Genomic DNA, 122,668 nt, shown 5'->3' with positions numbered 1-122,668 from the left:
CATGAGAAACGTTGGGCTGGAAGAAGTACAAGCTGGAATCAAGACTGCCGGGAGAAATATCAATAACCTCAGATATGCAGATGACACCACCCTCATGGCAGAAAGTGAAGAAGAACTAAAGAGCCTCTTGATGAAAGTGAAAGAGGAGAGTGAAAAAGTTGGCTTAAAGCTCAACATTCAGAAAACTAAGGTCATGGCATCCATTCCAATCACTTCATGGTAAATGGATGGAGAAACAGTGGCAACAGTGGCAGACTTTTTTTTGGTGTGGGGGGGTGGTGGTGCTCCAAAATCACTGCAGATAGTGACTGCAGCCATGAAATTAAAAGACTCCTTGGAAGGAAAGTTTTGACTAACCTAGACAGCATATTAAAAAGCAGAGACATTACTCGGCCAACAAAATTTCATCTAGTCAAGGCTATGGTTTTTCCAGTAGTCATGTATGGATGTGAGAGTTGGACTATAAAGAAAGCTGAATGCCAAAGAATTGATGCTTTTGAACTGTGATGTTAGAGAAGACTTTTGAGAGTCCCTTGGACAGCAAGGAGATCCAACCAGTCCATCCTGAAGGATATCAGTCCTGAGTGTTCATTGATAGGACTGATGTTGAAGCTGAAACTCCAATACTTTGGCCACCTGATGCAAAGAGCTGACTCATTTGGAAAGACCTTGATGCTGGAAAAGATTGAAGGCGAGAAGAGGAGATGACAGAGGATGAGATGGTTGGATGGCATCACTGACTCAGTGGACATGAGTTTGGGTAGGCTCTAGGAGTTGGTGATGGACAGGGAGGCTGGTGTGCTGCAGTCCATGGGGTTGCAAAGATTCGGTCAGGACTGAGCCACTGAACTGAACTGAACTGCTTGCCCTGGGAATTAGATGGGCATGAAATAATCCTGCCACCTTGTGGTTGCTGCTTATCAGAACAATTTAAAAACTGCTGCTGACGGGCTCTTAACATTCATAAGCTCTGTGTGTCTTCTTCCCAGGTGGTACTATGGTACCACCTGCTAAGGCAGGAGATGCAGATTCGATCCCTGGGTTAGGAAGATCCCCTGGAGTAGGAAATGGCAACTCATTCCAATATTCTTGCCTGGGAAATCCTATGGACAGAGGAACCTGTCTATAGTCCATGCAGTTGCAGTCGGACATGACTGAGCACACACACTCTAGATGAAAAAAACAAAACAAAACCAGAAAATCTCAGCAAAGAAATAGAAGTACATATTTTTTTTAAAGAACCAAATGGAGGGAACTTCCCTGGTGGTCCAGTGACTAAGACTCTGTGCTCCCAATGCAGGGGGCCTGGATTCAATCCCTGGTCAGGGAACTAGATCCTGCAGGCCACAATGAAGATCAAAGATCCCACATGCTGCAACCAGGACCTGGCACAGCCAAATAAGTAAATTTTAACAAAAGAACCAAATGGAAATTACAGAATTGAAAAAAAAAAAAAACGTAATAGGTGAAATTCTAAAATTCACTGGCTGAACTCAGTAGCACAGGGGAGATGAGAGGATACAGTCACAGAAGCTGACTTTCAGAAGAATTTACAGGAACCTTTCAAGGTTGACATTTCAGGAGACTTTATCTGATCCAAGTGACAGACAGAAAACAGACCCCATGCAGGCAGGGCTCACTGTGATGACCATTTTGCAATATGGACAGGGAGGCCTGGCGTGCTGTGATTCATGGGGTCGCAAAGAGTCGGACACGACTGAGCGACTGAACTGAACTGAACTGACAAATAATGAGTCATTATGCTGCATACCTGAAACTGACCCGATGGCACATGTCCATTATGTATCAGTGAGAAAGATGTGAGGAATTCTGTAGGCCTTCACCAGTTAATTTGTAGAACTTCACCAGTTAATATTTTGTGTTACGAACTCTATAATAATAATGAGTTCCATGACTTTCTTATTGTCACTCAATTCAGAGGCTTCCACAGGCACTAGCAGGAGCTGTAGGGGCACCTGTATGCAGCAAGCGAAGTGCCTGCTAGGGACACACTAAATAACACTTCTCACTCTTTTTCTTTCTAAATTATTATTTCGGTTGAACTAGGTCTTTGCTGCAGCACATGGGCTTTCTCTAGTGGCAGTGTGCATGCGTCTCTTGTTGCAGACCATTGGCTCTTGAGCGTTCAGACTTCAGTAGTTGCAGCTCGTGGTGGCATGTGGAATCTTAGTTCCCAGACCAGGAATGGAATCTGAGTCCCCTGCATTGGAAGGCTGATTCTTAACCACTGAACCACCAGGGCAGTTCTCTGACTCTGCTTTATCTTTCAGTAGCATCTTCATGCAAGGATCATAACGCCATTTGTTGCTATAATAAATGAATCTTCATGCTGTTCGTTCAGAAGGAAGGAGAGGGGAGGCCATCTGTATCTGGGGGTGGGAGGGGGAACAGTGTTTAGACTGAAAGGAAGGATCTGGAGGGCGGGGGTCTCCTGGGCCATCCTGTCTCTGCCACTGACACACACAGAGTCTGAGGGTAAGACCTCTGGGTTTGGATTACAATTCTTCATTCGTGAAGTGACCATAATCACCTTCCCAGTCCTTCCTTCATCAGGAGGTTCAAGGAATCTAAGCAGTTTGAGTAAGCATGCTGTTTCCGTGTGTCCACACAGGACTTGGTCTCAGAAGCTCATGAAATGTTGGCTCTCCTCCCTCCACCTACAGTCATCCCATCCCCATTGTTCCTCAATCCAATCCTAATTCCTTACTGAAGTCTCAGGTTGGATGGGGGCTTTCTCTGTGTTCCTTTCTGCCTCTTGGAGACAGTCCTGATATCAACCTGAAAACCACTGTGAACTTTTGGAAGGAAAATAACAATTTGGGGTTTTGAATTATGATCTGAACACTCATTCAGAAAGTACATGTTTCTTGGTGGTGAGCACGCTAGACTGAGGGTCAAGGAGGAAGGGAAACACAGGAGCCAAGAGCAGGAGAAGGGGATGGGAGTGGGGTGGAAGGAAGGACCACACTGATGTGGGAGGGAAGGAGGGCGGCTCTCAGGCTGCCAGAGCTCCTCCCGGCAAGGACTGCACACGGGATGGGGCGATCCTCCCTGTTATCCACAAAGTGCTTTGCTGTCTTTTGGTTTCAGATACCAAGGAAAAGCTGAGCCTGCAGAAGGGCCACCAGGAAAGCGAGGCTACAGCCAGGCTGGGGGAAATCCTCTCTCTCTGCTCCTGGCCTCATGCTCACCAACAATGGGCCAGGCACCCCAAGGACAGAGGCTGTCCTTGGTTTCTTTATCTACTTCTGTGTTCCTGGAATTGACTGTGACTAATCAATTATCCCACTTTCTATCCAGAACAATCACACATCAGGAAGGAATGTCCTCAATGAAACTGTCAGATTTTCCCTCCATGGCCTCAACCCGCTACAGCCATTCATTTTCCTCTGGAAGAAGTGAGCCTGGGGGCAGAACCACTCCTCTGCCTGTTCCCGGAGCCAGCGGCTGAGTCACAGCCCCAACTCCCTGCAGCCGCAGTGGCTGTGACATCAAGTGGGTTTTTCTGGTTGGCTCTTCACTCCAGACCATCACCCCACCTCACTGGTCCCCCACTTCAACCTCTGAGGTTCAGACTCTGCAGATATCACCTGGTCGCAGAGAGGTTCGCTGTCTCCCCAGGTCACATGTCTCCCGGAAGCCACACCTGCTCTGGGTTTTCAGTGCATCTGAGGGTGAGTCCTCCCACACCTGATCCTCTCATTTCCTACCAGTCCTCTCTTCCAGCGACCTACCAGAAACAACAGCCTGCCTGTTTCCAAATTTCGTGGTCAGCTCACCTCTCAGAAACATGTGACACGGGTGGTCACACCTGGCTTCTTGATGCACTTCCCCCCAGTGGCCTCCCGGGTCTTCCCGCGCCCACCCTTGCCAGTCTCCTCAGATCTCGTGGCCTGAAATACCACCCACATGCTGGCCACTCCCACATGTGTCCAGGTCAGTTTTTCCTCCCGGTTCCAAATTCATGTATCTCGCAGCTTATTTGACCTCTCTGCTTGGAAAGCTGACAGACACCCCCAAGGTGGCACCCCAGAGCTGAACTCCTACCAAGCCCTCCTCCAGAAACCAGCTTCATCTCAGGCAAGGCCAGCGCCGCCCTTTGTTTGCTCAGGGCAAAACTTATCCCTTATGATTATACAGTGAAAGTGAGAAATAGATTTAAGGGACTAGATCTGATAGACTGAGTGCCTGATGAACTATGGATGGAGGTCCGTGACATTGTACAGAAGACAGGGAGCAAGACCATCCCCATGGAAAAGAAATGCAAAAAAGCAAAATGGCTGTCTGAGGAGGCCTTACAAATAGCTGTGGAAAGAAGAGAAGTGAAAAGCAAAGGAGAAAAGGAAAGATATAGGCATCTGAATGCAAAGTTCCAAAGAATAGCAAGAAGACATAAGAAAGCCTTCCTCAGAGATCAGTGCAAAGAAATAGAGGAAAAGAACAGAATGGGAAAGACTAGAGATCTCTTCAAGAAAATTAGATATACCAAGGGAATATTTCATGCAAAGATGGGCTCGATAAAGGACGGAAATGGTGTGGACCTCACAGAAGCAGAAGATATTAAGAAGAGGTGGCAAGATTACACAGAAGAACTGTACAATAAAGATCTTCAAGACCCAGATAATCATGATGGTGTGATCACTCACCTAGAGCCAGACATTCTGGAATGTGAAGTCAAGTGGGCCTTAGAAAACATCACTACGAACAAAGCTAGTGGAGGTGATGGAATTCCAGTTGAGCTGTTTCAAATCCTGAAAGATGATGCTGTGAAAGTGCTTCACTCAATATGCCAGCAAGTTTGAAAAACTCAGCAGTGGCCACAGGACTGGAAAAGGTCAGTTTTCATTCCAATCCCAAAGAAAGGCACTGCCAAAGAATGCTCAAACTACTGCACAATTGCACTCATCTCACACACTAGTAAAGTAATGCTCAAAATTCTCCAAGCCAGGCTTTAGCAGTACGTGAACTGTGAACCTCCTGATGTTCAAGCTGGTTTTAGAAAAGGCAGAGGAAGCAGAGATCCAATTGCCAACATCCGCTGGATCATTGAAAAAGCAAGAGAGTTCCAGAAAAACATCTATTTCTGTGTTATTGACTATGCCAAAGCCTTTGACTGTGAGGATCACAACAAACTGTGGAAAATTCTGAGAGAGATGGGAATACCAGACCGCCTGACCTGCCTCTTGAGAAATCTGTATGCAGGTCAGGAAGCAACAGTTAGAACTGGACATGGAACAACAGACTGGTTCCAAATAGGAAAAGGAGTACTTCAAGACTGTATATTGTCGCCCTGCTTATTTAACTTATATGCAGAGTACATCATGAGAAACGCTGGACTGGAGGAAACACAAGCTGGAATCAAGACTGCCGGGAGAAATATCAATAACCTCAGATATGCAGATGACACCACCCTTATGGCAGAAAGTGAAGAGGAACTAAAAAAGCCTCTTGATGAAAATGAAAGCGGAGAGTGAAAAAGTTGGCTTAAAGCTCAACATTCAGAAAACGAAGATCATGGCATCTGGCCCATCACTTCATGGGAAATAGATGGGGAAACAGTGGAAACAGTGTCAGACTTTATTTTGCGGGGCTCCAAAATCACTGCTGATGATGACTGCAGCCATGAAATTAAAAGACGCTTACTCCTTGGAAGAAAAGTTATGACCAACCTAGATGGCATATTCAAAAGCAGAGATATTACTTTGCCGACTAAGGTCCGTCTAGTCAAGGCTATGGTTTTTCCAGTAGTCATGTATGGATGTGAGAGTTGGACTGTGAAGAAGGCTGAGCACTGAAGAATTGATGCGTTTGAACTGTGGTGTTGGAGAAGACTCTTGAGAGTCCCTTGGACTGCAAGGAGATCCAACCAGTCCATTCTGAAGGAGATCACCCCTGGGATTTCTTTGGAAGGAATGATGCTAAAGCTGAAGCTCCAGTACTTTGGCCACCTCATGCGAAGAGTTGACTCATTGGAAAAGACCCTGATGCAGGGAGGGATTGCGGGCAGGAGGAGAAGTGGACGACCCAGGATGAGAAGGCTGGATGGCCTCACTGACTCGATGGACGTGAGTCTGAGTGAACTCCAGGAGTTGGTGATGGACAGGGAGGCCTGGCGTGCTGCGATTCATGGGGTCACAGAGTCGGACACGACTGAGCGACTGAACTGAACTGAACGGGACTTCTTTTCCTTCCACATCTTACATCTGATTGGACAGGCTCTGCAACCACCACGTATCTTGACTGTATTTCTCACCACCTCTACAGCCCCTCCCTGGTCCCAGTACCACTGAACTCCGCAGGACCACGCAGCCCTGGATCCCTTCTCAGCTGAGCAACCACAAAGGCTGTCACATCCTCCTCTGCTCTGGACCACCCGGGGGAGGGGGGGCGGGGAGCGGGCATCACTCTCTCGGGAGAGCGGCCAAAGACCCCATCAGGCATGGTAAGACTCGGAGACACGGGAATGGCTGTCACGACGGAAGAGTCTATATTGACACATCCCTAGAGACGGGAAGCACGAACGCTTGGCCACGTGGGGGCGCCCAAGGGCCAGTCCGGTGGTTCACTCTGTGGGGAAATGCTGCCAAGAGCCTTTACTGTGGTTTCCATATGTAGGCACCGGGGGTTGAATAACTAAATAAACTGCCCCTGGCTTTCTGATTCCTGGCCCCAGGTGAGCAGACCAGGGGAGCAGCAACCTGGACTGTGAGAGCCTCTGGAGAAAGGGCTGGGGTGATTTGCCTATTTGCTGCCCCTGGGGATTAGCTGACATGGTAAGAAAACACACTTCATACCCTGGCGCCTCCGCGAGCTGTGGCCGCACCCCGCGCCTGAGCAGGACCTCTCCTTCCCCAATCCCTGCAGGGCTCTCTCCTGCCTCCTTGTGGTCTTTGCTCAGATGATACCTTCTTAGTGGGGGTCTTCCCTGCTCACGCAGTAATTTAAAGTTGCACCCCGACTCTGTGCTCCCAACCGCCTACCCTGCTCTGCTTTTTTCTTTTCTTGCACTGACACTTTTTAATACCTCACATGATTTTTCATTGTTCACTGTGTTTCTGTCCTCTTTGACGACAGTGGGTGCATCCCCAGGCCTAGAGCAGGGTGTGGCGCACAGAGGCCCCAAGCCAACAAGTCTCCTGAACTACAGACGGAACCCGTGCTACAGCTTCGAGGGTGAGTTAATTCAGGCAGCCCCTCTGCAGCTCCCGAGGAAACCAAGTTCTGACTTAGGGAAGAAGAAGAAGCAAAGAGCCAGCATAGACGGGGGACCCCCTCCACAGTTGTAGGTTTTTCTCCCCCGTGGCCAGTAGCCTCCAGCTGAGCCAAAAACGAGCCCCAAACTCAGGGGTTTCCCATGAAAAGGGCAGCGTGAGGCTCTAGGCCTCTAGTGTATATCACTTAGTTCTCCTGTCATGTTTCTGTTGAGATGTATTTCACAGGTCATAACACTCACCCTTCTAAAGAGTGCAGTTCATAGCCCAGAGCTGTGCATCCACACCCCCCATCATCAATTTTAGGACATTTTTATTGCCCAGGAAGACATTAAACACGCCTTCACTGGAACCCCAGCCCTAGGCACCCAGACTCTCTCCCCATCCCTGTAAGTCTGCTGTTCTGAATGCTCATGGAGAGGCAGCCATACTCTGCCATTGTGCTGGCTTCTTGCTGTGACCACTCTCCCTGGGTGGTGAGAGGCAGAAACTGAACACTGATCAAGAACTCTCCAGGATGCTTGAGGCTATGATGGATTTCAAAGTAGGCAAGGGCTCCTGGGATGCCAGGAGTCTGCAGTGAGGATTTACTTGCTGGCATGGAGCACGGGAGTGGAGACGAGCCTCAGATCCCCTCCAGCTTGGTCTTTGAGTTGGAAGTGTTTTAAGAGAGGAACAAAGGGTCTGGGATTAATCATAATCCTGTGACATTTCTTCACCATGGCTTCAGGAGTCAGGATGCCTCTGGCAGTTCATGGCTCAGGGGTCTGTGAGCTCACCTTGCACTGGAGAAATCACCTGTGTGTGTGACCTTAACACTGGTAGCGGTTTTCATTAGTATGACTGTTATATACAGTCTTATCAATAACAGCAGTCTTAGTCACCTGACCCTGGTTAGTGTTCAGTGAGCACAGGATGGAGGTCAGAGGGGACAAGAAAGGGAATAAAGTTATAGACAGAGAGGTTAACCATAGATGTAGTGAGGAAGCTCGGTTTTAGGGGGACTCAGTTTCAAACGCAAGGCTGCATTCCCCAGGGCCCTCACAAAGGATCAGTTTCAATGTACAGGCTTTCCAGCTGGCTGCTGTGGTCCCCACCTCCATCCTCCTCCCACCCCTCAGTGGCAGGGAAAGGGACAGGAGGAGCCCGAGCCTGGACCTGAGATCAAGATTGTTGAAAAAGCTCCAGGTCCCACTTCTGGGGCTGGCAGCGCTTGCAGAGTGCTGCACAAGGCCCACTCCAGACCCGAACTGGCCGCTGCCTGAGGCCCTTGCCAAGTGTGAGGTCAACAGAGCCCTCCTGCTTTGGCCCAGCTCTGAGCAGACCTAGAAACCGGCCCTGGAAGGAGCACCTCAGCTGAGCTCTCTGTCCTCAGTAGATCACAGGACACACCCCGGAGTGGCTCTCCCCAGGCTCCCAGGTTTAGGCAGAAACCACCATCGTTAGGTATTGTACAAGGGAAGTTTCTCCCAGTCATCGACTATGGCTGGTAAGCAGGTCTGTTTTTCTTCCAGCACATTTGCTGAGCTGCTGGCAGAGCTGCTGTAAACACCGCAGTTCTGCTGGGACAGACCTCAGGCCTCAGCCGATTGTTGTTTATAAAGAACCTGCCTCAGAGCAGGGACAGGGCTGACTGCTCAGAACATGGTGAAACCTGCAGAACCAGACACGGCCTGTCCTGGGGAGGAACCCGCTCCACCCAGGCAGTGCAGTTAGGTACAAATGGAAGTCAAGGCTGGGCTGGGGAGGAACTGTCACGAAGGCACTGTTCAGAGCCTGAGGCCGCTGCGTGTGCAGGAAGAAGGAAGCTGTGTGAAAGGAGGAGAGCCAGCTGGGGCTTGCAAAGTCCTCCCAACCAGGGGGTGTCCCAGGGTGTGGTCACCGTGTGCTCTACTGATGGGGAGCAGCAGACCGACAGGAGGGGGCTGGGCCTCGGAGGGGCTCAATTTCCCACTCACTGTAGGACCCTGAGCTGCCACCAGCCTCAGCTGACTGAGGTTCTGTCATCTGTGCCAGAAAGTCCTCGGGTCCAGAAGACTTCCATCATCAGCACATTCCTCATTAGAGTAACTGCTGGAGGCTGGGGACCAGATGGCCTTTATCTCTGCGCCCCAGTATGTACCTGCCACAGACCATGAAACTTTATAAATTCTGGTTACAATGAATGAAATGATAGATAAGGGAGAGAGGGTGCTGATACTAATTTTGGGAGTTTGGCTATCGCTTTTTTCCTGGAAAAACATTTTTCTGTTGCTCAGAGATACTTGGCTGTAGAAGAACTCTTACAGAAGAGCAGTTTTATAAGAGAAGTGTAGACTGTCCAGCCCATATGGATCAAATTTCCCTGTAAGTCCAAGAACGTTCTTTTACAAACATAGCAGAGATGAGCAGAGCGGGTGGGGGGGCGGTGGGGGGGGGTTGGAGAGGGCTTTCAGAAGGGAGGAATATTAGAGCTTACCCAACCCAGTACAGGAGAGGGAAGAGGCAATGGTGTGCAGTCCAGAGTGGCTGGATTCTGTTCCTGTATGGAAAAGTGGGTACTGAAACACACTGCTGCTGCTGCTGCTGCTGCTGCTGCTGCTGCGTCACGTCAGTTGTGTCCGACTCTGTGCGACCCCATAGATAGCAGCCCACCAGGCTCTGCTGTCCCTGGGATTCTCCAGGCAAGAACACTGGAGTGGGTTGCCATTCCCTTCTCCAATGCATGAAAGTGAAAAGTAAAAGTGAAGTCGCTCATTCGTGTCTGACTTTTCGCGACCCCATGGACTGCAGCCTACCAGGCTGCTCCGTCCATGGGATTTTCCAGGCAAGAGTACTGGAGTGGGTTGCTATTGCCTTCTCCAACTGAAACACACTACAGCTAGTTAAAACTCTCTCCACGTGTGATTTTCTGCTGACTTTGCCCCTCCCCCGTGCCTGCTGACCCCAGCGCTACCACTGCAAGATGAACAGCCTCAGTTCAAGTTCTACTGCTGTTTTGTCCTATGTGAAATAAAAATATCTACTGCCATATTAATAAACAAGAAACAGCACAGCCATCAGTGATTTTTGGCTTCCAAAAGTGAGTGAGGGCTCCCGAAACTGTCACCATACTGATGCTGCCACCCCCATGGTGATGGCTGAGGAGCCGGGGGGACACAGGTAGCAGGTGGACAAGGACACGGGATCAGCTGCAGACAGCTGAGCTGCACATGCAAAGAACGGACTCAGCGAGCCCAGAGGCTTGCAGCTTGCCATATGTGGGATGTTAAGTTCCTTAATTTGATGCCTTCTGGAGTGCAAAGTCAAGTGGGCCTTAGGAAGCATCACTACAAACAAAGGTAATGGAGGTGATGGAATTCCAGCTGAGCTATTTCAAATCCAAAATGATGATGCTGTGAAAGTGCTGCACTCAATATGCCAGCAAATTTGGAAAACTCAGCAGTGGCCTCGGGACTGGAAAAGGTCAGTTTTCATTCCAGCCCCAAAGAAAGGCAATGCCAAAGAACTACTGCACAATTGTACTCATTTCACACACTAGCAAAGTCAGGCTCAAAATTCTCAAGCCAGGCCTCAACAGTTTGTGAACCGAGAACTTCCAGATGTTCAAGCTGGATTTAGAAAAGGCAGAGGAACCAGAGATCAAATTGCCAACATCCATTGGATCATAGAAAAAGCAAGAGAGTTCCAGAAAAATTTCTGCTTCATTGACTACACTAAAGCCTTTGACTGTGTGGATCACAACAAACTGGAAAATTCTGAAAGAGATGGGAATACTAGACCACCTTTCCTGCCTCTTGAGAAATCTGTATGCAGGTCAAGAAGCAACAGTTGGAACCAGACATGGAACAACAGACTGGTTCCAAATTGGGAAAGGAGAATGTCAAGGCTGTACATTGTCACCCTGCTTGTTTAACTTATATGCAGAGTACATCATGGGAAATGCTAGGCTGGATGAAGCACAAGCTGGAATCAAGATTTCAGGAAGAAATATCAATAACCTCAGATATCCAGATGACACCATCCTTATGGCAGAAAGCAAAGGAGAACTAAAGTGCCTCTTGATGAAAGTGAAAGAGGAGAGTGATAAAGTTGGCTAAAACTCAACATTCAGAAAACTAAGATCATGGCATCCAGTCCCAGCACTTCATGGCAAATAGATGGGGAAACAAAGGAAACGGTGACATATTTTATTTTCTTGGGCTCCAAAATCACTGCAGATGGTGAGTGCAGCCATGAAATGAAAAGACGCTTGCTCCTTGGGAGAAAGGCTATGACTAACCTAGACAGCATGTTAAAAAGCAGAGACATTACTTTGCCAGCAAAGGTCCGTTCAGTCAAAGCTATGGTTTTTCCAGTAGTCCTGTATGGAGGTGAGAGTTGGACCATTAAGGAGGCTGAGTGCCAAAGAATTGACGCTTTTGAACTGTGGTGCTGGAGAAGATTCTTAAAAGTCCCTTGGACTGCAAGGAAATCAAACCATTCAATCCTAAAGGAAATCAATCCTGAAGATTCATTGGAAGGAATGATGCTGAAGCTAAAGCTCCCATACTTTGGCCACCTGATGTGAAGTGCTGATTCATTGGAAAATCATTGGAAAATTGTTTGGAAAATCTTTCCCTGATACTGGGAAAGATTGAAAGCAGGAGGAGAAGGGGAGGACAGAGGATGAGATGGTTGGATGGCATCACCAACTCAATGGACTTGAGTTTGAGCAAGCTCTGAAAGTTGGTGAAGGACAAGGGAAACCTGGTGTGCTACAGTCCATGGGGTCGTAAAGAGACATGAGTGAGCAACAGATCAACGACTTTGATGTTCAGACTACCTGCTCCCTTTGTTGCAAACTTGTATATAACCTGACTCCCCCTCCCACCTCCTTGGAGAAGTTTTCTGAGTTCCTGAGATACTGTCTCCTGGCTCAGTCCTAAACATTCCCACCAAATAAAATAACTCTCTACTTCCAGGCTGTGACTGTTTTTTAGTCGACACCTAAAAGAATCTGAAAAGAAATATTAGTGACACAGGCACCCTTCTCCAAGAAATGGAACCAGAGCTCCTTGGAGAAGGGACAGATTCCAGGATTGAGGGGAAGGAGTGACCAGAAGACCCTAAACAGCTTCTGGGGCCAAAAGGTAAGAAGCACTCAGAAGTCAGCTGGACTCATCGACCTGAAGGAATCCCTGCTGGGGCAGTGTGCACAGCAAAATAAACAATGACAATTCTGGATTGAAACCCCAATAAAATCAGCATTCTAGAGTCCACACCACTGCAAACAGGTGACTTCATTGCATGCGCTGAGCCTCATCAGAGTCGGGGCCAAGCTGCACACAGGCTGCCTGTCCCTGGAGGAGCAGAGACCATGGTTAAAGGCTGTCTGCTGTCAAACACTGGGCACCTATGAGCAATGTGACTTACAGGGCGGATTTCACATACAAGCCCTTTCCTGTTCACACCAATAGGCTCCGGATTAGCAATGAAGCAGAGCCGTCAGCCTCCTCCCTGCGATCTTCCAGGGTCAGAGGGGCAGGGCCTGCACTTGCTCTAGCGAAAGCCCAGGCCCCCAAACTCTTGTCACAGGCTGCCCCCCTAACACCTCGCAGGCCCCGACGCAGACACCCAGTTACCACGGGACTGAGCATAACTGGTAAAACGTCTACACAAAGTCCTGAGACGTGAGGCCAGGGGCTGGGAGATAAGGAAGTGCCAAAACTCAAAATTAACCATGAACCCCTCTAAAAAAATTACTCTTCCATGATATTTTTTCAGAAATTATAAAATGCAAAGTCATCCCTCATAGTTTAGGCTTTTCCTCCAAAACTTGACCTGCTCTCCAGAGTCCCCATGCTCCTCCCCTCCTCTCCCTCCTCCCTCCAGCACAGGCCCTTCCTGGCCCCGGAAACCCTTCCCCTGTTTTGTGACCCTGATGTGACCCTTCCCACGAACAGATGGCTGTTCCAAACACCCCAGAACCCAGCACCCAGGCCCCAGCCTAACAAGTCTCCAGGACCCATCACATTGGTGGCTGATCTTCTTGGGGGCTGTTCTTCTGCCACTGGCCAGCCTGTCACAGCTGCCCATGGGCTTTCAGCTGCCCCCACTCACAGCCTGAGCAGAGCACCAGGCACACAATGAGGGCTTGGTGAGATTAAAAATCATGCCCGGTTCCTGAGGGTGTGGGAAACATACTGCATGTAAGCTGGTGTGACCTCGACAAAGGCAATTCAGCAGTAATTGCCGAAGTTTGAAATACACACATCCTAAGACCCAGGAGTTCTCATATGTGATTATCCTAGAGTTTTACTGCTGCAAGTACAACACTTTGCTTTAAAAACCTACTCATTGTAACATCATGTGCCCTTGCAGGCTTATCATTGATTTGGGCAATTGTTCATCCTCTGTTGCTCAGTTGTGTCCAACTCCATGTGACTGTAAGACCCATCCACCCTGTAAGACCCCATGGACTGTAGCCCACCAGGCTCCTCTGTCTATGGGGCTTCCCAGGCAAGAATACTGGAGTGGGTTGCAATTTCCTCCTCCAGGGGATCTTCCATACCCAGAGATCAAACCCACATCTACAGCGTCTCGTGCATTGCAGATTCTTTACCGCTGAGCATATCAGTGGTTACCTGGTGGAATAAATCACAAGCCCTCTGCATGTTAACTCAGATGTTAACAAGAAAGCGACAAGGCTGGTACACTGGTACAGGAAAGGTTGGTGGACGTCTGGCAGGTGACAGTAGCCGTGAGCGCAGCACAGTGCCACCTGTGTGAAAACGTATGTTCACAGAAGCCCGTAAACATAGACCGTTTCTCACAGGACTCCCAAGAAGCCTGGCAGTGGTTGCCTGAGGTAATTAGATAGAAAGGCCAAAGACAGAGGAAAACTCGCTTTTCTCTTTCTTCACAGAATCTTAACTTTACTGTTTTGTTCGTATGTATAGTTACTTATTCCCCCAAAATAAAATAATATTAAAAGGATGTATAGTTTTGTCTCTGTAAACTTGGGGGACGTGAAAGGGTTACTGAATTTAACCCCCATGGGCTTTGTACTTGTTCCCTAAGAGTCACAGAGAAGAACACGAGGCGGTCTCCTCTCAGAGGGAAACGGCCAATGTGGCCCCCAGCAGGTCCTCCAGGAGTCAAGAAGTGGACAGGAGCCAGAGGGCCCTGGGGGCGGCCTGGCCACCTCAGGGGGACCCCAGCCCCGAGTTCTGCCCCAGAAGCAGTGCGTTTATTGCTTAATCTGCCAGCACTTTTGGAGGATGGTCACTGACTGGAGGGCTCAAGGACACAGAGGTGAGCAGGCCCACATTCCGGGAGCGATGTTGACTCTGCCAGGTCAGGCTGGGCCGCTCCCAGTCATGACACAGCTGAGGGAGGGGCCGCCTGGGCTGCTGGCTCGTGAGTCACAGCCTGACCCTCCCTGTGGCCGGGGCTCTGGGCCACCCCCCGCCACAGTGCTGCCTGTGGCCCTGCAGGCTGTCTGGCCCCGTCTTCCCTCCACCCCTCCCCCAGCCCAGGCCCCACACCTGTCACCTACCCTGCTTCCTGCCTCCTCAGCAAGGTGCCCTCCCGCCCAGCTCCCCCAGCTCAGGGCTTTGTTCTGAGGGTCACACAGCTTGACCTCTAACCACTCCTGCACTCTCAAGTAAGTCCTCTTTCCCTGGAGGGTGGGGACTACATTACTCCATGGCAGCGTCCTGTCCAGCACCTTCCAGACTCCCACTTAGGACCTTTCCAACAATTGAATGACTTAATCTCCTCCTTCCTGGTCCCCCGTCAGGCTTGGTCCTCCCCAAGCCCATTCCCTGGGCCACACTGACAGGGATATTTAAAGAGAAAGAGCTGTTTCCTTCTTACTGAACTAAGAAAATAGAGGATAGGCTGGTCTGTCCTTGCCACCATCCTTAGAGGAGAGTCAGCCGAGGAAACGAGCTGGCCCAGGCTCTTCCGACAGGGACCAGCCCCTGCCCTGCAGGTCAGCATCCCGAGGATGGCAACGACCATCCTCCGCCTGACGGTGACAGTCCCCCTAACGTCACACAGGCACGGGTCCCCCGCCCAGAGCTGTGTTTCTGGGATGCTGGCTTTTCCTGTCCCTGGGGTTCCTTTGTGTGCCGCCCTCCCCCCTGTGTCTGCAGGCATTACATACCCATTTCAGCCTTCAGGGGGTCTCAGGTCTAGGAGCCAAGCCGACCCCTTTCCCAAGACGGGAGAGCCCAGTGCTCCCCCCACCCCCCATACACACAACCCACACCGGCCACACGGGGTCAGGCTTGGTGAAGCTCATACCACGGTCAGGCCTTCAGTCCCCTCTGGTTTTTCTTCCTGAAAGTCTGTGCTTCTCCAGTTCCCAGTAAAGTGCAAACACCATCTCCCCATTCCCCCACGCACACACGCACAACACACACACACAAGCACACGCGGAGCACACATACCAGCTCTTCTGATGAGGAAATGAGATCATCATATCCAGATCCTGGGTCCACAGCTGCCCCAGGCCGCTCTGTGGCAGCACTTTGTGGACGGCTCCCGCAGGGACGTAAACAGGCTTTGCTCAGCCCTGACAGTAGCCCAGGACCAGAGGCACAGTCCACCTTCTGTTTTCCCCATCTTTGCTCAGCTTTTGGCTTGAAAGGCTGTGAGGCGGCCCTGGATCCCCATTCATATCAGTTTCCTGACGTTAGCACAGTCTCTTAACCCCATCCCCGCTCTCAAATTTGCTCCAGACCAATGAAATCAGGATCTCTGGATGTGGGACTCAGAAATCGTGGGATTTTGTTTTCTCCTGTTTTCTTCACAGCTACAAAGTGGGTGTAACTTTCAGCTGCTGTAACTGAGAACCACTGTCTGCTAGTAATTAGCTGTGTCAGGTTAGGACGCTCAGGGCTGCGACAAACAAGAAATCCCAGTTTAAACAGAAAGAAATGTCCTCTGTCCTCTAACAACAAGTCAAAGGTGAGGCGATATAACACCCTGACGTGTTGGCATCACCCACTCTGTGCTTACCTCGTCAGCCTGTCCCTGGCTCCCGGCAGCACATCCTCACATGGATAAGTTTACAGGGTGTGGCCTCCTCACCTCCCTTCTGGGAGTCAACTCTCTGGACTTGTCACACGTTCTTGGATCCTTTTCATAACTGAGTCATATTGCATTGTGTGTGTGTGTGTGTGTGTGTGTGTGTGTGTGTACACAATATATATATACCACACCTTCTTTATTCATTCCTTTGTGATGGCTGTTTAGGTTGCTTCCATGTCCTGCCTGCAGTGAACCCTGGGGTGCACAGGTCCTTTCAAACCATATTTTTCTCCAGACACAGGCCCAGGAGTGGGATTGTTGGCTCGTACGGTAGCTCTGTTTTTAGCTTTTTAAGGAAGCTCCATCCTGTTCTCCACAGTCACTGACTCACTTCAGTCGCTCAGTCGTGTCTGACTCTGCAACCCCATGGACTGTGCACATCAGGCCTCCTTGTCCATCACCAACTCCCAGAGCTTACTCAAACTCATGTCCATTGAGTCGATGATGCTATCCAACCATCTCATCCTCTGTCGTCCCCTTCTCCTTCTGCCTTCAATCTTTCCCAGCATTGGAGTCTTTTCCAATAAGTCAGTTCTTCGCATCAGGTGGCCAAAGCTTTGGAGCTTCAGATTCAGCATCAGTCCTTCCAATGAATATTCAGGACTGATTTCCTCTAGGGTGGACTGGTTGGATCTCCTTGCTGTCCAAGGAACTCCACAGTTCTCCACAGTGGCTTCACCAATTTACATTCCCACCAAGAGCACAGGAGGGTTCCCTTCTCTCCACAGCCTGGATGTGTATAGTTTAATTTTCATAAATCTTACCAAAATGCCCTCCAAAAATGTGTCCCACATTACTCTCCCAAAGGCATATGAGAAACCCTGTCTCCCACACCTCCACCAACAGCAGGTCGTCATCCTCTGAGGTGCCTGTTGAGCTGTCACATGAAAAATCATCTCACTGCTATGATTTGTGTTTCCTCCATCACGATCCTGATAAGAGTAATGTTTCAAGTGTTGTGTAGATAATAAGCACAGCACCCTCCATTTGCTGCCTGGGTGGGGGCCAGGGGGAGGGTAAAGAAGACCAGTTCCTATAAAGGCAGAGAGGCCCACTGCAGGCTGCCCACTGTGGTCTTACACTCCGGTGTCCTATGGATAGAGCTGGGAAGACCACCACCAGGACGACATTTGGGTTGCCAGAAAAGGTGGGAAATCTACCCAGGGTGGGCAGTCTCCTCCTGGGCACCAGGTCCACCCAGAGACACCCAGTTCCCCCTCCAGTCTCTGTCCTGAACTGACGCCCACTGTGAGGTCTTCAGTGGGTTCCAGGGACCTTCCTCAGTCCTCAGACTGCCCAGGGAGGAGGACAGGTGGTGGTGGGGCTGGCCGATGATTCTTTCTTCCTGGACCAAGTACTGCTTTGAGCACAAATGGTGAGACAGAACTCGACATGATACAGTGGGAGCCCTGGGGAAGGCAGCCAGCCCTGGGGAAGCCGCTAAAGGTCTGAGAAAGATCCAGGCCGAGGGGAATTTAGGGCTTACTCCAACCTCTGATGAGGTTCTAGAAACACCCTCCTCTTCCCAGCACTATAAGCGCCACAAAGCAGTCCCTGGGCCACCCACCCCACAAGTCCTGGGCCAGCACACAGCAGGAACAGTCAGTGCTAGCACAATACAAGAAAGAGCTGAGAGCAGGGACCACCACAGTGAAGAGCCCCTTTCCCAGAATGCTGGCCTCTCTGTGGTGAGTGGCTGTGGCCAGGCAGGCAGCTGGTCCAAGGGCAGGGACCACACTGCCTGGGAGCAACCCTGCTTTTCTGGGTCCTCACTCTTGAGACTGGGGACAGTTACAGCCATCTGCCAGTTTCCCATCTATGGAGGGGGATAAACTGGACATCCGAGGTCAGGGGAAAGGGGCAATCCACTACATTACATGAAGTGCTTGCAACAGTGTGACCCTCGTAACAGTCCATCAATTTCCTGTCATCACATGAGCCACTGACCCCACCGACCCACCTGTTCCCTCTGCCATCGACTCCAGGAAACCCCCTTGGGGTCTTCAACCTCCCTTGGAGGGTGGTCAGATCTGCCAAGTAACAGTACAGAGCAGACAGTCTAAGAGCATCTCAGGCATACCATACTAAAACATTGTTCACTGCTTATCTGAAATCCAGCTTTAACTGGGCATCCTGTACTTTATGCAGCAAGCTGACTGCTGGACACATTGTCAGAACCCCCCTTCTCCCCTACAGGAAACTGTAAAGTTATTACAGTACTTTGGAGTATTTTCAAAACATCATCTCACTATTCACAGTAATGTGTTTATTCTTTTCCAAAGAATGTTCTTTGCACCAGAACTGTTTCCAAAACTGGTCTGATTTAAAGATAAGCCTAGAATCCTGGACCCCCCAGACCAACCAGTCAGCATCTCCAGGAGACAGCCCTGGGGGCGTGTTTTTGGCAAGCATCTCAGAGATCCTGAGACACAGGACAGGTAGGTCTGGGAAACACTGGGCTGAAGTGGATGGAAAGAGTGTGGAAGAGTAAGAGCTCGTGAACTTCTGATGGCAAAGCAAACGATGATGCCTCCCTATTGAAGCAGACCACAGCTGTGCAAGCCTCCCCAAGGCCACAACTGAGCACATTGGGATCCCTGCGGCCACTCAGCTGCCCTGGCTGTGACTCTCCAGGTTGGCCTCTATGAATCCCAGAGTTTCAGTGCTTCATCTTTCAAAATCATCACAGTCCTTGACTTCCTCCCCCTCTTTTAAAGATTTTTTCCTGGTGGGGACCACTTTTAAAGTCTTTATTGAATTTGTTACAACATCGCTTCTGTTTTATGCCTTTTGATTTTGTAGCCTGGAGGCAAGTTGGATTTTAGCTCCTCAACCAAGGATTGAACCCACCCACCCACCCCGCCCCACCTGCCACACTGGAAGGTGAAGTCTTAACCACTGCACCACCAGGGAAGTCCCCCACTCCACTGCACCCAGATTGTTCCTAATTCGTCATTACTGTGCCATCTGGTACCTGTCTTCTGGTGAGTGTACTGAAGGGTGAAGACCTGATGCCCCACTAACACCATTTTGACATAATGACTCTTTGGAACTGAAGGCACTTGAGAATAGCAAGTGTGGGAAAGTCTCTCTGACCCCTTTTGAGATAAAAACAAGTCACAAAATTTCCCATGAGAAGGACAACCTCTCTATACCAGGAAGAAATATCCTTATCACCAACAACCGGGAGTCCACACCAAAACAGGCTATGAGAAAGAGACTCCTAAATCAGCCTGGTGGGTTCCCAGGTATTTCCTGATCCCTGTCTCACAACCCACCACCCCTAGAAGCTTAAATCTTTTCCTGTCTTTTTGCTTCACAAACTTACTGTTTTGTTAAGAGAGTATCAGTTTGGTTCAGTTCAGTCACTCAGTTGTGTCTGACTCTTTGCGACCCCACAGATTGCAGCATGACATGCTTCCCTGTCCATCACCAACTTCCAGAGCTTGCTCAAATTCATGTCCATTGAATCGGTGATGCCATCCAACCATCTCATCCTCTGTCATCCCCTTCTTCTCCTGCCTTCAATCTTTCCCAGCATCAGGGTCTTTTCTAATGAGTCAGTTCTTCATATCAGGTGGCCAAAGTAATGGAGCTTCAGTCCCAGCATCAGTCTTTCCAATGAATATTCAGGACTGATCTCCTTTAGAATTTACTGGTTTGATCTCGTCCAAGGGATTCTCAAGAGTCTCCAGCACCACAGTTCAAAAGCAGTAATTCTTCAACACTCAGCTTTCTTTATGGTCCAACTTTCACATCCTTACATGACTACTGGAAAAACCATAGCTTTGACTAGACAGACCTTTGTTGGGAAAGTAATGTCTCTGCTTTTTGATATGCTGTCTAGGTTTGTCATAGCTGTTTTTCCAAGGAGTAAGTGTCTTTTAATTTCATTTAAGAGAGTATAGAGGGATAAAAGATGGCTCAGTCCTACCTGCTTTTATGGCTCTTGTTTTTCCTTTTTTCTAATTGTATTTATTTTGGGGCTTTGCTGGGTCTTCATTATTCTGGTTTTGGGTTCTCATTGTGGTGGTGGCTCCTCTTGCTGCAGAGCATGGGCTTTTGGCTCATAGGTTTTAGTAGCTGTGGCGCATGGACTTAGTTGCTCCAAGGCATGTGGGATCGTCCTGGACCAGGGATCAAATCTGGGTCAGCTGCACTGGCAGGCAAATTCTTAACCTTTGAACCATCAAGGAAATCCCTCTTACTTTTCTTATGAAGGCTTCCAAGAACACATAAAAAAATTAAATAAAACTGTAGGCTTTCCTCCTGTTGGTATGACCATGTCAGTTTAATTCTCAGGCCCAGTCACAGAACCTAAGAGGGTAGAGTACCTTCCTTGCAGAACCTGTGCCTTTACCAGTGGGATGCTGGGTCCCCAGGGTATGGTGCTCAGCTCTGACAGGCAGTGTCAAAGACAACATACAGGGTATGCTCCCGACAGCAAGGTTTTAAAGTCCCACTTTCTCCACATTTTTACCAAAGCTAAGTATTATCACTTTTTTTCATTTTATTTTAGGTGTAAAGTCTGGGACTTCCCTGGTGGTCCAGTGGCTAAGAGTCCATGCTCCCATTCCAGCAGACAGGGGTTCAATCCCTGGTCAGGGAACCAGATCCCACATGCCCTAACTAAAACCAGGCAGAGTCAAATAAATAAAAATAAGTATTTAAAAAAATAAAAAAGACGAAAAGTAACCATTTAAAATGGAAACATACAGATTAGAACAGGGAATTTTGGGCAAGAGGTGAGAGTCATGTGGCTAAAACGGGAGCAAGAGTAGAGGGTGGGGCCTGACTGAAAGGGGTGTAGCCGAGTTTAGGCGGCCAATTAGTAATGATGATGATGAGTGATCACTGGGTGTTTCTACATGCTCCCTGTGTATTAATACATTGAGTTCTACAGAGAGAGAGAATCACTATTACTAGAGCCCTGACTGTATAGATAACACATAGAGGTGCTGATAACTTTCCCCAGGTCACCCAGCTTCAAACAGAACTGCCACTGTCTACCTAGACTTGACCTACGACATTATTCTGTCCTGGAGCCAAATTCACACTGGGTCCATGGGCTCACAGCTGAGGGTGGGAGGAAGGGCTGTGGCTTGCCTCTTGCCCTGGGATCAGACAGTTATCTTCAACTGTCTGGGAACCTTCAGGGTCATTGTCAAACTGTGAGCTTTGAAAACTGTGTAAAATGCACCTTCACATTGCTGGGCTCTACTCAGATACCTGATACTGTTTCACAAAGTCTGGAGTAGGGTATGGTCCCGGTAATGTTATCAAGTCCAAGCTCACTCTGCTCACTGCAGGACAGGCCAACGAATCTGAGAGACAAGATGTTGAGGCAAAGAAAATGACTTTATTCGTGAAGCAGCTGACCGAGAAAATGGCAGCCTAGAGCCTCAGAATAACCATCTTATTGGGGTCTGGATGCCAGTTTCTTTTGTAGGTCAGAGATTGGGGGAGGTGAGAAAGCAAAATACAAAGGCCATTAGTCTTGCAAACATCTCCTAGTATGGCAAGCCTTAAACAGGGAACGTGTTAATTTCTTCCTTTCTCCATCTACAGGTGGACAGGGTTCTGAACAAAGGCAGTCTAGTTTAACAGTCAGGCAGAGATGCTGTGCTGTGGTGTGTCACTCAGTTATGTCCAACTCTTTGCAATCCCTTGGACTATAGCTCTTTGCAACCTTGCCAGGCTCCTCTGTCCCTGGGGGTTCTCCTGGCAAGGGATAATGTTTTCTGTGGGTTTGTCATATATAGCTTTTATTATGTTATTCCTGCTTTCTGGAGGGTTTTTTTTTTTTTTTATCATAAATGGATGTTGAATTTTGTCAAAGGCTTTCTCTACATCTATTGAGATAATCATATAGTTTTTATCTTTCAATTTGTTAATGTGGTGTATTACATTGATTGATTTGTGGATATTGAAGAATCCTTGCCTACCTGGGATAAAGCCCACTTGGTCATGATGTAAGATATTTTAAATATGTTGTTGGATTCTGTTTTCTAGAACTTTTTAAAGGATTTTTGTATCTATGGTCATCAGTGATATTGGACTGTAGTTTTCTTTTTTTGTGGCATCTTTGTCTACAGTCAGGAACAAGACAAGGGTGCACACTCTCACCACTACTGTTCAACATAGTTTTGGAAGTTTTGGCCACAGCAATCAGAGCAGAAAAAGAAATAAAAGGAATCCAGATTGGAAAAGAAGAAGTAAAATTCTCACTGTTTGCAGATGACATGATCCTCTACATAGAAAACCCTAAAGACTCCACCATAAAATTACTAGAGCTAATCAATGAATATAGTAAAGTTGCAGGATATAAAATTAACACAAAGAAATCCCTTGCATTCCTATACAGTAACAATGAGAAAACAGAAAGAGAAATTAAGGCAACAATTCCATTCACCATAGCAACAAAAAGAATAAAATAGTTAGGAATATATCTACCTAAAGAAACAAAAGGCCTATATATAGAAAACTATAAAACACTGATGAAAGAAGTCAAAGAGGACACAAATAAATGGAGAAATATACCATGTTCATGGATTGGAAGAATCAATATAGTGAAAATGAGTATACTACCCAAAGCAATCTATAGTTTCAATGCAATCCCTATCAATAATTTCACAATTTGTATGGAAATATAAAAAACCTCGAATAGCCAAAGCAATCTTTAGAAAGAAGAATGGAACTGGAGGAATCAGCTTGCCTGACTTCAGGCTCTACTACAAAGCCACAGTCATCAAGACAGTACAGTACTGGCACTAAGACAGAAATATAGATCAATGGAACAAAATAGAAAGCCCAGAGATAAACCCAAGCACCTATGGACATGTTATCTTTGACAAAGGAGGCAAGAATATACAATGGAGAAAAGACAATCTCTTAAACAAGTGGTGCTGGGACACTTCGTCAACCACTTGTAAAAGAATGAAACTAGAACACTTTCTAACACTATACACAAAAATAAATTCACAATGGATTAAAGATCTAAATGTAAGACTATAAAACTATAAAATTCCTAGAGGAAAAACACTCTCTGACATAAATCACAGCAGGATCCCCTATGACCCACTTCCAAGAGTAAAGGAAATAAAAGCAAAAATAAACAAATGGGATCTAATTAAACTTAAAAGCTTTTGCACAATGAAGGAAACTATAAGCAAGGTGAAAAGACAGCCTTAAGAATGGGAGAAAATAATAGCAAACAAAGCAACTGACAAAGAATTAACCTCAAAAATATACAAGAAACTCCTGCAGCTCAATTCCAGAAAAATAAATGACCCAATCAAAAAATGGACCAAAGAACTAAACAGATATTTCTCCAAAGAAGACACAGATAGCTAACAAACACATGAAAAGATGCTCAACATCACTTATTATCAGAGAAATGCAAATCAAAACCACAATAAGGTACCATCTCATGCTGGTCAGAATGGCTGCTGTCCAAAAGTCTACAAGCAGTAAATGCTGGAGAGGGTGTGGAGAGAAGGGAACCCCCTTACACTGTTGGTGGGAATGCAAACCATGGCCTATTTAGTTTTCATGTGTTCTCCTCATTTCACACTGTTGGAAATGGCCCCAGGAGTGACTTTGTCTGAGCTTCTACAGGCAGGAAGGCTGGAGTGTGCTGCAGGCAGGGTTGCACATATACATTGAGTCTCCTTCAGGCCTAAGTCACGAGAGTTCAGTGACAGTGAATCAATAACTTATATTCAATATGGTGTCTACACTGAAGCACACGGAACAAGGTACCATGGTGATCTGCTGATGGAAGTGCTGAGTCACGGGACCTACCCTTGTATTTCCCCGGTGGCAGAATCCAGGTACAGAACAGACTGGCTGTGGAGGCAGTGAGACCATGTGCAGGGGCACCTCTGCATTTGCCTCTACTGGGTCAGCCCAGGAGAGGCCCATCACAGCTTTGGCTGAGAGCGGAGCAGTGGAAGGCTCCAGGCTTGTTTCCTGATTATGCCCCTCCTGTGTGCCGGGTCCACATGGAGGTTCCGCTCCCGAGCTATGGGGCGGCCAGCTTGCCCTGTACCCACGAGCCAGCGGAGCCCCTTTGGCCTGGCTCCATGGTCTGGTTCAGACTCCTTGGGAGCCAGAAGGAAAGAGGAGAAGGCAGAGTTGAGTGTCCACTGTGCACTCGGACCCCAGGGAGTCTGGTTACTCCTCAGGACTACCTGCCTCCTGCACAAAGTTCTCGGTGCGAATTCTTTAGGAGCTCACGTTCGGAGGAAGGCTCTGGACGCTCTCTCCTGGACTGAGTGAGCATGTCTGGAGGTGCTTCTGTTGGGTCCAGGCCAGCAGCCGGGTCTGTCCCTCAGGGATCAGAAGGCTGGCTCTGGACAGCCTCCCCACTCACTCAAACATGGCTAACCCTCTGGTGACAGATTCTTAAGTGTGAACATCTGATATCCTCAACATTTTCCACCCTGGGGGTCCTTTAAAATTTTTGTATTTTGAGCTGAGACAAAAGGAAGGAACTTAGCTAGTTTCAAGAGCAATCAAAGATGTGGTCTTGCCATAAGAAACTTTTGGTCTGTACTTTCTGAGTGATAGGAAGTAGGGAACCATTGCTAAGTAACTCTGTACATCTCTCAAGTCTCTCATCCCCAGCGGCTCCTGCTCAGTAGGGTCCCAGGGCACATCCCTGAGGGGCCTGTGCCCCTCCTTCTGGTCAGCCATCCTGTCTCTCTCTGCAGCGGGATTTGTTGGGTGCTTGCAAGACCCCCTGCCAGGTACTGGGGGTGCCTGAGTTAAACCAGGAGAGTCCAGCCTGGTTTTAGAGGGAGACAGCCCCAACGAGTGATTATACGACAGTGTGGCAGTTGCTCTTGTAAGGAAATAAAAAACTGCTTTATCTAAATAGCTGACACCAGAGTTTTCCACTGGGAGGAAACTGACTTTATCAGGGAAAATGACTTGGTAAACTTCTGGGTCAGGACTTGGCACACAGGATATGGAGGCTGCAGGCACAGCCTGTAGGGTGGGAGGGAGTTCCTGGAAAAGAGAAGAGGAGGGAGGACAGAGAGCCCAGCTTCAAAAATCCTGGCTGAGGCCCAGCTCAAGAGGGACGTGGAATTAACTGCGTGGCTTTTAAAGCACTTCCTGTGACCCACAAACCTTCAGTAAGCATTCTGCTGGTCCTGGTAGAATTCAGTTCACTGTCACTGGGAAAGGCTGCTCAGAGCTGATGGGCCTCAACTCTTAGGGTGTCGGGACAGCAGTGGAGCGTGAGCTGCAGCACTAAAGGGAAAGCAGACCACAGGGCTGAGACTGGACATCGGTGCAGGATCGACCTTGAGACCACAGACTTCCTGCCACCAAATTCGGAGAAGTCCTGGGGCAGGCACGGGTACAGCCTGAAAGCCAGGTGGTGGGACCTGAGCACCCCATCCAGACGGTGGGGTGGGGGGCCCCTGTGACACCAGGCCATCCTGTAGCACAGGTGGGGCAGGTGAGGGACCGTGCTCCGGGGTCCCTCCCTCAAGAATTCCTGAAGGAGGGGCACAGTGCTGAAAAGAGAGTGAGCAAAAGTCGCCTGCAAATAGGGCTGTCTGCCTTGGAAGACGGGGAGTGTGACATAAAGTGACAAATTTGTGAGAAGCAGAGTGGAGGTGGGAAACCTCAGAGATGACACCCCAGCATCTGAGAGATGGCGATCTCTTCCTCTCAGACCAGGTCTTCACAGAGAAGATGACAGAGAGACAGACGCCAAGGAATCGCCCGCAGTGTCCAAGTCAAGTCAACAGAAGCCCAGATGGCGGCCTCGGCCACAGGGAGGTGTTGGGGGCCGTGGGGGGTGCCGTGGGGGGCCATGGGGGATGAGCCCAGGGCTCCCAGGAGAACCAACCACCGGCCCGCAGACAGGAGCATGCTGGGAACCGCCCAGCCTTCCTAAGGCAGAGTGAGCACACGCCCAAGTTGGTCATAGCTGGCTTGCTTCCTTATTTCAGGAAGAAAAATGCTTCCTTTCCTTTCCACAAAAACATTTACGACCCCTCGTTCAGCTGGAATTTCCTGGATCTGTCCTGTCATGTCAGCTCTCTGGCTTCTGCTCTGACAAAGGCAATTTCAGGGCTGATATTTCCTCCCGGCCATGCTGAAAAGGCAGAAACCGTGCCCAATGAATCTAAGTGCCTGCACACGCCTGCCTGTAGCTCCCCTGCTTCTGAATGGGAACCACACCCTACTTGTACTCGCAGTTACTCACTGAGTTGGGGCAGTGGGGAGAGTGCAGGTGCGGAGGTAATGCTGAAAGAGGTGTCCTTCAAAGGGCACTGCCAGTGCTGAGGGAAAGCCTGGCCCCACGTGCACCCGAGGACCCAGGCCGTGCAGGTGGGAGGAGAAAGGCAGAGGGTGGGCTGGCGGGGGTGACCAGGGTGGGAAGGGTGACGGAGTGGATCTGGCCATGGTCCCTCCAGCCTGCCGGACCTCCTCCAGGGCACACGCAGCAGGACTGTGATGGCTAGTACACTGGAGGAACCCCCACACTGGGAAATGTTTGTGGAAGGATAAGCAGATGCAGTCTTGCTCCTGTAATCTCCCTGCCCCACCCAGATGCCTGTGTTCCCACGGGAATCAAACACTCCCAGGGATAGGAAGGGCACTGTCTGCAGGTGAGGGGAGCTCAGGGCCTCCACCCACCCCGGGGACAGTTTACCACACAGTCTTCAAATGGAGCCACCCTCAGTAGAGACAAGCAGGCAGGGTGGGGCTGGCACGGAAAGAGCCATGGGGTCCCAGGCTCAGGGAATTCCATGTCACTAGGTGCCAGCAGGCAGCCCTCTGCATTCAAGAGCAGCTGTCGCAAGAGGCACATGGACAAAAGATCTGCTACTGTGTCTGCCAAGAGGCACATGGGCAACAGCTTAGCCACTGTGTCCTCCGAGTTGGCAGGTGGCAGACATTCTCTAGCATCAGAGGAAGTCAGCACCTGAGGGCGCTTAAAAACATCACTGGAAATGAAGTGCAGCCAACTAAGAGGTGGATCAAAACAGAAAATTAAGGGAGGGAGGAGCCACGGTCAAAGACTGGCAAAGAGGATGAATCTGTTCTACGGAGGAAACTGGTTTGAGAATAAAATGTAAAACTCAGCAGCATAGAGCTGGCAAACTCAGGAGGCTGGGAGAGAGAAGGAAGGAAATGTGAGAAGGTGATTTCCTTATTCAGATCAAGCATTAGTAGATACTATCCAAAGTTAAAACACATTTTAAAATAATTGCTGGGACGTCCCTGGGGGGTCCAGTGGTAAAGACTCTGCATTTCCACTGCAATGGGTGTGAGTTCGATCCCTGGTTGGGGAACTAAGATCCCACATGCCACAGTCAAAACAAACAAACAAAATTAACTGCTGCTCACTAATGCTTATCATAAATCCTTTTCTTAATTTCAGCAGCTTTAGCATAGAAACTAGTATTTTTTTAATGGTGAGGAAATATTTATCTGAAATTCTGCATTCTCTCCATCTTACTTCGGTTTTTTTTCTGTTAAATTCAAGTACAGTGACACTCAGTATTTATCATTTAAAATAGGTTGTTTTCGGGGACTTCCCCAGTGGTCCGGTGGCTAAGATTCCAAACTCCCAATGCAGGGGGCCCAAGTTTGATCCCTGGTCAGGGGACTAGATTCCATATGCCACAACTAAGATCCAGCACAGAAAAATTAATTAATTAATTAATTTAAAAGAAATAGGATGTTTGTGCTTACTGAGATGTAAAGCCTGACACAATAAAAAGCTGTCACAGGCAGCCCTGAAAGAGCGAAAGGTGTTTCCCACAGGGTGCGAGGAGGTCTCTGCAACATAACCTGACACATTAATGAGAAACAGGAAGACAACCCAGCAGGAAAACCAGGCAGAAGACCCAGTCAGGCACCTCACCCACAGACACCCTGGACAGGCAATGACCGCATGGACAGGTGTTCACCTCCTTAGTCTTCAGCAAAACACAAATTAAAACCACAAGAGCTACAACTTTTCTCCCAGAATAGCAAAAAATGCCTTATCATACTGTTGCTGGGGTTCTCTCGGCAAGAATACCGGTGCTGTGCTTAGTTAGCTGTCTGTCATGTCTGACTCTTTGTGACCCCATGGGCTGTAACCCATAAGTTTCCTCTGTCCATGGGATTTTCCAGGCAAGAATACTGGAGTAGGTTGCCTTATCCTTCTCCAGGGGATCTTCCCAACCCTGGGATTCCCAACCCATGTCTCCTGCATTGCAGGTGGATTCTTTACCCACTGAGCCATCAGGGAAGTTCATTTCAGTTCCAAAGAAGGGCAATGCCAAAGAATGGTCCAACTACCATGCACTGCACTCATTTCACAAGCTAGCAAGGTAATGCTCAAAATCCTTCAAGGTAGACTTCAGCAATACGTGAACTGAGAACTTCCAGATGTACAAGCTGGGTTTAGAAAAAGCAGAGGAATCAGAGATCAAATTACCAACATTCGTTGGGTCATAGAGAAAGCAAGGGAATTCCAAGAAAACATCTACTTATGCTTCACTGACTACACTAAAGCCTTTGACTGTGTGGCTCACAACAAACTGTGGAAAATTCCTCAAGAGATCGGATTACCAGACCACTTTACCTGCCTCCTGAGAAACCTGTATGCAGGTCAAGAAGCAACCGTTAAAACTGGACATGGAACAATGGTCTTGTTCCAAACTGGGAAAGGAGTATGACAAAGGCTGTATACTGTCACCCTGTATATTTCACTTATATGCAGAGTACATCATGAAAAATGCTGGGCTGGATGAAGCACAAGCTGGAATCAAGATTGCCAAAAGAAATATCAATAACCTCAGATATGCACATGACACCACCCTTATGGCAAAAAGCCATAGAGGAACTAAAGAACCTCTTGATGAAGGTGAAAGAGAAGAGTAAAAAAGCTGGCTTAAAATTCAACATTCAAAAAATGAAGATCGTGGCATCTGGTCCCATCACTTCATGGCACATAGAAGGGGGAAAAGTGAGAAGATTTTATTTTCTTAGGCTACAAAATCACTGTGGACAGTGACTATAGCCATGAAATTAAAACTTGCTCCTTAGTAGGAAAGCTATGACAAACCTAGACAGTACTAAAAAGCAAAGACATCACTTTGCCAACTCTTAAGAGTTCCCTGGACAGCAAAGAGATCAATCCAGTCAGTCCTATGGGAGACCAACCCTGAATATTTATTGGAAGGACTAATGCTGAAACTCCAATTGGCTACCTGATGCAAAGAGCTGGCTCACTGGAAAAGACCCTGATGCTAGGAAAGACTGAGGGCAGGAGGAGAAGGGACAACAGAGAGTGAGATGATTGGATGGCATCACTGACTCAGTGGACATGAGTTTGAGCAAACTCTGGGAGATGGTGAAGGACATAGGAACCTGGCATGCTGCAGTCCATGGGGCCACAAAGAGCTGGACATGACTGAGTGATTGAACAACAACAAGAAAGCTAAAATGCAGAAAGACATTGGATATTATTGAGCAGACCAGGCCAGGGGTCCTGGGAACCCTCGTGTACTGTCTGCAAAGGTAAACTAATGCCGCTGCCTCAGAAAACTGGCCTTTTCTGACCGAAGCAGAGTGCACATGCTACGTGACTCGACAATTCTATTCCTGGGAATATCTAACAGACGTGTATACACGGGCTAAAATGTGCACAGGAACACCAAGTGCAGCATTACTCAGAGCAGTCCTGAACTGAAATAGCCACGTGTCCACTGACTATTCACAGAAGTCAACGGCACACTAGACAACAAAATCAGCAACAGAGACACAGAGCAACGGTGATGAGACTCACAAACATCATTTTGAGCCAAAGAAGTCAGACGCAAAGTAATACCGAATTCCTTTTCTTTTGGCTTGCATCCTGAGGCATGTGGGATCTTAGATTCCAGACCAGGGATCAAACCCACAACCCCTCCCCTGTTAACGGAGAAATCTTAACCACTGACCCTCCAGAGGTGTCCCAATGATTCCTTTTATAAAAAGTTAAGGCAAAACTAGGTTATGGTGACAGAAATCAGGACAGCGGTCTTCTGTGGGGAAGGAGGAAGAAAGGGCGATGAGGGGGCCTTCTACAGAGGAGCAGGAGTGGGATTCTGGGCACTGATCTATTTCTTGACATAAGTGGAGTTTACATAGATGTATTCATATTGTTGCATTTACAGCTTTGAAAATTTCCCCTTTTCTGTATGTATGGCATACTTACAAAGTTTTAAAATAAAATTTAGGATTACAAGTAGGATTGTATCTCATTTGGGGATAATTCATTTTATCTACATTAAAGTATTCACTGAGAAATTTCTGTGAGACTATTCACTAAACACTCATAAAGGTGCTTTCTGGAGGGAATTTAGGTGATTCTAAATTTTGCACTATTGCTTGAATTTCTAAATGCATGCATCATTTCTGCAGAAATTGAATGATGGAATTGTGCGACAAGCAGAGACCTTGCCCAGCAGGAAGGATGATTCAGAAGAGGAACAGATTTAACGAGGCCTGCCCAGCACCAGGACGGGACAGCCTGCTCTCCAAGCAGAAAAGAACACAGGCTTGACTTGGAGACTTTTCCACCTCATGCTCCTCCCAGCTCTCAGCCAATACATCTGGGTCCACGACTGCAAGCAGGCTGGCCACTGCACGGTGACCCTGAGCAGGTGCCTCAATGTCACAAGAGCCTTTTCCCCACAGCCAACTGGAAACAGTTCCTGGACGAGCCCAGTCTCTCTGCCGCCACGTGGACTCATCAGCGTTATCACTGCTGCTGCAGCTCCTCTGGGTGTTCTGTCAGCCATCCTAACTCCTGTCTCAAGTGTTCTCAGCCTTTCCTTGTGGCTCATTTCACGTTTGTTGATGTAGTTACAAAATTTCTGCAGACATTCTAAGCTATAATTCCATTTTTCTTTCACCCAAGGGAGACGTGAGTTTCAGTGCTGCTGTTAGCAATGTATTTGGTTGGCAGGCTGAAAGGTTTAAATAACCTTTCCACATTTAACAGCAAGGCACTTTGTATGTGTGCTCAACATGGGGTCTAAACTGTATCAGAACTCCACCGGGAAAGGGACGTCTGGGACGTCTTTATCTATCTTGTTAATCTGTCCCCAACACCTAGGAAAAGAACTGGTGCATAGCAGATTCTGAGTGAATGAATGAAATACCACCTTTGCCTTCAATTTTCTGCACTAGTGGAGGAGATAATCGTGCACCTAAGACACAAGGTTAGGGATCTGTGCAAAGTGCTATGAGATCCCAGAAAAGGGAAAAAACTAGGTCTTTGGGGACATCAAAGGGACCCCCAGACTGATTCTTTGCTGTCTTCTCTCAGGCGTCCTGGCCCCTCTGTTCTCCCCACCTTATCTGGAGCTCTGCTGACCCCTTTTCTAACCCTGAGCCCTGGGCATGCACACTCTGTCTGCCAGACCAGGTCACCCTGGCACACAGTGCCTGCTGCTGGGCCTGCACACACACCCTATGCCAGGCCTCCTTCATCCCTCTCCTCGGCCCGCTCCAGCCAGCCAGCCACTGGTGAGCCTCTGAGCACACTCGAAGTTGACCGATGATAAATCAGAGCATCTCTGTCAGAAGACAGTGCTCCAATCCTCGTCAACATTCACTTCTGAAAGGTAGCCAAGGCAACTGGGTTACTGTTAGCTGAGCTTCTTTGATTTTATCTAGTTTCCTTCTTGGGATATCACGGGTGTCATCGGTCAGTCTTCGAACAGCTTTAATATGATACTTTCACTGTGACTCGACATTGTTCTAAAAGAATCTCAGCACCAGATATCATGGTACCTATTTAAATGAGGAGAAGACATTGTGATTCTGATTCACATTTGTTAGAAGTGAAATCATTTTATTCAGGAAACAAGTGAGAATCAGTTTATGTCACATGAATTCCGATTTGTGCTAATTTCAAAGTCAGGAACTTGGTAAGACTTCCACGTCAAGTGACGGATGACAAACAGCTAATCGAGCCTTTGGAGACCTCAGTCGCCTTGGATTCCCTCTGAGAGTGGATCCACCCTCACCCTTAATAAAATGTCATTCCTAGTTTCTAAGAGTAACACACACTAGACGTGAAGTTAAAACCAACTTAAACATTTACTTCAAGTTGGACGTCACCTTGCACATGTATATGATATTTTTTCTATGGAAATGCTGAGAAAGGATGTGGGTGTGAAAGAGAGTTCTGCTTAAACAAACAGCTGTCAGGCATCTGACATGCAGGGGTGCCTGCCTGGCCCCACAGAACTGGTTGCTAACCGTCACCAGGTGGGTAAAGTCTAGCTTTGGGCTGTCGACACCCACATGAAAGCAGAGGGTGTTTCTAATTTAGCTGAAATGACTTCATCTCTTAAATCGTATCGTGGATTTTCTTGGCTCCAATGTTGAAACAACTGGACGGAAGACCAACCTCAGGTTTGTGAATTTTTGCCGTCTGTCCTTTCCTTTCTCCATCGTGGATCTTGGTTCCTCCTATGACTCTACTTTTCTACATTCTTTCCATTTTCCTAACAAAATCATAGACCACATTTTCTCTCTTTCGAGCCCCTTCAGGCCTTATTCTTCTTTCACTAAAAACTGAGCTGAAGAAAACTCAGAAGGCTCACACAACATTAATTAATGCCAGAGGGCAAATTAACTGTACAACTGTTAACTAACTAATCACTTGAGATATACTTCAGAAAGGATTATGTACATCAGGTACCTGAAGGAAGCTGGGCTTCCTTTGGTATTTTAGTGATAAGAAAAGGAGTTGAAAATTAAAGGAAAGAAAGTAGTCCTAACGGACAGTGGACAAAAGGCAGGCAGAAGACATGTGTGGGGAGGACAACAGGGTTCTGCTCCATTTCAGGCACTCAAGCCGATGTCATGGACTGGGTCCTGTCTGGGCCACAAGCCACATGGCAGTGCACGCACAGCAGGACTCCATTGCCACGTGACAATGACTTCCTTCGATGCAAGAGAGTCCCTTGGTTAGAGTCAGGTTTTGCAGGATATTGTGATGATAAGTAGAACATTCTTTGCATCCAAGAATAGGGGCTAGGGACTTCCCTGGTGCTCCAGTGGCTAAGACACACATATCACTGCCTTGCTAGAACATCCAGAACCTAGATTGTTCCAGGAAGCTTTAGGATCACATGCCCTAAGAAAGTGATACAACTGTTCTGCAACAAATGGTTGCATCCTAGAACTGTCATGTCATCACACAAGTGTGACACTGTGAGGGCGGGGTCATGGCCCCTGGGGGCTCTCATGGCTCCCCAAGTTCATCTCCACCCAAGTAGTTACTTCTGTTAAATACACAAGGTGGGGAGGAATATTAGTGAAGAAAATCTGTGCTCTGGAATTCAGCTCCTAGAAGATGGAATATAAAAAATTTGGAATTTTAAAAGAGACAAGGAGTTAATCAGAGGTTTTACCCAAAAAAAAAAAAAAATCTTTATTTTAGCTAAGTATAAAATTCACAATACTCTTAAATACTGAGCCCCTGTGACACATTTCAAGCACCATTTCAGGATAATTAGAACTCTTCTGCTAACGAAAGGAGAAGGTTAAATTACTCAAGATTTCAAAGCCATCTCCAAGTTTTCTGTTCCTATCTAAAAAGAAGCATCAGGACTTCCCTGGCGGTTCAGTGGCTACACTCCTAATGCAAGGGGCCCGTGTTCGATCCCGGATCAGGGAACTAGATCCCACATGCTGCAACTAAGGCCCAGTGACCTAGCACAGGCAAATAAATAAATAAAAAGAAGCTTTTTGCCCCACCACCACCTTTATCTTGGACAGACAACATGGCTTGCAGATCTTAGTTCCCTGACCAGGGTTCAGTCTGGATCCAAGGCAGTGAAAGCACCAAACCCTAATCACTGGACCATCAGGGAATTCCCACCCACTCCCCTTTTTGGAATGTCTAGGTAGTCAGGTGTTTATTTTCTAGTTCCCAATAAAAATTGTCAGATTTTCATTTTTGGTAAGCACTGTGTCTTACCTTCCTGCTTTTCTGTTTAGTATTTATTTGTTTGGCTGCACCGGCCCTCTAAATCTTCAGCCTTCACTGCAGCATGTGAACTCTTAGTTGTGGCATGTGGGATCTAGTTCCCTCACAGGGATCGAACCTGGGACCCCTGCATTGGAAGCACAGAGTCTTAGCCACTGGGCCACACTTACCTTCCTGCTTATAGTAGGAAGCTTATGCTTGAAGGTAGCAGTTAACAAGCATGGTTCTAAGTGAAACAGCAGAAGCCAATTTACTCTAAATAGGGTAGAGGTACGTCCAGGCCAAGGTGACCTGGCCTGGTTACTCCCCTCTTAGGTCACCTGGTCACTGGTTAGGAGTTAGGGTGTCTACCCCACCACTCACCTGCTGAGTCGGAATCCATATTCAACAAGGGTCTCAGTGGAGAAGCACTGCATTGTGGTTGGTGCAGGAGTTCCCACAAAAGCCACAAAACACAACAGTTGTGCTAAGTGCTCAGACTAGAGGTTTGAACCTGCTGGCTGTCCCAGCAGGTCCTGCAGGGACCCCCACACATCTGGGGCTATTCCGAGCCTGGAGTCTCCTCTTTCCCCAAACCCTGCCAGCACAAGGAACACCCGTGACCTCAGAAATTTGAAGTGACACCCACTGTCCTAGCTGACTCACCTAATCTGCATCAGAGATTTTTCTGATTCTCAGTTCAGCTCAGATCAGACCAGTCGCTCAGTCATGTCAGGCTCTTTGCAACCCCATGCACTTCAGCACACCAGGCCTCCCTGTCCATCACCAACTCCAAGAGCTTGCTCAAACTCATGTTCATCGAGTTGGTGATGCCATCCAGCCATCTCATCCTCTATTGTCTGCTTCTTCTCCTGCTTTCAATCTTTCCCAGCATCAGAGTCTTTTCCAATGAATCAGTTCTTCCCATAAGGTGGCCAAAGTATTGGAGTTTCAGCTTCAGCATCAGTTTTTCCAATGAATATTCAGAATTGATCTCCTTTAGGATGGACTGGTTGGATCTTCTTGCAGTCCAAGGGACTCTCAAGAGTCTTCTCCAACACCACAGTTCAAAAGCATCGATTCTTTGGTGCTCAGCTTTCTTTATAGTCCAACTCTCACATCCATACATGACTACTGGAAAAACCAGAGCTTTGACTAGACAGACTTTCGCTGGCAAAATAATGTTTCTGCTTTTTGATATGCTGTCTAGTTTGTCGTAGCTTTTCTTCTAAGGAGCAAGTATCTTAATTTCATGGCTGTAGTCACCACTTGCAGTGATTTTGGAGCCTAAGAAAATAAAGTCTGTCATTGTTTCCATTGCTTCCCCATCTTGTTTTTCATGAAGTGATGGGACTGGATGCCATGATCTTAGTTTTTTGAATGTTGAGTTTTAAGCCAGCTTTTTCACTCTGCTTTTTCACTTTCTTCAAGAGGGGCTTTAGTTCCTCTTTGCTTTCTGCCATAAGGGTGTTATTGTCTGCATATCTGAAGTTATTGATATTTCTTTCTGCAATCTTGATTCCAGCTTGTGCTTCATCCAGCCCCTCATTTCACATGATGCACTTTGCATGTAAGTTAAATAAACAGGGTGACAATATACAGCCTTGACGTACTCCTCTCCTGATTTGGAGCCAGTCTGTTGTTTCATGTGCGGTTCTAACTGTTGCTTCTTGACCTGCACACAGATTTCTCAGGAGGCAGGTCAGGTGGTCTGGTATTCCCATCTCTTGAAGAATTTTCCACAGTTTGCTGCGATCCACACAGTCAAAGGTTTTGGCAGAAGTAGAATAGTCAATAAAGCAGAAGTAGATGCTTTTCTGGAACTCTCTTGCTTTTTTGATGATCCAACAGATGTTGGCAATTTGATCTCTGGTTCCTCTGCCTTTTCTAAATCCAGCTTGAACATCTGAAAGTTCTTGGTTGATGTACTGTTGAAGCCCATCTTGGAGAATTTTGAGCATGACTTTGCTAGCATATGAGATGAGTGCAATTGTGCAGTAGTTTGAACATTCTTTGGCATTGCCTTTTTTGGGGATTGGAATGAAAACTGACCTTTTCCAGTCCTGTGGCCACTGCTGAGTTTTCAAAATTTGCTGGCATATTGAGTGCAGCACTTTCACAGCATCATCTTTTGGGATTTGAAATAGCTCAACTGGAATTTCATCACCTCCACCAGCTTTGTTCATAGTGCTGCTTCCTAAGGCCCACTTGACTGCATTTCAGAATGTCTGGCTCTAGGTGAGTAATTGCACCATCATGGTTATCTGGGTCATGAAGGTTATTTGTGTACATTTCTTCTGTGTATTCTTGCCACCTTTTCTTAATATCTTCTGCTTCTGTTAGGTCCATATCATTTCTGTCCTTTATTGTGCCCATCTATGCATGAAATGTTCCCTTGGTATCTCTAATTTTTTTGAAAATATCTCTAGTCTCTCCCATTCTGTTGTTTTCCTCTATTTCTTTGCATTGATAATTTAGGAAGACTTTCTTATCTTTCCCTGCTATTCTTTGGAACTCTGCATTCAGAGTTCCTTTGCCTTTCACTTCTTTTTTTTTTTTCTAAGCTATTTGTAATGCCTCCTCAGACAGCCATTTTTCTTTTTTTGCATTTCTTTTTCTTGGGGATGGTCTTGATCACTGCCTCCTGTACAATGTCAGGAGCCTCTGTCCATAGCTCTTCAGGCATTCTGTCTATCAGATCTAATCCCTTGAATCTGTCACTTGCACTGTATAATCATAAGGGATTTGATTTAGGTCATACCTGAAAGATACTAGTGGTTTTCCCTACTTTCTTCAATATAAGTCAGAATTTTGCATAAAGGAGTTCATGATCTGAGCCACAGTCAGCTCCCAGTCTTGTTTTTGCTGACTCTACAGAGTTTCTCCATTTTGGCTGCAAAGAATATTATCAATCTGATTTTGGTGTTGATCTTCTTGTGATGTCCTTGTGTAGAGTCATCTCTTGTGTTGTTGTAAGAGGGTGTTTGCTATGACCAGTGTGTTCTCTTGGTAAAACTCTGTTAGCCTCTGCCCTGCTTCATTTTGTACTTCAAGGCCAAACTTGCCTGATATTCCAGGTATCTCTTGACTTCTTACTTTTGCATCCAGTCCCCTATGATGAAACATACATCTCTTTTTGGTGTTAGTTCTAGGAAGTCTTGTAGGTCAACAGAAATCCACTTATAGCAGTTGAAGGGGGGAAAAGGACTTAATCATAAGGATAGGAGTGTAGATCATGAAACCCAAGGCAGCCTTCTGGGGGAATTCCCAGGACCCAGAGAATTATTCCAAGTCCAGCCCCACAGCCACGTGGCCTCTGGCTGCTGTTTCCATCTGCACATTGCATGCTTTTGTCTTTTCACACTGTTTACATGACCAGCCCAGAGGTCCCCTCATGCCAGCAATATGCCCCCAACATCCTCACCTAGAAGGTGTCCTCTCAGATATAAACTTGGGGGGACCTCCATTTAATAAGGCACAGCCCCATTTACCCAGAGAAAAACATCTCTGGTTGACAGGGTGATTTCAGGCATCACCCACAGACCTTGTCTGGGTGCCCGCTCAGCCACGTCACAGACTAGCTGCTGCTCTAGGAGAAGGGTGTGGGTGGACTGCACAGAACCCCACTGCCGGCAGTTGCACTGACATTTAGAGTCCCACGGGCTTGTGAATGCGGCATTGTCCTTCCAGGCCACACAGCCAGAAAGCAAACAAATGCTCAGTCAGCCCTGCATTGCTCTCCCTGGGGGTGGGGACCAGCCACAGCCAAGAATCAGGGAAAAGTCGACAGTTTGATCAGAGCGATTTCTGTTGACTTCTTCTGTTTGTTTTAAGTGACAGGCTTGGGGTTTGGCAATACACAGTGTCCTGTGATCTGGAATCAGATATTGACAAGCAGCCAGGGAGCAGGCAGGAACAACGTGCATGTTTGGATGACAGTGTCGCTTCTTTGGAAAGTGGAGCGCTAGCTGCAGGCTGACATCTTCCGCAGGCCATGTCCAGGCAGCATGGCCACAACTTCCCAGCCACAGAGCTCTGATGCCCATGGGATAAAGAATGCCAGCCAGTGTACAGCTCCCACAGTTTGAGTGTGGTTACTGCAAAAGCCTGATTTCTTTTTTTGCCTCAGATTTCTCAGTAGTCATTTTAGAGATTCTGGAAAATTCTGCCTCTAACACAAATTACTTTTCTTTAACCACAGTCTTTCTCCTAGTGAACTTATTCAATCCCCTAGTTTTAATGCCATCTATTGACTGATGGCTCCTAAATGTGCATCTCCTCTGAGCTCAGGGCCGACCTGAGCTCACAACCTAGAAGCTGAGAGTTATGCTTTATTTGGCAGAAATTTTTTAAGACTGAAGTTTGGGAAGCAGCATCTCAAGTAACTCTGAGAGAATTGCTCCAAGGAGGCGAGGTGGGGAAGCCAGATTATACAGAAGTTTGCAATAAAGGGCAAGGTAGTCAAACATCAAAACTATTTTTGTGAATTAAAGAAAACCAGCTATCTCAAGTTAAGGAATTTATACCTTTTCTACATATGGGAAGATGTAAGAATCTGGGCTCCCTGAAATGGTTCCTTTTATATGCATCTCAGTTATCTGGGGCCAGTACCCTGAGTTCCTCAAGGCTCTCCGAAGGGAGTGGATCCAGTCTGAGTGCTGCCAGATGGAGCAGACATTCTTCTCCTTCCTGGGTGCCCTTAGAGCTCAGGAATTCACATGCAGAGGGCCAGAATCGCTGATTGTTGTCAGCCTTGTTTACTGATCTGGCAGAAAATACTCCTCCCCCAGACCCCGGCCCCCAGCATCTACTTTCTGTTTCTGTGACTCTGACTTCTGTAGGGACCTCAGAGGAGTAGACAAACAGTATTTGCCCTTCTGTGTCTGGCTCATTTAACGTAGCACAATGTCTTCAAGATAAATCCATGTTGTAGCCTGGGTCAGATTTTCATTCCCTTTTAGGCTGAATAATACTCTCCTGTACGTACAGACCACATCTTGTTTATCCATCATCCACTGACGTCACTTGGGTTAGTTCCACTTTTTGACTATTGTGAACAATGCTGCTCTAAACACGTGGCCACAAATATTGAAAGCAAGTCCCTGCTTTCAATTCTCTTGGGTGTATACCCAGCCAAACCCAGGTTTGGAGCCATTATTTCCAGTTCTACACCCCTTACGCATTTAGAGCATTTCCTTTCTTTCACATCTTATTTTTAGGGTAATTCTACAAGATTTACAATTTCCAGACTCTGGTAAACCCCATATAAACAAAAGTCCCAGCCTCTGGGCATCAGAAGATCATCAGATCACTTTGGAGGCAGGAGCAAGGCAGGCGTGGACATTCATTCACTCCACTGTCTAAGTCAGCCCTCCCGCCACACCTGGGGCAGACTGAGGAAAACAGAGGTTCCGGTCTTCAGGCTGGAGAACTTGGAATGACTGTTCAGTAAACAGCAGCCACACGGGATGGAAACAGAGCCCAGCATCTGAAGCTCCCACCTAGAAAGGGCAGCAGAAGCCGGCACAGGAGCTGGGGTGGGGACGGACCTCGCAGACAGGCCCTGCCAGGGCCACAGAAATAACCAGCTCCACACTGGCTGGAGTTTACCTGCTTTCAGAAAAGCAACCCTGTAATACACGCATACTGTTCAGAGCTATTGTGAGGAGAGATTAAATATCAGATGAGATTTGGGCTTTGAAAACACAAGGAATCAGGCAATTCCTAAGTATTCTGTGATCCCTCCACAATGCTTAATGTTCTCTTTCAGAAAAAAAAAAAAACAGAAGGCAGGAAAAATAGAAGATTCCCAGCCTTTTAAGAGCAGGAAGTTCCTTGTGTTCTGTTTCCCTCTTAATCTCACCCTGTTATTAACAGAAAACACCAACAACTTTCTGTAAAAGGCAGATGAGAACTTCTAGATTGCAATGATTTTCTCACATGGCCCGAGTCAGATCACTGTTTCCCCAGGACCCTAGCGGAACATCTGGTTCTTTTCTTAGTGTAGACCTGGCCTAATGCCTAAATCCATCACTGAGGACTAATACTCTTTCAGTTCAGAAGGTAGAGAACAAAGTCTTGAACTTGCAAATAGTCTGAATGGGGACTTCCCTGATTGCCCAGTGGCTAAGAACCCCGAGCTCCCAAAGCAGGGGTCCTGGGTTTGAGCCGAGCGCTGGTCAGGGAACTAGATCCCACATGCCTCAATTAAGAATTCTCATGCGGAAACTAAAGATCCCACGTGATGCAAACAAGACTCGGTGCAGCCAAATAAATTAAAATAGTTATTTTTCAAAACTCCATGAATCTCTGCAAAGGAAGAGATGCTTCAGATGAAACCACACTGACATGAGAGGTCTCTACGACAACAAAAGTGTCCTAAGCATGAGGCAACAAGCTCCTTCTTTCCAAGGATATTGGAGAGAAAACCCAGGGACACTCTCCTGGATCACTCCCTGCATACTGGGAAGGGGTTTGGCCAGGACATCAGCTGCTGGCTACAGGCTCTGTTTGGGACATGGCCACAGTGCCAGGAAAACAGAAAAAGTCTCCAATCTCTATTTATTTCAAGAAACATCATCTCAGAGGGTTGGCAGAAGAAATAGGGAATCTTACAAGAAAATCATCTCAACAATACCACTTCCTAGGCATCTGAACTCTTTCTTAACAGTTTTAGAGATTTTTAAAAGTTTAGTGTTCAGAACTGCTAGCTGCTGCTACTGCTAAGTCGCTGCAGTCGTGTCCAACTCTGTGTGACCCCATAGACAGCAGCCCACCAGGCTCCTCTGTCCCTGGGATTCCCCAGGCAAGAATACTGGAGTGGGTTGCCATTTCCTTCTCCATAGAACTGCTAGAACTAGTCCTAATAGCTGAGACCAAGTGCTCATAAATGAGCCATTAAAAGAATCTAAAAGACAGCAGTAGTGTTTTATAACCATCAGTCTTGCTAAGAACATGTGCTAAGTCACTTCAGTTGTGTCCAACTCTGTGCAACCCTATGAACTGTAGCTCACCAGGCTCCTCTGTCCATGGGGGTTCTCCAGGCAAAAATATCAGAATGGGTTGCCCTGCCTCCTCCAGGGGATCGTCATGACTCAGGGATCAAACTGCATATCTTATGTCTCCTGGACTTGAAGTCAGGTTCTTTACCACTAGCACCACCTGGGAAACCCTGCTAAGAACTTACTGATTCCTAAATTCACCTACTACTACTGAAAGCCATTCCATGGACTGCAGCAAGCAATGCTTTGGGAAAGGGATCCTGTGACGCTGCTACTAAGAAGGGAAGATAATCATGTGATGTGAGAGAGGTGCTAATTATTCCTACATGTATAAATGTATCAGAGTAACATGGTGTACACCTTAAGTTTATACAGTGTTATATGTCAAATATATTTCAATTCAAAAAGTCAACTTTAAAAAGATTTTCAAAAGAACCTAAAGGAGAAATAAAGGAAGCCGCGTGGCTGAGATTCCATTAAAACTTTTTTTTTTTTAATTAGTGTGCAAACCTACTACATAGGGACTTGGGAACTGATTTGATTTAGCCCATTTGTGAAATCTGAGTCTAACTGAACCGACTTTTATTTTTTTATGGCCATGTACCATATGTTCCACGGTACATGTTTATGGCCATGTACCATATGTTACTTAGTTCCCTGGGAGAACTAAGGTTTTCCAACTAGGGAGGGAACCCACGTCCCCTGCATTGGAAGGATGATGTGTTAATCACTGGACCACCAGGGAAGTCCCAAACTGGACTGATTTTTAAATGAATCAATGGAAGCAGGTGCACAGAAGGCCCAGTCCTGTCACTGTCGCCGTTGGCAGGTGGCTCAGCCCCACTCTAGAGGTGCCTTCAAAAGCAGCTTCAGAAAAAACAGTGACACAGTCCAAACACATGACATGCTTGCCTGGGGAGGAATTTGGAATTTGAGTTTGCTTTTTTATTTAATATTTATTTACTTGGCTGTGTCACATCAGGTCATGTTGCAGCATGTGGCATCTTCATTGTGATAGACGACTTAGTCATCCAGCGGAATGTGGGATCTTAGTTCCGTGACCAGGGATTGAACCTACATTTCCTGCATTGGAAGGTGGATTCTCAACCATTGGACCACCAGGGAAATCCCCTGAGTTTGCTTTTATGGGGCATAAAAAAAGAATGTTTCAGAAAAAATTAAATCTCATGTTTTCAGGGAGCAGCCCGGCGTCTTCCCCTTTAAACAGATTTAACCTCCTTCTAGTGAGTGCTACAACATTCAGAAAACGAAGATCATGGCATCTGGTCCCATCACTTCATGGGAAATAGATGGGGAAACAGTGGAAACAGTGTCAGACTTTTTATTTTTTTGGGCTCCAAAATCACTGCAGATGGTGATTGCAGCCATGAAATTAAAAGACACTTACTCCTTGGAAGAAAAGTTATGACCAACCTAGATAGCACATTCAAAAGCAGAGACATTACTTTGCCAACTAAGGTCCGTCTAGTCAAGGCTATGGTTTTTCCTGTGGTCATGTATGGATGTGAGAGTTGGACTGTGAAGAAGGCTGAGCGCCGAAGAATTGATGGTTTTGAACTGTGGTGTTGAAGAAGACTGTTGAGAGTCCCTTGGACTGCAAGGAGATCCAACCTGAAGGAGATCAGCCCTGGGATTTCTTTGGAAGGAATGATGCTAAAGCTGAAACTCCAGTACTTTGGCCACCTCATGCGAATAGTTGACTCATTGGAAAAGACTCTGTATTGGAGCTTCAGCTTCAGCATCAGTCCTTCCAATGATTTTTGGGGTTGATTTTCTTTAGAGTTAAGTGGTTTGATCTCCTTGCAGTTCAAAGGACCCTCAAGAGTCTTCTCGAGCACCACAATTCAAAAGCATCAATTCTTTGGCATCTAACTCTTGTATCCATACATGACTACTGGAAAAGCTATAGCTTTCACTACTTGGACCTTGTCAGCAAAGTGATGTCTGCTTTTTAATATGCTGTCTAGCTTTGTCATAGCTTTCCTTCCAAGGAGCAAGCATCTTTTAAATTCTTGGCTGCAATCCCCATCTGCAGTGATTTTGAAGCCCAAGAAAATAAAATATGTCACTGTGTTTGAACTTTTCCCCCATCTATTTGGCATGAAATGATGAGAACAGACACCACAACCTTAGATTTTTTAATACTGAGTTTTAAGCCAGCTTTTTCACTGCATTTATATATCGCCAAACTTCCCCATGGGCAAATACCTGCTCAATCATAAATAGCAATGTTCTCCCCGAATAAACAAGACAACTCCTTGAAAGATAACATTCCTCCTTGAGTTTGTAAGCAGTCACACAACCCACCATGACTGCCCTTAGATCTGGATTATATAAATAATATGAATTATGTAAACTGTCAATAATACATCATTTGAAGGGCATCCCCTGGCTATCCAATGGTTAGGACTCTGTGCTTTTATTGTAGGGGCCCAGGTTCAATCCCTGGGTGGCAAAATAAAGTATAAAATAAAGTAAAACAAAATACAATAATAAACAATGTCATTTGATGTACCATCCTGTCTCAGACACTTGACTTCTAAGTTCTCACAGCTTTCTGAGATATCCTTCCTGGGTTATAATACTCAAATTTGACTCAAATAAAATTTTCCATTTCTTTCCTAGATTGACTGATTAATTTTATTTACATCAACATAATTTTTTATCTCTTCATGGATACTCATTTATGGTTGTGACTTTATGCTGTGCTTAGTCACTCAGTCATGTCTGACTCTTTGTGATCCAATGAACTGCAGCATGCCAGGTTCCTCGGCCCATGGGAATTCTCCAGGCGAGAATACTGGAGTGGGTTGACTTTCTCCAGGGGATCTTCTCCAGGGGATCTTCCCAACACAGGGATCAAACCCAGGTCTCCAGCATTGCAGGCAGATAATTTACCATCTGAGCCACCAGGGAAGCCCATGACCTTATATTATTTGCAAATAACTGTGCCCTCCCCCACTCCCAACCTTTTGGTTCTCACTGCTGCTATAAGAGATTAGCTCTCAGCCTGATCACCCATTTTCTGCAGATAACCTGTCTTTTCTCTCTGGTTTGTGTTCACGTCTTCTCTTAGTTTCATGTTTGTCAGTTTTATCATGTCTCTAGGCCTGGGTTTTTGTGGTTTGCTGCACTTCCTGGTCAATGATTGGTGTTCTTCACCAGTTGGGGAAAATTCCCAGCCATTATCTCTTTAAATACTGCTGCTGCTTCTTTTCACCATATTTTCTGCTTCTAAAATCCTAAATGCATGTATCTTTGATGTCATCCTGTCCTTTATGAGTCTTAACTTTTTTTTTACACTAATATAAAATCTTCATGAGCTATATTCTAGAAAAGTTTTTGTCTTCCAGTTGATTTTTTTCCCCTTTTCTGAGATGTCTAATCTGGTGTAGGCTGTCCCTTAAGTTTATATTTTTGTTGTTTTAAATTTCAATTATTATACATTTTATTTATGAAAATTTTATTTCAGTATTTTTCAAATAAGCTTGTTGAACTTACAGTGTCTTGTTACCTGCTCACATTTTTGTGCTGACTACTCAGAAAGGAATGTGAGAAAATCCATACTCTGAAAAAGCTCACCATGTAGCAGGGAAAAGGGCAGGTAGAAAAATGAAATCACAATATCACAGGGGAAATGCAACAGATAATGCAGCCAGTTCTTCAAAAGCTTCCCAGAAGGGACAAGAAACTACAACCAAAACCAGCAGTTAATCCACATCTGTCTTATACAATGGTATTCATATGGTAGCGGCTGCTGCATAAACTGGATTTTAAAGAGAATTAAATAGAACCAACTCTCAGAAGGAGCACAAGTCCACTGACTCTGAAACTGACCAGCCTGTGAGGGCTGTCTCTCAGGCTGTGACCCCTGCCCATTCTCTGTGCTATCAGAGATCATCCCTTTGCCCCCAGATTCATTCTCCAGTCAAGTTTCCTTTTTAACCTTGCCTCTGGCTCTCCCCACCCTGAGAATCACTGGAGGAGGGAGAGCAGGCTGGAGGGCAGTGATTATCCTTCCAGGGGGACAGCTCCTTTCACAGCCATGTATCCTCCTAGGGGGACAGCTCCTTCCACAGTGATGGCATCCTTCTAGGGGAACAGCTTTTCCACAGGCCCTATGGTGAGGACAGCTTCCCTGGGCACCTCTTCCTTCCATGCTGGTTCCCTCACTCCTGTCTATTCTTTTAAAAATTGTTCCTTCATTCAAAAGTCTTTCCAAAAAATTTAGCTGAAATGCCTTCTGTCTCCAGCCAGGACCTTGCCTGACATGATTCCCTAAATGAGCTTCTATTGAGCATGAGCACAATAAAAGGGAAAAACAGTAAGTTTATGGCAACTTATTAAGATTTTGGAACCAAAAGAATTTGAAAGGAAAATTTCCAAAACGGTAACCATGTACTTCATCTGGGACATCAAGCATTAAAGAGAGAACATGGCATGCTTCCCCCGACCTGGCTGCTGGCCTGCTCCAGCACCAGTCATCAGGGTTCAAGTGGCCCCCCAATCAAGATGGAGTCCTCCACAGGCTGCCCACTGCACACAAGTTTTAGAGAGTCCCCAGACTCCACACAGGTGGTGTTCTCATGGCACTCTTTGTTTGTCAATATACTAGAACAGCTAACAGAGCTCAGGAAAGAATGGGACTTGAGAGAGTGGGCTTATGTTAAAGGGCACAGGTGGGCGAGATGGGGGAAGGGTTTGTGCCTTCTCCCCTTCCTGCTCACCAAACGGGAAGCCTGGGTGTCCAGCCAGAACTCTTACTGGGTTCTCATTACGTGGGCATGGTTGAGGAAACCACTGGTCACATGACTAAACCCAATCTCCAGCCCCAACTCCCTCCCCAATGGTCAAGGATTTCAAGGTCCCAACCCCCTAATCACAGAGTTGTTCTTTCTGGTGACAAGCTCCCATCCTGAGCCTCTCCAGGGACCCACCAGCATCACTCCATTAGTACAACAAAGACATTCTGTCACTCAGGAAATTTCAAGGGATTTTAGAAGTTAATGCCAGGAACTCAGGACAAAGACCAGAAATAGTTTTTATTATGCAAAAGTGATCAGAGATGCCTTAATAAACTCGTAGCTTCTCTCCTGAGCACTTGATATTCAAACAAAAATCAACTACATCTAGAGTTTCCCAAATTAAGGATTTGGGAAAATTAAAAGATGTTGTCATTAAACTTATGAACTGGTATCTATATATTTAGCTCACTTTCTAAGAAGATTTGGGACTACACATGACTTCTTTTTAAAGTATTCCATTATAAGAAAGTGTAATTCATCCAAACCACGGAAAACAGTCTAAGTGGAGGCATTGAGACTCTGCAGGCTTAGGTCCACGTCTTAGCTCTGCTGCAGTGTGACTGTCCTTTGTCTCTGCTGTTTCACGTGTGACTCCAAGAACTGGACGAGACAGTACCTGTAGTCCTATGACCACTATGATCCAACAGTTCACACCACTTTCAGAAAACCAGCACTCTCAGGGTATTTTCAGTATGTGTATTTCAGGTGTTTAATTTCAGAAAATTTCTGTCCTTTTCTATCCTTAGCTGTCACTCCACCTGTCCTCCTTGGCCCTCCAGCTGGAAATGATCTCATCTTCTTGAGAAATAAAATCCTGCCACCAAATCATGGAACAAAGAATGTCACAGAGATTGCATTGAAGACTGCAGTCCCACTAAATGGGACTGAGGTTTTAAAATAAATTATTGCGACTTCCCTGTAGTTTAGTGGCTAAGACACTAAAGGCAAGGCAAGACCAAGGCAAGGACCAGGGTTTGATACTTGATCAGAAAACAAGATCCCATATGCTGCAACTAAAGATCCCACATACCTCAGTTTCGATGAAATGCTTGAGATAGAAAAAGGTATAAAACAAGCACACAAATTTTGCTGTACAGCAGAGATTGGCACAACATTGTAAATCAGGGGGACGTCCCTGGTGGTCCAGTGGCTGGGACTCTGGGCTTCCAGTGCAGGGGGCATGGGTTCGATCCCTGGTCAGGGAATTAAGATCTCATATGGCTCTCAGTGCAGCCAAAACACTTCCTAATACCACACACAAAAATAAACTCAAAATGGATTACAGATCTAAATGTAAGGCCAGAAAAACCCTTAGAGGAAAGCACAGGCAGAACACCCTCTGACACAAATCACAGCATGATCCTTTTAGACCCAACTCCTAGAGTAACAAAAATAAAAACAAAAATAAACAAATGGGACCTAATTAAATTTAAATTTAAAAGCTCTTACACAGCAAAGGAGACCATAAACAAAACAAAAAGACAACCCTCAGAATGGGAGAAAATATTTGCAAATGAAGCAACTGACAAAGAATTAGGTTCCCAAATATATAAGCTGCTCAAGCAGCTCAATATTAAAAAAAACAAACAACTCAATCAAAAAGTGGGCAGAAGACCTAAACAGACATTCTTCCAAAGAAGACATACATATGGCCAACAAACGCGTGAAAAGATGCTCAACATAGCTCATTATTAGAGACGTGCCAATCAAAACCACAGTGAGGCATCACCTCACAACAGTCAGAATGGCCATCATCAAAAAATCTACAAACAATAAATACCAGAGAGGGTGTGGAAAAGGGTAATCCTCCTACACTGTTGGTGGAAATGTACACTGATATAGCCACTATGGAGAGCAGTGTGGACGTTCCTTAAGAAGCTAAAAACAGAACTGTCATATGACCTTGCATATGACCTTGGACTGCAAGGAGATCAAACCAGTCAATCCTAAAGGAAATCAATCCTGAATATTCATTGGAAGGACTGGTGCTGAAGCTGAAACTCCAATACCTTGGCCACCTGATGAGAAGAACTGACTTATTGGAAAAGAACCTGATGCTGGGAAAGATTGAAGGCAGAAGAAGGGGATGACAGAGGATGGATGAGAAGGTTGGATGGCATCACTGACTTGATGGACATGAGTTTGAACAAGCTCTGGGAGTTGGTGATGGACAGGGAAGCCTGGTGTGCTGCAGTCCACGGGTTCACAAAGAGTCAGACACGACTAAGCGACTGAACTGAACTGATGAGCTTACAATTCTACTCCTTGGCATATATCCTAAGAAAATCATAATTCAAAAAGACACATGTAACCCAGTGGTTATTGCAGCACTTTTTACAATAGATAGGACATGGAAGCAACCTAAACGTCCATCAACAGATAAATAGATAGAGATGTGGTACACATATATAATGGAATATTACTCAGCTATAAAAGGAATGAAATCGGGTCATTTGCAGTTATGTGGGTGGACCTAGAGTCTGTCATACAGAGTGAAGTAAGGAAGAGAAAAAGAAATATCATATATTAATGCATATATGTGGAAATCTAGAAAATGGTACAGGGAACCTATTTGCAAGGCAGGGATAGAGACAGTGACATAGCGACAGGACATGCGGACGCAGTGGGAGAAGGGTAGGGTGGGGCGAACTGGGAGAGCAGCACTGCCATTCATACAATACCACGTGTAAAACAGCCACTGGGAAGCTGCTGTACCGGTACAGCACAGGGGGCTCAGCCTGGTGCTCTGTGATGACCTGGGGAGGGCAGGGGGAGGGGAGTCCATGAGGGAGGGGATACGTGCACACATATAGCTGATTCACTTTGCTGTTTAGCAGGAACGAACAACATTGTGAAGCAATTTTACTCCGATAAGAAAAATAATAAATAAAACTATCTAAAAGTTGTAAATCAACTATGCTTCAATTTTTTTTAAAAAGAGGAAAAAAAGAAAATACATTCCATGTAATTAAATAACAAAATAATTAGCACATACAAAATAAAAGCAGACAGCTCTGGGGGGAAGAAGACGAGTTTAATAGAAAGTATGAGAATATGATTGCATACTTAAGTGAAGGAGGCTTACAAGTGTAAACTGATTGGCTAAATGGGGAAGACAGGAAATACCCATTTTTAATGGTTAGTGGTCAGTCGCCAGTTTCAGAAACCAGAAGAGGGGGACCCTCGGCCGTTCGCAGGCCTCATGAGTATTAGGAGGCAGCTGCAGGCCAGGCTTTGAGGAAAGTCCCGGAAACCACTAACAAAGGATCCTGGAGCCACCCAATCTATCCACTGGGAAGGCAGGCCACACATCACAGAGATGCCAGGCAAGCACTCAGCCCTAGGACCCATGAGGTCCCAAACAAACCTGCTCATCGATGTCAATGGAGGAAAGAGAAATTGTGAGAGTCACACAACCACACAGCAAGGAGAATAAACGCAGACCTCATAGCAACAACATGGATGGATCTTCCAAGTGCTATAGAGCAAACAGTCAGACACAAGGAGTACCTAGTGTATAATTCCCCTTTAAAAATGTACAACATTGTCAACAGGAACCTAGGCCATTAAGAGTCAGGAGCGAGTCACCCTTGTGAGGAGGGCAGGGTGGAAGGTGGTGGGAGACAGTTTTCTAGGGCTGGTATTGTTCTGTGTCTCACTCTGGGTGCCCCTTAAATAGCTGGGATGAGTTTGTTTAAAAGTCATCATTATATACATAGAATCGTGCACTTTCTACATGTATTTTCTATACTCCCACACAGAAGGTTGGATTTTAAAGTTCCTGCCTCAGCGGTGGACCCAGAACCCCATTGCTACAGCCCCATCCATGCCAGGATGGAGGCTTGCACTCAACTCTAGCATCCCGAGGCTGAGGACCACACTGGGGATCTGCTCCTGGGAAACTGCAGGGCCAGCCTGACTGTGGATGACAGAGCAGTGCAGCCTGCACCTCGCTCTGATCTTCCCAACCTGCCATCGGCAGTGTAGAAGCCAGTCTACATCAAGTTCCCAGATTTGCCAGTCTGAGAGGTGTGGCTGTGAGTAGCAGAAAAGTGAGGTTCTGACAGGGTGGGAATGGAGATGTGCGACCTGCCACAGACCAGACCACTCCCCATCTGCCTGCTGGTGCTCCTGCTGGGGGGCCTCTTCTGTGCAAGGACATGTTTTATCACTTAGATCCTTATCATGAATGAGTTCAGTGAGAAGGGAAGTGCCGTGATACAGAAGACCAAAGAACACCTGTCTTTCTCGTTCTTTTCTCCTTTGGACAACATTCCAAACATGCAGAGAAGTATAGTAAATGTCCAGTCATCACTTGGCTTTATCATATTTTAAATCTTGCTGTGTTTGACTTTGAAAATAAACTTAAGGTTGCCAGAGGGAAGGGATAGTTAGGGAGTGTGGGAAGGTCAGGTACACTCAGCTATATTAAAAACAGATAACCAACAAGGACCTACTGTACAGCACAGGGAATTCTGCTCAGTGTTATGTGCCAGCCTGGATGGGGAGATAGGCGTTTGGGGGAGAATGGATACATGTGTATGTATGGCTGAGTCCTTTTGCTGTTCACCTGCAACTATCACAACTTTGTGAACTGGCTATACCTTAATACAAAATAAAAAGTTTAAAGTTTGAAAAAAAAATCTTGCTGTGCTTGATTCAGATCTTTTTAAAAACAAAACAAAACTCCACAGACACAGTTAAGTTTTCCCACTTCATTTTCCTTTTCCCTACTTGTAATGCAAGGAGATCCAACCAGTCCATCCTAAAGGAGATCAGTCCTGAGTGTTCACTGGAAGGACTGATGTTGAAGCTGTAACTCCAATGCTTTGGCCACCTGGTGTGAAGAGCTGACTCATTTGAAAAGACCCTGATGCTGGGAAAGATTGAGGGCAGGAGGAGAAGGGGGTGACAGAGGATGAGATGGCTAGATGGCATCACCGACTCAATGGACATGGGTTTGGGTGGACTCTGGGAGTTGGTGATGGACAGGGAGGACTGGCGTGCTGCGGTTCACAGGGTCGCAAAGAGTTGGACATGACTGAGCGACTGAAATGAACTGAATGATCAGATTACGTTTGATATACATCACCCTATGCTTTTTCCCATGAACAGTATGAAAAGGCAAAATGATAGGATACTGAAAGAGAAATTCCCCAGGTCGGTAAGTGCCCAATATGCTACTGGAGATCAGTGGAGAAATAACTCCAGAAAGAATGAAGGGATGGAGCCAAAGCAAAAACAACACCCAGTTGTGGATGGGACTGGTGATAGAAGCAAGGTCCGATGCTGTAAAGAACAACATTGCATAGGAACCTGGAATGTTAGGTCCATGAATAAAGGCAAATTGGAAGTAGTCAAACAGGAGATAGCAAGAGTGAGCGTCGACATTCTAGGAATCAGCAAACTAAAAAGGACTGGAATGGGAGAATTTAACTCAGATGACCATTATATCTACTACTGTGGGCAAGAATCCCTTAGAAGAAATGGAGTAGCCATCATAGTCAATAAAAGAGTGTGAAATGCAGTACTTGGATGCAATCACAAAAAGGACAGAATGATCTCTGTTCATTTCCAAGGCAAACCATTCAATATCATGGTAATCCAAGCCTACGCCCCAACCAGCTGAAGAAGCTGACGTTGAATGGTTCTATGAAGACCTACAAGGCCTTTTAGAACTAACACCTAAAAAAGATGTCCTTTTCATTATAGGGGACTGGAATGCAAACGTAGGAAGTCAAGAAACACCTGGAGTAACAGGCAAATTTGGCTTTGGAGTACGAAATGAAGCAGGGCAAAGGCTAATAGAGTTTTGCCAAGAGAACGCACTGGTCATAGAAAACACCCTCTTCCAACAACACATGAGAAGACTCTACACATGGACATCACCAGATGGTCAACACTGAAATCAGATTGATTATATTCTTTGCAGCCAAAGATGGAGAAACTCTATACAGTCAGCAAAAACAAGACCAGGAGCTGACTGTGGCTCAGATCATGAACTCCTTACTGCCAAATTCAGACTTAAATTGAAGAAAGTAGGGAAAACCACCAGACCATTCAGGTATGACCTAAATCAAATCCCTTATGATTATACAGTGGAAGTGAGAAATAGATTTAAGGGACTAGATCTATACACAGAGTGGCTGATGAACTATGGATGGAGGTTCATGACATTGTATGGGAGACAGGGACAAGACCATTCCCATGGAAAAGAAATGCAAAACAGCAAAATGGCTGTCTGGGGAGGCCTTACAAATACCTGTGAAAAGAAAAGCCAAAAGCAAAAGGAGAAAAGGAAAGATATAAGCATCTGAATGCAGAGTTCCAAAGAATAGCAAGGAGAGATAAGAAAGCCTTCCTCAATGATCAATGCAAAGAAATAGAGGAAAACAACAGAATGGGAAAGACTAGAGATCTCTTCAAGAAAATCAGAGATACCAAGGGAACATTTCACGCAAAGATGGGCTCGATAAAGGACAGAAATGGTATGGACTTAACAGAAGCAGAAGATATTAAGAAGAGGTGGCAAGAATACATAGAAGAACTGTACAAAAAAGATCTTCACGACCCGGATAATCACGACTCAATGTCCACATCGTGGATACCACGATGGTGTGATCACTCACCTAGAGCCAGACATCCTGGAATGTGAAGTCAAGTGGGCCTTAGAAAGCATCACTATGAACAAAGCTAGTGGAGGTGATGGAATTCCAGTTGAGCTATTTCAAATCCTAAAAGATGATGCTGTGAAAGTGCTACACTCAATATGCCAGCAAATTTGGAAAACTCAGCAGTGGATATAGGACTGGAAAAAGTCACTTTTCATTCCAATCCCAAAGAAAGGCAATGCCAAAGAATGCTCAAACTACAGCACAATTGCACTCATCTCACATGCTAGTAATGTAATGCTCAAAATTCTCCAAGCCATGCTTCAGCAATACATGAACTGTGAACTTCCTGATGTTCAAGCTGGTTTTAATAAAGGCAGAGGAACCAGAGATCCAATTGCCAACATCTGCTGGATCATGGAAAAAGCAAGAGAGTTCCAGAAAAGCATCTATTTCTGCTTTATTGACTACGACAAAGCCTTTGGCTATGTGGATCACAATCAACTGTGGAAAATTCTGAAAGAGATGGGAATAGCAGACCACCTGATCTGCCTCTTGAGATATCTGTATGCAGGTGAGGAAGCAACAGTTAGAACTGGACATGGAACAACAGACTGGTTCCAAATAGGAAAAGGAGTATGTCAAGGCTGTATATTGTCACCCTGCTTATTTAACTTATATGCAGAGTACATCATGAGAAACGGTGGGCTGGAAGAAGCACAAGCTGGAATCAAGATTGCCGGGAGAAATATCACTAACCTCAGATATGCAGATGACACCACCCTTATGGCAGAAAGTGAAGAGGAACTAAAGAGCCTCTTGATGAAAGTGAAAGAGGAGAGTGAAAAAGTTGGCTTAAAGCTCAACATTCAGAAAACGAAGATCATGGCATCCGGTCCCAACACTTCATGGGAAATAGATGGGGAAACACTGGAAACAGTGGCAGACGTTATTTTTTGGGGCTCTCAAATCAGTGCAGATGGTGATTGCAGCCATGAAATTAAAAGATGTTTACTCCTTGGAAGGAAAGTTATGACCAACCTAGATAGCATATTCAAAAGCTGAGACATTACTTTGCCAGCAAAGGTCCATCTAGTCAAGGCTATGGTTTTTCCAGCGGTCACGTATGGATGTGAGAGTTGGACTGTGAAGAAAGCTGAGCACCGAAGAATTGATGCTTTTGAACTGTGGTGTTGGAGAAGACTGTTGAGAGTCCCCTGGACTGCAAGGAAATCCAATCAGTCCATCCTAAAGGAGATCAGTCTTGGTGTTCATTGGAAGGACCGATGCTGAAGCTGAAACTCTAATACTTTGGCCACCTCATGTGAAGAGTTGACTCATTTGTAAAAACTCTGATGCTGGGAGGGATTGGGGGCAGGAGGAGAAGGGGACGACAGAGGATGAGATGGCTGGATGGCATCACCGACTCGATGGACATGGGTTTGTGTAAACTCTGGGAGATGGTGATGGACAAGGAGGCCTGGCGTGCTGCAGTTCACGGGGTCACACAGAGTCAGACATGACTGAGCGACTGAACTGAACTGATGCTTTTCCCTAATTCTAGAAGAGGACAACAGCCTGGTTTGGTGAGAAAAGAAGGAAAAGGAACTGCTGCCTAATTCTACTTGCTATATATTTAGTACTTTACTTAATATTTTAAACCATCCTAGTGACCAATCATTTGAATCTCAAAACCACTAAGTGTTGCTATATGTCCACCTGAAACAATTACAATATCATTAATCAGCTATACTCCAATACATAATAAAAAGATAATAAAATAAACCATTAAGTGTGATGGGCTGTACATATGGGATTTATCACCCAATTTATGGATGAACTACTGAAACTCAAAAATACATAGCTGCATAAGTCTGAATGGCAAGTAGATGGTAGAGCAATCTTCAGCTGTAAAGAAATAGTAGTCACTTTAAAGGAGAAAAGAATGTGTTTTCCATGAGTCAATTATATCTATGTATTTTAAAATACTAAAAGCAATACTAATTTCAGGTGAGATCAACATGAATGGATGAAAACTCTGAATTCTAAGATGTTGCATGTGCGATTGATGTCTATTTAGCAAACTCAAATCAGGCTGACAAACGTCTGTTTCAACACAGGTCCTGGGGTTAGTGAACACAGACAGTGACCTGCAGCTAGGTTTGTGGAGCATGACAAGAAGCATACATGTTACAGAAGTTTCTAATTAAAATGACCTCAAGGTTTAGGAGTTAGGAATGCTCTCTTCAACATCCTACACTAGGGGCAGAATTAGCCTCGAATGAAAGGCACATGGTGCTGGTTTAACGTTCACCCCCTCACCCCTATAGCAGCATGTCCCTTAAATACTCCTCTGTTTTGTTCACCTGCTTCATAATTAGTCAAAGGCTTAATTTCAACACTGCCTACACCTGAAGAGTCCTGGGTACAAGCAAGAGGCAGCAGGAGGTGCAGGAAGCCAGTGTGTGCAGAGGGTCACATGGTCCAGAGTCAGTTATCCTCTCTGCAGAGGTGGGGGTGGGTAGGGGGAGCCCACCTCCAGGAACACCCCTGATGGCTTGTGGTGGCTTCAGTATGCAGTGGGCAAGAGGGCTGAACACATACATCATAGCCCAGAATGCTGTTAGACTAACGAAAGCAACTGATTCAGCGAGATACATCTCCTGAAGACATAAATGCAGCCTGTTACCATCCTGCTCAAGACACTCTCCAGAATCTGTGGGTGACCCCCTCGACTCCAATTCAGAGCAAGACGTCCCAACCTGCTGCCACATGCCTCTCTCTCACTAACTCTCCCTGCAGCATCCCCAGGGAAGCTTCCCACAAAACAATTGTGTATGATAGGCTGAACCATGGCGGTATTTTCCTCTTAGCCTCAGACCCCTTCCTTGCTCCCACGGTCTCCTTTGAACACTTTGACCTTCCCTTCCAGAGCCGGAAGACTAATAGGGGACACCAAGCCCTACCGTGCACACAGGGTAACCATCATATTTCTGTAGAATTCAATGAGCCCCATGACAACACAGGAGATGATGGTCTGGTCCCTCCCTGGGGCCCTGGTGAGCACTGTATGCTGTCCATACCCCACCGCAGGTTCTCTGGGTCCTCCCTCCCTTGTCCTTTTCTCTCCCCACCCCTAACTTACTAAAGAAGGAATTTTTAGGAGACTGATTTTGTTTTGAAGGTCATTTTCCAGTTTTTTCCAGGAACCACAACAGATTTCCTGGGCTGGGGATCCAGCAAAGAGACTGAGAACCCCCAGGGAATTTGATTTTGGGGGCCAGTGGGATTTGATTATAGAAATTCCACAGGACTGGGGAAACAGACTCTTGGAGGGCACAAACAAAACCTTGTGTGCACCAGGAGACAGGAAGAAGGAGCAGTGTCCCCACAAGAGACTGAGTTAGACTTGCCTGTGACTGTCAAGGAGTCTCCAGCGGAGGCATGGATCAACAGTTTGGCCTCAGGCCAACAACAGGAAGGGAACACAGCACCCATCAACAGAAAATTGGATTAAAGATTTACTGAGCATGGCCCTACCCATCAGAACAAGATCCAGTTTCCCCCACAGTCAGTCTCTCGCATCAGGAAGCTTCCATAAGCCTTTTATCCTTATTCATCAGAGGGTAGACAGAATGAAAACCATAATCACAGAAAACTAACCAAACTGATCACATGGACCACAGCCTTGTCTAACTCAATGAAACTATGAGCCATGCTGTGCAGGGCCACCCAAGAAAGACAGGTCATGGTGGAGAGTTTTGACAAAATGTGGTCCACTGGAGAAGGGAATGGCAAACCACTTCAGCTGATCACATGGACCACAGCCTGTCTAACTCAATGAAACTATGAGCCATGCTGCATAGGGCCACCCAAGACAGACGGGTCATGGTAGAGAGTTTTGACAAAATGTGGTCCACTGGAGAAGGGAATGGCAAACCACTTCAGTATTCTTGCCTTGAGAACCCCATGAACATTATGAGAAGGCAAAAAGATAGGACACTGAAAGATGATCTCTCCAGGCTGGTAGGTGCCCAATATACTACTGGAGAAGAGTGGAGAAATAAATCCAGAGAGAATGAAGAGATGGAGAGCCAAAGCAAAAACAACACCCAGTTGAGGATGTGACTGGTGATGAAAGTAAAGTCCAATGCTGTAAAGAACAATATTGCATAGCAACCTGGAATGTTAGGTCCATGAATCAAGGCAAATTAGAAGTGGTCAAACAGGAGATGGCAAGAGCAAACCGACATTTTAGGAATCAGTGAACTAAGATGGACTGGAATGGGTGAATTTAATTCAGATGACCATTATATCTACTACTGTGGGCAAGAATCCCTTAGAAGAAATGGAGTAGCCCTCATAGTCAACAAAAGAATCCAAAATGCAGTACTTGGGTGCAATCTTAAAGATGACAGAATGATCTCTGTTCGTTTCCAAGGCAAACCATTCAGTATCACAGTAATCCAAGTCTATGCTCCAACCAGTAATGCTGAAGAAGCTGAAGTTGAATGGTTCTATGAGGACCTACAAGACCTTCTAGAATTAACACCAAAAAAGATGTACTTTTCATCATAGGAGACTGGAATGCAAAAGTAGGAAGTAAAGAGATACCTGGAGTAACAGGCAAGTTTGGTCTTGAGGTACAAAATGAAGCAGGGCAAAGGCTAACACAGTTTTGCCAAAAGAACACACTGGTCATAGCAAACATCCTCTTCCAACAACACAAGAGACGACTCTACACATGGACATCACCAGATGATCAATACTGACATGAGATGATTGATTATATTGATTGATTGAGAAGCTCTATACCATCAGCAAAAACAAGACTGGGAGCTGACTGTGGCTCAGATCATGAACTCCTTTATGCAAAATTCAGACTTAAATTGAAGAAAGTAGGGAAAACCACTAGACCATTCAGGTATGATCTAAATCAAATCCCTTACCATTATACAGTGGAAGTGAGAAATCGATTCAAGGGATTAGATCTGACAGACAGAGTGCCTGAAGAACTATGGACAGAGGTTCTTGACATTGTACAGGAAGCAGTGATCAAGACCATCCCCAAGAAAAATGCAAAAAGGCAAAATAGTTGTCTGAGGAGACCTTACAAATAGCTGAGGGAAGAAGAGAAGTTAAAGGCAAAGGAGAAAAGGAAAAATACCCATCTGAATGCAGAGTTCCAAAGAATAGCAAGGAGAGATAAGAAAGCCTTCCTCAATGATCAATGCAAAGAAATAGAGGAAAACAACAGAATGGGAAAGACTAGAGATCTCTTCAAGAAAATCAGAGATACCAAGGGAACATTTCATGCAAAGATGGGCTCAATTAAGGACAGAAATGGCATGGACCTAACAGAAGCAGAAGATGTTAAGAAGAGTTGGCAAGAATAACAGGAGAATGATACAAAAAAGATCTTCATGACCCAGATAATCACGATGGTGTGATCACTCACCTAGAGCCAGACATCCTGGAATGTGAAGTCAAGTGGGCCTTAGAAAGCATCACTATGAACAAAGCTAGTGGAGGTGATGAAATTCCAGTTGAGATATTTCAAATCCTAAAAGATGATGCTGTGAAAGTGCTGCACTCAATAGGTCAGCAAATTTTGAAAACTCACCAGCGGCTACAGGACAGGAAAAGGTCAGTTTTCATTCCAATCCCTAAGAAAGGCAATGCCAAAGAATTTTCAAACTACTACACAATTACACTCATCTCACATGCTAGTAAAGTAATGCTCAAAATTCTCCAAGCCAGGCTTCAACAATATTGAACCGTGAACTTCCAGATGTTCAAGCTGGTTTTAGAAAAGGCAGAGGGACCAGAGATTCAATTGCCAACATCTGCTGGATCATGGAAAAAGCAAGAGAGTTCCAGAAAAGCATCTATTTCTGCTTTATTGACTACGACAAAGCCTTTGACTGTGTGGATCACAATCAACTGTGGAAAATTCTGAAAGAGATAGGAATACCAGGCCACCTGACTTGCCTCCTGAGAAATCTATATGCAGGTCAAGAAGCAAGTTAGAACCGCACATGAAACAACAGATTGGTTCCAAATTGGGAAAGGAATACATCAAGGCTGTATATTGTCACCTGGCTTATTTAACTTATATGCAGAGTACATCATGAGAAACGCTGGGTTGGAAGAAGCACAAGCTGGAATCAAGACTGCCGGGAGAAATATCACTAACCTCAGATATGCAGATGACACCACTCTTATGGCAGAAAGAAAAGAACTAAAGAGCCTCTTGATGAAAGTGAAAGAGGAGAACAAAAAAGCTAACTAAAAACTCAACATTCAAAAAACTAAGATCTTGGCATCCAGTCCCATCACTTCATGGCAAATAGATGGGGAATCAATGGGAACAGTGAAAGACTATTTTTGGGGGCTCCAAACTCACTGCAGATGGTGACTGCAGTCTTGAAATTAAAAGATCCTTGCTCCTTGGAAGAAAAGCTATGAAGAAAAGACAGAATATTAAAAAGCAGAGCCATTGCTGACAAAAGTCTGTATAGCCAAAGCTATGATTTTTCCAGTAGTCATGTATGGATGTGAGAGCTGGACTGTAAAAAAGCTGAGCACTGAAGAATTAATGTTTTTGAACTGTGGTGTTGAAGACTCTTGAGAATCCCTTGGACTGCAAGGAGATCCAACCCCAGTCATTCTAAAGGAAATCAGTCCTGAATATTCATTGGAGGGACTGATACTGAAGCTGAAACTCCAATACTTTGGCCATCTGATGAGAAAAACTAACACATTGGAAAAGACCCTGATGCTGGGAAAGATTGAAGGCAGAAGGGGATGACAGAGGACGAGATGGTTGGATGGCATCACTGACTCAATGGACATGAGTTTGAGCAAGGTCTGGGAGTTGGTGATGGACAGGGAAGCCTGGCATGCTGCAGTCAATGGGGTTGCAAAGTCAGACATGACTAAGCGACTGAACTGAACTGAACTCCCAGGTTTTTCATAGAGGAATGCACCATTTTCTAGTGGTCATTATGGTTTCACATGTTCCCTCTCCTGGAAGGACCCTTCCAAGGAACAGGCATTGGGTGCCGGGGTCCAGCCCTGGTGGATCCAGGGTGATTTGAAGGTGGGGACGGAGTCGGCGTCTTTGGAAAAATACGTATTTAATCACAGATATAGAGATATTAGAAATGGATAGTGTAGTAGGAAGATCAGTGGAGAAAGAGGCTGAATAACTTGGATTACGTGGAATAGCATCCATGCTCCAGATGGGAATTCAGCCAGAAAAACGGTAGCAAGAAGCAACATGGGGGAATCAGTCTTTCCGGAAACTGATCCGATTTCTTTATTTTTGGGTTTGCTTATATACCTTTTGTTACACATAGGGATGAATACAGAGTCACGCAGGGGTCAGCAGTCCTGACCTTTATCAAAATCAGATGCTTCACATAAATGTATAAAAAAGGTACATCATCTTCTGGCCATGAGTAAGACCTGCTGACATTTTATGATTCTTTCTTTCTGATAACCAAAAAACTTATTTCTTCCAAGGGTGTTTTTTCTTAAACCAGGCACCACCCTCCAAATAAAGTTACATTCCTATAGGGTGAGGGTGTAGTGAGTTACAATCAAGAAAGGAATTTATTTAACCCAAGGTTAACATGATTAGTCTTAAAGGTTAATACTTATATGCTTAAAGGTTAATACTTATTTCTCCTATATGTTAGTTATATTCATTATAAGGGTAGGGAACATGGAGATTTAGCAGCAAACATCAGCCCAACAAATGAAAATCCTTTCACCAATGTTCCCCTTAAGATCTATTTAGTCGTAAGATATGATAAAATTACATTTTTACATAGCAAGGACACAGTGATTTATAACAAAGTACAGTGATCTATTACAAAAGAGAAAATCCATTAACTCAAAAAGTCTAGTATTGCTAACATCAAACTACTATATTTCCTTTGCTATATTCCAAATACATTGATTAATATATTCCCAGGTGCCTAAGGATATGGAGGCCTGGCGGCAATCATTGACTCAACAAGAAGAAAAAGTCCTATGCTAATTAAGACTCTCAAAATACTCCAAAACTCTGTGCTGTTTATGGTTGAGAGGTAGTAAACAATCATGTGGTAGTGGCAGCAGTATGGATAATCCTGTCACACAAGCTAGTCTGTCAGCAGAGAGGTTTGACCTGAGACATCCTTGTCCCACCCAGAGCAGGGAATTAGCAGCAATTATTGACACAACAAATGAAAAAACCCTTCACCAATATAATTCCTAACCAACACATTATACTAATAATTTCTAACTCTCCAAAAGATTTTGCCTTTAGAAAGTCTAAAACATCTTGTGCCTCTCAGATTTGGAGGCTGTAAACAATCACATGTGGCCGGACGAACCTATACAGGCGGGCTAGATAACCTTAAGAGGAGTCCGTAAGCTGAAACACTCTTGTCACGCCCAGGAATTTTTGTTGCCTTGGAGCTGCATCTCCGAGAGAAACGGTTATGGGGGAGAGCCCCCCGTAAAGTCAGAGGTGTAGGTGAGAGCATAAAACAGACTCTGGTTTGGGGGTTAGATGCTCGGGAACAGGGGGTTTCCTGAGGCTTGATCACGCCTTTGCGTATGCCAAGCCTCCTCCCTCATGACCTTTGCCATGGGCGGAGTTCCTCACGCTGGCCCCCGGCAATTGGGTAAAACCTTGCGGAAGATAATTGGGGTGGGGGAGGGTGGCTTTTTGGAACCAAATCTCTGCAGGCACACACGAGGCTCATCACCTAGCAGCTCTCCTGCAGCACCGCTCGGCACAGGTCTGAGAAAAGAAGAGCTCAAGTTGTATCCTCTTCTTAGGGATCCAAAAGTTGTGTGCAAAGTAAAGATGGTGGGGGACCAGGTGTCCAGAAGAGCCCTTCGTTCCTCAGTCTTCACGTTCAGGATGAATGGGCGAGGTGAAGGCATGCGCCTGAGAACAGAGAGGTGGCCAGAAACCCACAGCTCCAAGAGCTAGGGGCGCACAACGCCCAGGCAAGCAGCAGCAAACTGTCACACTGGTCAGGGTTGGGGACGGAGGCAGGGACGAGGCAGCGACAGGAAAGTGATACCACTGCCTGCATAGCTCAGAGAAGAGTGCCAGGCTTGGAAGGAGCCTAGCGCTGGTGACTAGTGGCCCAAGGTGAGCGTGGAGAGCAACGGGCCATGGTCAGGAGGCTGCAGAAACCCTGGAGGCCGGCATGCACAGGGGCTCGCAGGCTGGAAGCCCAACACCAGCTTACCCTCGCTTCTTCAGTATCTGCATTAGGTATAACCCAGTAAAACATGGATAAATCATTTTAAGTCAAGGAGAGAGGCCAGCCTGAATTAAGGAAAAGTCAAATACCCAAAAGTATAGAAGAAAGCGTTAGCTGGAGTTCTGATGGGGATGCAAATAGAAGAGAAATTAGTAGTTTTTACTTTTCACCCTATCTGTTTCAAGCTACCCATGAGCATACATTTTTTAAAATAGAAAAATAGTAAGTAAAACTAGGCATTTTTGTTCATTTGAAGTTCATGCATAATTTATTGGGTATCAAAATTGTAGCAAGTGACTTGGTTTTTTAAGAGAAATTGTGAATAATGGAGCAAATATCCTTTGAGATTCTGTTCTTAACTCACGCATCACACTTTGTAGTGGAGCAAATGTAAGCTTCTGCATATTCTGAAATGAGATTCCAAAATTCAGAATTCAGTTCAGTTCAGTCGCTCAGTCATGTCCGACTCTTTGCGACCCCATGAATCACAGCACGCCAGGCCTTCCAGTCCATCACCAACTCCCGGAGTTCACTTAAACTCATGTCCATCGAGTCAATGATGCCATCCAGCCATCTCATCCTCTGTCGTCCCCTTCTTCTCCTGCCCCCAATCCCTCCCAGCATCAGAGTCTTTTCCAATGAGTCAACTCTTCGCATGAGGTGGCCAAAGTATTGGAGTTTCAGCTTTAGCATCAGTCGTGAGTTATAATTTTACTGTAAGGAAAGTGAATGCCGAGCTGCTGGTTTTCCTCCAGGTCCCCCTGGAATCCCAGGACTACGAAGGACGGTAACCTTCCAGTAAAGTTCAAGTGCTCAGACAAGTGGGTGGAGGTTGCGGCCGGAGGAGAAATATTACCACACCCTACACAGTGAAGCAACCCCACCATCTGAGCTAAGGAGATGCCCTTTTTCCAGCCCAGATGAATTCTATCCTAGGTGAGATGAAGAAAACCAAACACCTAAAAGTCCAGTTCTATTCTTATCCCTGCACAGGAACGGTGTTAGGTGTACAAGTCAAGTCTGTCTCCCCGACTAGTGCTTATTGGTGATCTGTCGGGTCTCTTCCTCCACAGGGACTGTACATACTCTGCACCACTGGGTGGTAGCCCTGCCTCTGTGCTCCCAGAGAAATGGCACAGCTAGTGGTTGCCGCGCAGCCTGGGGGCCCAGCTACTGGAGTTCAAGGCCAGGTTCTGCTGCCAACTTGCTTCGTGAACTTGGGCAAGTAGCCAGTTTCTGCCACTGACTGCTCATCAACAAAACAGAGATGCCAGAGTTGAGTGGGGGAGGGAGGTGGGAGAATTAAACAGCTTATTTTTATAACGTGCTTAAAACCTTGCCTGGTTTACACAGTCATCCTCCTAGCAGCTGCTGCTGCTGCTGCTAAGTCGCTTCAGTCGTGTCCGACTCTGTGCGACCCCATAGACGGTAGCCCACCAGACTCCCCGTCCCTGGGATTCTCCAGGCAAGAACACTGGAGTGGGTTGCCATTTCCTTCTCCAACGCATGAAAGTGAAAAGTGAAAGTGAAGTTGCTCAGCCGTATCCAACTCTTCAAGACGCCATGGACTGCAGCCTACCATGCTCCTCCATTCATGGGATTTTCCAGGCAAGAGTACTAGAGTGGGGTGCCATTGCCTTCTCCACCTCCTAGCAGAATGAATGGCTTTTACGCAAAGAACACCCTCAGCCAGGAGTCACTCCCCTCTGTGCAAGTTGGGCTGCCAACTGCAACCAAGTAACTGCCTTGTGAATGTAAGCTCATCACAGACTGAATGTTTGTGTCCCTCAGAATTCACGCTGAAAGCCAGACCCCAAGGCGATACTGTGAGGAGGCAGGATCTTTTGGAGGGCTTCATCTCATGATGGGATTAGTGCCCTTGACAGCCCCTGTGCTAAGACACCAGAGGGACAAGGGGAGCACACAGCCGCCAGTAACCAGGAAGCAGGCCCTCACTGGACACCAAGATGCTGAGGTCTTGATTTTGCACTGCCAGCCTCCATAACCATGAGAAAAGAGCTTTTGTTGTTTAAAAGCCACCTATCTATGGGATGCTCTTTCATCAGCCCAAACAGACTAAGACAAAGATGATCACATTCATCAATGTTGGAGGGACTTCCCTGGTGGTCCAGTGGTTGGGAATCCACTTTCCAAGGTGGAGGACGCAGGTTTGATCCCTGGTCAGAAAACAAAGATTCCACATGCCTTGGGGCAACAAAGCCCAAGCACCACAACTAGAGACCCTGAGCACTGCAAACTAAGACCCAATGCAGCCAAAAATAAGTAAATATTAAAAAAAAAAAAAAAACCACTAGAAACTTCTGGACAAATCTCAAGGATTCTCAGTTATATTTCTAGAATATTTAGCTCAACATTTCTTAGCGAACCAGAATATTCTAACAGGTACTTCCAGGTTCTTTGATAGAACAGCATATAACATTTGTTTTCAAAAACACAAAACATAATATTTAACTTCATTCTAACCCAGCCAAATGTGGGCTGAAGCTTTGGTCAGTGAGTGGTCTGGAGCAATGTTTCTCAACACAGCATCAACACAGGGGTGCTTTAAAATGATGTTTCACCTTTTCTGGTCCTCATGTAGCCCCTGACCAGTTATTTTCAAAGGCTGAGTGTTCTACTTCATGGGACAGATTCAGTTCAGTTCAGTCGCTCAGTCGTGTCCGACTCGTTGCTTAAAACGATTATTAGAAAGCTCTCTAAGCTGAACTAAACTTCATCTCCCTGTTCTCTTGCTTTTGTGGCTTCAAGGACAAGTAGTCATTTGTATGCATGATAATACATAGACTATTTAAAGCCATTTAAAGCAGATTCTCCTAGGGATTATGTACTTGAATAAACTTGTAAGTAAAACTTCTTATAATCAAATTTACTGTTGAAAATCTCTTAAATTGCTTACAAAGTAAAATCCTAATAAAGCCGATTCCACCTACAGGATTGAAATAGGTTGTTCTTTGGGCTGGGCTACAGATGGAGTGGTTGGCTGGCAGTGGAGTCACGTTGTAGGAAAAATTCTTACCTTTATTCAATTGGAATGAAAGCATATTATTGAAATTATCCATGTAATGCAACATTATGAAAAATTTCCTTAGCGTTTCCATTAAAACAAAACACATGTTGTGTACCTTCAACATGTCAGGCCTCGTGCCAGTGGGGGCACCTGTCACACATTCCCCAATAAATATGGTAAAGGGGTTAGTTGCTTAGTCGTGTCCGACTCTTTGCGATCCCGTGGACGTAGTTCACCAGGTTCCTCTGTCCATGGAATTTTCCAGGCAAGTATACTGGAATGAGTTGCCATTTCCTCCTCCAGGAGATCTTCCCGACCCAGAGATCAAACCCAGGTCTCCTGCATTGCAGGCAGATTTTTTATCCTCTGAGCCACCGCGGGAAGCATAAATATGGAAAGTGGACACTTTATTATAAACTGAATGGGGAAGCCCCTTCCTGGGACAAAACTGACATTTAAAGAGAAGATTAAGGAGAAAAAAGTTTGGTTACATGAAAACAATATTCTTCACAGGAAAAAAACCCGATAATGATGCAAACAACTGCTGCCATATCTTGAAAAACAGGTTCACAAAGGGTCACTTTCTAGCCCTCAAATTGTAACTATGTGACTCATCACTGAAGGAACAATGGTTTGCAGCAAATTCCCAGAGTACTTTCAGGATTAATTTAAAAGAAACTAAATATTAATTAAACTAAATACCATATATTTAGCGAAATAAAAAATATCTTTCACTAGGAAAAATTACAGATATGTTCACAGGAACTCATCAATGAGCCCTTTTAAGATACACACTTCTAAGGAAAGAAGTTATTCTAGAAATAGAAACCTTGTATTATACGTTGTCACAAAACATCAGCAACAACACTAAGTTCCAGCAGCAGTGGTAGCAGGATCTTCCTACAGGGAGCTATGAGCAAGTTGACAGCAAGGATTCACGACACTTTGTATCTGCTGAACTTCCTCAAAACAAAGATCAAGGCAACCTTGATGAGGAAATTAATTAATTAATGTCCAATGCTTGATGGATATTGAAGAGAATGGAAAAAGGCATTCCCTTCTTTCTTAAGCTTCTGTCTGGGTATGAAGGGTTTATGGTAGCTGGTTTGTGCAAGAGTCATAGTTTTTTTTTTTTAATTAATTTTTGAGTATAATTGATTTACAATGTTAGTTTCAAGTGTACCCCAAAGTGATTCAGTTATACATACACATGTATCCCGTATTTTAGATTCTTTCCCCATATGGGCCACTGCAGAGCATTGAGCAGAGTTCCCTGTGCTATAGAATAGGTTCTTACTATCTGTTTTATATATAGTAGTGTGTTTATGTCAATCCCAATCTCCCAATTTATTCTTCCCCTTTTCCCCTTTGGTAACCATAAATTTGTTTTCTACATCTGTCTCTGTTTTATAAATAGGTCCATCTGTACCACTTTTAAGATTCCACATACAAGTGACAGCATATATTTATCTTTCTCTGAATTACTTCATTCAGTATGATAATCTCCAGGTCCAACCATGTTGCTGCAAATGGCATTATTTCACTCCTTCAATGGCTGAGTAATATCCCATTGCATATATATACCATATCTTCTTTATCCATTCCTCTGCCGATGGACATTTATGTTGCTTCCATGTCCTGGCTATTGTAAACAGTGCTGCTATGAACACTGGAGTACATTATCCTTTCAAACCATGTTCTTCTCTGGATATGTGCCCAGTGGTGGGATTGTAGGATCATATGGTAGCTCTATTTTTAAGTTTTTTATGGAACCTCCATCCTGGCTGGAAGGTACACTGCCACCAGCAGTGTAGGAGGGCTTCCTTTTCTCCACACGCTTTCCAGTATTTGCTTGTGGATTTTTTAATGATGGCCATTCTGACTGGTGTGAGGTGACACCTCATTGTGGTTTTGATTTACATTTCTCTAATAATTAGTGACAGTGAGCATCTTTTCATATGCTTTTTGGCCATCTGTATGTCTTCCATCCATTTTTTATTGTTTTATATATATGTGTGTGTATATATATATATACATATATTGAGCTGCATGAGCCATACGTTATGTTTTAGAAACTAATCCCTGTTGGTCCCTTTGTTCGAATTTTTTAAGGTAAAGGTATGACCCTCTCCTCTAGCTGAATCCTCCACCACTCATGCCCAACCAGAGCACTTTGGCCAAAACCTAGCAATTCAAAGTGCAGAAGAGATAAATGCTGTGGAAGAGCACTGAGTCTTGAGGTCCTCTTGCCATTGCTTTGTGCTGAACAGCACCAACTTTCATCCCCTCACCTGTAATTAGGGATATATGGGCAGTGACTTAAGGGACAGAAAAAGAACAGATGGAAACTTAAAGAAGCACTGTATGAAATGTAAAACACCATAAAATTACAAAAGATAAAAGACTACAGCAATTTAGACAATTCAGAGGGAAAATCTAGTGTGAATCTTTTATTCTGACAAAACAAACTTCATAGATTTTACTTTCTGAACTCCCAAAGTTTCATTTATTTGAAAAATAAGAGACAAGCCCTTCTGGATGCCAAGATTTCAGACATGAATAAAATAGCACCATATGTTCAGGTTGGATAAGCCAGCTGCACTTTATACACCATAACAGTAAAGGGGGCTGTGACAGACTCATTAGTCTCCACTGCAACTGGAAGAAGCACATGGACATACCTGGATTTCCTAACCAGTTTCATCTCAACAACCTCTGAGTTACTGACATACATATTTCCATTAATGGTAGGCATAACTCCACAAATACCAAACTATATAAATCACTTGCTTTTCATAAATCTCAATTTGGAACTTTAAAAAAAAAAAGAGGAACAGAGTTAAGCAGCTGAAAATGCTGTACTTACTGCACACAAGTACCTCATGACAAGGAATGCTAGAAATTGTTCCCCCAGGAATGATTTTTCAAACTTTAAAGTACATTTTATCAGAAAAGTTAAAATCTTTAAAGTGAAAAGCAAGTTAGGCATTGATTCAGTTTCTAAAGATCTAGCAAATTATAGATTTTCTGCAATTAGGTACTAACAACAACCCACTCCAGAACTCTTGCCTGGAAAATTCCATGGACAGAGGAGCCTGGCGGGCAACAGTCCATGGGGTTGTAACAGTCAGACACGCCTGAGTGACTAAACCAACCATACACATTTAGGTATTAACACTGTTCAGGAGAACGCAGAGCTGGTTCTGCAGTGTTTTTTTGGCTCACTTCAGCTTCACACGTCTGTAAGCCTAAGACTTGGTGACAAATTACAACTTATCCTGTACTAGATAGGAACCTATTTTTAATTTATACAAAAGTAGATTTTCACCTAAATGTATGGATAACAGTGCTTCTCAAATGTACATAGCCCACTTCCGTAATCCTAAAACAAAACTAAAGGCACATGAATGGACAATACTTTGTTTTATATGAATACTTTTCATTAGCCTTTAAACAAATTCAACTACTATCTAGAGAGGTGTGACCAATTTGTTACAAATTTCTACAATTTGGGAAATTAAAGATTTAAGAACTCTCTAAACACTGCAGTTGTGTATTGTGTATTGGTTCATTCACTCTGAAAGCTGTGAACTCACTCCGTCATCTCCGTAGGCTGCAAAATGCATGTTTCACGAACTGTCTTTTTCTTCTTACAAGGAAAAGACCAAGGGAGAAGGAGTTTTTGGAATTAGATATCTCTCAAATTGCTTTGAATCCTGTTACAAGTGAATTTAATATGTTTCTGAATTAAATTGAACAGTAATTATAAAGATATTCACCCTAGTATATCTTAATGAAATGTAATTAAGTACACTTAAGTCTTTAATTGCAATGACTGATATTTTTCACTTATATATAAAAGGATTCAATAGCAGCATTTAAATATAGCAAATGTCCCATCTATTATCTTTCTTTTTTTTATAAAGTGCTATTTTTAACTGGGTAGATTTACTAGCCAGCTTCCCAATACCTTCACTCTATGTCTCTAATAGACTCAAAGAAACATGAAAACTAAAAAGATTTAGTATTTTAAACATTTGCAAAACACGGCTACAAAGTATTGAGATTATGAATGAATTTCATTAGAAAACAAAAAGTGTACCTTATGTGAGAATCATTAAGTTGATTTAATAATTACTTCATAGAAGCATCAGCTAATATTTACATCAATTTTTGCTCATCACCTAAACCAGAAAACAGCTTCTGTAGGCAATTCAACTCTAAGCACAAAGAGGGTCATATCAAGTACAGCCAATGGTTGTATAAGCCCTGGAACAAAAACTCCAAAAAATTCAGACTTTTACAAGAGCAAAACAAGTTTGTGAGAATAAGAACCAGAGGCAATTATTTTCCTAGAAGTACCATAAGTTGTTACAAGTGTTTTCTTAAAAACTTGTGTAGTTACTAAAGTGAAAGTTGCTCAGTCGAGTCTGACTCTTTGAGACCCCATGGATTATACAGTCCACAGAATTCTCCAGGCCAGAATAGTGGAGTGGGGTAGCCTTTCCCTTCTCCAGGGGATCTTTCCAACCCAGGGATCAAACCCAGGTCTCTGGCATTGCAGGTGGATTCTTCAACAGTTGAGCCACAAGGGAAGCCCAAGAATACTGGAGGGGGTAACCTATCCCTTCTCCAGTGAATCTTCCCCACCCAGGAACCAAACTGGGGCTTCCTCATTGCAGGTGGATTTTTTACCAACTGAGCTATCAGGGAAGCCCTGTAGTTATTAATAATGTACCTTAATACTGAGTGCAGGGGTATTAGAGATAGTTAAGAGGAAACCACCCAACAGATTAACTCAGAAGTGAACGTTGCCCATATCTTCAGTTCAGTAGTTAAAGCTGAAACAGCTTTTGAAGAGTTGAACACAACTTACAAGTAGGGTACCAACAGAATTCCCAATTGTATTCACATTATTCCCTAATTAGTATTTGTGCATGTAAACTCTGACCTGGCCATCAGTAGTATCTTAAAGCAAATGAAATTAGTAAAAACAGACGGCGGTGTGTAGTTTTGTTTACACTTACAAATACTATCAGTTATTACTACTTGCATGTCTTGCTGCTCTTGGAAGAGTGCAAAGTGAAAGTGAGAGTCGCTCATACGTATCCGACTCTTCGGGACCCCATGGACTATAAGGTCCACGGAATTCTCCAGGCCAGAATACTGGAGTGGGTAGCCTTTCCCTTCTCCAGGGGGATCTGCCCAACCCAGGGATCGAACCCTGGTCTTCTGCATTGCAGTTGGATTCTTTACCAGCTGAGCCACAAAGGGAAGCTCTTGGAAGAGTAACCACTTTTAAAAAGATACTGTAAAGTGCAATATTCCTTACTTTGCATGGCATCCGGCAATGTTTAAATCAAAGGAAGCTGCAATCATCAACTCTGCACCGGATGTAGATACATTACTAGTTCTCCAAAACATCGACTCCAGGGCAGAGAGGCTACAGGGGGCAGGGGGCCAAGGTCAAGGTTGGAGGAATCACTTGGAAAGCCACGGCAGCCACATTGCTGGGGAGACCCCTCGGATTAAGAACGCAGCCTTCAGCGTCTTTTCTGGTCTCACTTGCTTGTCTACACCTAGTATCCTATTCCTGACGACAAACAAATCTCAGAACTTTCTAAAAGAAATGATTTTTACCCAAATACATTGGACTTGGGTCTCAATTTGAAAGAGGACGAGTGGCCTTTAAGAGATCGGTCCTCTTCCTCGTCCTCCCCCTCCTCCAGAGGCTGCTCTGGGTCTCTGAAAGAGGGTGTGGTGTGGATGATCTGGGTTCGGAAGCGGATTTTGTTGAGTCTGGGTTTCATCCGACCACTAGAGCTGCCTGAGGCTTTGCGATTCGGCTCCTTCGCTTTGCCCGCAGTCAACCCCTCGGCCAGGTGGTGGTGATGGTCCCCGCTGTCCTCCAGAGCGTGGGAGAGCCTGCCAGAGATGAGGTGCGAGGGCAGCACCCTCGAGAGCCTCCAGCGCCCTCCCCCGCTGCTCGCCGCGCTCTCGCCTTCGTCCTCGTCCAGGGCTCCCACCAGCGTCCGGATCTCCTCGGCGGTGCTCGGGCTCAGGTACTGCGACGCTTTCCTGCCGCTGTAATCGCGAACGTCCACATCCGCGTCGTAGGCCCCGACCAGCAGCTTCACCACCTCCACGTGCCCGTGCATGGCCGCCAGATGCAGCGCGGTGTAGCCGCCGCTCGTGCGCGCGTTGATGTTCACCGGCAGCCGGTGCTGGCCCGCGAAGCGTACCAGCAGGGCCAGCAGCTCCTGCCGGCCGTGCTTGGCTGCCCAATGCAGGCAGGTAAAACCGGTGATGAAGTCGCGCTTGGCCAGCAGCCCAGGCTCACAGGCCAGCAGCCCCTCCAGGCTGTCCCAGCGGCCGTCGGCGGCTGACAGCATCCACGCGTGCTCCAGCGGGTCCAGCGTCAGCGAGCCCGCGCCCTCCTCCTCGGCCGCCGCGCCGTCCGCGCCCCCGGGGCCGCGCCGCAGCTGAGGGGAGCCTCCTGCAGCTGGGTCCCGGGGCGCGGTGCGACCCGGCCGCGGCGTGGGGGGCGCATCGACCAGCGCTTCGGGCCGCGCACCTTCCCCCACCGGGCCACCGCGGGGTCGCCTTCCGAGCGACGCACTCGGGGTGCCTTCCACAGGGTCGAAGGGGTCCGCGCGGTCTCCCGCCGCGTCCTCTGGCTCCTTGGGGCGGCCGCGGACGCTGGCGCGCTGTTCGGGCGACCCGCCCAGGGCGCCCCCAACCGGCTGCTCCAGCTCGGCCTGCCGATCCTGAGCCCTGCACTCGGCGGGTCCCTCCATCTCGATAGCGTACCTGGTTGACTCCGGACCTACGCGGCGGGAGCTCCGCAAGTTCCTAGCGCGCCGCAGCCGCGGGACTACCAGCCACCGCCCCCTGCCTCACCCGCGGACACGCCCCCGTCGGGAACCCACCCACTTCCGGCCTCCCCGGAGGCGGCCTTACCGCTCCCGCGGTCCCCGCCCCACTCCGCCCTACCTCTTTTGGGTCCTCGAACCGGCTGCATTCAGTGCCTTCCCTTGGACACGTCTGGCCCCACCCACTTCCGGCCCCTGCACTGGACACAATGGCCACTCCCTCCAGAGGACACGCCCCGACACGCCCACTTCCGGCCCCGTACTATCCGCAATCAGTGCTTCAGCCCCGCCCAAAGGTCTGAGGAGCCATGGCCGCTCTTCCCCGCCTCTTTTTCTAACTTAGCAATTGTGCTCCATCCTCTCCCAGGCACTGACTGGTCATCCTCTAAAATAGGGGTCCCCAACCTCTAGGATCTAGTGCCTGATGATCTTAAGTGGAACTGATATAATAATAATAGAAAGTGTACAATAAATAGTGTATATTTGTGTGTATAAATTATTCCGAAACCATCTTCCCCCTCCCCCATCTGTGAAAATATCTTCCATGAAAGGGTCCCTGGTGCCAAAAAGGTTCGAGACCGCTGCTCTAAAACATCTGGACACTCTTGTGACAGACCCAATTCGAGGACGTGTCTGGGAGCCCTGACTCGCAGCCTGCCCAGGGGCCCCCAGCTCAATGGAGGCTGCTGGACCCCTCCACTCTCCCTCCTGGACTCCTGCTCCCCGTGCCATCCCGCTCAGCCCCCCACATCACTGGGGCCACAGGACCCCTCCCTTCAGCTCTCCTCCCCTCCCGACCAGACCCGCCCCGCCCCCCGCGCCATCCCGCTCAGCCCCTCACGTCACTGAGGCCGGGGGACCCCTCCCCTCCGCTCCTCCCTCCTGTGCCCCGCACCGCCCCGCTCCATCCCGCCCTCCGCTGCTGGACGCGCGGCTCGGCCGGCCGCCGCCGCCTTGCTGGCCCCTCGCCCGCCCAGTCGCCCGGACCATGGCCTCCGAGGTGGCGCGGCACCTGGTGAGTCCGCCAGCCCTACGCCCTCGGCCAGGGACCCCCGCCCTCCCGGCTGGGCCCGCGATTCCCGCCCGCTCCCTCGGGCGGCGCCTCCCTGCTTCCCGTCTCCCCAGAGTGGAGTGTGAAGCGGGCGGTTTGTGTAACGGTCCCAAACGCGCGGGAGCGGGACTGGTGGCGGGCGCCCCACTGGACTCGGCCTCCCAGGCCTCCACAAGCCTCCCACCTTACCCAGCGTGGACATCTTTTGGATTGGAGCCTTTTTTCCCCGCCTTGGAGCCCTTGTCCGTTAAAAGAACGGATGCGACTGATGTTTTCCGTTTTCTGTCCCTCCTCTACTGGTCTCATTTCAGAGTAAGCCATGGGAGGGTCACAGAGGTGTTCTCGGCCACACCAAGCTGTTCCTTGCCCTTTTCACTCATTCTCTTGTGTCCCTGGAGTTTTCCCGACGCTACGCCGTGTGGAAGGACCACTTGTCTTTTGAAAAATTTAACTTCTGATACTGTTCATACCAGCGATTGTAATCCACGTAAACAAAAGCTCTTCTGGGACCTGAGACCAAAAAGTGAGACGTGCTGGCCTGAGCAGTCTCTAGAAGTTAAGCTGGTAGGAACCTGGGAGGGTAGGTGATGGGTCCAGAATCACACAGCCAGTTTCTCTGACAGAGCCTGGAAGAGGGTCTTTCTCCTGATTCAGCCAGGTCTCTTTCTTCTCTGTTTTGTTTTTAGAGAAATCTCGGCTTTCCTCTCTGACCTGCCTTGTTACATTTGTTGTGTTTGTGTGCACGTCTTTGTTTCCGAGTGAAGTTTAATCTTCAGAATTAAACATGGGATTTCTTGTCCGTTGCTGTGCTTATTTTGCAGTAATGTTACCTTTAATTAAACTTTTTGAGTTAACTGTAAATTCGTGTGCAATTGTGAGAAAAACAGAATTCCCCAGTAACTTTGCACAATTTTCATTAATAATAGTAGTTCAGTCGCTAAGTCGTGTCCAATTCTTTGTGACCCCATGGACTGCAGCGCACCAGGCTTCCCTGTCCTTCAACATCTTCTGGAGTTTGCTCAAATTCACGTCCATTGAATTTGATGCTATTTTACTATCTCATCCTCTGCTGCCCCCTTCTTTTGCCTTCAATCTTTCCCAGCATCAGGGTCTTTTCCAATGAGTCCGCACTCTTCTTTAATAGTAAAATGTTACAAAATCATAGGAAAGGCCACTACCAGCACATGGACACTGATTCTGTGGAGACAGAACTTGCCCCCACCACAGGACCCTTCCCTTGTCCTTTTGTAGCCACACCCACTTCATTTCCACTCCACCTCCTCTTTAACCCCTAACTATTATAATCTGTTATTTCTGTAATTTTTCAAGTCTGTTATATAATGGAATCACCTAGAATATAACCTTTTGGGATTGGATGTTTTTCCTTCAGTAGCATTCTCTGGAGATTCATTCAGGTTGTTCCAAGTATTAGTTTGCTCCTTTTTAATTGCTGAGTAATATTACATGGTATGGATGTAACACACTTTGAAGGACACCTACATTGTTTCCATTGTTGAGCTATTATAAATAAAGCTGCTATAAAACATTTCTGTATGTTAACACGTAACATAAGGAAAATGTTGTCTTCAGTTCTCTGGAATTCACATGGCAGTTACTAGTTTCATTAAGAAACTGCTAAACTGTTTCCCAGTTTCTGCATTTTCCATTTCCACCACCAGTGTATGTGAGATTAGTTTCTCCACATCCTCACCAGCACTTGGAGTTCCTGGGGTTTTTTTTAAGACGTTCTGATAGGTATGTAATTATATATTGTGGTTTTAACTTGCACTTTTCTAATGGCTAGTGATGTTAAACATCTTTTTATGTGCTTGTTTGCCATCTGTGTATTTTCTTCATTGAATTTCATTTTTTATGCCCATTTTCTAACTGGATTTTCTTTTTTTACTGCTGATTTTAGTTTTTAAAATATGTATTCTAGATACCATGCAAAGCAAACATATTTAGTTTTGATAAAACCCATTTTACCACCTTTTTCTCTTATGGATTGTACTTTTTTGTCAAGTCTAAGAATCCTTTGCCTAACTCAGAATACCAAAGGTTTTCTCTTATTTTTTTCCTAAGAGTCTTGTAGTTAGTTTCAAATTTAAACCCATGACCCGTTTTGTTAGTTTTTGTATAAGGTGTAAGACTTAGGTCAAGGGTCATTTTTGACTAGTGGATGCTCCAACATACGTTGAAAAGGCTATCATATTCTATTGAATTGCTTTTGCACTTTTTGTCAATAACTAGTTGAGCATGTTGTGCGGATCTTTTTCTGGGGTCTCTGTTAATATGCAATCTTGAGTCCTATAACTATATAAATAAATCTTGAAATAGAGTAGACTGATTACTCTCACTTTATTCTCAAATTTCAAAAATTTTTGGCTATTCTAGTTTCTATATCTTTTATTATAAATTTAGAATAGTCTTGTCTATGTACAAAGAATTTTTCTGGGGTTTTGATAGATATTACATTAAGTCTAAAATTAAATTAAAGAAAATTGTTATTTCTACCTATGTTGAGTCTTCCAAATAATGAACATGGTGTTTCTGTCCATTTCTTTATATTTTCTCAGATTTATTTCATCCGAATTAGATAGTTTTCAGTACACAAGTCCTGCATTTGTTTTGTTAGATTTATACTTCATTTTTTATCAGTTACAAATGATACCATATGTTCATTGTCTTCATATCGTTTTAACACAGAAATACAATTGAGATGTGTATGTTTATCTTGAGTCCTTTGACCTTGCCAAATTAATTTATTCTAGGAGTAAATTCCTTGGAGTAAATTATTGTGTGCATAAAAATTATGTCATCTCAACACAGAGACAGTTTTCTTTCTTTCCAGTCTGTATACCTTTTCTTTTCTGCCATATTTGAATAAGTGTGGTGACAGCAGACATTCTTGCCTTACTGTGATGTTGGTGGGAAAGAATTCAGTCCATCATCAGAGCAGCAGGCTGCTGCTGTTCTTTTGTAGATACTGTTTATCAAGTTCAAGAGGGATATTTGTCTGCAGGTTTTTTTGTACTCTCTTTGGTTTTATGTCAGAGTAATATTAGTTTCAGAAAAGAAACTGGGAAGTGTCCCCATCTCTTCTGTTTTCTGGAAGAGATTATGTAAAATTGGTATTCTTCTTTAAACGTTTGGTAGGATTCTTCTGTGAAACCATCGGGGCCTGGAGATGTCTTTTTGGGGAGTTTTAAACTTATAGATTTAAATTCCTTAATAGTTACCTGTGTGTTCATGTTATTTCACACTGGGTGAGTTGTGATGGTATCTGGTTTTGAGATCCATTTCCTTCCAAATTGTTAAAATTTATGTGTATAGACATGTTCATAATATTCTCTTGATCTCCTTTTGCTTTCTTTAGGGTCTACAGTGATAATCCGTGTTTCATTCCTGATACTGGTAAAATTTTCATCTTCTGCCTATCTTTGTTAGTCTTGCTAGAAGTCTGTTTAACTTCACTGACCTTTTCAAAGAACTATTTCTGTTTCATCGGGTTTTTTCTGTTATTTTTCTATTTTCAAAAAACTGACCTTTTTCTTTCCTTTGCTTGCTTTTGGTTTAGTTTGCTCTTCTTTTTCTAAGTTCTTGAGACCTTAGATCATTGACTTTCCTCCTTTCTAATATATACATAAGGTATTAATGAATTTCCCTTTCAGCTGGGCTTTGGCTGTGTCCCACAGATTTTGGTATGTTTTATTTTCATTTTCATTCCACCTTTATTTTTTAAGAGTTCTGTTTTAAAACTCACTTGAAACTCTTCAGGTTTTCAGACCATTTTTTTTTCATAGATGAGGATGTTAAGACTCAAAGATATATTGTACAACACAGGGAGTTTAGCCAATATTTTGTAATAACTGCAAATGGAAAGTAACCTTTTAAAACTGCATTAAGATTCAGGGAGGTTTAGTGGATACTCAAGGAGTCACAGCTAGTGATGATGAGACACACTTTGGCTGGACTGTGTCTGGCATGATCTCCAGCATGTCCTCTATTAGTCAGTTCAGTCGCACAGTCCTGTTCGACTCTTTGTGATCCCATGGACTGCAGCATGGCAGGCTTTCTTGTCCATCACCAACTCCCAGACCTTGCTCAAACTCATGTCCATCGAGTCGGTGATGCCATCCAACCATCTCATCCTCTGTTGTCCCCTTTTCCTCCCAACTTCAGTCTTTCCCAGCATCAGGGTCTTTTCCAATGAGTCAGTTCTCATCAGGTAACCAAAGTACCGGAGTCTCAGCTTCAGCATCAGTCCTTCCAATGAATATTCAGGATTGATTCCCTTTAGGATGGACTGGTTGGTTCTCCTTGCAGTCCAAGGGACTCTCAGGAGTCCCTCTCAAGAGTCTTTTCCAACACCATAGTTCAAAAGCATCAATGCTTCAGTGCTCAGCTTTCTTTATAGTTCAACGCTTACATCCATACAGGACTACTGGAAAAACCATAGCTTTGACTGGATGCACCTTTGTCGGCAAAGTAATGTCTCTGCTTTTTAATATGCTGTCTAGGTTGGTCATAGCTTTTCTTCCAAGGAGCAAGTGTCTTTAAATTTCATGGTTGCAGTCACCATCTGCAGTGATTTTGGAGCCCCCCAAAATAAAATCTCTCACTGTTTCCACTGTTTCCCCATCAATTTCCCATGAAGTGATGGGACCAGATGCCATGATCTTAGTTTTTTGAATGTTGAGTCTTAAGCCAGCTTTTTCACTCTGCTCTTTCACTTTCATCAAGAGGGGCTTTAGTTCTTCGCTTTCTGCCATAAGGGTGGTGCCATCTGCATATCTGAGGTTATTGACATTTCTCCCGGAAATCTTGATTCCAGCTTGTGCTTCATCCAGCCCAACATTTCTCATGATGTACTCTGCATATAAGTTAAATAAGCAGAGTGACAATATACAGCCTTGACATACTCCTTTCCCGATCTGGAAACAGTCCATTGTTCCATGTGCCGTTCTAACTGTTGCTTCTTGATCTGCATACAGATTTCTCAGGAAGCGGGTCAGGTGGTCTGATATTCCCATCTCTTGAATTTTCCACAGTTTGTTGTGATCTACACAGTTAAAGGCTTTGGCACCATAAAGCAGAAGTAGATGTTTCTCTGGAATTCTCTTGCTTTTTCAATGATCTAATGGATGTTGGGAACTTGATATCTGGTTCCTCTGCCTTATCTAAATCCAGCTTGAACATCTGGAAGTTCATGGTTCACGTACTGTTGAAGCCTGGCTTGGAGAATTTTGAGCATTACTTTGCTAGCGTGTAAGATGAGTGCAACTGTGTGGTAGTTTGAACATTCTTTGGCATTGCCTTTCTTAGGGACTGGAATGAAAACTGACCTTTTCCAGTCCTGTGGCCACTGCTGAGTTTTCCAAATTTGCTGGCATATTGAGTGCAGCACTTTCACAACATCATCTTTTGGGATTTGAAATAGCTCAACTGGAATTCTATCACCTCACTAGCTTTGTTTGCAGTGATGCTTCCTAAGGCCCACTTGACTTCCCAGACTTCTCATTGCAGGATGTCTGGCTCTAGGTGGGTGATCACACCATTGTGGTTATTTGGGTCATGAAGATCTTTTTTGTATCATTCTTCTTGTGTATTCTTGCCACCTCTTCTTAATATCTTCTGCTTCTGTTACGTCCATACCATTTCTGTCCTTTATTGTGCCCATCTTTGCATGAAATGTTTCCTTGCTATCTCCGATTTTCTTGAAGAGATCTCTAATGTCTCCCATTCTGTTGTTTTTCTCTATTTCTTTGCATTGATCACTGAAGAAGGCTTTCTTATCTCTCCTTGCTATTCTTTGGAACTCTGCATTCAGATGCTTGTATCTTTCCTTTTCTCCTTTGCCTTTAGTGTCTCTTCTTTTCTCAGCTATTTATAAGGGCTTCTCAGACAACCATTTTGCCTTTTTGCATTTCTTTTTCTTGGGGATGGTCTTGATCCCTGTCTCCTGTACAATGTCATGAAGCTCCATCCATAGTTCTCCAGGCATTCTATCAGATCTAATCCCTTGAATCTATTTGTCACTTCCACTGTATAATCCTAAGGGTCTTGATTTAGGTCATACCTGAATGGTCTAGTGGTTTTCCCTACTTTCTTCAATTGAAGTCTGAATTTTGCAGTATTAGTAATTGGTTACATTTTATGATTCAGGAGATCTTGACTGTATAGTTATGTATTGCTGACTGTGATAGTGGATCTTGTAATGACACTACCTTTTCCTGTTTCCAGAGAAACACACTCATAATTTTCTGTATCTTCAGACTGCCCTTTTAAATGGTATCCAGATCTTTCTATTTCTTGCCTGTTTCGTTTCCTGTTTAAGATGCAGTACTTCTGAATTCTTGGTTTTTTCAGTTATCATTCAGTGATGACATTTTTTATATCTCAGAAGTTTCCTGCATTTGTTTTACTTTCTCTCTTGAAGTTGTGACTTTTAATTCTCTTTTATGTCCTGGAGTTAATCACTACCTCAGTACCTTGTGTTTCTGATCTGGAGTGACATCCCTTCACTGGTCCATGTCCTACAGTCATAAGATAATGAGACCGAGTTTCCGTCCCATCTCCTCTGAAGCTTTTAACCCATGGCCTTCTGTCATTCCACTTGTTTGCCACTAGTCATGTGCTCCTTGCAATACCTAACTTATGTTCTGTATTGTTACTTTTTCCATTAAATTTTAGTGAACCTTGCATTGCCCCTTACCCCGTCAGTTAAATGATCTTTCCCTGGTGGCTCAGAGGAAAGCGTCTGTTGCAATGCAGGAGACCTGGGTTCGATTCCTGGGTTGGGAAGATCCCCTCGAAAAGGAAATGGCAACCCACTCCAGTGTTCTTGCCTGGAGAATCCTAGGGACAGAGGAGCCTGGTGGGCTACAGTCCACCGGGTCACAAAGAGTCTGACACGACTGAGCGACTTGACTTTACTTACTTAGGAAACACAGTTTGTAATATTCTTTGTATCCTCCATAACCATGATCATTTTTGAGTCATTTTATTCGTGTTGATTGTTACACATATTAGTTATAAATTCTTATGGGCAGAGCCGTTAGTCTGCATTTATGTTCTAATGAGGCTCCTCCTTCTTCCAAGCCTTTGAGCTTTTCCCAGGCTGACTTTGCTCCTGACATTGTTCCAAACTATAACTGTTTTATTTACCTACTTATTTTGGTGTGTGGGAAAGGAGGAAGAAGGTGTTTTAAATTTTCATATTTTACTGCAGAATAGATTTCTTTTTCTCAAGAATACTTACTGGCCTTTTATTTTTAATCATACTAAATTTAATTTTCTCTGATGGAGATTTTAAGTATTCTTAATATAAAATACCTGATTCTCAAAGCTTTTCACTGAGAACTTTAATTTTTACACTTTCTTTTGATCATATCTGGGAGGAAGTCTGATTTAGATGATGCTTTAAAATTTTATTTAACACCCTTTATGTTTTGAAGATCACAGAAATAAGAAGCTCATAGGCTCAAACATAACCACAAGATTGAAAGCTATGATTTTAAATACCTTTAAGACCAATTATGATTTAGCATTCTTATAATATTTTATTACTTTTAGTAAATATGCATATTTTGCTTGAGCATTTTTCCTGTTTTTGAAATTTTTTATTTGGTAATTCCATTTATTTGAAATTAACTACTTTTTCTAAACAAGGCTGGAGATTTCTTCACTGAGGATTTAGCTGAAGCAGTTTAGATACAGTAGAACCCAACGTTCATTACATTATGTGATTCCTTCTAGAACTTGTCATTGTAAAAGTGAACATGTGCCTACATGTTAAAGTTGTCCAAAATTGCTTTAAGTGGCTTCTTTTTCCTTGTTTATTGTTTTGGTTAGTTTAAATAGTGTAACCTAGGCTCCAGTACTCTTGCCTGGAAAATCCCATGGACGGAGGAGCCTGGTAGGCTGTATGTAGTCCATGGGGTCACTAGGAGTCGGACATGACTGAGCGACTTCACTTTCACTTTTCACTTTCATTCATTGGAGAGGGAAATGGCAACCCACTCCGGTGTTCTTGCCTGGAGAATCCCAGGGACGGGGGAGCCTGGTGGGCTGCTGTCTCTGAGGTCGCACAGATTTGGACATGACACGACAGAAGCAACTTGGCAGCATCAGCAGCAGGCTCTGCCTTGGCTGTCTGCAGACCTTTCCTGTCAGAGACAAATGAAGATGTGTGGCTATAGGGTTTTACCAGCTTAGAGAAGCTCTGAGAAGTCCTGGGTTCTGTGGATCAGTGCCAGGTATTTTTTCCCAGGTACAGAATACTTTCAGACCATGTGTTTGGAGTATCTATTTTGAGAAACATTGTGACCATATTCTCTCAATAGCTATGAGTGAGGCTATATTAGGAATTCTAGAATTTTCAGATTTCTTTCAGTCTGCTTTTTCTGACACTAGAAAAATTAAAATTATGGAATAAATTATTGGGGAAATTTTTTAAGATGAACCAGATAGTGAGACTTAAAAAGGAAGGCAGACTCAAACAGAGCATGTGAAGGATTTTTGAAATGCAGCCTTTGGGAGAAACGAAGCAAAGGAAGATGAACCCAGGTGTCAGAATTTCACCCCAGTTTTGTATCACAAGGGAAGATGCCTGGACAAAGTGGCAGCTGTGCCACATGGACATGGAGGGTTGAGGCCCTGGAACCTCTGTTAGGGAAGAGGGAAAAAGATACACCCTCTTGGCCATGTTCCATTTTAGGGCCATCCTGAATCTTCTTCTGTTTGAACAATCCTCATACTCTGAGGCCTGAGACAGCTGACAGATGGAAACGTAAGCATATGGTAGTTTAGTAGAGGTTGCATGGTAATCATTTAGTTCACAAACCAGAAGTAGAAATCATATAAGAGGAATAGGTTTTTTTCTGGGATGTCAGACCTGAGTAATACAACTTAAGGGGGAATTAAAATTATGCCATATGTTGAAAAAATAAAATATGCCTCCTGAGGAATAAGGGGTTAAGGTTGGGGGAAAGTAGAAGAGGCAACTGCTGTTTGAGATGTGGGTGAGGTGGAGAGCCAGAGAGATGGGCTGGCCCTGCAGGTTTCCTGCCAGGTGGGATGGGTTCCCCAGCCCCTCAAGCTAGTTTTAGGCAGCTCTGTTGTCTCACAACTACAGGGCTCACCAGAGATGAGGCGGGAGAGCTGTGGAACAACTTCTCTGGTCTCCTCTCATGCTGCTCTGAAAAGCCAGACCAAGGTCATCTTGCCTCTCTTTGGAGGCAGTGAGGAGGCCTTTTGTTCTCATTAGCCAGTGTGATGTGTGCAGAAAGAGTTCATAAGTAATGGAATGCTAGGTCAAAACATGTTGATAGATACCATGAATGTTCTGTGAGTGGTCTGTTCTCCAGTTTTTTCATGGGCAAAAATAAGTAGAACACAGTGATATTTTCACTTAGTCGAGTGTATACTTTTTAACTGGAATATTACTTTGAGTTATTAATAAACCAGGACTGCCTAGTTGTTATTCAGTCAGTCAGTTATGTCTGACTCTTTGTGACCCCATCCATGGACTGCAGCATGCCAGGCTTCCTTGTCCTTCACCATCTCCTGGAGCTTGCTCAAACTCATGTTCATTGAGTCAGTGATGCCATCCAACCATCTCATCCTCTGTTGTCCCCTTCTCCTCCTGCCTTCAATCTTTCCCAGCATCAGGGTCTTTTCAGATAAGTCAGTTCTCATCAGGTAGCCAGAGTATTGGAGTTTCAGCTTCAGCATCAGTCCTTCCAATGAATATTCAGGACTGATTTCCTTTAGGATTGACTGGTTTGATCTCCTTGCAGTCCAAGGGACTCTCAAGAGTCTTCTCCAGCACCAAAATTTGAAAGCCTCAATTCTTTGGCGCTCAGCCTTCTTTATGGTCCAACTCTAACATCCATTCAAGATTACTGGAAAAACCATAGCCTTGACAATATGGACCTTGGTTGATAAAGTCTCTGCATTTTAATAAATCCATCAGCAGAAAATTGGATTAAAGATTCACTGAGCATGGCCCTGCCCACAAGAGAAAGACCCAGTTTTCCCCTATAGCCAGTCCCTCCCATCAGGAAGCTTGCACAAGCCTCTTATCCTCATCTATCAGAGGACAGACAGAATGAAAACCACAACCACAGAAAGCTAACCAAAATGATCATATGGACCACAAAATTTGGTTAAGAGTGAAGACAGGTGGGCAGTTGATTTAGGACTGACTTGGGTGAAGAAACTGGAGTGCAGGACAGTGTGGAGAGGGCTGCGGAGGAAGATGGAAAAAGCCACATGCAGACGTGGCCTGTTTCGGGGTTTATCTGAGCAGTAGTTCTCTACCATTTTTCATTACTGACCTTTCGGGACAAAAATGAAATTTAAATCAAATTTAGTTAATAACATTAACTAAAGTCTTATGAATTGATCCAGTTAATCAAGTTCTCCCTCATGAGAGGAATTCAGTACTAGAATTCCTCTAGGAGAAATGAGAGGGAGTTGGTACCAGGGAAGAAAGGAGAGGGAGTCGGTACTAAAGAAGAAACTAGGAAAAGAAGTTGTTTTCAGATAAGGTTGACTGAGCTTTGGAAGGCCACAAACCACTGAAATTTTGGTCCCCCCCAGAACCAATTTCTACTACCTTTATGGTGGGGATACCCCCATTGAGAATGCATGATCTGGAGTAGTCTTTTTAGGAACAGGGCAATAAATGTGCTTTGTCTGCTGCTGGATTTGAAAAAAATTAGTCTAAGATTATAAATAGTATGTTATGGGTTAAATAAGGTATTTGTCAACCTACCAGGTCTTTAAATGTAATGTTGTTTCTGTGAATCCAAGCAGCTTATTAAAATGAACTTATATATGAGATCGTGATTTGTACTAGCTTTAAATAAAAAGAGTGAAGCCTTTTTGGCAAAGCACAGCATTGAGGTGAGTATTAAAGGAAGAGATAGCCATGGATGAGCACAGAGGTAATATTTTAAGCATGAAAAAGATTCATCATCTCATACTCAGCCTGTATGCTCAATCTTAGAATATCACAAGATGCCTTTCAATTGTATTTGCCAATCATGGGAAAAATAGCTGTAAAATTTAAAATATATTTTTTGAAAACTAAAGGAAACTAACCATTATTTTCAACTTCTTTAGATATAGCTTTACGTTCTTAGTGATCTAGGAATATCTAAAGACTTTGCAAACTTTATGTATTGGAGATATATTTTTGTTGGGACACCACTGGGATAACGGAAGTCTCCTGGTGCTGACTGCATCCACTGGGGTGGGTTTTGGCCTCGCATTACCACATTTCTCCTACCGACCCCTTGAGCTGAGGACTGTTATCTCCATTCTGGGGGGTAAGGGTAAATGGTCTCAAAATTTGTGGAACAGGCTGTGTCTTGCTTTGCTTCTGTGGTGCTGGTACATCTTTGCCTGGACCTTGGTGCACAGCTCCGGCAGCTACTCAGTGCTCCAAACCTCTGTTTCTTGCTGCCATGCACAGTTAACTCCAGCAGCCTTCTTAAACCATCCATTTATACTGTCGTCATGTTAACCGTTCCCTCCTGTGACACAGGTCATTGAGACAATTTCTAGGGGCTCTCTGTTTTAGGAAAAGATAGGCTGCTTGTCATATCGTAACAGATTCTGTTGTGTGGAAAAGAATTATAACTTACAGTTTCCACATGACTCTGAGAGCCAAAAGAAACCAATAATGAACTGTAATTTGAACAGTTGGAGAAAATATTTTAATCTCATTTTGTATTTGCATATTTTGCTGTATATTTTCTTTATTGGTTCTCACAAATAATCATACATGTATCATCTTAAATCATTGTCTTCAGATAATCTAAATTTTTGTTAGCTGCTGCTTTCCCATGTATTAATTACTGTTGGAAAATTTTGTTATATCTTTAAGAATTAACTTTATATTGAGCTATAATTTATGCACAGTAACATTTACTTTTTTAGTATAAAGTTTCACGAGTTCTGATGAATGTATACCATTGTATAACCACAAACACAATGAAAACTACAGAATTTCTGCCTCATCCTCCACCCCACATCCCCTGGTGCTTGCTGCTCTGTTGTCTGCCTCCTCATCCTCTTCTGCCCCTGCGGCTTCGCCTGCACCATAGATGTGGATTCCTGTGGCCTCTGAGCTGGTTTCTTCAGTGCAGAGCAGACCCATCCACCACGTTGCTCACGTTCCTTTACTGCCAAGTGGTGTCCCATTGTGCACGTGGGCCACAGTGTAATCTGTTCATCCATTTGCCGCTTGAAGACCATTTGGACTGTTTCCAGTTTTTAATAAAGTTACTGTACACGTACATTCACATACAGCTTTTTATTTGAGTATTAGTTTTCATTTTCCTTGGGCTGATGATCTAGGAGTGGGATTGCTGAATATGTTGTGTGTTTTAACTTCAGAAACTGCCAAACTGTTTTCCAAAATGTTTGTGCTAGAATTTGCATTCCCTCTAACAACTGCTCTGCATCCTTGCCAGATAATTTTTTAGGTCATTCTGGTAGGCATGCAGTGACACCTTGTGTTTTCATTTGCATTTGTTTAATGAGTAATGATGTTGATTCTCTTGCCGTGTGCTTGTCTGCCATCCCTATATCCTTGGTGAAGCGTCTGTTTCAATGTTTCCCTATTTTTAAAAAACTGAGTTATTCTGTTTCTGCTGCTACTAAGTCGCTTCAGTCATGTCCGACTCAGTGCGACCCCATGGACAGCAGCCCACCAGGCTCCCCCATCCTTGGGATTCTCCAGGCAAGAACACTGGAGTGGGTTGCCAGTTCCTTCTCCAATGCATGAAAGTGAGAAGTAAAAGTGAAGTCGCTCAGTCGTGTCTGACTCTTTGCGACCCCATGGACTGCAGCCTACCAGGCTCCTCCGTCCATGGGATTTTCCAGGCAAGAGTACTGGAGTGGGTTGCCATTGCCTTCTCTGGATTCTGTTTCTAGTTGTCCAAGTTTTTGAAAATATATAGATATTTCTTATGTAAGTCCTTTATGAGATAAATGACTTACAAATCTTTTAGCCAGATGTGTCTTGTTTTTTCATTCTCTTAACTGTACTTTGAAGAGCAGAAATTTTTTTAGTTTATTAGGTTCAGTTTATCATTTTTTATCTTGTGCATCACACTTCTTGTATCTAAAAAATCTTTGCCTAAGCCTAAGACCACAAAGACTTTATACTTTTTCTTCTAGAGTTTTTAGGCCTATGATCTGTTTTGAGGTAATTGGATGTGGCGTGCTTTTTTTTTTTTTTTGGCCTGCAGGAGTCCAGTTCTCTTGGCACAAGCCTGTCCTCTTTCTGCTGAGCTGGTCTGCACCTTGCTGAAACTCTGCCCCCACTGCCGCCCTGACTGCTCTGGGTCATGTCCCTCTCTGGCATTTACCACACTCTGCCACCTTCTGACATCAAGGAGGAGCCTCTGTGGGGGACAGAGGGCTGTGTGTGGAAGGGATGTCAGGCGCTGGAGGAGAAAGGGGAGGAAGCAGAATCCACAGAGGCTCACAAGCCATGCAGACTTGGCGAGTCTGGGCCAGCCCAGTACCTGCCAGGGCAGCCTTCACAGGGCAGAAGGGCCCAGGTCCTGCCCCCCTGCCCCCCTACTCTGTTCAGTCCTAGGCTAGGACTGCCTGGGAAGGAGTGGTCTGGGCTCCGGTCCTGCAGGTGCTTACTGGAGGGACAATCTCAGGGGCGTACCTTCTGGCTGCCACAGAAGGATGTTCACTGTACTGTTACTACAGTAACGCAATTATTAGAAAGGGTATTTTTTTCCTATAACACACAAACTATTCCTTTTCTACTTAAGGGAGGAAAGTAATTTCAAAATAAAATTTCATTTATATTTTAACCCTTATATACACATTACTGTAAAGGGTATGGTTTTTTTGAGCTTAAAATCTCATTATGAATTACTATCAAGAATTTTTCTGTCTTGATGATATTTTGAGGCTGCATATCAGACTCTGTAGTTACCTTCTTTTATGTGTATTGGAGATGATGGTAAAATTGAAGTGATATTTTGATAGAACCTGGCCTACCCCACGCTGTCCTAGACCAAGTCTGTCCTCGACCAAGTCTGTCCTCTGGGGAACAGGAGGCCAACACACTGCTTCTCCTGTGTCAAGTCTTACCGATTCAGTTGGATTCTTTTTTCCCTGGTTGTAATTACCATCTACTTCAAGAATCATGTTCCACATAATCTGAATAAGGTAATTTTACTATTTGTTTTTAGGAAAATTTTAGATCAGCATATTAACATTCATTTAAGCTGAAGATTTAATAAAATGATTTTAAATAATGTATCTGTGGAACCTTTCAAAGTACTGTCTTAAGCCAAAGAACCCTGACCTATTGAAACCCATAAAATAGATCCAGTTTAACTATTTTGACCTCTCTGCTCTTTTTTTTTTTAACTAAACTCTAAGAAATACCAGAGGACAGTTAGAAAATTTTGGTTCTGTTCCTTGGATTGGCTTTACGAAGATAAATAGTGGGAACATGAAGGTGAAATGAAGCAATTGTAACCCAAGTCATAATTCTGTTCACCCAAAGCTCATTGTTATGCCTAGAGAGAGGCTATCAGGCAGTCACAGGACTGTTTGCTGGAGGGTCAGAAGAGCTTGGGTCCTGTTGTGAAAGAATCACCAAATGCCTTCCTGTAGCTGACTGATAGGAAGAAGGTCCCTACCACCTATGTTCAGAGGACCCCAGAACAGATTGCGTGCCACATCTGTTGTGTTGCCCACACTCCCCAAGCTGATACTTTGAAGAAGGGGAAGAACCTGATCTTCCCCCAAATGTTCTGGGATTTTTGTGTGTGTGTGATTCGTTATATACTAAAACTTCTAAACAATGTGTTAGACTTTGCTAAGAGTTAAAAGTACTGTATCCATTCTTCCTTTCTAGGATGTGGATGTATAGATTTAAATACATGTGTGTGTGTATCTATGATGCATGTATTTAACACAAAAGCTACCAACTGTCATCAGGTGTAGATAGGGACTGTTGGCCTCCCTTTTGCCTTGAAATGAGAGTGGACTGTCAATCATTTGCCTATGTTTCTGTGAGATTAGTTCTTAAGATCAAGGGCCATGTCTTCCTCCTGATACCCTGTTGCCAGCACAGGGCTTGTACATGGTAAGAAGGTAGTCAGCGGTGGAGCAGAGTGGAATTCCACTTCCAGGTTTTTAATTTAGGATTTACCACTAGAGGTGCACTGGGTCAATTCTTGTCCCCTTGTTATTTTACCTTCAATAATGTCTTTGTTAATTTATTAAAAACTTTTCATTCCAAAATCTGTTTTGGAAATCTGACTAGCCAGGTAGTACCAGTGGAAATATCAAGAACAACTATTTATAATAGTTTTATGTGACTCATTTGTACTTCCTCATCAAACCATTTATCCACAGAGATTTTAAGTAGGCTTTCTGGCAGGTGTTCAGAAACACAGGAAATGAATGAACAAAAGTGAATACTTGATATGAACTCATATAAATGACAGAAATGTAACCTTGGTCTTATTAGTCAAAGTTTAAAGTTTAATAATAAAGAAGTACAAAACCTTATTTTTTCTAAGCAAATTTTATATATCAATGATACTGCTTCCTCAGCAGCATTTCACAAAAATTTCAATATGCTATCCATTATACTAAAAACCCAAGACTACTTACTGTAGTCTTTTAAAGACTAATCTTCATTAGAGTCCTATAGTTGATAAAATTAAGTTAGACATGCAGCACCCACTCCCATCTGATGCTGGCAGACACAGAGGCTCTGCTGTGCTCAGTCTCCCTCCATGGTGCCTGGTGTCCCGACAGCAGGTTCCACCCCAGGTGGACACTCCAGGCCTCATCCTGCAGCTCCCTGCTCCACTTCTGGTCTCTTCATAACTTGACATCAAGAAATGATGAGCCCTTTGTTTCCAGCAAACTCTTCTACTGATGGTTTGCTTTATCCAGATAGGATACTCCACGTCAGTTTCAGGGCTCAGAGACATTTTCTATCTTAAGTGCCGCCTTGCCTGACTGAGGCTGTCGTCTCCTGGGCCAGTGCAGTGTCGTCTTCCCTCTTGTGTGTGTGGCTGTGACCATGGCTGTCTTCCCAGTGCTTTGGCTCCTCTGTGCTGGCTCAGACTGGGGGGTGTGCTCTTCAGCTCACGTGACACATGGTGGCAGGGGTGGGGAAAGTCAGGGCAGTGTGTGTACAGTTAAAGCCACACTAGTTCAGTTCTGGTGGGCTTTGTATCAAGGTGCTTTTCTCTTACACATACACCAGTTCCTGTGTTCACCCCGAGACCTGGCTGTCTCTTAATACACAGTGCATTCCCACTGGCCAGAGCCACTCCCAGCATAGTGCGCTCAGCTGGCTGCTCAAGGTGCCTGGTGAGATCCCAGGGCCCACCTTCAAGAGCTCACGTTACCCAGAAGTACCACGGGAATGGGTCATTAGTGTTCTGCAGAATGCAGTCCTGGCTGCCCCACGTGTTGGGGTTCAAAGTGCCACACATAGCCCTCCCTTGCCACAGCATCAGGTTCCCCTTAGTCCCACGTGTAGGCAAGCTGCTGTTCACTGCAGTGCAGCTGTTGTAGTTAAAGATGGTGCATCTACATGTTGTGCAGTTTATAGAAGTGGCACTGCCCTGGGAGGGAGGGAGGAAGGGAGGGAGGTAGCTCATGCTCTGCTGACGTGGTCCCCACCACAGATTAGGTGGGACGGACAACCACTGCAGATCACCAGTCATGAGCCACAGACACTGTACATTCACACTCCAGGCCGCCTCTACCCCCAGGGGAGAGAACTGCCAGCTTGCAAGGGTCGGGGGAGGAGGGAACTTGGTCTGCTCTCTGTTCTCCTCCGGCACTGTTTGCGTTTTTTCTTACTATATCCGTGTTACTGTTACTTTTTAAAAAGGACATGTTTTCTCCATGTCCTGCGCTGCATGCCAGGATGGAGTGCTCTTGAGGCAGCGTTACTCTGAGAACCCCACAGCTGCTTGGGCCCCACTGGCCTGGGGACGGCTCTAGCAGGGGTTCTGTGATGGTAACTTTTACATTTCTGTGAGTGAAGGTGTAAGTGCAATAATGTGTATCGTGTGTTGACTATCACATGGTACTGACCTCTGCAGATATACTTCCAGCAAGAAAACCTTGTGTAGATCACAAGTCAAAGCCTGGTGATAATGAAAATACTAGAATTCCTTTTTAATGTAACTATTAATATATTGCTTAGATATAGGTGTTTTGTTTTTTAAGTAACATCTGTGTTTTCTTTTTCAGCTCTTTCAGTCTCACATTACAGCAAAAACAGCTCATACGTCCTCACAAGTATCTGACCATGAACAGAAAGTGAGTATGTTTCTTAAGTAGACCAGACCCACCTTGTACTACGGATGCCTCTGTGGTTTCAGGATGCGGTTAGACAGACTTGGTGGTGGTACTCACCTTGAATATGAATTAACTGTTAACACTGATCCAAGTTCAAAATCAGTAATGAACTGAATCACTGTTGAGTGGCCACAGTGTCTCAACCCTGCCTGATGTCAAGCAGATTCAGGTTCCAGCTCTGCCATAGCGGTTGGGGGAGCTGGCCCTGCTCTGGCAGGCATCCTCACAGACTTTGGTGATGACAAGGCGAGGTGCCATGGGATGGCCCTGTAGGAGCCTTCCTGAGCACAGCAGCAGACTTTCATGGTTCCAAGGGGGTTCTGAATGTACTTGCGCAGGAGGATGGGTTTTGGTAGTTTTTTATTAAAAAGTTATTTGAAAAGAGAGGAGTAAATTTAATCTGGTGAACAAGGTGAGTTTTTTTTTTAAAAAAGAAAACTGCAAACGTGAGCATAGGTGATCATGGTTGGTTTCCTGTAGTTCTGTGCTCTGTAGTCTCCTCTCTTCCTCCACACATGCTGAAGTCCCCATCATTTTGATAAATGGTGATTTGTTCATTCTTGCTCTCTTACTGGTAACAGGAGCCTATCCATCTTTATTTTACCACCTCACAGACTTTCTGAATTACTCTTAACCTGCTTTCTGACACGCTGCTTTGCTGAATCTACTGTAATTGCTCGGTGACTGGTGCACTGAGTGCTCATGGTTGAGTCCTCATGTTCCCCAGCCCATCCTCTTCATTAAATTGTAGGTAAATAGTAGACAGTCATAATACCACACTACTTGGTGACTGCAGCCTTAGACCAGCTAGTGTGCATCCTTCAGCTTGTTCTTCTGCACAGTGATTCTGGTGATGCTAAGTCCTCTGGCTTCCCATGTAAATTTTACAATGAGCTTGTCAGTTACTGTATTGACAGCACAGAGTTGGGTCTTGCTCTTTCATCCAGTCTGACAATTTCCTTTTATTTGAAAAGCTTAGACCTTCACTGTCCAGTATGGTGGCCACTAGCCACACCTGGATATTTAAATTAGTTAAAATTAAATAAAATTTGAAAGTTCCTTCCTCAGTTGCAAGTGTCACAACCAGGTGTGCCATGTCTGCATGTAGCTAGTGGTTCCTTTGGCAGCTTGGCATTGTCACGGAAGGGTCTACTGGACAGCTGGCTGGGACCACTTCCCTGTAACCACAGGCGCGACTAGTTTCAGTCTGCTGCCTGGCCATTTATCTCCTATTTGTCCCATTTATTCTTTCATTTTTTTTCATTTTCCTGCTTCCTTTTTAATTAATGGAGTATTTTTATGGTTGCATTTTATCTCCATTCTTGGCTTACTAGCTAAACTTCTTTTTTTTAAACAGTAATTGATGTGGGCTTTAACTTACCCCTCACTGCCTTTGAGCAGTGTGATGGCAACTCATGGACAGCGCAGAAGTCTTACAGCAGGGTGACCCCTCCCCTCCCATCTTCTGTGCTGTCATGGTCATGTATCCCGCTTCTCCATGTATCATAAGTCCTGCATCACACTGTCGTTAGTGCTTTAAACAGTCAATCTATATTTTCAAGAAATTACAACATGCAAAATATTCTCTTCTATTTACCCATTCTTTACCTTTCTGATAATCTTCATCCTTTCTGTAGATCTGAGTTTCCATCTGTTGTCATTTTCCTTTCTCTTGAGAATTTTTAATATTTCTTATCAGGTAAGGCCCGCTTGCAGTAAAATTCTTAGATTTTGTGTAAAGATGTTTTCATTTTGCCCTCACCTGTGAGGGATATTTTCACTGGATACAGAATTCTAGGTTGTCGGGGACTTTCCTGGTGGACCAGTGGTTAAGCATTTGCCTGCCAGTACAGGGGACAGGGCTTTGATCCTTTGGTCTGAGAACTAAGCCTGCACGCCACACTACTGCAATGAGAAACCACTGCAGTGAGACGCCCTCGCACCATGACTAGAGAGTAGCCCTGCTCGCCACAACTCGAGAAAACCCAGCAACAAAGACCTAGTGTAGCCATAAAGAAATGAACAAATTTTGGAAAAATAAAGAATCCTGAGTTGTCATTTTTTTACTTTTGGCATTTTACTGATGTCATTCTGTTGTCTTTTGGTTTACATCATTTCTTATGCCAATACTGTGAACATTTTATGTTTTACTTGTCTGTAATATGTCTTGCCACCCTTGGCTGCTTGTAGATCTTTCTCCATGCTTACTTTTAAATGGTGAGTTCTGATGTGCCTGGCTGTGGATTCCTTTGCTTTTGTTTGTTTGCAGTTTGCTAAAATTCTTGAATCTCTGAGTTCATGCTGAAGCAATTAGAATATTATCAGTCACTATTACTTACAAATTTCCGTCCTCCATTCCCTGCTCCCATCTCTTTTCCATCCAGCATTCCCACTGTAGGTGTGTTAGACCATTTGGTGTTGTGCCAGTTTTTTAAGGTTCTGTTATAATTTTATCTCTCCTATGAGAGATTTTTAGCTTGGACAAAGATATTTAGCATGGATATGATATTGAACAAGTCTTTCTCCCATTGTTTGATCTACTGTTAATACTATTTTATTTCTGATGTTGCATTTTTCCATTCCAGGAATTTCATTTGTCACCTTTTGTTGTCAAGAGCTTTCTTCTGATTCCGTCACGTCACCTGTCATATGTATCTCTTCTGTAGAGAAAGAACATTTTTCTTTTTAACATATTTGTCAGAGTTAAAGTTCTTACCAGCTAGTTCAACATGTGGCTTATATGTGGATCTTGTTCTGTTGACCGTTTTCTTCTTCCTTGACTGTGAACTGTGTTTTTTTTTCTTCTTTCTGTGTAGTACTTTGGTCGTACAGTTAGGTGCTGTGGATGACACACTGTAGAGGTGCTGGACTCTGTCTTCTTCTGAGGAATGTTGGCCTCTGGTCCAACAGGCACTAGCTGAGTCACTGGCTGGTCACACTCCTCTCTGTTACAGCAGGTCTACTTCAGTTGTGCCTTAAGCACGAGGGAGGATTTCTGAGTGCTGGGACATGATCCTAACTCCTAAAATGAGGCCCATGTAGGTTTTCATGTGTTTACTGAGTCCTTTAACTTATAGACTTAAATCTAAACTCTCCAGGCTGGCCATTCCAATTCCCATTTCCCTGTTCATGTGTAGGTCAGCACTCAGCCAAAGACTTGAGGGGTGTGTGTGTGCCAACTGTGGACTCCCTCCTTTCTGGAATTTCCCCTTTCAGCTGACCTGCCTGCCCTTGTCTCCACTGGCTTCTGAACCCAGTAAGACTAGTTCCCTCCTGAGCTCTGTCTGCTTGTACAGCAGTGGCTGGGTCTGCCTTCAGGGGAGAAGCTACAAGGGTGTGTCCCTCACTCCACAGTCTCTCTGCCTTTGATTGCAGTGACCTGAGGGAACTGACTGTAACTTACCAGCAAGGAGGTTGAGTGTGATATAAGTTACTCTGCCGCGACTGTGAGCTGGAACTCTGTCTGTAACTTTGTGCTGTACCTCTTTCACTTGGCATTGTAATGTGACAATTTATATCTAAAATTCATCATAAACATCTTTCATCACTTTTACACACCACACTCCATTTTGTGAATGATTATGCCATAGTTTGAGTATTTTCCTGTGTGGGGAGATCAAATATTTTAATGTTATAAATGGTGTCAGGCTGTCATCGTAGGAAGATAATAAGAAATACATGTTTTGAGGGTCTAGACACAGGTTTCTCACAAACCAGTTGTATCCTGGGGGAGGTATAATGATCAAAAAAGTCTTTAGCTTTTTTGATGAATTATGTCTGTGCTTTCCAGTGTGCCTATACTCTCTCTCAGTAAAAGTTTTAAAACCTGTTGCCATTGTTTTTGTTTTCTTGCAGCAGAAAGACAGTCCTCGCTCTTTAACCATGTCTGGCCATGTTGGTTTTGAGAGTCTGCCTGATCAGCTGGTCAACAGGTCGATCCAGCAAGGCTTCTGCTTTAATATTCTCTGTGTGGGTGAGTGCCCAGCCTGTCCAGACTTTCTCATCCTGTTCCTGTGCTCACCTCCTTCTTGTGATGGGCAGTATGGTGCCCATCTGAGCAACCTGAGAGCACGAGTACAGATTTTTCTCAGTTATTTAAGTTCTATCAGTTTTTTCTTAGCCGTGCTGCTTTAAGCTTTCTCTTTGCTCTTTAAACAGTACAGTGCCTTCTTCAGAGTTCTGAGTAACTCGGCATACAGGACTCATTTTTATGCTCAGCTTAGAATGAACCACCTTAGTGTGTACTTCTTTCAGGGACAATCCAGCCTTTGCAATATTTGAAATATTTGGGATTCATGAAACCAAATCACTGCAAGAGTTTACCATTCTGTTCTTCATCCATCCTGTGCACCTGTGAATATGAATATGTATCTGCATTTCTTTCAGGGGAGACTGGAATTGGAAAATCAACTCTGATTGACACATTGTTTAATACTAATTTTGAAGGCCATGAATCCTCACATTTTTACCCACACGTTAGACTTAAAGCACAGACGTATGAACTCCAGGAAAGTAACGTTCGACTGAAACTAACCATTGTGAATACAGTGGGATTTGGTGACCAAATAAACAAAGAAGAGAGGTACATGCTTTCCTCTAGTAATAAAACAGTTTTTTTCTTATTACAGGACATCTGCCTTCTTGCTCTGTGTGCTGATTTGACTTTAATCTGTAGAAACCCATGCCATTCTTCCCAGACTTAAATTCTTTAAATAATAAGGCAACATTTTGTTTTTGCTAACAAATTGACATTTTTCTGTCCAGTTGTCTATTTTCTTTAGAATAATTTGAATCACATTTTTAAAGTGTGCATGGCAGCAAAAACAGTTTTAATTTTTTCCTGATATGACAGTTCGGTGTATATTAAGTGATTTTTACTAATTTTCAGGCAAGACCCGTTTTGTTGAGAAAAAAAAAAAAAAGGCATACATGGGAAATACATAATCACCAAATCCATGGTACATGAATTTTTTTGTGAAGTTCTAACTAAATTAGCCACATTAAGCATTGCAGAAAAGGTGTGATGATTCAATTTTAATTTATATTTTGTATTAAATTAAAAAAATATTAGGTTACTATTTTTTGTCATTATTTCTCCTATGGTATTACAAAGATGATTTTGACTTAAATATGAAATTTAAGCCATAAAAGGAGGAAACAGACTGGGACAATGACTGTTCATTCTTTTTCCTTTTTGAAATTCATATATTTTCATTGTTAGAGGTAGTTTTCTAGGTCCTAAAAGTTTGCTTTAGAGGGAAAATATGTTGCAAAACTGACTCTCATTATGTTTTAACCTGTTTAGCACATTTGTGTGTTCTGCTATAGATTTCAAGAAACAATTTTTGTGGGCTTTCTAGAAGTAGATTAGTGGAGGAGGCAAAGGCCCATGACACATGGCTTTTTTTTTTGTTTTCTATATAGGAATTATGTAAGGCTATACTTAAATTTATCCTTAGATATTTGGTATTTTTGATGAGCTCATAAATGATATATTTTACAAATATTTCATTTCCCATTTAATGTGTGGAAATATAATTGATCTTGTACACAGAAACTTCTGTGTATTCTCTGGTTAATTCTAGCATCTCTAATAAATTTGTTTAGGTTTTCTATGTATGCAATAGTATAGTCTGCAAATAATGGCATTGTTCTTCCTTTCTAATTTGTTTATAAATAAGTTTTATTGATGTAAAATTTATATACAACAAATAAGATGCATTGGTTTAAGTATACAACTTAATTGTGACAAATGTGTAGTTTTCTATCTACCACCAAGATGGTTATAGGAAATGTCTGTAGTCTTGGGTCCTCTCCTCACATGCCCACACGTCAGTTCTTCCCAGAGGGCGAGGGGCTGCTCTGCAGCCCCAGGGCAGTGCTTTCTCTTGGGGTCAGGCATTTCAGGCAGGAGGATGGATCCAGGCAAGGACTAAGCCTGTCGGCTGTGATGGGCCTTCCTCTGCTTGTAAGTAAATGAGAATAAAGTTGTGCCTCTGTCACCAGTTATGATACTTCCATGTGGGAGTGCCCTTTCCTTACTATGTTAATGCTTTCCACACCACACGAATTTAATTTCAGAAACAAGAAGTCATAGAATTTGACTTAAATAACTTTTAAGTTGCTGATACTCGTGTAGGGTTATACGCCATGTCCAGCATGGTTGCAATTAGATGCTTATCCTCCTTCAGCAGCCTGGCAAGTTTGGGGAGCCATGCCAGAGGGCTCCAGGTGTGAATGAGTGTGAGAGGCACATTCAGTGTCATTTCTATAAAATCATTTAAGGCACAGGTTGCTCTGATAGTTTCAAAGTACTGCCTATGTACCTGCACATTTGCACATTTATTACTGAAGTTATCTATTTAGCATAGAAGTCAACTGTTTGCTCACTGGTGAAAAAACAGATTTCAAACTTTAAATTTATGCAAATGCTTTATCAAGATACCATGAATATAGCATATTAAACATTTAAATACTTTTTCAGCTACCAACCAATAGTTGACTACATAGATGCTCAGTTTGAAGCTTACCTCCAAGAAGAGCTGAAGATCAGGCGCTCGCTCTGTAACTACCCCGACTCCCGCGTCCACGTGTGCCTCTACTTCATCTCCCCGACAGGCCACTCCCTGAAGACTCTGGATCTCTTGACCATGAAGAGCCTGGACAGCAAGGTGGGTCTGGAGAAGACCAGTGGTTGCGCTTCAGGATTTAGAGTGGACTATTAAATATATAAATCTATTTATGACATGTGCATATGTCATAACTATCTCATTCTATAAAACATTGAGCAAGTTTCAATTTTAGGATATTTTTCAGAGAGATTCAGTTTGGAAGATGAGATACAAAGAAAAAATGTTAACATAAAATTTCAGTCCTTTTTTAGTGATTAAATTACATGTCAGAATATGTGTATTCATTTTCATTAAACTACAGAATTTATTTGACATTAATTTTACTTTATGACACTATTAAATGAGAAGAAGCTCACTGATGAAGATTAAGGTCTAAAGTCTCATACAGTAAATTAACTTTAATTTGAACTGTATCCAGAAAACCTATTTTTAATTTCCGAGCCAATGAGCTATATATAAATTCAGGGAGCTGTAAGTAGTAGTATCCAGAAACTAACTCACTTCAGGTTTTTTTGTTTAAAGGATAAAGACTACACTCTCACACTAAAAATGTCTCCAAGGTTCCCCTGTGACCTCTGACCTGGCTAAGCAGCCTGTGAGCTGGCACTGGGAGAGCATGGGGTCTACCAGGGCTGCCTTCTGTACAGGAGTCAGTGTGGGAGGCAGGCGGTGGGCATTTCAGTGCAGAGACCAGCACCGTGGTCCCCTGGCTGAGACAAACCTGGAGGAGCTTGGGTGAGAGTCTGTTCACCTGATGGGATATTGTAACTATTCAGCCAGTTATCTTCACAATTGAGTCTGATGTGTGGAAATCCACCCTTACTAAAGGGACATGAATGCAGGAGTGGGCAGCTCCATCTCAGGCAGACAGAGCTTCAGGCTGAGGTCTGTGTGGAGTTGTCAGGGTGACTTTCAGGGCTGCTCTACTTGATCTCCCCGTGTTCTTGGCAAGTTTCCACCACTCTGAGCTTCAGTTTCTTCACTTTTAAAATCAAAACTACGAGAGCATCTACCTTTGAAAGAGAGACGAGGGTGATTAAAATCGATAGTGCGTCTTGTCCTTAAAAGATGACTCCACTGCTCTACGTGGGGAATTTCCTGTGCAGGTGGTGGTATGTCCCCATTGGCGGGACATCTGCTTTCAGCCTGTGTTGTGTCCTTCAGCTCACTGATGGTGATGAGCCTGGCTGGGAATGCAAGTGCTCCACACCTGCATTTACTCATAGTGGGCCCTCACACGCTCTCCCACCTCCAGGGACACTGGGCCGGCCCCCGTGGTTCTTAGAAGCCCAGGCAGCACCTCAGCAACAAGCACTGGGGGACTCTGAGGATCAAGGGTTGTTCCTGCAGGATCTGAGGGTACACAGTGCAGCAGGTGCAGAGGGAAGAGGAAGGGAGGGAAAAGGGAGAGGGGATCAGCCTCTATCAGGATCTGAGGGCGGGGCATCTAGGGCTTCTCCAGTTCCCTCTTTGTGGGGGACTTTAAAGCACCCCCGTGGGACCTGGGGCCTGAAGGGAGAGGTGGGTCACCTAGACTTTTTGAAAGGAGTCCTCCAGGAGGGTGGCCTGTTCCTTACCTGATGGCAGCCAGTAGCTGTGTCCTCAGGTGCTGGCTGTTTATTCTAATGGATATCTGAAACAGATGCCTCAGCAGTCAAATGTCAGTCAGATTTTCGCACTACAATGGGAAAGCTTCATGTCAGCTACATACACTGGGGTGCTTCTGCTACTGATCCTGGAATCAATTAGAAGTATAACTTGGCATAGTTTACTGAATATCTAAGTATATATGATACTGAAATCAAGAACTTGGCATCAAAGTTTTATATACTTTGACTAACTTATCTTGAAAGGTGTTTACCCAAAATTGCTGGAAAGTTTATTTCATGGTTAGTTGGAAAAATATCCCCTTTGGAACATATTTAAGACTAATAAATCCAAATGTACACACAGTAAATCAATGTGAAGCTGGAGAAGAAAAGGATGTTTAAGAATAGAAAAAGAATTATTTGTTTTTATTTCTACTCTGAAAATTATACCGACAGTTCACTCTTTTGACACACGTGACTACTCAGCCTAAAGTTTTTCACTAAAAACAAGCTAATAAATAACGAAAAACCTACAAACCCTTTAACCTGTGGTGATATCACTCCTTTGTGGATACATTAATCTTACAGAACTGGGACTTCCCTGATGGTCCAGTGACTAAGACTCTGTGCTCCCAATGCAGGCGGCCCAGGTTCATTCCCTGGTCAGGGAACTAGATCCTGCATGCTGCAATGAAGACTGAAGATCCCACATGCCACAACTCAGACCCAGGACAGCCAAATAAATAAATATAAATAAATATTTTTAAAAAATTTCACAGAACTAGCCTTGCAAGTTAGTCTTCATGTCCCTGCATCTCTTCCACTCTGGCCAGTGACCGGACTTTTAAATAATGCTGAAAAACTAATTCAAGTCGTGAATGTTTTTAGTTGGTATCCATAAAACTTCCCTCTGTCAACATGTGGGTAAGATTCTGACAGTAGGGTCAGATCAGATGCATTCACTGGGAAAAGGGGCTTGCTTCAGTGAGAGGCAGAGGAGGCCTATGGCCTGACCCATAGGTCTGCTGAAATCAGTCACCAGATTACTTAGTCCTGAGATTATTAACAGATAAAAATTCTTAGTGAATTAAGCAGGTGATTTCAGCTCATCTCTTACATTCTGTTTATTTTGTGTATGATAGAATTGTTAAGAGACAGAGGGGAAAATGTGAGAGTTCCGAACCTGACTTCAGATGCAGGATGAATTTTCTAAGAGCTCTGCTTCTGAAAAGCAGTTATTACCAGGCCAGCATTTGCAGGAATGGCTGTGTAGGGCTGTCTGGTAAGAATGAAGTGGTGATTTCTACATCAGGAGCCTTCAAGCTTTTCCCTTGAAGGGCCAGGTAGTACATACTTCAGGCTTCACAGGTCATGGGCCTCTGGTGCAACTGCTCACTTCTGCTGTTAGAAGAAAGTGATCACAGGAAATACATGATGTGTAATGAGTGGGCTTGGCCGTGTTCCAGGAACTCTTTACCTATGTAAACAGGCGATGAGTGGACCACAGTTTGCCTGTCCTAAGGAAGTCTGTCAGAGCTTGAGTGGTTTTGAATTCAGAAACTGTTATTAAAAAAATAAATCCTCGATCATTAGATTTTGTTTTTCTTTATTCTTAATAGGTGAACATTATACCAGTGATTGCCAAAGCAGATGCAATTTCTAAAACTGAATTACAGAAGTTTAAGATCAAGCTCATGAGTGAACTGGTCAGCAATGGTGTTCAGATATACCATTTCCCAACAGATGATGAAACTATTGCTAAGATCAATGCTTCAATGAATGTAAGCTCTTAACTGAATGATTGTTTTATATACAAAAAAAGTAACATTGCTACTACATTTGTGAGCATTTTTCTTCCCTATTTTGACCTAAATGAAGTGATACATTTGTGAGACTGGGATTCTCCTTCTGTGGAACCATTTTTTATTTCCTTAGCAAGAGTCCTTTCTGTCCTAAGGACAGGAGAAGACGGCATAGCCTCCCTCTTGAGAGACTTCACAGGGAGCTTTCTAATCTGGTATTTAAGCTCCTCCCTTACAGCGTCACAAGTACATGTGAAATATTCACATAACTTTTAATATAGAATATATTTAGTATATATTTTAATTACACATAACAGTATGATTAAAGATAACTAAGTCCTTTGTGTTACTTAAGGCTACCAAATTTCTTAAATACTTGGTTGGATTTTGATGGATCAAAGGTTTTGGAGTTCTTGTGGAACTTCCTAACCTCCCTGAGACTGTTAACTTACCTATAAAATGGGGCTCCCCATTTTCCTGAGACTGTTAACTTACCTATAAAACAGGGCTCACTGTTGCAAGGAGACAGCTTTGTTCACTGCTTGGCAGTGACATTCAGTACCTGTTCATTCCATTTCTCCTCTATTCCTTTTCTGATTTTTTCACTTTGTCCATATTAAGATACTTAAACTAAATATATAAAAAGCTAACTTGTATAAAGAAAGTGATATTAATTCCTGTGTTAAACTCTTTATATCTGATTTTTTGTGTGTGTGCCCACCTGGAATATGTTTTCAGAGGGTAACAATTAAGAGATTACACACTGTCAATCATTAAATATTAAACATAATACTGTTTACATTAGATTTTTCCCTAAATTAATTCAGTGTCTGACAGGACAGTCTCCTCACTGCCGTTAAATACAGCCACTGTGTCTTTTTTCACAATCTTCCTCTTGCCATGCTGTTTCTTCCTATTCTGCTTGCTCTGTCTCCAGCTTGGTTGTGTCTTCCTGCCACAGAGGTCTCTCCCTCCTCTAAATTTCTGTAACATTTGTAGTTAGCATAGTTTGGGACTTAAATACTACTTGATATTGGTGTTATGCATGTATGTATACCCTAAATATAGTTATATACTTTAGTTATATGGTATGTATGTGATTTCTTCAATGTCTTTTATACCCAAGATCATGAGGTAAATGATATCTGTGCTAGAATTCTTTTCTTTGTATTCTTATAGCAAAGTTGGAATGCATGTGGGGCATTCTCAGTAACTACTTTTCTCTGTAGGGCCTGAGGATGACCGTAGAACAGCTGGCATGTATTCACAGAGCAGGTTTTAAAAGCTAAGGCATAGCAGACCATTTGACTTTAACACACTTGTCATTTAGTAAATGTCCTTTTCTCTGTTGTCATTGGTATGAGATGTGATTGATATGCTGGCTCCTTTCAAGGGACACCTGCCATTTGCTGTGGTGGGAAGTATGGATGAAGTGAAAGTTGGAAATAAGATGGTCAAAGCTCGCCAGTATCCCTGGGGCGTCGTACAAGGTAAAGGAGATCTACGAGGACATGTGTACTTGTCTGACAGTCTAAAGCTGCACTTAGTGCATCCTCTGTGGTGATGCTTACTTTGGGTTCTGACTAGCTGTCAGAAGGGCTGGCTGTGTTCTGTTTTAGCCATGTCTGCAGAGCCAAATTGGAGAAGGCAATGGCACCCCACTCCAGTACTCTTGCCTGGAAAATCCCATGGATGGAGGAGCATGGTAGGCTGCAGTCCATGGGGTTACTGAGAGTTGGACACGACTGAGTGACTTCACTTTCACTTTTCACTTTCATGCATTGGAGAAGGAAATGGCAACCCACTCCAGTTCTTGCCTGGAGAATCCCAGGGACGGGGGAGCCTGGTGGGCTGCCGTCTATGGGGTCGCACAGAGTCGGACACGACTGAAGCGACTTAGCAGCAGCAGCAGCAGCAGAGCCAAATAGAGCCTCCCCACTTCTTGTGTTAGACCAGTTAGTTACCTGTCAAGGTGTGCTAAGACACTCAGAAGGTGGGAACCACTAGTTGGGTACTTTGAACAGAATTTGAGTGTAAATAGTATTGTTTAAACATAGTACATAAATTAATTACTAGATAATTCTGGAACACAATAAACCTTATAAATTTATATATTTTTACTTATCAAAGTATTGCCAACTATTTCCCAGCCAGCCAGCCAAATGAAGATTTTTAGCATGTATCTAACACTGCTGTGAGTGTGAAATCAACTCTCTGGTTCATTCACTCATGGTGCTAACTAACGGGGAATAGACTACCCCTGCTGATAATAGTTTCTCAGTGCTGTTTTTTTTAATTGACAAATTTTTTAATTAGTGGAAAATATTTACAAAACTTAACATTTTTAATGTTTAGAAAATATAAAGATAATTGTATTTACAACTACTGGTCACAATTAGGTACCTGACTCAGGACCACAAATGTGGCATCGTGTTGGACAAGGATTTGATAATCACAGCATGCACAGATGGTGTTGTTGAATGTGCAGAATTTACCACCTTGAAGTTTTACTGGAAAAATGTTATATACTCTTCTCAGGTGGTATGTGAAATGTCCTGAGGATGGTTTATAAACTGGTAACAAAATATTAGTGAAATTAGTGGAGCATACAGTACCAGACAGAATGTATTTCTTTCCTGTTTCCCTTGGCTACCAAATTTAAGCCAGCGCTCTGGTCTGTTAATGAGCACTGCCTATAATTTGGTGTGTGTGATACAAGAAGTGCTTCCTTGGCTACTTGGGCGAAACAGCCGTAGCTCTTTGTCAGATTGATCATTTCACTGTTGCTTATTTCAATATGTTTTCATTTACTTATCCATTCAGCAAATACCAATTGTGTGTCAGGATTGAAAGTCACTATTGGTATTTTCTATCTCTCTGGCTAGTGGAGAATGAAAACCACTGCGACTTTGTCAAGCTCCGGGAGATGCTCATTTGTACAAACATGGAGGATCTTCGAGACCAGACCCACACAAGGCATTATGAGCTGTACCGGCGCCACAAGTTGGAGGAGATGGGCTTCATGGACGTGGGCCCAGAGAACCAGCCACTCAGGTGAGCAGCCAGCCAAGGAAGGAGGGGGTGGCGGGGAAGATGGTACCTCTATCTGTCCAGGATGATAGGAGAATCTCCCACACATGAAAGACCACTTAATAATGATTTATTATCACGCTTTCTATGCTGCTTGAATCACTGGAAGGCTTCTTGCTCTTGGAGGTCTCCAAGTCCTCATCTGACTCAGGGAGTTAAGTAGAAGGAAGAACACAGGGTAGAATGTCAGGATTTCAGTACCTGCTGAAATGGAAACCAAAGGGAAAAACTCTCATTATTTGATTTTAATTCTGTATTTATATGAAAAAAAAAGAAAGTATATTATTATAAAAAAAAGTTGCAATATGAATCATTAAATAAAACTATGAAGCTGTTTTCTTTCATCCTGATGGACGATCTGGAATGACTAAATTTAGGGAAATTTCTTATAAAGGAAGCATGAACATTTTTGTGGGGAGTCAGAGATTAGACTAAAGATATTACCATAAGTTACAGGAACTGTTAACTGGCTCAGTGGTTAGAGCATGAAGTGTTGTTGGAACTTCTTTTGTTATTTTATATGCTGCTACACTCCTGAGGTCTTTTTTTAAAATTAAACTGTGCAAACGTGCTAAATCAGGTTTATTTTTATGTCACGTTCCTGAACAATTCTGCTCAGGACCAGCACTGTTTTAAATCTGCTATGGGACCAAGGGTTCCTCGGCATCTCATTACTGACTTTGCAGCCCCTCCCTGGTGTCCCGTCTGCACCAGAGCAGACACCATGGGAGTGGGGAGCCCTGGAGCCAGCTGCCACTGCACGTGACCTTCGGGAAGGTTTAGTATCAGGTGAGGCTAAACTTAACACTTTTCCATTCTACAGATTAATGACTGTTTCAGCTCTGACAGCATAATAAACTAAGAATTCTATATATCTCACCCTCCTCACCAATTTTGGGCATGCTATAACAGACTGGTTCTAGTAAAGTGATTTTCTCTGCTGAAGAGAAATTGTCCAGCACTGGCATCCCTAGTGTTTCCCAGAGGCAGCTTCATTTCTCATTCTTCCAAGTCTGAGGTTACACAGAGGTCTCTGTGTGCACAAAGGAGAAGAGAGAGATCAGTCATCAGTCACCTGTGGATGATGTAGAAATACAGGCTCGGAATTTCTGGATATGGAGCCTAAGAATCACATTTAAGTTAAAATCTGCATCCAGCCCTTTGTCAGGTATGTCCTGCTGGCCAGTGGGTAGATGTGCACCACAGGATAGAGAGACCCTGCCTGTGGAGGGTCCCAGGGTGGGGCGGGAGGAGGACACTCCTGCCCTGTTATGATGAGCAGAAGCTGGGCATGAGGAGACCCAGGCGGGAGGCTTCTGTGGGCATCCAGGCATAAACGCAGGGGCTTGGTAGTGGTGGGGGGGTGGAGTGGTCAGATGCATGTTTACCCTTCCAGGGGAACTGGAAGTTGGACTTAATGGGACTCAGGAAGGGAGAGGTGGGCCGTATAGAGGGGGACCGGGTTGTGCTGTGGCTGTACAGCAGTGTGATATAGTCCAGTCGCTTCCTTTACCATTCTCAGAAGAGCAGACCATGTCAGTCATGATTATGGTGCTGGCCAGGGCTTGCAGTTTCAAAGGGAGAAAACCAGTAGTTTCATTCTACTGCTGGAGTGAAAGAATGAACAGACCATTTCCAGTCTTTCTTCCAGGAAAGTGAGATGTCTAATGGGCCCAACTTAGGACCTGTGCCCATGTCTTGGCAGGGTGGGCATAAGCCTGACTGGCTGTCCCACCAAGACGCCTCCTGTGGGGAGAAGTAGCAATACAACAGGAGACAGGTGGTGGGCAGGCAAGGTGAACAGCCATTCTTTTAGTATTTCTTCAGTTTGGGGAGCATCTGTCCATTGGACAGGTGGAGAATGGGAAAGGAGGCTCTTCAGTGGATGGTAGGTAAGAGGGCAGGAGGAGTGGCTACAGGCTGCTAGAAGAGGATGGATGGTAGAAGCAGGAAGGATAAGGACTCCACTCGGGGAGGGGGGGCCTGCCTGCTGCCCAGGAGCCAGTGGGCCTCTACCCTGCCCTGGCCTGCAGTCCTGACAAGACGAGATTCCCTGGGCCAGGCATGCACAGTATCTCTCCTCTTCATGCTTTCTCATTTGTGGATACACTGTTTGATAAAATTTCTGTCATTCTTTCTAGTCTGGGGTCTTAGGAAGGATTCAGGAGTGTGGTTTCAAGAACTTATATTCCGTCTTTTGGGGAATCTTCCCATTTACTTCGTGTGTGTGCAACAGCAGTCACTATAATTTGGTTGGCATGTAAAATCTGTCCCTCGATATTGTATCAACTAGAAAAATGAGCCTGTCTGGATGACCTCTTCTTTTTAAGGCCCCGCTTCCTCCCTGAAGCATCTTCATTTCCTTTCACTGACTGGTTGTGCGGAGTTGTGATTCATGTCCCAGTCTACCCACGCCAATCTCGTGCTTGTCATGAGGTTCAGGTAATGGCATTGTGTGTACCCTGGAGGTCTTAATTAACTGATCTTTAATTATTTAAACTACATGAAACATGCTTTTATAAACCTCAAATCCCTAAGCTACTTTAGATGAACGTAACAGTCTTATTGATTATCACTGCTCTAGAGTTTGGAAGATTGATTTGTGTGCTATTTTAGAGTTCCTTAAGTGTCTGGCAAAATTTCTGTGTCATACACTTTGTTTCTTTGGAACTCTCAAGAAGTAGTTCCCTTTCTGTGTTTGGCCTACAGCAGAAGTGGGGGCGCTCAGCAGTCCTGGGAGAGCTGGACCCTGAGCTCACGGATGAGGTCCCAAGAGAGGGATACAGTGGTTTTCCTGACAGACGCAAGCACCTAGGGTGCTTTTTCTTCTTTGGTTTTCAGCTTTGCCTTAAATCAGTAATGTTTGCAACTAGCATATATGCCACATTAAATACAGCAGCAAGAGAGCTATTTTTCATTCCCAATCCATGGCAGTCAACAGTGGTTGCATAAGTTTCACAACACTAACTGTATAGACCATCCTTGCAGATCCTCTCAGGGTTTTGTTACCACCTTTTGAAAGACAGTGTGGTTCTTTCCTTACAGTTGGCTCTGTAAGCTTCCATGTCACAGTGGGCACGTGTAACAGATGGAGAGCACATCAGAGCAGTGTTTCCGTTTACCTTCTGCTGAGGCATCATTATAGGCAGGATTTATCGGGGTTAGGAATGTGGGCTTTGGAGTAAGTCTGACCAGGTTCCAGCTCCAGCTCTGTCCTTGCTAATTCTGTCCCTCTACTCTGAGCGTCAGCACACTAACCCTGCAGGACAGTGTTGGTGTCTGTTCTTCAAGGTGCCACAGGGATTAGTGAGAGTCCAGACCAGTCCCTGCTGGCAGCAGCTATTCTCTTAAGTGTCTGGTCTTTTCTCTTTGTCAAGTGGCTTGACTTTCCTCCTGAACAACTCAAGGGCTTGTATAAATAAATTTCTGAGAACATTTTAAAAGTTAGATTTGACATGATTTAGATACATTATTTAAACCAAGTTATGTCTTTAAAAGCTATCAGTCCAGTGTAGGACCACTGAAATGTGAGTGAAGGTGGCATGACTGATTTAGAGGCTTCTTTAAAATAAGACCTAAACAAACACAGAAAAACAAATCAAAACAAAAAAAAAACCTCATAAGAAATAAGATGCCTCCTTGAGATCAGAGGCATTGATGTGATCATCGAGAACACTGTGTATATTTATAAACTTTGCTCCTAAAAACAATGTATAGGATTGTTCCTCCTTGGAACACATGCTGTAAGTACCACACACTCATGCTCAGCTGTGACAGCTAATATGTAACATTTCTTACTCTGATTTTCCTTCAGTTCCGTTGCTCAGTTGTGTCCACCTCTTTGTGACCCCATGGACTGCAGCACGCCAGGCTTCCCTGTCCATCACCAACTCCCAGACCTTGCTCAAACTCAAGTCCGTTGAGTCAGTGATGCCATCCGACCATCTCATCCTCTGTCATCCCCTTCTCTTCCTGCCTTCAGTCTTTCCCAGCATCAGAGTCTTTTCAAATGAGTCAGTTCTTCTCATCAGGTGGCCAGAGTATTGGAGTTTCCATTTCAGCATGAGTCCTTCCAGTGAACACCCAGGACTGATCTCCTTTAGGATGGACTGGTTGGTTCTCCTTGCAGTCCAAGGGACTCTCAAGAGTCTTCTCCAACACCACAGTTCAAAAGCATCAATTCTTTGGCGCTCAGCTTTCTTTATAGTCCCAACTCTCACATCCATACATGACTACTAGAAAAACCATAGCTTTGACTAGACGGACCTTTGTCGGCAAAGTAATGTCTCTGCTTTTTAATATGCTGTCTGTGTTGGCCATAGCTTTTCTTCCAAGGAGCAAGCGTCTTTTAATTTCATGGGTGCAGTCACCACCTACAGTGGTTCTGGAGCCCCCCAAAATAAAGTTCTGTTTCCATTGTTTCCCCATGTGTTTGCCATGAAGTGATGGGACTGTATACCATGATCTTAGTTTTCTGAATTTTGAGTTTTAAGCCAACTTTTTCACTCTCTTCTTTCACTTAAGAGGCTCTTTAGTTCTTCTTTGCTTTCTGCCATAAAGGTGATGTCATCTGCACATCTGAGGTTATTGATATTTCTCCCACAAATCTTGATTTCAGCTTGTGCTTCATCTAGCCCCACATTTTGCATGATGTACTCTGCATATAAGTTAAATAAGCAGGGTGACAATACAGCCTTGACATACTCTTTTCCCAATCTGGAAACAGTTCATTGCTCCATGTCCAATTCTAACTGTTGCTTCTTGACCTGCATATAGATTTCTCAGGAAGCAGATAAGGTGGTCTGGTATCCCCATCTCTTGAAGAATTTTCCAGTTTGTTGTGATTCACACAGTCAAAGGCTTCGGCATTATCAATAAAGCAGAAGTATGTTTTTCTGGAACTCTCTTGCTTTTTTGATGATCCAACGAATGTTGGCAAATTGATCTCTGATTCCTCTGCCTTTTCTAAATCCAGCCTGAACATCTGGAAGTTCACAGTTCACATACTGTTGAAGCCTGGCTTGGAAAATTTTGAGGATTACTTTGCTAGCATGTGAGATGAGTGTAGTTGTGCAGTAGTTTGAACATTCTTTGGCTTTGCCTTTCTTTGGAATTAGAATGAAAACTGAACGATTTTCCTTAAATGTATACAGCTCTAACCATAAAAGATTTATTTCTCTGGTTAGACAAGATTAGTAAAATTCCTAAATTTTATCACATTTTAAATCTATTTAGCTATAAAATAGTTTCATAAGCAGTAGAAATTTCTAATCATGACACACCTGGAAAGCCAGTTTATTGTATTCCCTGTTAAACGTTGGGATGTTCTCTCAGTGAGCTGTGATGGAAGGGCTCAGCGCTTCTGCATGTGAGGAGGTCTGTGGTTCCTCTGAAATTTCACAGGTAAGAGAGGCGCTTGCCATGGAGTTCCAGGAAGTCCCTGCTTTGTGGGCTACACTGGCCCTACTTCCCTGCAGTCTCTGATGAAGAAACCACAGTGTCAGAGAACTCTGCTGGACAGCTGGATTACAAAGATGCTGAGCTGGTGGAAGAGAGATGCAGTTGGGGTGGGAATGCCCAGGAAGCGGTATAAACAAAGAGCCATGGAAGTGTGTGGAGGGAACAGGGGATTCCACCGAGGGAGACTAGAGGTGGATTCCTGGAGGGATAGGACTTGTGGGGCAGAGTGAGGGCAGGGCAGCAGGCAGTGGCTGGAGCAAGAGATATGTGCCTGAAACCTGAGGAGGAGAGGTCTGTTTGCAGGATTCTGCAATTTCTAAAGTGCTCTCGTTTTGCAGATAATATAACTAATGCAGAAGGAAAAGATAAGAGAGATCTCTGTTTTTGGTGGAAAAATCTGAGGAGTGGCAGGAAGAACAAAATGAAAGAAAGATGAACTCAAATCCTAGAGCTCAAAGATTATTATTATTACAACAGTGAAGGCAGAAAAGCTCAAAGATCAAGTTGGGCTGAACAATGTGTCTGTAGAAATCAAAACAAGCCTGGACTGAGATGATGTTGGGGTCCCAGGCTGAACTCCCAGATCCTGGTGATCAGACATGGTGACGAATAGAGGGGAGGAGTCCAGAGAGGTGGATGGAGGAACCCATGTGGGGTGAAACGAGCACTTCTGGGAGTGCTGGCACAGCAGGGACCCACAGACAGACCCGCGCTCCCTGAAGGAGGTGGGCTCTCCCTGCTTGCAGCCCCCTGGAGGCACACACGCGGTGACAGTCATGAGGCCTAACCTGGAAGTTTGAATGTTTGCAGGTTTCTACATCATCTTGCTAACATGAGAGTAACACAAATAACTTTTCAGTCTTCAGGAGACCTACGAAGCCAAGAGACACGAGTTCTATGGTGAGCGCCAGAGGAAGGAAGAAGAGATGAAGCAGCTATTTGTGCAGCGTGTGAAGGAGAAAGAAGCCATCCTGAAAGAAGCTGAGAGAGAGGCAAGTGTGCTGTTTGCTGTGATTTCTATTTGGGGTGTCCTATTAACCTGGGGATCTATCTCAAGAATTAACAGGTGGTTTTGAAGACGAGCTGTTCTTTAAGAGTAGCTATTCTAACACATAGTCTTTGGATGCAGAATTTTACCAAAAAAATAAAAAATAAAAAATCATAGGCTGAAAACAAAAAGTTTTGCCTTTGTGAACAAAGTGTCTTTGATTAGAAGTGGTTTATCGAGTGCTGGTAGAGGACTACATTACCAAGAAGGGTTTCAACTATCTTAACTAGGAGGCAGAGATGCTTTAGCTATGGTTTGATAAGCCCTTTTGAGTTTTGAGAGTCACTCACACTGTTGTTTGCTGGGAGTGGGTGGCTCAGAGCTGTTGAGTGTGAAGTTAGGCTTTCTGGGGTAGGTGGGTGGTCCAGGTGGCCTTTGGGTGGTCTTGGCACAGAATTATCTGCAATGAATTTTGTTTGGTTCTCTTTAGTTTTGTCTGCTTGTGGTTCTTCAAGGATAAATTTTACTTTTACTTGAGTTAAGGTATCTTCTGTAGACTTAACTATGATGGCTGCATCTAAGTAAATGGATTCTAAGTTAAGATGAGGATCAAAAAGGCAGAGCCGCAAAAAAAATTTCTGAGAGAAGACAGAAATGTTAATACAAATGAACTTGCTAATATGAGAGTTCCTGAAGAGTTATTTGTTGTTCTTGTTCAGTCACTCAGTCATGCCAACTCTTTGAGAGCCATGGACTACAGCACAGCAAGCTTCCCTGTCCTTCACCATCTTCCAGAGCTTGCTCAAACTTCTGTTCCTTGAATCAGTGATGCCATCCAACAATCTCATACTCTGTTGTGCCCTTCTCCTCCTGTCTTCAATCTTTCCCAGCATCAGGGTCTTTTCCAGTGAGTCACTCTTTGCATCAGGTGGCCAAAGTATTGGAGCTTCAGCATCAGTCCTTCCAATGAATATTCAGGATTGATTTCCTTTAGTATTGACTGGTTTTATCTCCTTGCAGTACAAGGGACTCTCAGAGTCTTCTCCAACACAACAGTTCAAAAGCATCAATCCTTTGGCCCTCAGCCTTCTTTATGGTTCAACTCTCATATCCATACATGACTACTGGAAAAACCATAGCTTTGACCATACAGACTTTTGTCAGCAAAGCAATGTCTCTGCTTTTTATGCTATCTAGGTTGGTGATAGCTTTTCTTCCAAGAAACAAGCATCTTTTAATTTCACAGCTGCAATCATCATCTGCAGTGATTTTGGAGCCAAAAGAAAATGAGTTCTGTCACTGTTTCCATTGTTTCCCCATCTATATGCCACGAAGTGATGGGACTATATGCCATGATCTTAGTTTTCTGAAGTTTTAAGAAAACTTTAAAAAGTTTTAAGCCAACTTTTTCACTCTCCTCTTTCATCAAGAGGTTCTTCTTCACTTCCTGCCATAACGGTGGTGTCATCTGCATATCTGAGGTTACTGATATTTCTTCCAGCAATCTTGATTCCAGTCTTGCTTCATCCAGCCTAGCATTTCACATGATGTACTCTGCATAGAAGTTAAATAAGCAGGGTGACAATATACAGCCCTGACGTACTCCTTTCCCAATCTGAAACCAGTCTATTATTCCATGTCCTGTTCTAACTGTTGCTTCTTGATCTGCATACAGGTTTCTCAGGAGTCAGGTAAGGTGGTCTGGTATTCTCATCTCTTTAAGAATTTTCCAGTTTGTTGTGATCCACACAGTCAAAGGCTTTAGTGTAGTCAATGAAGGAGATGTTTTTCTGAAATTCTCTTGCTTTTTCTATAATCCACCAGATGTTGGCAATTTGATTTCTAGTTCCTCTGCCTTTTCTAAACCCAGCTTAAACATCTGAAAGTTCAAGGTTCACATACTGTTGAAGCCTGACTTGGAGAATTTTGAGCATTACCTTTGCTAGTGTGTGAGATGACTGCAATTGTGCAGTAGTTTGAACATTCTTTGGCATTGCTTTTCTTTGGGATTGGAATGAAAACTGACCTTTTCCAGTCCTACGGTCACTGCTGAGTTTTCCAAATTTGCTGAGATATTGAATGGAGCACTTAATAGCATTATCTTTTAGGATTTGAAATAGCTCAACTGGAATTCCATCACTTCCACTAGCTTTGTTCGTAGTGATGCTTCCTAAGGCCCACTTGACTTCACATTCCAGGATGTCTGGCTCTAGGCAAGTGATCACTCCATCCATCGTTGTTATCTGGGTCATTAAGATCTTTTTTGTCTAGTTCTTTTGTGTATTCTTGCCACCTCTTAGTATCTTCTGCTTCTATTAGGTTCATACTGTTTCTGTCCTTTATTGTGTGCATCTTTGCATGAAATGTTCCTTTGGTATCTCTAATTTTCTTGAAGAGATCTCTAGTTTTTCCCATTCTATTGTTTTCTTCTGTTTGCACTGTTCACTTAGGAAGGCTTTCTTATCTCTCCTTGCTGTTCTTTGGAACTGTGCGTTCAGATGGGCAAAATGATTGTCTAAGGAGGTCTTACAAATAGCTGAGAAAAGAAGACAAGCAAAAGGCAAAGGAGAAAAGGAAAGATATACCCATCTGAATGCAGAGTTATCTGTAATCAAATTATCCATGAGAACATGCATGCATGCTAAGTCATTTCAGTCATGTCCAACTCTTTGCGACTCCATGGACTATTCCCCACCAGGCTCCTCTACCCATAGGATTCTCCAGGCAATACTGGAGTCAGCTGCCATGCCCTTCTCCAGGGGATCTTCCCAACCATCTCTTGCCTTTCTTGCACTGGAAGGCAGGTTATTGCTAATGCCACCTCGGAAGCTTAATTTAACTATACAAACCTATTTTTAAAAATACTCTGATAGTACTTGCTATTTAAATAAACCCAATAGTAAGTAGTTTTATATATTTAATAATGTACAAATATATCTTGTCTATAATTTGATCTTTATTTTCAAAAAGTTCAGACAATGGGAAAGTGAATGTATAGGGTACCCATGTCCATCCCCATACCTAGATTTAGAATGGACATATCACCATCTTTAGAGTGTGTGTTTTCCTGGCTGCCTGAAGGCTGGTGTAAACATAAAGGGCACTTCATGCATTCCTGAAGCTCAGGTGCCTTCTCCATAACCATGGTGCCAGTATTACACCTAAGAACAGTAATAGCAATGCCACAATCTAACCTGATCATCAGTTCATAATCAAATTTCTCCAGTCATCCCAAGATTATCTTTTGTTATTCCTTTCTATTTGGTGATTTTTTGTTTTTGAACCAGAATTCAATCTCAGGTCTAATATTGCATTTAGGTGTTCTGTTTTGTGTCGTCTCTTATTCGAGAACGGTCCCTAGCTTGAGGTTATTTTGAAATACAAACATTGAGGAAGACTGTGATGAGTAGGAAACTGTGCTGGCTTTTCTTCTGATTAGCATACATTTCTCTTGTAAGAGTTTCTCTCTCATATATCATGGTTCTCAGTTTCTCCAATGAGAAGATGTAGAAGTGGCTTACAGTTGAATTTTAATTTTTCAAAAGCCCCCATAAGAATATTTGGGCTTCCCTGGTGACTCAGATAGTAAAGAATCTGCCTACAATACAGGAGACTTGGGTTCAATCCGTGGGTTGGGAAAATCCCCTGGAGGAGGGCACTGCAACCCACTCCAGTATTCTTGCCTGGAGAATCCCCATGGACAGAGTACCCTGGCAGGCTATAGTCCTTGGGGTCACAGAGTCAGACACAGCTGAGAGACTTTCACTTCACTAACTTCTTCAAAACATCTGTTAGTTATTCATAATTATCCATGAGTTACACATAATAAAGGGCTTCCCTGGTGGGTCAGATGGTAAAGAATCTGCCTGCCAATGCAGGAGACACTGATTCGATCCCTGGGTGGGGAAGATCCCCTGGAGGAGGGCATGGCAACCCACTCCAGTATTCTTACATGGAATCCCCATGGACAGAGGAGCCTGGTGGGCTACAGTTCATGGGGTCGCAAAGATTTGGACATGACTGAGCAACTAAGCACAATTTTGCTCAAATGTGTATTACTTAAAAGCAAATTGAAAATTCAGGGTGACCAAATGGTTGAAAGAAAAAGAAGTATTATTTGTCACTAGGTGCTTTGTACATTTTTTTTAATGATTCAAACACTGTATTGTATTAATGATGAAGTTATGAGTTTAAAGTTGTCACAAGAGTGACAACTTACAATTATGTAAGCTTACAAATAGTAGATTAGGGGCCTGTTTTATTCATATTACAATAATATTAAGAAGTTCCCTCATGACCAGTTTGATCCTGCAAAGCTGATAGGTTGTCATCCATACTTTATAGAGTCAGGTCTGGTGAAGAAGGGCGTCTGGGGTCATCAGCAGTCATGTGAGTGATGATTCACTCAAGAACCATCAGGTGAGCTTCCCTTGTGGCTCAGGGACAAAGAATCCATCTGCCAATGCAGGAATCATGGGTTCCAATCCTGATCCAGGAAGCTTCCACATGCCGAGGAACAACTAAGCCCTTGTGCCATAACTATTGAGCCTCTGCTCTAGAGCCCATGCTGTGCAACAAGAGAAGTCACTGCAGTGAGAAGTCCTCACAGCGCAACTAGAAAGCAGACCCCACTTGCAACTAGAGAAAAGCTCATGCTGCAACGAAGACCCAGCACAGCCAAAAATAAGTAAAATTTTTAAAAAAGAACCATCAATTGAAATTCAGATGAAGAAGGACCATATAATTTATCCTCAGTGTTCATGCAGTTTTGCAGAGAGGAGGCTTTTTAGTAATGACATTGAACAACAGATGTAAACCAGGTTATCTACTGGGTAAACTGGGACATTCAAAGCTAGCTCATCAGTAAGACACTGGCAGGTAACCCACAGGATTATCTAAGTCTGAATTAGCTGACCCTGTTATTAAAATACCCTTGCCAATATGGTTATAAACAAATACCTCCTAATTCACCTTATATATACATTAGGATGATTCTCATGTGGAGTACAGATTTAGCTGAAGATGTGGTGAATATTGGATGGGTAGAGCAGGAGACACACAGGACGGATGTCATGTCAAGACACTGTTTAAATGTTACCTTTTCTACATCTCTGTCCACATCATTCTAGATGTATAGCCCTTCTTACATCACAAGAAAAAGTACAGTATATATTTATCCTCCAAGTGAAGTATATAACCGTCATTCAAATGCTACTGCTGCTGCTAAGTCGCTTCAGTTGTGTCCAACTCTGTGCGACCCCATAGATGGCAGCCCACCAGGCTGCCCCATCCCTGGGATTCTCCAGGCAAGAACACCAGAGTGGGTTGCCATTTCTTTCTCCAATGCATGAAAGTGAAAAGTGAAGGTGAAGTCACTCAGTTGTGTCCGACTCTTCACGACCCCATGGACTGCAGCCTACCAGGCTCCTCCTTCCACGGGGTTTTCCAGGCAAGAGTACTGGAGTGGAGTGTCATTGCCTTCTCCCATTCAAATGCTAGTACTTCCCAATTTTATACGTTAAGTAGGCTTCTCTGGTGGCTCAGACGGCAAAGAATTCACCTGTAATACAGGAGACCTGGGTTTGATTCCTGGGTTGGGAAGACCCCCTGGAGAACAGAATGGCAACCCACTCCAGCCATGGACAGAGGAGCCTGGCTGGCTATAGTCCATGGGGTTGCAAAGAGTTGGACACAACTGAGTGACTAACACACACACACACACACACACACACACACACACACACAGAGAATAATCTTTCCTGGTTGGGGAGTTGGCTCAGCCATCATGCCCCTACCACACAGAGCTTCACTGGAAACTGTCTTCTAACTCTAAACACCCAGTTATCTATTGGGGCTTCCCTGGTGGCTCAAACAGTAAAGAATCCACCTGCAATGTTCAAGACCCAGGTTTGATCCCTGGGTCAGGAAGATCCCCTGGAACAAGGAAATGACAACCCACTTCAGTATTCTTGCCTAGAGAATCCCATGGACAGAAAAGCCTGGCGGGCTACAGTCCACAGATTGCAAAGATTTGAACATGACTTAGCAACTAACACACACATGTCTATTTCTTAATTGTTCACTTAATATTTATGCCTCTCCTGTTTCCACAATTACTGTAGATACTTTGAAGTAAACAAGTACAGCTGCACTAAAACCCAGACCTGGAGAGTCCAGAGTGAGTATATGCAGTATATATACTAGGTGTGGCTGAGCCATGGTACTGGGTGCTTCTCAGAGACACTTCTGGGACCCCAGCAAAGTACAGAACTCAGGAAAAAGACACTGGCTAGTCTGGCAAAAAAGGAATGTTGTTTCTGGTATTCACTTTTAAAAATAGATACTTTAAAAAGGTCACTGCACAGCAGAATGTATGATGTCCTCAGAAGCTCCTATACAAGAGACAGCAGTGTACCATGTGGCCACAGATGCTTCAGAACATCAGCGAGTAGTTTCAACAGCACAGAAGGTCTCCTGCTTTTAACTTTTCAAGTATTTGAAAATGTGTCTGAATTAAAGGCCTTGTAGTGAAAAGTGGAACCACAAGTGAGTGTTTCATGTATGTGGAGTAGACTATTGCTGCCAAAAGCTGTGAATTCCATGTAATGTAAATAATAGTCAGATTCCGCCTACCCCCTTTTCTAGGCCATTTTTGTCTTTACAGTTTTCCTGTAATTTCTAGTCAACCTCATGAATGACATGTGAAGTACTCTACAGCTTTTCAGAATATTTAAGAATATAAAGTATGTACCCTCCATTTACAGAATCAGAGATTGGAGTCTACTCACATAATGTATAATAAACCTGCCTGTACCCTCCCTTTCCAAGCATTACCCTCCCTTCTGTTCTTCTTCCCAATTCATGGGGGTGCACACATGCTCAGAGAGCTGCCACTCTACCAACTCTTTATAACTTCTTAAATTAATTTATTTTAATTGAAGGATAATTACTTTACAATATTGTGGTGGTTTTTGCCATACATTGATATGAATCAGCCATGGGTGCACATGTGTCCCCCCATCCTGAACCCTCTCCTTCCCTACCCTATCCCTCTGGCTTGTCCCAGAGCCCCGGCTTTGAATGCCCTGCTTCAAGCACTGAATTTGCACTGGTCATCAATTTACATATTTTACATGTTTCAATGCTATTCCCTCAAATCATCCCACTCTTGCTTTCTCCCACACAGTCCAAAAGTCTGTTCTTTACATCTTTGACTCTTTTGCTGCCTTGCATATAGGATCATCGTTACCATCTTTCTAAATTCCATATATGTTAATATACAGTATCTGTGTTCTCTAACTTACTTCACTCTGTATAATAGGCTCCAGTTTCATCCACCTCATTAGAACTGACTCAAATGCATTCTTTTTTATAGCTGAGTAATAATTCCATTGTGTTTATGTACCACAACTTCATTATCCATTCATCTGCCGATGGACACCTAGGTTGCTTCCATGTCCTAGCTCTATGTAATATATATATATATAAAGGCACATGCAGATGCTAAGGCACTGATCTCTCTGGAAGTGACAGTCTCAGGAATACAAGAGTCTTTGGGCCTCACCTCACCTGTTCAACACTATTCTGTCTCTGCCTAAACTCTTCTGTGAGGTTTGCTGGCTCAGTAGACAGCTGCTCTGTATCCAGAGCATAGAATTTTATTAGCAAGCAGCGTAGCTCTCTGCTGTCTCTGCCCTCAGCCTCTAGTTTTTAGCAAAGTATTTCCTCAATGATCATATGCCATCTTTTCTATAAACCAAGTCCTACTTTTTGTATACACATTAGGTTGCTGCCCAGAGCTGAAAATAGAAAATGAAACCAGACCCAGAATCCCCCCCACCTAAAAAAGTGACTTTTTGATGCAGATTCTAGATGCTGTTCTTGTGTTCTTGGCACACGGCTGATTCATAAGGAACCTGCTAAAGTCCCTAGATTTTTTTTTTTTTTCCAGATAAACAATTAAACCAGGGAAATCTGAAATCTCTAAACTTTGGCAAAACTCATTTTAATGACTGCATCGAGTATACTTAGCATAAATGAATTTTAAAGTGTTATTTCTCTTAGAGACAAAGTTTTTTTTCCTCAATTATGGTGTAGATCCTACTACGGTGAGGGCAGCTAACCCTTAAACCACTGGGGAGTGAGCTGCATAAGCCCATTTATAGGTGGGTGTTTTCACTTACTAAGTCCACAAGACTGCGCTGTCCACACTCAGCTGAATCACAGATACAGAGCTGACTGTGACACACATCTTCAACAGTGTTTGATTTAGTTCAGATTTCAAGAAGGTGAATGACTGTGGAAAAACACAACAGATTTTTAAGGTTCTTGATTTAAATTGACACTGCTTTCCACACAGGTTCACCAGTGTAACCAACAGCTATTTCACTAGTACATGGTAAATTTATTTGGAAAAGATGGACTTTTTCCCCTATTTCTGATAACTCGATTCTATAATTTATGTCCCTCACTTTTATTAAGAACGGTTTTAGAAACTTTATTTGAAGAGGCTTTTTGGTGAAAATGTGTAGAGCAACTAAAGAGAAACTCTAAGAAGAGGTCAAATGTTTAAAAAACTGAGGTTTGTTTGTGAGGCTGTTTTTGTTTTGCTCATGTGTTTTTGCATGGGAGCTCATTTCAGTTACTGTTAAAGCAGTTCCACATGTGACCATCTGCCTGGTTGCTGTACAGGCAGCCTGAGCAGGGCTGCAGCACCAAGAGGCGTGGGTGTGTGGTGCCACACAGCATCCTCAGCAGGAATCTCACTTGGCTTCACAGCTCCAGGCCAAGTTTGAGCACCTTAAAAGAGTCCACCAAGAGGAGAAGCTGAGGCTGGAAGAGAAGAGAAGACTTCTGGAAGAAGAAATCATGGCTTTCTCCAAGAAGAAAGCTACCTCTGAGATATACCAGAACCAGACCTTTATGACCCCAGGCAGTAACCTGAGGAAGGACAAGGACCGCAAGAAGTAAGCCCTTCCCCTGGTCTGACCCCTCCAGCCTCAGTGGCCCCTCTTCATGGCTCTTTGCCCTGTCTCCTTATTCCCCTCTGTCTCCTGCACTGAAACAAAAAGCTCCTTGAGAGCAGAGCCCTGGTCCTTCCCGGTATGCGGATTCCCCAGCAGCTAGAAGGGCACCTGCCACGTGTCTAGTGCTCTGTGCACATCTGAGTGAATGTTTGCATGAATGTGTGAGTGAACACAACACAAATTTGCCACAACGTGTGAGGGTCTGTGACCTGAGGGCACTGTCCACTCCAGGACATGTCCAGTAACTACTGACCTCTTGTCAGTTCTGTCGACTTTCATGCCTGACAGACGCTATATACTTTGCTGGGGAAATTAGACACATAAGATAATACTTGATAAAAAATTAATTCTTAGGTTTACTTCTTTTAAACAAATTCCGCTAATGATTTTGTGAGAATTTTTATTTTAATAAGGGAACCAAGCTATCGATTGGAACTCCTGTGCTTTGATGTCAGAGCTTGTGAAACGATTGGTGGACGTAAAGATGCAGAGGAAGGTAGAGAGGGACCCCGTGCGCCAGGGCGGCCTTGATAACAGGTGGAGGATGGCGCCAAGGCTTGTAGGTCTGGGGTATGTGTTAAAATCAGTGTAACCAAAGTCTTAGAAAATAAGGTGGTTTTCCCTCCTTTGTATTTTTTTAATGTATTTCTCCCCCTTGAATGTCCTCCTCACTTTGCCTGTTTGCACGCTCTGCTGAGCATCCAGCCCGCCTTGTGGCAGCTCAGATTCTCCTGGGCCTCACAAGGCAGTCCTTGGGTTTCTTTTATCACCATATTGTATTTCAAACTGGTATTATCAGAATTGTTTATAAGTCACCTTCAAAAAGTTAGGAAAATACAACATTGCCTGTGATAGCTTTCCACTTCTGAACTATGGAGAGTTAAATCCACAGGCTTTGGAGTGGATTTAATTGGCCTGTGGACGTTAGGTTTGTGGGAAGAAGGAATTCTCATGTATAATCTTTTAGCATAAGCTCTTCCAGGCAGTGGATCTGTTTTGTTGGCTGATGTATCCACCCTCAGTTCCTAGAACAGTGCCTGATACCAAAAAGGCATGCCATTATTTATAGAAAAAATGAATACACTGAATTTAAAAAAATAAACCACCCCATTATCTGTGGGGGGTTGGTTCCAGGAAGACACCAAAATCCACTGCTGCTCAAGTCCCTCATATCAAATGCATAGTTTTTGCACAGAACCTATGCACATTCTCCTGTACATGTTAAATCATTTCCAGGTTTTTTCTAACACCTAATTCAATGCGAACAGAATATAAGTGCTAGGGAGATACTTGCCAGCAAGTGGCACATTCAAGTTTGGTTTTTTGGAACTTTCTGGAATTTTTTTCCCAAATACTTTCGATCCTCAGTCAGGTGTGGAACCTTCAGATCCAGAGGGCCAACTGTTTACATATAATTTATGACTTCTTTTCAGTGTGTCTTGAATTATAAAGCTAAGGGGCCTTTCACCTTCTCATCATCTCGACTTAGTCCAGTTTTACTAGACTTGGACTCCCCCACTTCATTCCATACTTGAAAAACCTTTATAGTCACCTTGTGAAAATAAGGTATGGGCTGCTGTTGGCAAAATCAGGGCCAAGCCCACAGTTTAAGAGCTCAGAAAAATTTACCCTCAAGAAATGTTGGTGTTTGTTTTTTCTTTTCCAGAGTCCCACAGCTAGATATCCTATCATATACTAGATGTGTATCTGTAAAACTTTGTAAAAGAAGTGATTTTTATTTCCTATATAGTTTTCTATTGTACCAAACAAAAGGTTTTTTTTCTCTTTCCAGCTCCAATTTTATGTAAAACAAAGCTTCCAGATCACAGAAGGTCATCACAAGCAAAAGCTATTAAAATGTTAGAAGTATGCTTTGATTTTCTTGCTGTTTTTATTTGATGTATCATTTATGCTGTACTACTTATTCTTTATCTGGCAAATGGCCACAGTTACTGCCATTTATGGGAAAATACTTTTAAGTATGAGGTCAATATATAAGCCAGACTGGATGGTATTACTTATTCACTGTTAGTAGTTTAAGATAAGTTTGTGACGAATTGAGATAATTTCCCCTGATGCCCACTGTCTGTCACTATACTGTGACAAGAGTGTCTGTTGGTGGCTTTGAAAATACAGGACTCATATATATTAGGCTCTGATTGCATATATATTCCAAGATGAATCTTTTGTGTACATACCAAAGGTATGTAAAGGTAATCTTTGGGGAATATGTTTTAAAATGTATTATGTACCTGAAATTCCAGCAGCTCAAAACTTTTAAAGTTTTGATACAATTATCCAGTTGGAAACATGATCCTAAGCTTCTGTATCAGATTACATAATATGTGCATCAGCATTGTGGTCCATATGTTGTGATATGTTTAAGAGCAGAAACACTCAGGTAAATAAGCCCTTTTCTAGTGATAAGTAACTTTAGAACTGGGTGTCCTCACACTGTGTGCATCAGTCTGTGTTACATAGTTGTTTAAAACTGTCTTCCAGGGTAAATAAAGTTAAATCATCTTACTAAAAAAATTTAAGAAAATAGCTATGAACATCTAATATTAAAGATAAAAATGTAGGTAATTCATATTGTAAAGGATATTTGAATTCAGTGCCTTAGCATTTGAAGAACAATTTAATGGCTTCTAACTTTTTCTTAACGTTCATTAAGTTTTCACTTTTTGTACCTGAATATTCTAAATGAAACTGACATTTACTCTTGACAAATAAAATGTATCTACATATTTACTAAACTGTATTTAAATCACTTTAACTTTTCTTTTTGCATACTGATCTTAAACACTGTATCAGAACTATGTTTGAGTTATTTTAAAACAGAGGTGGATGATCAGTACTTCTCAGACAACAGAGTATTTTACATGGCAGATGTCAGATTCTGAGCAGTATATTTTTCACGAATTTCTGTTTAAGTTGCAAAAGAAACCTTTCCTTTTGTAGCACAGCTTATCCGGACCAACACTTTAAATTCCATTTTTAATCTAAAGTTCACAAATGTCTCTTAGCCCTTTAGAACTTTAGTAACATAAGTTATAAGTATCACAGAAAAAGCTCTGCACTTTCTTCTCAGGATCAGTAATGCCCAGCCTCTGGAAGGTGGGAGCAGGAGAGCCGGTGAGTCCTCGCAAGCAGGTAACCTGGCCTCCCGAGCCCGGCCAGTGCTGCAGCGCTGAGCCTTAGCCCAGGAGCGACGCGGCAAGCTCAGTGACCTGACGCGAGTGGGTGTTGTTTGTAGCCTATGATATCAAACTGTGTATAAACAGCTATCCTGAACCATAATAAAGTTACTTTTAAGTGCCACAGTGGTTGTTGGCATGTTACAAAAAGTTATTCAAGTTCCTAGTTGAAAAGATCATGGACATCTACCTCAGACCCTGAGCTGAACAGAAGGGCTGGCGCCTGTGCTGCTGGTGACTCTGCTGTGAAGGAGGCTCACCACGTGTGCATGCCCACAGTGCGAGTCCTGTATCTGCTTCATGTACCTGTGACTTCATGTAAGATTCTACTTTAGAAGAGCTGCATGGCAAAGAAAAAATACTGTTTAAACAACTACAGTACAGGCAGACCTCAGAGACAGTGCAGGCTCAGATCCAGACCACCCATCCAATATAGTGAGTATTGAAATAAAGTTAGTCACATGAACTGTTTTTGGAGTGCATACAAAAGCTATGTTTTCACTGTGCAGTGTTTTTGTGAAGTGTGCAATAGCTTATATCTAAGAAAACCATTACACATA

The 122,668-nt window shown here is 44.1% G+C and overlaps 2 protein-coding genes across 4 annotated transcripts; one reads left to right on the top strand and one right to left on the bottom strand.

Annotated features, from left to right (window-relative positions):
• Window positions 1-70,655: 70,655 nt before the first annotated feature.
• On the bottom strand, window positions 70,656-71,816 carry SOWAHC (sosondowah ankyrin repeat domain family member C). Its single transcript, XM_068966807.1, has one exon. It carries the CDS (start codon window positions 71,814-71,816, stop codon window positions 70,656-70,658), a length of 1,161 nt encoding a protein of 386 aa, XP_068822908.1.
• A 998-nt stretch (window positions 71,817-72,814) lies between these two features.
• Window positions 72,815-122,218, top strand: SEPTIN10 (septin 10). Of its 3 annotated transcripts, none has more exons than XM_068980604.1 (11): window positions 72,815-72,906; window positions 90,217-90,285; window positions 94,180-94,297; window positions 94,711-94,906; window positions 96,809-96,995; window positions 100,165-100,326; window positions 101,741-101,837; window positions 103,233-103,401; window positions 109,757-109,889; window positions 118,664-118,851; window positions 120,704-122,218. In XM_068980604.1, exons 1-11 carry the CDS (start codon window positions 72,880-72,882, stop codon window positions 120,717-120,719), a joined length of 1,362 nt encoding a protein of 453 aa, XP_068836705.1. In that variant the 5' UTR covers window positions 72,815-72,879; the 3' UTR covers window positions 120,720-122,218. The 3 variants fall into 3 exon arrangements, with proteins under 3 accessions (XP_068836705.1, XP_068836723.1, XP_068836714.1); XM_068980622.1 differs by lacking the exon at window positions 72,815-72,906 and adding an exon at window positions 73,165-73,254; XM_068980613.1 differs by lacking the exon at window positions 72,815-72,906 and adding an exon at window positions 87,067-87,150.
• Window positions 122,219-122,668: the final 450 nt, after the last annotated feature.

The sequence above is a fragment of the Capricornis sumatraensis genome, chromosome 1, assembly GCF_032405125.1.
Source record: "Capricornis sumatraensis isolate serow.1 chromosome 1, serow.2, whole genome shotgun sequence".
Classification (NCBI taxonomy): Eukaryota; Metazoa; Chordata; class Mammalia; order Artiodactyla; family Bovidae; genus Capricornis; species Capricornis sumatraensis.
Note: the sequence above shows the minus strand (reverse complement) of the source record. Positions and strands in the feature narration are given on the sequence as shown.

What these genes read in the sequence shown, in the direction of transcription:
- SEPTIN10 (XM_068980604.1), top strand. Translation starts at nt 72,880, where the DNA reads ATGGCCTCCGAGGTGGCGCGGCACCTG. An exon ending in TCCCTGGGGCGTCGTACAAG is followed by an intron (nt 101,838 to 103,232) that starts GTAAAGGAGATC and finishes CTCTCTGGCTAG; the next exon opens with TGGAGAATGAAAACCACTGC. An exon ending in TGAAAGAAGCTGAGAGAGAG is followed by an intron (nt 109,890 to 118,663) that starts GCAAGTGTGCTG and finishes TTGGCTTCACAG; the next exon opens with CTCCAGGCCAAGTTTGAGCA.
- SOWAHC (XM_068966807.1), bottom strand. Translation starts at nt 71,816, where the DNA reads ATGGAGGGACCCGCCGAGTGCAGGGCTCAGGATCGGCAGGCCGAGCTG.